Source organism: Leuresthes tenuis, unplaced genomic scaffold, assembly GCF_036924035.1.
Source record: "Leuresthes tenuis unplaced genomic scaffold, fLeuTen1.0.hap1 SCAF_7, whole genome shotgun sequence".
NCBI classification, from domain to species: Eukaryota; Metazoa; Chordata; class Actinopteri; order Atheriniformes; family Atherinopsidae; genus Leuresthes; species Leuresthes tenuis.
This window is the reverse complement of record NW_027325361.1, coordinates 35,628,196-35,761,570: the sequence shown is the minus strand read 5'-3', so window position 1 is coordinate 35,761,570 and position 133,375 is coordinate 35,628,196. Positions and strand designations below refer to the sequence as shown.

The window sequence follows — 133,375 nt, the reverse complement described above, 5'->3', positions numbered from 1 at the left end:
CGCCCTCATCACAACTTCTACAGAGCCCACCCTAACAAGCCTGGTGGGCCGCCTAAAGGCGGTTGTCGGAGGGGGGGTACTGTGCTGTGACACCTGGTTCGTAACTCACCTGTGTTCCATCTTCCCTTGATTGCCCCGTTAGTTTAAATATCTGTTCTTCTCTGCCTTTCTTTGCTCGTGTGTTAATGTATTTGTTATGCCTGTTTGGTTCACAACCTGGATCCTGACCCTTAGTGTTTTGTGGATTATTTTCAGTTCTTGGAGTACCTTGGTTTTTTGTTCCGATCCTGCTGGCCGACTTCCCTGCTCACCAGGCCAGGTTTTCCTCTGTGTGAGATTTTCTGTTCTCCAATAAACTTTTGTTTGAACTAAGAGTTCTTGTTCTCCTGACTCTGTGACCGCACCGGGGCCCGCACTTCATTAGGGTGTGACAGTTTTCTCTGATCTGTAGGTTTTGAAGGATATCAATCCAATTCCTGGGACCAAATCATGTTGAAATCCCCACTCAAAATGATTTTGGCAGAGGGGTATTTGCTAGAAAGAGAATTAATAATATCCTCACACACTTCTAATAGATTACAATTTATTGTATCAGAGTTGTACCCATAGATGTTCCCAAGTAAAACAAATTATGCATTTAGTTCTATTACCAAAGATATCCAGTGACCTTTGTCATGAATTTTCTTTTCCAAAACTTTCACGTTAAATCTCTCCTTTAGAATAGCAACCTCTGCAAATCTATTTGTACCATAAGATAACCAAATTTCTTTTCCCCATTGATTTTTCCAGAATGTACCATCTTCTGAGCAAGAATGACTCTCTTGAAGAAAGACAAAATCCGCCTTTACCTCCTTACAGAATTTAAAAAAAGGCTTTTCTCTTTAGATTATTACGCAGACCTCTGGTGTTAACGGAAACCAAAGTTAAATCCAGAAATAACTTTGAACAGATAAAATCACAGTTTTTGTTTCTAAACGTCAACCATATAAAAGGACCCCTATATTAAATCCAACTTTCACACATGAACATAGCAAAATAGAACCTTTGGAATTATGCAGGGTGAAGGATTATGTAAAGTCCAAATACTTTAACTGTATGAACAAAGCACCAAGTTTCCGGTAGTTTTTTTAAATTGTTTTTTTAAACAACTACCGAGCACATAGATAGATAGAATCAGTGTGATCTCTTTACTGTACTTATTGTCTCTAAATACCCCAAAGAACCAATGTGACTATGGGGTGAAGGAACAAATACCTGTTGTAATCAGTTGTTAGGCTTTAACTTTCAGATTCACAGTGAAGTTCTTTACCATCTATGTAACCTTTAACTCCCACAAAGTATGCTTTCTCCCCGTTCTTGCGTGCTCTTTCTATGCCACAACGCAGCTCTTTTCTCCTTGTCCTCTTTAGTTAATCTTCTCTAAAACATAACTTCTTCTCTCTTAGAAAAGCGTTGTTTTTTGCTGCTCTCCAGATCTCATCCCTCATGGATCGAAAGGTGAAGAGGATGATGATGCTGCAGGTCTTGTTGTCAGCTGGTCTCCCCAGCCTGTGCGCGATGTTGATTCCTTCGGCCGCTCTTATTCCAATCTTCTGACAGATCTCAGCCACTCTGATTTTGACGTTCTTGTTGTCTTGTTCGGGTAGCCCGTACAGCCGCAGGCACCATCTCCGTTTGTAACGTTCTGCAGCGGCTACACGCTCATTCAGTAACACTATTTCCATCTCGTGTTTTTCACGTTGCTTTTTCAGCACAGCGTTTTCTGACTTTATATTGCTGATTTCTTTATGTCCGAACTCCAAGGAAGCTTTGAGCTCTTTAATATCAGATGCATTGCTGCTTATCACCTGTGTCAGTTCATCAGCTCTATCATTTACAGTTTTCAAGATGGTCTGCAACTCGTACATGGAAAGCTCTGTTTGCACGCTATTGAGCTTCTTGGGTGCTGGGCTGCTAAGTGGTGTGATAGGAATGGGTATAAGATCTACTTCTTCCTGCCGTGAACATCCCTGGTAGTTATGATCACCCATCGATGTGCGGATGGTTTTCTGCTCTTTTGGAGTTGTTTCTTTTCTTTATAGATCAGTTTTCTTTATTTGGTGGCTCATTTGATCCTTTGTAGGTTTTGTTTGAGACATCTGTTAGCATAAAACTCACCTAGTCGTGTTCCTTTGGCTGTTTTTTCTTCAGTACAATATCCAATATCCAATATCCATCCATCCATCCATCTTCTATACCGTCAATCCGTTAATCGGGTAGCGGGAGGGCTGGAGCCTATCCCAGCAGTCATCGGGCGAAAGGCGGGGTACACCCTGGACAGGTCGCCAGTCCATCACAGGGCCACATAGAGACAAACGAGACAAACAACCATGCACGCTCACACTCACTCCTACAGACATTTTGGAGTCACCAATTAACCTGACATGCATGTTTTTGGATGCTGGGAGGAAGCCGGAGTACCCGGAGAGAACCCACGCATACACGGGGAGAACATGCGAACTCCCAGGCAGGGATCGAACCTGGAACCCTAATATCCAATATATAGTGGGGAAAAAAAGTATAAATCAGCCACCAATTGTGCACGTTCTCCCACTTAAAAAGATGAGAGAGGCCTGTAATTTTCATCATAGGTATACCTCAACTATGAGAGACAAAATGAGAAAAAAAAAATCCAGAAAATCACGTTGTAGGATTTTTAATGAATTAATTGGTAAATTCCCCGGTTAAATAAGTATTTGGTCACCTACAAACAAGCAAGATTTCTGGCTCTCACAGACCTGTAACTTCTTCTTTAAGAGGCTCCTCGGTCCTCCACTCGTTACCTGTATTAATGGCACCGGTGTATACTCGTTATCAGTATAAAAGACACCTGTCCACAAGCTCAAACAGTCCCACTCCAAACTCCACTATGGCCAAAATCAAAGAGCTGTCAAAGGAGATCAGAAATAAAATTGTAGACCTGCACCAGGTTGGGAAGACTGAATCTGCAATAGGTAAGCAGCTTGGTGTGAAGAAATCAACGGTGGGAGCAATTATTAGAAAATGGAAGACATACAAGACCACTGATAATCTCCCTCGATCTGGGGCTCCATGCAAGATCTCACCCCGTGGGGTCAAAATGATCACAAGAACGGTGACCAAAAATCCCAGAAACACATGGGGCGACCTAGTGAATGACCTGCAGAGAGCTGGGACCAAAGTAACAACGGCTACCATCAGCAACACACTACGCCACCAGGGACTCAAATCCTGCAGTGCCAGACGTGTTCCCCTGCTTAAGCCAGTACATGTCCAGGCTCGTCTGAGGTTTGCCAGAGAGCATTTGGATGATCCAGAAGAGGATTGGGAGAATATCATATGGTCAGATAAAACCAAAATAGAACTTTTTGGTAAAAACTCAACTCGTCGTGTTTGGAGGAGAAAGAATGCCGAGTTGCATCCAAAGAACACCATACCTACTGTGAAGCATGGGGATGGAAACATCATGCTTTAGGGCTGTTTTTCTGCAAGGGGACTAGGACGACTTATCCGTGTTAAGGAAAGAATGAATGGGGCCATGTATCGTGAGATTTTGAATGAAAACCTCCTTCCATCAGCAAGGGCATTGAAGATGAAACGTGGATGGGTCTTTCAGCATGACAATGATCCCAAACACACCGCCCGGGCAACGAAGGAGTGGCTTCGTAAGAAGCATTTCAAGGTCCTGGAGTGGCCTAGCCAGTGTCCAGATCTCAATCCCATAGAAAATCTGTGGAGGGAGTTGAAAGTCCGTGTTGCCCAGCGACAGCCCAAAAACATCACTGCTCTAGAGGAGATCTGCATGGAGGAATGGGCCAAAATACCAGCAACAATGTGTGAAAACCTTGTAAAGACTTACAGAAAACGTTTGACCTCTGTCATTGCCAACAAAGGGTATATAACAAAGTATTGAGATGAACTTTTGTTATTGACCAAATACTTATTTTCCACCATATTTTGCAAATAAATTCTTTAAAAATCAGACAATGTAATATTCTGGATTTTTTTTTCTCATTTTGTCTCTCATAGTTGAGGTATACCTATGATGAAAATGACAGGCCTCTCTCATCTTTTTAATTTGGAGAACTTGCACAATTGGTGGCTGACTAAATACTTTTTTCCCCCACTGTACAGTTTCGAGTCCAAGGTATGTCAGGTCTTTAGATAGTACTTTGCTACTTTTGCATATTTTAGTTCAAGTACAAGTTCTTAATGGAGTATACCGTGGACGGAGTCTGATTTCTCTCAAAATTAGGCTCAGAGTCGCAGGAGACAATTAACACAAAACATTTATTCTTGCCGCACGGAAACAAGTCTGCACAACATATCAGGAAGCTGACCCAGAGTTGTTTTAGTTAAAAAAATATACTATCTATCACTAATTATGTTTCTCACTGGCAGAGGTGTCAAAAGTATTCACATTCATTACCCAAGTAGATGTGTAGATACTAGAGTTTAAAAAGACTTCTGTAGAAGTATCAACTCAAGCTTTTTACTCAAGTAGAAGTATAAAAGTACTGGCTTCAAAACTACTTAAAGTATAAAAGTAATGTAAAGAAAAAAAAAGCCATGAAATGTTGTAGGCCCGCACCTCTGTACCACAGAAAGTACAGATAATTGCGTGTAAGGGGTAGAAGTAATAAGTCGTCTGAAAAATAATTACTTCAGTAAAGTATAGATACCCAAAAATACTACTTAAGTAAGGTAACAAGGTATTTGTAGTTCGTTACTTGACACGTCTGCTTACTAGCAACAGAATGTTATGAGAAACTGAGTTCAGAAACAATCTCACTAGCCACCCAATGTTATGATAATTAAAAGATAGGAGGAAGCCTCCCCATCACACAGTACAGCTTTTTCTCATAGTGTAACCTCATGATTTTTATAACACAGGTCCTGTTGATTGTAATATTGTTAGCGACATACTGTATGAATAATTTCTATCTGATATTAACCCTCTGGGGTCTGAGCTCATTTTGGTCGTTTTTGAATACTTTTAATTTTGCCTTTATATACCACAAAAAATGTTTATCATACCCATGCTTGTTATCTTTTTTTTCAAGTTTATAATATCAAAATTAATTGTAGTTTTCTACGGTGCCATAATGACGTCATGTGATCTGATCACGCCAGTGTGATCATAGACCTCAGAGCATTAACATTTAGTTGACAAGGACTGCAAGAGTGAGGCAGGATCAGAGGCAGGCTATCACATACCTGTAGCTACCCCTTTCATCTAGGGAAAAGGGAAAAGTAAAATGACAGAAGTGAAAATAAATAAAATGTTGGTGCATACTTGAAATTAAAGTGTTACCGCAACCAAAGTAATTTGTACTATATATAACTGGATGAGAATCAATAAGAGAACCGATAAGGAACCAAATCGATAAGCGATATTGATAGTGGAACTGAAATTGCTAAATTCTTAACAATTCCCATCCTTAGGTACTACTGTATGTAAGCTACTGTGTAGAGGTGTGGTGAAACACTTTTTTATTACAAAAAACCGCCATAAGAATTAAACACAAGGCCGTGAACACACTAATTAACTTTTTTTACAGTCAAAAATCTTAAAACTGTTCAATCTGTTCAAACAGCAATAATAATGTACAATGTAAGGAAAAATGTATTGATGAAAGCACAGCATGAGATGAAAGAGCCACAAGCGGGTTCAGAGCCGCAAGTCGAAGTGTCCTTGGGCAAGACACTGAACCCCAAATTGCCTACTGATATGTCCATCAGTGAATGAATATGTATAGATGTATAGAATAAAGCACTGACTACGACGTGCTGTATGAGTGAATGGGAGAATGTGGCATGTAGTATTAAAGTGCTTTGAGTGGTCAACTAGACTAGTCCATTCACCATTTACCAGTCATATGTGTAAAGGTACCATTGATGCAGAAGTGGATGTTGGAGTTTTTAATGTAGACATTTGCAACGATCGAGGTGATGTCTTTTCCTGGGAGGTCCGTGGTTATTTCAGCAGGATGATGCCAGACTTCATTCTGCACGACATATTACAGCATGGCCTCATACACACAGAGTGTGTGCTTGACTGGCCTGCCTGCAGTCCACATCTGTCTCCTATTGAAAATGTACGGAGCATCATGAAGAGGAGAATCAGGCAACAACATACACCGACTGTTGAGCAGCTGAAATCTTGAATTGATCAATAATGGACACAGATTCCTCTGAAAAACTGCAACAATTATTATCCTCAGTTATCCTCAGTCTAACCATTAAAAAGTGTGATTTAAAGGAAGCTGATGGAACACAATGGGAAACATGACTCTGGAGCAACTTTTATTTCAGTGTTTTTCTTTAAATTTTCTAAATACAATAAAGTTGGTCAGTGAAGAAAATAAAATCCCTTTTTTGTACCTGTGTGTGTTAAATAATGATTCCAAATTTTTTCCTTTTTGAGTTTCTACTTCACCTTTGGAATAAGTACACCTCCTGCCCTACACCATGCTCTAGGAATAAACTGTTTCTCCCAAACTATTGTTAATTGCCTCTACAAAAACTTTAGGATAGCAGGAGCACTTTTATAAACCCGATAGGGGACTCCATTTGGCCCTGGGGCTGACACAGTTGTTTCTACCTTAATGAGGACAAAGCACTGGTGCTGGCCATGCAGACCTGGAGAACCCTATCACCCTTATTTTTCTTGAGATGATAAACACATATTCACACAGTAAATGCCTTCATGTGTTGCATACTTCTTTGCTGAAGGACTGGTGAAGTGGAATGAGGACTGCACTGTAGCAGCTGGACCACTCCTTGCACCTAAGGGTTAGCCAGTATCTCTTAACCCTTTAAGAAAATTAAACAGCTTTAGCCTTTATTATTATTTATGTTATAGATAAAAGGAACTTTACTGGATAATTTGCTTTCTTCCCTCGGTGTCACAGAGTAACTCTGTGGGGGACTCACTTCTAACAACAAATTTGTGGTGCATGTCATGCATACTTACACTACTCCCCTTCAATGCATAACCTGTGTCATCAGATGTTCTTTTGCTGTATCTCTGTTGCTTGGAGACAACTTAAACCTCATTCCACTTTGAATGAGTGTGGTAAGCAATCTGATGTTTTCACGTCATGGAGTGGTTTGTTTTAATCTAATCAAATGCAGCAAGACTTTTTAATGTTTGGATTTCTTTGGATATTGCAGTGTGGCGACACAAGATTTTAAGATAGGTCCTTTGAGTCATTCTTCTAGTTTCTGAATCAGAAGAATGTCCATATGATAGGTGACATGCAGAGTTAATATCATCATCTAGATTTATTGTGTTTTGAACTGTCAATATCAAAATAGTTTTGTCAGGTTTTGTGTGACAAGAGGTTAAGGACCTCTGGGTGATGAGGTAAAGGAAGGCGATGACGGTAAATAGTTGCTTTGATAAAAGTACCAAAGGCACTGCCAGGGCAGCAATAACAAACTACACACAAACAGAAATCAAAGAAGGACAAACTAACAAAAACTTATTGATGAACAGAGAAACCATAAGGAAGAAGATGACAACAGCAACATCAATGACCAAGTAAAGGAATAAAGGAAAACCAGGAAAACATATACTGGTGAAGTGCTGTGGGGACTAACAACATGTGCGACAATTAGTGACAGAAACCAGATGTAGAAGACTAAAGTAAAGCTAATAGAAATTGACAAAAAAAAACAGTAGAACTCAGAATAAAATAGGAAACATTAAAACATGAACAAAAGCAAAAACAAGAAAACTAAAACATAAAAATTGTGTTACGATCATGCTTGTCTGTGGTGTTTGTTTGGTTTCCTGCTTAGAATCTTCCTTGTGTATTTATTTTGTTCTCATGTTCACGATACCAACCTGGACTCAGTAATGATAACCCCACACCATTACCTAGATAAATCTCTCTCTCTGTCCATCTCTAACTGTCTCCCTCCTCTCTGTTTCCCGATCTCCTGGATCCACTCTGGTTCACCACATTTCCTGCGTTTAAATAAACCTTGTCTTTTTACCCAAAACTTTCAGTGTCAGCATCTCCTCTTGGAAAATTTTGTGAGTCAGCTAGGCATTAGCTGTGACAAAATAACTTTTTTTTAAACTTATGGTTGGAATTATACAGTTTTTGAGTGATGATTGTGTCCTGCTATCCTTTGGTTTGATTTTGTATAATTTGTTTGTATAATTTGGTCCATCTGCCACTGCACAACATATTTGATAGTGTCTTGTGAGGGTGGACTAACTCTTTTAGTCTTTTTATCTTCCAGACCCGTATTATCCGATTCATGTTCAGAGGGTGATTGGAGCCTATCTCAGAGAGGCAGTGTACACCTGGACAGATCACCAGACAGGTTACCAGTCCATCACAGAGGCAAACAACCAACCATACTTACACACACTCTAAAAGTCAAGTTAGTTCCCAATTAATTTAACATGCATGTTTTTTGGATAGTGGGAGGAAGCTGGAGTATCCAGTGAGAATCCACACACGCACAGAAAGAAAATGCAAGGGTTTGTCTAACCCTGCACCTATTTGATTAGACTAAAGCCCTTTTACCACTGGTAAAAAAAATAAGAAAAACAATTTAGCATCTATTTTTTTTAGTGTAATGGAAACGTATTTAATTTGCTTCCAGTCATGTGTCCAATACCATGACGTCTGCATGTGTACTATACACTGCTGAATACAACACAGGAATGTGCACAGGATTTTTTTTTCCAGCTCACAGAGCTGGCAAAATTCTATAGGATTAATGACTCTTCCTCAGTTGCTGTAAGATCCTGAAACATAAAAAGACAATAAAAAGATCTGATTACATTTAAACTAGATTATTCTAGTTCTTTGTTTAACACGGTTGCCACAAAACATCACTCTTAGTCTAATTGTAGCATACTCAATGTTAATGTTTCACATTGAACTCATACCTTTATCACATTATATATATTACAATAATGACATATTTGTGCTTTAGCTACAAACCCAGAATCAGAAACATCTAAACTGTCCCAATAGAAAACACGATCTTAATTCTCTCAAATTTTTGTTGAAATTGTGACAATGCACGTTTACTACTGGTTTATACACTCATCCAAGTTTTGATACATTTGGACATTCTATTGGGGATCTATTAAATTCATAATTTGAAATGTGCTGGTTCTTTCATGTCCTCTTCTCATCCAACTTTAACAGAATTTAATGCCCTGCTTGGAGTAGTGACATTTGCTCTGTGTCTCCTGTTGAAGTAGAGTGCCTGTTGTTGCTTGGCCTCTGCAGCTCTGTAACTGAAGATGGCTTTGTGGAGTCACTTAAAACCAGGTTCCTTTTTAGCATGTGGTGCATGGTTTTGATCTTCTGACTCATCAGCAAATCAGCTGGGCTCACACATGTGGCTCAATAACACATCTGTGGCTCTATAACACATCTGTCACACCATGTAGTATGCAGGTGATGACAGAGGACCCGAATGCAGATGTATCGTAAAAAAAAAAAACTGGATTTATTCCACAGACATGCAAGAAAAAGTGAAACTAAGCTAAACATAAAACTAAGAAAATAACAAAACCAGACTGAAGTACTTGCATGAGTATGAATGAGGACTGACAAAGAAAACCATGGATTGCTATGACCAAAACCTGACATGAAAGATATTTAGATAACTCGCAATCCATATCAAGGAATGAACGAGGCTTAGATGATGCAGCCTCTAAATAAGGCACTATCTGTCTTTATTTCACCAATACTTTAAGACGTATGAATGAACGAATGCGTACTATAGCTCTGTTAGCACATAGCTACTGTTATGTGGCTACTTGCAGCTATAGGAGAGCTAACGGAGGGATTTCTACACACACCTCTTCTGGGACGACTTCATCGACACGCATGGCTGCAGCACAGCTCATTCACTCCGGTAAGAACATCAATCTTACTCAAAGTCGTCATTCATGTTGTAAAAATTTGATAAATATCCTGCCATGTTGCACAAAACTAGCAGTAGCAAACTCCATGTGAAGTTAGCCGACTGTCACAGAGCAAGGAGTAAATGAACTGTGCTCCAGGGGGGCGTGTGGATTAATTCATTTGGCTTAAAGTATTGGTGAAATAAAGACAGATAAAGCCTTATTTAGAGGCTGCATTATCTAAGCCCCGTTCACTCCATTATATGGATATATACGCGGATTGCGAGTTATCTAAATATCTTCCGAAGGATACCAACTTTCGCCAAACTGTTCTCGGTGAGTAGATAAATGTATTTCATGCCAGATATAAGGTCTAGGTTTGAAAATACCGGAGTTCCCCTTTAAATGTCTTGTAAAACAAGGCTGCTCAGTGTGTTATACTGGGTAGGTCCAGAACTTCCATCAATGTATTCTTATTGTGACTAAATTTACCCTTTGTGATACAGTCTCTAGCTGGAGGATTTCTAAGTGATGTATTATTACAATGCAGCATGTACCTTTATATTCACATGTCTGTGGGGATTTTTTTGTTTTAGTTTTTTAGACAGAGTTGTAATGGATCTTTGCACTGTGTACACTTGTTTTTGTGGAAAACATGACAGGTTTCCAATACATGTTTAATGTATTTGTTATATATAATGTTAGGCCATAACTGTCACAGGGTGACTGCCAAAACACAGATAAGACTCAATAGCAGATTCAAAATATTTTTGCACAGAGGGAGACTAGAAAAGATGTTGAATCTGTGTCCTGGGGAAACGCTGGAGAAGGCAGGTATCACAAGGATGTCCTGGGGAAAACGCTGGAGAAAACAGGTATCACAATGGTCCAGAGCAGCTGGAGCACTGAGTGATGACAGGTTAAATGAGTAGGAAAAATCAAAGTGGAAGAATGTCCCAAACGGTATGGTGAGATTGCCTCTGAGGAAACCGCGGCAGGAGGGAGAGGTAGCGACTGACTGGCTGGAGAGTGTATCCAGAGTAGCGGTGGGTGAACAGGCAGGGGGTGAGGCAGATCTAGAAGGCTGAGAGATATGAAGAATGCGAAGAGAACCAGGAAATCCGTAAGACTCAGGAGGACGAGGCAGAACTGAGGCTGGGACGAGTAGACAAGATAAGGTTAACAATATATATACCTTAGAGCAGGAAACACTCGTGCTAGAGCTGGCCAAGTTACCACAGAGATGGCAAAACAATCAGGCGAAGACTGGTACTCCTGCTGCTCCTTAAGAAGGGCTCTTGATTTTGGTAGATGTGCCACAGGTGTGTCAGCAGGCAGCCACCAGACTCCGCCCAGGTAACCAGGGAAACCTGCTCACTATAGCTTCAATGTGTACAACACTGGACACTGTTGCTCATCTGAAAAGGAAGGTAATCAGTCAGAAGAGGCTGGCTCCTTGGTATAATTCACAGCTGCGTACTTTTAAGCAGACTGCAAGAAAGCTCGAGAGACTGTGGTGTTCCTCTAATTTAGAAGAGTCTCAATTAATCTGGAAAGATAAGAAAGCCCTTTGTAAAGCTAGAACTGCTTATTATTCATCATTGATAGAAGAGAATAAGAATAATCCCAGGTTTCTTTTCAGCACTGTAGCCAGGCTGACAAAGAGTCCGATCTCTCTGAGCTAACAGCAGCAAAAGTCTCTTCTAAACCATCAACTTGTATGTTAGACCCAATCCCAACCAGACTGTTCAAGGAGGTTTTCCCCTTAATTGACACTTCCATATTGGATTTGATCAATCGGTCTTTGTTGACAGGATATGTACCTCAGACTTTTAAGGTCGCTGTAAATAAGCCTTTATTTAAAAAACCTACTATTGATTCAGAAGTGTTGGCTAATTATCGACCTATATCCAATCTTCCTTTTTTTGTCTAAAGTTCTTGAAAAAATAGTTGCAGTTCAACTTTGTGATCATTTATATAGAGATAATCTGACCTGAGACCTGAGCGCTTCAGGGAGAAATAATCCAGTTATATAGTTACTCTAGATGGTATTTCCTTGTTACTTCTAGATTGGACTACTGTAATTCTTTATTATTGGACTGTCCCACAAATTGTCTGTAAAGTCTCCTGCTGATTCAAAATGCTGCAGCCAGAGTTCTGATGAGAACTAACAGGAGAGATCATGTTTCTCCAATTTTAGCTTCTCCTCTTTGGCTCCCTGTTAAATTCAGAATATAATTTAAGATTCTTCTCCCTACATATAAAGCTCTTAATGACCAAGCTCCATTATATATTACATATCTCATTGGAAGATATTTTCCCAACTGCAGGTTTGCAGGTTGTTTTTAAAAGTAGAACGAGAGGCCGAGCCTTCAGTTATCAGGCCCCTCTCTGTGGAACCAGCTGCCAGTATATGTTCTGGAGGCAGACACCCTCTCTAACTTTAAGATTAGCTTTAAAACTTTCATTTTTGACAGTACTCATTTGTGGGTACTTGTACAAAGCATTGTCCTGCATTAAGATTAGGACGGTTCTTAACACTGAAGACTCTCTGTACCACTGTTTGAAGAACAGTAACTCCCAGGAACTGGTAACTGATTTGAGTAGTAAAAGTCAATCCACACCTGAAAAAGTCCTCCTTCTCATTTTTAATGATAGCGTCGAATATCACAACCCATTGTTCACCCTGCTCGTGCTGACTGGAAGAAGTACCATGTGTCCTGTGGTCCACCACAGGTCCATTCAGTTCCTCCTTCAGGAGTGATTCTCTTCTGATCTGATCTGATCTGATACAACTTTGATAAACCTGTCTTTAGTATCTCTTGGTCCCATGTTGTTTCGTCATCTTGAGTAATAAGTTCATAGCAAAAGAGCAAAAAAATGCAAACATAACTGTGCCCTGTCAATTTGTATCATATTTTTACACTAAAAATTTAAATGTTAGATTATGTGTATGAATATATATTCTCAAATATTGAATACAGATGTTCAAGAAAAAATATAGTGAAGTTCTAGAACTTTCATTACATGTTGTTTAAACTCCATATTGAAAGAGGGAAAACTTTTGCATATTTGACATGTTTTTGGAAAATTAGTAAAAATGTGATGCACCAAGCAAACAAAATGTCTATATGAAACAAGCAGAATAACTGGCAAGGCTGTATCATTATCCTGCAAATTTATACAGTTTTGTCACAACCTTTTGTCATCAGAACTACAGATGTAAATTATGAGGCACTGACTGGTTTAAGTAGACAAAGCAGCCACTCAGTTTACAAAGCCTTGATATGGCTCGCCCTGGTAATTGCAGAACGCATCAATCTTACGTGCTGCGAGAACCTTACCAACACTTGTGTGATCCAATTTATCAATTAGTACCTCTGCCAGACCACCAGGGGCACTGTAGTGTATGTGTACCATGAGGACGTCACAGTTGTATCTTCCGGGTCAAGTCTTTCATCATCCCTCCTCATTGAAGCTGCTGTCCTTCCGGCTTGACCGCCATCGCAGACACCAGGTAGGGCATTTATTGTCGACAAGAATGAGACGAAATCCACTTCTAATCTTCGCCATCCATTAACTTTGTTCAATTCATCTTAAATTTATTACATCCATTAACTACACTTTATAATGTCCACCCAATATTTCAACTTCACACGTCTTGGAACTTTTGTAAATGTGTAACTGATAGTACCCCGCCAACAAACCGGAGCAGACAATTAGCTTCTGAAATAATGACGAGTTACTGACTGGAAACACAAGCCGTATTTTAACACGAACTGTTGAAGTTAGAACGTCTTTCAGAACCACAGTCGAGACTCCCTTAAAAGAAAATGTATTTCTTTCACGGCGTTCTGAAACGTTTGCGTCGAATATGGTCCACATGACGGTGAGAGCAAAAACAGAACGGGTTCAGTCAGCGGATTTAGACGTAATGTACGTTGCCAGAAGTTTTAAATGTCCTATTCGTTATCTGAATAAACGTACATGTACACTGAATTGGGGTTACCTGTTGTAAGAATATGGTAACGTGGCCACCTCTGAATGTGGCGTTAATTTTTAAATGCGTATTTCGAACAGTCTAATTGTAGACATCACCCAGGTAATATCACATCAAAGCAGAACATCAAGTGGACTTGTTGTGCCAGTTACTTATGACATTACTCAACTACTTTTCACTTCATATAATTTTGAAGACTTTGGTTCTTAATAAATAAGCATTTGCACTGATTCAGTTATTCATTATTTATAGCTTCCACCCCTGAAGTCGCTTTCCTGTTAATTTAAAGGAATTATTTTCTGTTGCAAATGATGAATTCAACACTGGATCTCCATGTTATTGTCAGTTTCTTTTTTTTCTCTATAGAAATCGGGTTGATTTTTTTATTTTTTAAAGATTTGGGTCCTTCTTTGCCTTTAATTGGTTAAATTGTGATTTTTCACTCCTTATTTGTGGTCTTTTGCAGACATGGCTATTCGCTACCCTATGGCTGTTGGCCTTAACAAAGGTCACCCAGTCACCAAAAATGTCACTGCTCCGAAACACAGCCGCCGACGTGGGGTGAGTGTTTGCTGAGTGTGTTTCCCACCAGCCAGGAGTTGTCCCACAGCCCAGCCTGAGTCCTTCTGGGAGGGTCACCTTTCAGTGCTGTCACTTATCTCGATCAGTGCTGCAGTGGCAAAATCTGTTAAGTTCAGGCAGAATGAGAGAATGATGAATGACGACATGAAATACGTTTGTCTTGAAATATGCCGTTAAATGCACATTGTCAAAGGGTTTCTACATAGTGTTTTTCTGTTGTACCAACATCAGAGGGTTAATGTTTTTTCTCAGGTTAGATAGATGGATACTTTATTGATCCCGGAGGAAATTGAAGCATCCAGTAGCAAAAAAGTAACATAACATACATTAGCATCTATACAAGAACTATTTATAAAAAAAAAAACTAGGAAGTAACTGTAGAAATACAAATGCTTTGTAGAACTATAAATGTTTTGTACAACTATGAATTCTTTACAAATATGAAGTGATTGTAGAACTAGCAGAAGTACCATCACTGAGAGCTGTTGTACAGCCTGATGGCCAGAGGTACAAAAGAGTTATCCACTGTTTATTTTTATGGTCCATGAATTGTTGGGTGACATTTAGGTTGTTCATTATGTGAGGTGACTGACTGGTGTTTAAACTTTGCATTGCTGACAGCGTCTGACCAAACACAGCAAGTTTGTCCGGGATATGATCCGTGAGGTGTGTGGTTTTGCGCCATATGAGAGGCGAGCCATGGAGCTGCTGAAGGTGTCGAAGGATAAGAGAGCCCTCAAGTTTATCAAGAAGAGGGTGAGCATCATTCACTTTGTTGCCAATGTTTCCTAAAAATCCAGTCACACAAGCGTGTCCCTTTTTAAACTTCTGTTAACTCGGACAACAAAAGGTAGATATTTTTTCACTGAGTTTCAGTAAGACTTTTTACTTTAAATGTAGAGTGTCGGTATTTCTGTCGTTTTGACTATATGTTGGGTATGACCTCAGTTTGGTTGACGTACACATGGGTTTACAACAAAGCAGGTTCACCAGTGTCAGGCCTTCTGTCTGAGCTGACTTGATGTCTGTGTTTCCCTGTCAGGAAGCCTCTGACTACTGTTCAAAAAAAGAAACTGTTTCTATGGTTTATTTTGGATAAACGAAGCTGAAAAGATGGCATAGAAATGAAACTATATAGGTTGCATTTATTAAAGAGACTAAAACCTATTTTTTTCCATGATATTTTAGGGCGATATATATGGCTCAGTTTGTTTCCTGTTTGTTGCTTTGGTGGGCTTGTCACAGCTTGAATTAAATGCTCTGCATAAATTTGGGAATTAATTGCATGAGTTGCAGTACCAATTACTTGTGCATGTGTGATTTAACATAATTTTAAAAAACAATCCCCACACATCAACAGTATTTATTTATTTTTTTTGTACTTGGACATTAAGAAAAAATTCTGAAAGGTAATCTGGATATTTAAATCACAAAAAAGTGAGATTTTGAAATGGCAAATGTATGAAAGCCAGTCCATCCCTTTGTGATGAGTTACTGATGTTGCTCTTTGCCTTTTTCCCTCAGATCGGTACTCACATTCGGGCCAAGAGAAAGAGAGAAGAGCTGAGCAACGTCCTGGCTGCCATGAGAAAGGCTGCTGCCAAGAAGGACTGAAGTGTCGCTGAATAAAAGTTTTATAACTACCAACTTCATCACTGTTTCTTTTCTGTTCTGGTTTTGCTGATTGGGGAAATGATCAGATTTTGGACCATTTCTAAAACAAAGCATCTGTTCCACCACGTGGAACATGTGTTCCAAAATCCACCATCAAATTTTCAAAGCAGCTTTCTTGCAAGTTAGTTTTATTGATGTAAAGTAGTGAGATGTTCTGCAGCAGCTTTTCACTTGCTGTACAGTGTGATGCAGAGAAGTGTTTGACACCATATCTACCTCTAAAACAACCCTGTTTGCTCCCAAGCGTCTTAAAAAAACTGTCAGAAGGTAAAACTCAGAAACCACAAAGTTTGACTTTAATGACAGATTATCAAACAGTGAACAGAAGGTACAGGAGTTCATTCTGAGATGAGAAGGTAAAACTTATAAAGCAAAAAACCCTCATCTCTGTGTGCAGTCCAGTTGCTTAGTGTCACTTCACTGATGTAAAACTTACAAACTTTATTTATATAGCACCTTTCATGCGGAACACGCAGCCCAAAGTGCTTCACAAAGCAGGACAGAACAGAAGTACACAACGTTAGAAAGAGCCAGCAAATTAAAAGCAAGTCAACAAACAAAAAAAAAAACTACAATAAAAGTAAGACCTATAAGGAGAATAAATGGAGGATGAAGAATTGAAAGAAAAGTGTGCAAGGCAGTGAATGGTGGGGCACCTTACGTAAAAGCAAGGCTAAAAAGATACGTCTTAAGCTTTTGTTTAAAAAATATCAACAGAGGTGCAGTCCCTCAGATCCACGGGCAGACTGTTCCAGAGAAGGGAATCGCAGTGGCTAAAGGCAGATTGCCCATATTTTTTTTTGGAGGTTCTTTGCACGACTAGTCTAGCTGTTGAGGATCTGAGGGGCCTGCTTGTTTCATACCTCAGTAGTGTGTCTGAGAGGTCGGTGCCAGGCCATTCAGTGATTTAAAAACCAATAAGAGAATCTTAAATTAATTCTAAAACTAATTGGGCAACCAGTACAAGGATTTTAAAATGGGAGTTATGTGTGCCCTCTGTCTGGTTTTCGTCAGTACTCAGGCTGCAGAGTTCTGTACCAATTTTAAGCGGCCTGGTGTTTTTTTGGGAAGACCAGACAGAAGGGCATTACAATAATGGAGTCTTGAAGTGATAAAAGCAGTGTGAAGAGCCAAGGAATTGCAGCACTGTGGCAGGTCATCTCTCTGGGTTTTTGCTCCAAATATTAGTATTTTGTTTTGTCATCCAGTAATTTATTTCTGCAAGGCAAATAACTATATTGTTAATGGGACTGAGGTTGTATGGGGATACAGTGGTGTATAACTGCGTGTTGTCTGCATAGCTATGGAAATTGATATTATAGTTCTTAATGATTTTGGCAAATGGTAGCATGTACAAATAGAATAGAATAGGACCTAAAATGTAACCTTGTGGGACTCCACAGGTTATACAAAACTCATGTCCAGTCAGTGGATTTGGATTAGAAGAAGAAATAGTAGCTGGGGGCCCAAAAGGGGAGCACTTAGGGTAAACAGACTCTTGGAGCATGACAGATGAGCCCCCCCACTGAAAGCTCTGCCTCCCAAGTAAACCTGTAGTTTGGGAGCGAAGTGCTCTTTTACGATTTCTCCTGTTAGATCTCATCAGAATTATGGCTGCAGCATTTTGTGGGACAGCCCAATAATAAAGAAGTACTCTGCATCACCCTGAGACAGGATGTTCCTGATTTGGGCAATATTACGAAGGTGAAAGAAGGCAGTCCTAGAAACCTGTTTTACATGTGCGTCAAATGATAAATTCTGGTCAAAAATAACTCCAAGGTTAATCACTGTAGTACAAGAAGCCAAGAAAATACCACCCAGAGTAATGAAAAAGCTTGACAAATGTTCTCCCTGAAGCGCTCAGGTCCAAAGAGAACAACTTCAGTTTTGTCTGAATTTAGAAGCAGACAGTTCTGAGTCACCCAGGTCTTTATGTCTTTAAGATATGCTTGCAGTCTGACCAACCTATTGGGTTCATCTGGTTTTATAGATAAGTACAGCTGAGTATCATCAGCATAGTAATGGAAATTTATGCTATGCTGTCTAATAATGTTACCTAATGGAAGCAGTATAAAGTAAAACGAATCGGTCCAAGCACAGAACCCTGAGGAACTCCATGACTTACTCTGGTGTATGAGATAGAATAGAATAGAATAGAATAGAATAGAATAGAATACAAAAATACTTTATTCATCCCCCAGTGGGGGAAATTCAAATTAGTCAAGTAGCTCAAAAAAGTTTTAATATTTACAATGATTGTATATTACAACACCAACAATAATAATATTATAATCATTATTATTGTTAAAATTATAATAATAATAAATTACTAAAAAAATAAATAAATCAATTTGAGAAGAACATGTCTGCAGTCACTGTTAAAAAGCCTTATGTCTGTGGGGACAAAGGACCTCCTGAACCTCTCAGTCCTGCAGTGCAGAGAGATGAAACTCTCACTGCAGCTCCTCCTCTGTCCTGCCAGGATGCTGTGGAGAGGATGTTTATTGTTCTCCAAAACAGAATATAATTTCCTCCTCATCCATTGCTCCACCATGTCACTGAGAGGCCTTCTGCCTACTACAGAACTGGCCTTTTTCACCAGTTTGTCCAGGCACCTACAGTTTTTTTTCTGTAGTGCAACTCCTTCAGCAGACAACAGCATAGAACAATGCCCTCATGTACAGTTGTTCTATGTTGGCAGACCACTCCAGTTTATTATCCAGTGCGAAATCAGTATTTGCAGTCTGAACAGTCTCTATTTTCCCTCCATCAATGCAGACTGACTGGCATGTAGTTTTAGATCTCCCGAAGTCCACCAACAGCTCTTTGATTCTATAGATTATAGATTCTTCATTTACAAGAACAAACTGATTCTGTTTCAATTAAAAAATACTTAAACCGGCCTAATGGATTTCCTCTATTACCAATTACATGTTCAAGTCTCTGTAATAAAATACTGTGAATGACAGTATCAAATGCAGCACTGAGATCCAAGTTTGTAACTTTCACCAGTGCTGTTTCTGTGCTATGATGCCCTCTGAATCCTGACTGAAACTCTTCAAACAGATTATTTCTATGTAAATGATCACAAAGTTGAGCTGCAACTATTTTTTCAAGAACTTTAGACAAAAAGGGGAGATTGGTTATAGGTCGATAATTTGCCAGCACTTCTGAATCAAGAGTAGGTTTTTTAAGTAAAGGTTTAATTACAGCAGCCTTAAAAGTCTGAGGTACATATCCTGTCAACAAAGACAGATTGATCAAATCCAATATGGAAGTGTCGATTAAGGGAAAACCTCCTTGAACAGTCTGGTTAGGATTGGGTCTAAAATACAAGTTGATGGTTTAGAAGAGACTTTTGCTGTTGTTAGTTCAGAGAGATCAACTGGGCAGAAACAGTCTAAATACAAATCAGGTTCTAAAGATACTTCCAAAGCTGCTGTACTTGATGACACATTTAGTCATAATAGTGGGAAGGATTCCATTAATCTTCTCTCTGATAGAAACAATTTTATTGATAAAGAATCTCATGAAATCATCACTGCTGAGAGTTAAAGGAATACATGGCTCAACAGAGCTCGGACTCTTTGTCAGCCTGGCAACAGTGCTGAAAAGAAACCTGGGATTATTCTTATTCTCTTCTATCAATGATTAATAATAATGAGTTCTCGCTTTACGAAAGGGTTTCTTATACATTATTAAACTATCTTTCCAGACTAATTGAGGTCATTCTAAATTAGAGAAACGCCACTGTCTCTCCAGCTTTCTTGGAGTCTGCTTTTAAACACGCAGCTGTGAATTATACCAAGGAGCCAACCTCTTCTGACTGATTACCTTCCTTTTCAGAGGGGCAACATTGTCCAGAGTTGTATGTATTGAAACTATAGTGCAGTCAACAAGAGAGTCAAGTATTGCTGTATTGCTGAGTAAAATTTAGGTTGCCGTCCTCGGTCATATCTGCACATGCAGTGAAGAAACTAATGATCGGATTAACTCTTTTAATCTGGTTACAACATTCTCTGATATACACCTTCTATGTGTAAAATTCTTCTCAGGAACTGTATAGTCAAGTTATGTAAACTCGAAAGTAATCAAAAAATGGTCAGATAAGACAGAGTTATGAGGGAACACTGTTAACTGTTCACTCTCAATGCCATAAGTCAGCACAAGATCAAGGGTATGATGATTAAGGCAGTGAGTAGGTCTGTGAACACTTTGAGAAGATTAAATAGAGACTAATATAGAATTAAAGTTAATATTTAGGCTGTCATTTTCAACATCTACATGAATATTAAAGTCACCCACTACAATGACTTTATCTGTACTCAGCAGTAACCAGAGGTGTCAAAAGTACCAACAGCCTTTACTTATGTAGAAGTATAGATACTGGGGTTCAGAATTACTCAATTAAAAGTTGAAGTATCAACTCAAGCTTTTCACTCACGTAGAAGTGAAAAAGTAAAGGCTTAGAAAAATACTTTTTAAGTATTCAAGTAAAGTAAAAAGGGTGAAAAACTGCATATGCACTGATACTGACTCTAATTTTATAGCTGGATATGCGATCAAAGACGACCAACCAAGTTTTGGCCTGATAATATGCACCCAAGTTATTTAAATGTACAAATATTCTTATTTAGAACACACAATGGATTACATCAAACGACAACCAGAACCCTTTGTTTAGCCGCAAAAGATGTTCTTGGAATCAGTACGAGCCCGTTTTGGTGTGAAGATCAGTCCTGCTGTACTGAATAGTCTCTCGCAGGCTGCAGAGGCTGGAAGTGCTGTGTGGAGTCTCAATGACAGATTGCAGACTGGTGGGAAAGAATTAAGTACCTCTACTGTATCACCTGGACACCCAAGGTATGCCTCCAGCTTTTTGCCGTTTCCTTGGCAACTGGTGTGTTTTACTGCAGAAAAGAAGTCCTCTTCTGAAGAATGGGAGTTCTGAGATTGGCTTTCAACATCTTGGTCTTTCAAGTGACATTTTATGTAGTCAAGGCCTATGAAATGACATTGGATTACAATACTTAAATTGCAACAGTAAATGATGATGCGATGACTAACACACTTCATAAGCTTAAAATTAAGAAAGGATTTTTCAAATGCATGCTTTTCCTCCATTGTTATTATTTACTACTCAATTCAACAGTGAAAGTCTTACCAAGTTTCAGGATACATTCATCGAGGAGAAATAAAAAAATATCGAGAAATCTTTCACTGAGTTCCAACAGTTTTTCTAATTCCACTAACATTAAGAAAGCTGACATTGGAAATGACTCGAGCTATAGAACTACCTAACACCATTGAATACAGTAGAAAACATTGCAAATGTATCTAAAACAGGCAACTGTATACTTTGTTATAGACTACTAGGAAAACATAAAGCTTACCTGTATGTGTTTTTTCAAATTGGACGGTGAGTTTTTGAATGCCATAAGCCCATGCCGCTTCAGTGCGCAAGGTTTGCAGTGCATTTGATAGGAGTTGTCTTTAGTTCCAACAATTTCAAACAACTCTTGCAGGTAGGGCCAGGGATGTTGAATGACTTGAGGGTTCTCTTGGCCAACAGCCTCGCTTGTGCCTTCAGACATTCTGATTCATTAATGCTAACATGATCCTCCTGCTGCAGCCAGGTTTCTGTAAGACAAAATATATCAATATGATGATCACAAATCAAATCATTCACTAACAAAAGGAGATATCTAATATTCAGCAAATCACATTTAATAGTTTGATTTTTGTTCAGTTCAAGTTTTTTTTTTTTTGCACAGGTAGATTTGCTCCTTTTGTTTATTGATTGGGGGGTGGCAGTAGTGTTGGGAACTTTGAGTCTTTTGGCTGAATCGGATCATTTACTCTCGAACAGTAAATTGAACGAATCTTTGAACGAATCATTTCGTTAATTTTTCCAGCAGGTGGCGCTGTAGTCCTACTGTGGGCGTTGCACAAAATGGCCACGGTTCTAAACACTTAACACTGAAGGAAACATAGTTTGCTTCAGCTGAGCTAACAAAATACAATACACAAAATGGCACAAACAATTCAAACCATGTGAAAACCTGGGAAAGCAAATACACGATAAGGTGACTTGTGTCTGTATCCTCCCTGCCATTGTTGTTTAAAGCCCGACACTGACTCAGTAGCTGTCACGTGACAAATTAACGAACGAGAACGATCCGTTCAGCCCTGTCACGTGACAGCTGGTAGAGAACAAGTGAATGTAAAACTCACATTGATTTTGACAATTAGTAACACAATTAAGTGAGAAAAAAAGTAACAATAAGTTCCCTAAAATGTTACATAGTGCATTTATTGTGTCTTATTATTATTATTATTAGTAGTAGTAGTATATTATTTTATGGTAGAGTATAACACAAAATCAATATGTTGATATAATTTTCAAAAGTATCTATTCACATTATTACATTATCATTTATCTATTTACACACTTCACGCATTATATACACAACAACACTATACATAAGAACCGAAGACCACTAATTAATTATGATTTCATGACAAATGAATGAACATCACAAATCAGACATTCTTTCCTCCTTCGTTTCTCAGTCCACAGTAGAGCCCTGTGCGGGACTGTTTTCTTCACCCCGCTCCCGCTGAATTTCTGACCATTACCACCCACAATGTGTGTGTTACACTCCCGCCCGCAGCCGCAAAACTTTGAGAATTTATGCCCACACAATAATAGAAATGCATTGATTTTGTGTCTTCTCCTGTCCCGCAGGAGAAAACACGTCATTTTATAGGCTATTGATAAAGAGATTCACAGACAATTGAGAAACTTCTCCAAATATCACACTTGCCTTGCTTTGTCTTTGTGCTGTAAAGACCTTTTTTGAGCTTCCTTTCCACATCATTTATTGACATCCTGTTGCCAGGCTACATCCCGATCTCACAGTGTTTTTAGCCGCCAGCCGCCAGCAGTTGACTTGTGAACGAATCAAAAGTGTTTCCTGTGCGAGGAGCCGTAACCCGAGGAGTTGACTCGTGAACGAATAAAAACTGTTTCCTGTGAAAGGAGCCATAACCCGAGGAGTTGACTCGTGAACGAATCAAAACTGTTTCCTGTGCGAGGAGCCATAACCCGAGGAGTTGACTCGTGAACGAATAAAAACTGTTTCCTGTGCAAGGAGCCGTAACCCGAGGAGTTGACTCGTGAACGAATAAAAACTGTTTCCTGTGCAAGGAGCCATAACCCGAGGAGTTGACTCGTGAACGAATAAAAACTGTTTCCTGTGCGAGGAGCCATAACCCGAGGAGTTGACTCGTGAACGAATCAAAACTGTTTCCTGTGCCAGGAGCCGTAACCCGAGGAGTTGACTCGTGAACGAATCAAAACTGTTTCCTGTGCAAGGAGCCGTAACCCGAGGAGTTGACTCGTGAACGAATCAAAACTGTTTCCTGTGCAAGGAGCAGTAACCCGAGGAGTTGACTCGTGAACGAATAAAAACTGTTTCCTGTGCGAGGAGCCATAACCCGAGGAGTTGACTCGTGAACGAATCAAAACTGTTTCCTGTGCCAGGAGCCGTAACCCGAGGAGTTGACTCGTGAACGAATAAAAACTGTTTCCTGTGCCAGGAGCCGTAACCCGAGGAGTTGACTCGTGAACGAATAAAAACTGTTTCCTGTGCAAGGAGCCGTAACCCGAGGAGTTGAGTCGTGAACGAATCAAAACTGTTTCCTGTGCGAGGAGCCATAACCCGAGGAGTTGACTCGTGAACGAATCAAAACTGTTTCCTGTGCGAGGAGCCATAACCCGAGGAGTTGACTCGTGAACGAATCAAAACTGTTTCCTGTGCGAGGAGCCATAACCCGAGGAGTTGACTCGTGAACGAATCAAAAGTGTTTCCTGTGCGAGGAGCCGTAACCCGAGGAGTTGACTCGTGAACGAATCAAAACTATTTCCTGTCCTGCTGACTGAGCTTATGCAGCTGCCGCCTGCCATGTGGCGAGAGAGGGTACTGCATGGAAATTAATTAATCATTTCTGTTTCCTGTCGTGCTGACTGAGTTTATGCAGCAGCCGCCTGTCATATGGGGAGGAAGGGTACTGCGTAAAAACGAACGAATCACTCACTGAGACTACTCGTTACTCCCGAGTCATATAAAAGATTAGTTAATATCGAACGAATCGTTCGCGAACGACACATCACTAATGTCTAATAAATTCGTCCATATTTCTAGAAATGAGAACCGCCCCTTCCAAAGGAAACCCTCCTCACCAGACCAGGTTTTCTCCAGAAAGATTGGCAAATATCTATGTAGCCCACGTTGTTTGCTGGACACCATCTAGACAACCAGGAGGACATGCAGCTAAACATGTAATCGCTAGTCAGATTTGGCAGGGATCCAGAGAAAATTACGGAGTCCGACCGTTTTAGTGACATCCGATTGGCATAACCGAGTGTCATTACCACCGACGTAAATAACTATTTAACTGTATTTACGCTTATCCTTATTCTACGTCGCCCGCTCTGCCCCCAATGCATTTGACTATGGTCGCTGGTGTCTCTCATGCCACGTTTCTGACTATGGAGCTGCCAATTACCAGGGTTTTGTCCTCAACGGGTGTGTTGCTGAGTGGGGGAATATCTCTTGTGGACAGGTTGATAGTGAACAACTGGCTTGACTTTAGGGCTATGACTCCTCTTCCTGATAGTTACCCAGCCAACCTGGGATTCCGGCTCGGGTGTGTTAAAGCAGGGAAACTTTTAAAACCTGCCGGACAGCGGCCCTCGAGGAACGGATGTGGACATCCCTGAGTTTGGGCCTAATACTCGTGCTGCTTTCGCAGTACGTCGGAACTACTTCCAACATAAAACTGAAAAAAATGTCTCCTTCGAGGTTTACTTTAGTCTTCTATTAACAACGAGGACTTGTCAACAGTCACTTAGTTATCCCAACTTTACTCAAACTGATAGAGTAACGTTCCCTGAAGGTGATCTGTCAAATATTTTGATTAGATCAAGAAAAAAAAGAGATATTCAGTTTAAATCCTTTTTCCTGTTTCACAAATGGTTTAAAATGCAACGGTCGGTGCTGAAAAACCTTACACCAGACGAGAATTTTTGTGGTGTTAATGCGCCCTCTCGCCCCTCGAATAGAAATCTGGAAAGTCTGACTTCCCATTTTAAGGGAATGCAGCACTAATACATCTAAAGTGTGCGTAGCGTTGCCACTGGTGACGCGTCTCTATCCATTCTCGTCCCGCCCACACCTTTTTATTCTTCCTGTGATTGGCTTGGAGAAATTACCCTTGCAATTGTGTGGCTGTGGTAGATGTCTGTTCGTTAACGGGTATATTTAGCAGATTGCATTATTGGAATCGGATTTATCCTGTAGTATAACTAGACTGGGTTAACTGCATATCGCCAGCGCTATTCCAGACGAATACGAACTAACAGCGTCGTTACTTAGTTAGCTAAGCTAAAGTTAACAGTAGTTTTGTTATTTCAACAAATTCTGGATCATCGGTAAAAACGAAAACAAACAACTCCTGAAATGTCTTCAGACGAAGACAGGGCCAAGGAAATTTTAAAAGGCTTTAAACTGTATCCTTTCTGCTTTTTGCTGATGTTTTTCGTTCAAGCTGATATGTTGTATGATACTAACGATGTTCATTACCAGCGAGTAAGATAACATGATGTTGCAAACGGAATATGGTTGGAACATGTTCGGACGGCTGGTACAGTCCGGTTTAGCTGCTGTGGCTAACCAGTCACAGGAACCAGCTGCGTAGCTGCACTTGGATATTATTAAATGTTATGAAACAAAGATTATAAGGAGCTTGGTAGTAAACTCTTGAGTCAGGACCACCGGCTAAAACCAATTACCTTCCTTTGTGTCTATTTTGCTAAGCAAAGCATTGAATGAGTTTGGTCATAAAGAGGTGAGATCCCATCAGGATAAAGCCACTAAATCAGCTGGTTCACGTTTGTTGTTGGTCAGTCACTGACTGTTAGCTTAGAGTTAAACACAAATCTGTGTGTAACTCGTCTTTGATTGTTGTGTCTATGACTTTGTGTGCCTTAGAAGCTGTTAGATTAAGGTGTATTTGAACGCGTCATGCCGTCCCCACAGTGATCTTCTTTTTGTGCGTTTTAATGAAGGTGTGGTACTCAAACAGATGATACAAAAATCTGCTTGGGGAACACACACACACACACAGGACCTGCCATGTCCACAGCGGAGAACAGGTGTGCATCAAGATGATATTCAAAGCCCATAACTATCTGTCAGTTGGTCAGCTCTGTTCAGTGTGGGAAATGCATGTGAAAATAGGCATTTTTATTAATTACACCAGATGTTTTCACACAGCTGCTTTGCAACTATGATTAGTTGCACACTTATCTCAAATAATTGCTACTACATGATTTAACTGCGACAGGCCAATGAACATCCATGTAACATCCACATATATATTGCACCTCCACATCTATGAGATTGTAGTCAGGGGTTGCAGATCAGGTGGCAGTCTGGAGTTTAAGGTGGAGTCCTCAAATAAGACAAGTTCCACTTATTCTCACCTTCACACTGAGTGCCTACTGTATTTTGTGGTATAGAAGTGTGTTTTGTCATTATACTAGGACAAACCCTTCTGACAAATTTGTTCTGACTTTGTTCTGATCACAAATTTATTCCAAAGTCGGTTTTGACTGTAAGTAATATTTAAAAAATGTTTGAAATGACTGATAGTTTGCACAGAACTGCCCCTTCCCGTCAAATGCAGCAACAGAGCAGACAATTTACTGCAAAAAGCCTCTGACGGTGCTAAGATATTATAAAAGGATCTGTAGGTAACTCTTATAATTACAAGTGTGGTTTTGTTTGAGTAATGCAGCCTGAGAATTTAACCTTTGTGATATTTGGGCCCCAAAATTATGTAGAATATGTTCTCAGTGTTACTTACTGTTAGAAAGCCTTTTCCTATGGGGTACCAAAGCTGAGGTCCTGGGCCTTTTTAAATGATGTTGCTTCACAGCATGTGCTGCTTGTAGACAGAACTTTCTTATTTAGCTTTAAGTTATGTCACATCAGAGTGCTTGAAGACAATATTGTCCTCAGAGTGAACCTAAGGTTCTGTTCAATAGCTTGTTTGGACTGATGGGGTGGGACGTTGTGTACTTTGATCCTTTAACATGTTTTAAGATATGATTATTATTATCATATTCAGCCTTGTGTTTATTTAATGGATTTTAAATTATTTTCTGTAAAGGTGAATTTTTGTTGGGTTGTGTGAAGGTGAGCCAAGTGAAATGAACAACAGCAGCACATATTTTCAGGTGTGAATAGTTCATAAGGGAGATGCTTTCTCTTTCTTACAGAAAACATGATCTTCCCTCCTTTATAAGCTGTCTGAGGTCTTTAAATGTCTTTGACAAGTGGATCATTTTAGGACGTGGAGTGACTCCTAAAAAACAGGCAGACTCTAGAGTCCACCTGTTTACCTGTTTTCAGATCTGTTGTACCTAATAACTCTCAGAGCTCAATATTTTGGCATGAAGGAGCATAAAGTGAATAACCAGAGAGTTCAGACCACACACCAAACTGACAGAAGAATACTTACTACAAATACCACTGCGGTCAGACCAAGGAGAGCTGGGAGATACTGGTCCCTCTTTTAGACCCAGTCTCATCAGGAGTTAACTGCCTAAGTTGATAAAACACCACAGAATATAACGGCTGTTGGCTGGTTAGTAACACCATTTTTAGATACAATGACCCAAACAAAATTGCAGAGTTATATTTTTTTTAGATTTCGAGTTGGTAGTGACTTCAGACAGCCAAATATTTGTTCTCAACCAAATAAAACAAAAATATGTCCCCTTTAATGCTGTTGGCCACTATTTGGGCTCCTTTTTTATTGAGAGATGAAGTAGCCAAATTGGTGCATAAACATAGTGGGGAAAAACGTTTCTGTGTGGCCTAGATTATTGTGGAAGCTTTGACTAATAATGAATTTGATGTAGGAGATTAGATTTAGTTACACTTGAGGGGATTAGAGAAACCTTTCAACTCAGCACACTTTACCAGAAGGCCAAAGGAAGAGGTGGGGGATGGTAGAGGTATTACATCCAACTGTCAGTGGGATTTGACCCAAGGCTTTCTGAATGCCGATGCAAACTATATAGACATAGATTGGAACTGACCATAGGTGATACTAAATGAATTTGCAATAGTTTTTACAATATATTATTTTCAGCACATTCAGAAAGGTGGATGAGGCTAATTTATGACTGCTTTTGTGTTAATATAAAGACTGTGTGTTTGAATGCATTCATAATGTTGATGAACATGTGGAATGGTACATGTTTCACATGTTGTCACTGCCCACATACTCCCATGTGTACTTTATATTGGCATGGCTGTTAGGCAGTATATCCACCAGAGGACAGTGCAGAGTTGAGAGTTCACTTCTGAGTTGTGACGCCAGTTTCAGACAGTAACAAACATGGCGACAGTGAACGAGATTATGATTGTGTACTTTCTCAGAAAGTGACATTATTTTACATCACAACATGTGGACAGAGTTCCACCATTTCTGTTTTTGTCTTGTTTGTTCTTTTTACTTGTTGCACGTGAGCTACGCTGTGCAACACTGCCCCTTAATTGTTGGTGCTACTGCTCCGTTTACTACGTTTGGTTACGCATCTGCAAGGTATCTGAAAACGTACCAAAAAAATACGCAAAAAATTTGCGTATGTATCTGCATAGTTAACGTTGAGCATAAATTAATCCTTATTCTGACTGGCTTGCACACGAGTAATACATTTTGTGGAATATTTACACTACACTCACTCATGGTCTCAAATAATAATCTGAAGGTTTTATGTCGGAGTTGGTTGGGAGAAAATCTCCCAAATGCTGCATACATGTTCTTTCTCACATGCCACCTATCCAGATCATGTCTTGAAAACAAATATCAGAGCTGCACTGGATGTGCAGTTAGGGGCTTTTTAAAGAACTGCATGCAAGGCTGTCAACATTGGTTTGATACCCATAATCCTTCACTCTGCAAGCCATGAGACAGATATGTCTGTATGTATGAGTGGCTATGGGTGTGACAGGATGCTCAGTGGGCAATTCTTTAGAGCAAAAGGGCTGTGGGTTAATGAGTCTTCAAGGGATCTTAGGATTTTCTGAAATGTAGTTGTGTGTGGTACTTATGCGCAGTCAGTGACTTATCTGCAGTAGACAGCAGTCAGAGTGCTCTCAGTTTGGAGAATCAGGAAGAGGGACTGAAAGGTGAGCTAAGCTAACAGCTGCTCAAAAAAGAGAAGAGGAGTTAATTTTCATCATTTTGAACAAATCAAACCTGAAAACACCAGTTCACCTTGGCCTCAGGCTGTTAATTACATTGGCATTACTTTTTTTAACTAAAGAACATATGTGTAGTATACAGTCACTAACTGATGGATGTGCACTATGTACAATATAGACATTATTTGGTTAAGGAAAATACGGTGCCAATATGAACTGGTGTAAACGTCCACAATGTAGCATTCCTGCAAATCACTGGAAGTTTCTGATCTTTGAGTTGTTATAATAGGCACAAAATTAATTTCTCTCCAGTCCCTGTTCAGTCATCCTCCAACTGACAGGCCCGCCCTACTTCTCCAAATTAAGAATGCCATCTATTACAAATACTTCTCACAATCTGTTTATGAAAAAACACGATACCATTTTAATTGTTTTCCAGCTGGATATCACAAGATGAGGTGGAGATTTTGTCAAACTTAGTGAGTAATGTGATCTTCACAGGGTCATGTTATTGTTGCTGAAATATTGAACCTACAAACAATTAATGAAGAATTATTCATATTTAGATTAAATATACAAGCAGAAAGCTGTCTAACTGAAAATTCTAATCTAAATATTCAAAACCTGTCAAAAAAGAAGGAACAGGACTGCACAGGCCTGGTATTATCCCACATCCACCCCAACGTCTGAGTTTGAATTGTGAAATAGTTCAACGTGTTTTATTGTATGTGGAGGATGGAACCCATAAGGAAAAACCTTCAGTACATGTATTGCTTCTTTTCTGTCTGAACTTTTCTCTTTCAGTGTGGGGAGAGAACCCCAATTAGGTACTGGGGCCAGAATTAAATAAACATTCTGCTGTGAACTGCAGTACGTCTTATAAGTCACTGTGGGCAACATATCCACAAACAGCCAAAAAAAACCCCAAAACAGATAAATCTCTGTGACAAACGAGGCAAGAACCTGAGTGGGGACAGGTGGCTGAGAGGACAAGGATCTGGCAATGAATGGATGACACTGGGTTTGATATAGACGGGGAGAGGTTATGACAAACCAAATTCTTTAGTATGGCAGTCTGTAACTGAAAGCTGAAATAAAACAAGAACATGAATTAAAAAGCTTAACAGGATGGGCCTGAAAGAAAGTTCTACAAACTAAAGCTTACGAAGGTGCAGAGAAACTGGTGTCGTATCTAACCTGACTGGATTATAGAACATGGGAATAGGACAGATAGCGACTGAAACCAAACAGAATTTACAGTATCACTGGACAAAAGAAAATGTCCAGTGATACTGTACATTTTCTAGCGGAACCAAAAGTTCACAACTAAACATAACAACACAAATATAGACAATGACGGTTAAAGCAGTTAAACTAGCACACTTTCATTTATTTTATTTATTTCTTTTTGTTTTTTGTCTGGTATTGTCCATCAGATCCAACTGACCACCACGTGGTCATCAGTTAATAGATGTGCTCTTCTCTTCTCAGTGTGTCCAAGGCGTGCAGTTGTAGGGGATCTGATGATACAGTTAAAGTCAATCATCTGTCAGCAGCACCTGGTGCGAAGGGCACCTCCTGACATCCTTATGTGCAAACAGAGCTCCACTCAGGTTCAGGCTCAGGTGCATGGCTACCTGTGTTGTTTCAGCTCTATAATTGTTGCTTTGATTGAAAAGAGTTATGTTGCAATGCTTTCCAAGAACATGCTCATTTTAGTTCCTCAAACATACTTTTTGTCATCTTCGTATAGCAGAATATTTGGTTGCATTATATGATATCTGATGACATAATAAGAAATATCTGAAATCGCATTGGTTGACGAGTAATAGAATGTCCTGCATAACGGATAACATTATGTGGCTCAGTTTTCTTAAAAGGTCAGCAATTGAGAAATAGAAAAACTGGGAACATTTGATGTTTAAGATTCATTCCAGTCAAAAAGGAAGTATCCCCGGTTACTTACTCTGACAGTTACACACAGTGCAGTCAGTAAGAGTAGATTTAGCTCAAGGCAGAAGTCTGTAAGGGACGTTCTTCCAAGATATTTTTTATCCCCTCAGTTATTGTGACTTAACGTTTTGTTGGTAGAAACTGGATGAATCTTCGGGATGCAGAGACGGGAAAGGTACTGTGGCAGGGAACAGAGGACCTCTCTGTGCCAGGAGTAGAACACGAAGGTACATTCACTTACCAAACTTAGAATTAAACTAAACTTTTAGAAGTTTTGAAGTATTTCTTGTCTGTATATTTGATTTATTTAAAAACACAGTTGAACTGTTTAACTCATTACAACAGTGTTATTACCAAGATCCTTTTTAAACGTATTCATTTTTAATTGTTACTGGATTCAAACTTTGAAATGACAAGTCTGGAGAAGTCAGCTTAATATCTTTAGTTAAACGGGGCATAACAAGTTAATGAAGTTCTGAGGCTTTGTAAATCCTTGTGCTGGATGTCTTTGTGCAGTCTGGCTTAAATTTCTCTTTCAAACAACAACGGAAATAATTTGCCCAAATCAAACATAATATGGTTAGTTTTCAGGTGAAAATGTTTACAGATTAATATGATGCATAGTCATACAAACAGTATTAGATTGTAATTCTTATTTTAAGTTCTTGTTCTCAGTTTCATTTCACAGTTAGTGGTGGTGGTTTGTATGAATATACTGTATTTGAACCAAATTTTGAACCTGTTGGTTTTCACTGTGAAATTCCCTGAAATTACTTTTGTAAATTGGCATGGTAAAGATAAAGTGAATCAACTGAATATTGTATGTTCTTTTGTTCTATGTTTGCCTGTTGGCTTTATAATGAAGCTTTTTGATAATTATGACAAATCCAGGTATGTATCTCATAAAGCAAAAAAGATAGTTATATCTGGGATTATTAAAAAGTGTCATTAATGTGAATAATTTGTAAAATGATGCATTGATATTTATCATATTTAACAAAAATAACCAGTTATGTGAACACACACTGTGATGATCTCAGCACAATGGGAGCATCTCCTTTATCCATCAAGTCTTTTTTTTAAGTTCAGAAACACCAATATACCAAAGCTTCGAGGAAAAACTGAACCTAACAACACTGATCAGTGTGTTTATCAGGATTATTAGGAGTTACAAGTCTTGAATCGGTTAATTATGACCTGTTTTTGTTTCCTCAGCTCGTGTCCCAAAGAAGATTCTCAAGTGTAAAGCAGTGTCCAGGGAACTGAACTTTTCTTCCTCTGAGAAACTGGAGAAGTTCAGGTTGGAGCAGAAAGTTTTCTTTAAAGGACAGTGTCTAGAAGGTAATTAGTTAAAGCACTCACAAAAAAGTCAGAGCTGCTTACATGGACAGGAACTTGAATATAGGGTCTGTTCACACATACATGGCTGATGTTGCTCATATCTACTGCTGGCAGGAACAATTACAATTACATACATTAGTTTTTGTTTTTTTTTAAATAGAAAAAAAACTACCGGGCATCTCGAATTTATTTGTATTCTATTTTCCCTTTAGGTCTCATACCTTCTTATAGCATCTGGCATCTGGAAGGCCAATGTCAGTGGAATAAAGGAAAGGCCTCCACAGCATGTCAGACATTCTGTGACTTTATTTGCAATATGCATACTACCGTTAGGGCTTGGTAAAAAAATGCATAGCCGAAATTCTGTTCAGTTGTGATTCTGTTTAAAATGTAAATAAAACATAATGTGGTGATCTGTAAATATCATAAACCAACATTTTATTCACAATAGAATATAGAAAACATAACAAATGTTGAAAGTGAGACATTTAATTATTTCATGACAAATATCAGTTAATCTTGAATTTGATGGCAATAACGCATCTCTAAAGAGTTGGGATAGGTCCATGTTTCCCACTGTGTAGCATTCCCTCTTCTTTTAACAACAGTCTGTAAACATCTGGAAACTGAGGAGACCAGCTACTGGACCTTTGGGAGAGGAATGTTGTCCTATTCTTGTCTGATAAAGGAGTCTATCTGCTCAGCTGTCCTGGGTCTTCTTTGTTATATTTTAAATGTTCTCAGTCAAATGTTGACTCTGCTACTGCAAAGCCATACTGTTGGAATAGATGCAGTATGTGGGCAAACATTGTCTTACTGAAATATGCAAGCCTTTTCCTGAAAAAGACGTTGTCTGAATGGGAGCATGTGTTGCTCTAAAATCTGTGTATACCTTGGAGGCTTTTGTTTATAATTTCCAAAAAGAATTTCAGATTCTGATTCCTCTGACCACAGGACAGTTTTCCACTTTGCCTTGGTCCATTTTAAACGAGCTTTGGTCCAGAGAAGTTTCTGGATCATGTTCAGATGTGGCTTCTCATTTGCTTTAACCTGTTTTTGTGGATGAAACTGTATTCACAGACAATGATTTCTGGGAGTGTTCCTGAGCCCATGCAAGGATTTCCATGTCAGAATCATGTCTGTTTTTATTTCAGTGCTGCCTGAGGGCCCCAGACATTATCTGGAGATATCTGTGTGTGAATGCTGATAATCAGTATTGGATGTCTATGAATCTTTTGATGATACCATGTTCTGTAAATGATGGAATATTCAAAGTTTTTTCTGGAGTTTTTGTCAGATTGTCAAGATCTGGCCCTCTTTACTTCTGAGAGACTCTACCTCTCTGAGGTTCTTTTTTTTAAAATCCAATCATGTTACTGATCTGTTGCAAATTACCTCATTAGTATCAAGTTATTCCAGCTTTTTCTTTTTAGTATCACTTACTTTTCCAGCCTTTTATTGCCCTTGTTGCTGCCATCAAATTCCAGATGAGCTGATATTTTGTCTCACTTTCAACATTTGTTATTTTTCTATGTTCTACTGTGAATAAAATATCGGTTTATGAGAATTGCAGATCCCTGAATTCAGTTTTTCTTTAAATGATCCAGTGTCCTGATTCTTTTGAATTTGGGTTTGTACTGTCAACAGATTTTGCACATATTCCAACAGTACTTTCCTGTTGCGACTCTGCTTGCTTACAAGGGATTTTTAAGCACTTCTTATCACATTAGTTCTCCTGCCACAATAATAATACACAGTTGGATGCTTTTTAAGAATGCTGAGCTGTGTGAAGAAAAGATCATGCTAAGTTTGTAAATCTGTTAATTGTTGGGAATCTCTTCCGCATTGATAGAAATATGAAAACTTGTTCTCGGCTTAAAAAAAAAAAATCTTTACTTCACCTGTCCCTCCTCTTTGCATAAGTTCAACTTAATGTTTTTATTTCACATTACACAAACAAATTCATGTAAATAATTTCATAGCAAAAACAAAGTTTAGATGTATAACAGATTAGTTACAAATTACAACCAAGTGAGTATCCCCAACTATTGCCAACCTAACATGGCTCTGAGAGAAACACATTGTCGTACCACCGTAGTAACATGGGAATGCAACATTGAAGAGGTTGAAGAAGGCGACCCACTGAGTGTAGGTATAAATTGTTTGTTGAAGGGTAATGAAAACACAAACTTTCACATTTTCACTCAATTCAATAGAAAACGTATTTATGAATATCATATTGTGTTTCTGCCAGCAGATCTCCAAGAATGTTACACACTGAAACTTTAGATGGTTAAAACCATCAAATGAGCTCCTGAAAGTTGAAACCTTGAATATTTACTCATATACCATTGAAAAATAGTTATGTTTATGGAAAAATTATGGACTTTTTGAGGATGTTTATTCAGCAGTTTAATTTAGGAAAATGATAAATGAAACACAAATATGACAAACAAAATAAAACAAAGGTAACTGCTGAACATTCTGGCTTTACAAAGATAATAAAATGCTTTTAATAAAAAAAAATTAAAAATCATTCATTTGTTTTATAATTTCTTATGTTGAACATTTTCTATTTTCAGACCTGTATGTTTTCCTTTTACAACCTTCCCGTTTTGTTTGTACTCGCTTCAAAAATTAGACACAGCTGACTGGAAACAACCAACATCTTTTGCTACACTCTGAGTTGAATTATTATATTGAAAGAGTTTTGGAATCCTTTCTATTGTTTCCCCTGACAGCTCTCTTGTTGGGACCATGTTTCCTGTCAATCAGGTTCCCTAAGATCTCCAAGAACTCCCCCTTATGTGAACATGCATTAGCATTTTTAGGCCTGTGCAGGCATTATGTTAGAAATTCAAATTAGAAGGTGATTCCATATTTTTTTCCTCTTCTTGATCTAAAAACATTTTTAGTCAATTGTTGAGGTTTGTTTTACAAGGCTAAAATATCCAGCTGTTAAAAGAATTAATTTTCTGTCCTATCAGTGTTAATTTTTTACAAAATAAAAAAGCTAAATCAACAGTCTCCAAGAGTGGATATTCCATCATTTTTACTCCTTAGTCATAATAAGCATCCTTTTCACGGGACTGGAATAGCCTGTACCATCCTTTGCTGCTTTCCATGTTATGAACATAAAAATAGTATGATGATAATAATAATACTGATAACAACAACAATAAGAAGAAGTTAATGTCCTGCTCCAACATATTCAGAGTTTACTGTGGAATTAAAATCTGTGCAAAATAAACCAGACATTGTAAACCTGTTAAAAAGCACCTATTTTGACCAGTCACCACACAGCCGTCTTTTTATTTACCTGTCGTGCAGAGTTATTAGAAATTAGAACTGTCATCTCCAGTTTCTTCAACAGATGGCTGTGTCCCACATTGTTGTTTTTTTTTATTTTCATGTTTCTGTCCCAGGGGCCTTGCTGGTAAGAGTTATGGTAACAGGTGGCCCCTTGGGACCCCACAGGGAACCACATCATCACAACATGTTTATGTTGCTGGTTTCCAGTAGACCTGATAAAAGGTTGTGAGGCACTGTTTCAAGTGTTACAATGGATTAACACACTGTTGCATGTTAGTAAGGCAGTGCTGAGCTTTTTCCCTGTGTCTCTCTGTGCAGAATGGTTCTTTGAGTTTGGATTTGTCATCCCAAACTCCACCAACACATGGCAGTCTCTGATAGAAGCAGCTCCTGAGTCCCAGATGATGCCAGCCAATGTTTTAACGTGAGTCCACACAAACTTCTGTAACCTTACATTTGCCTTATATTCATTATTATAATATATATATATATTAATTATCATTAATATATTATAATGATAATTATATCATTATAATATATAATTATATTCATATTCAGGTGCCGTTTTTCTTTAATTGCCCCATGAGCCCCATTTAATATGCCAAGTGCAGCAATGCATGTCTATGTACGTGTTGTTTTACACTTTATTTTATAACCTTAAACACCCTGTTTAATCTTAGTTTATGCATTAATCACTGTCACATATATTATTAAGATTGAATATTAATGGGAAAGAACATGGAGGTTTGAACAAATTTTTACAATGTTACAAATAGCAACTCTGATCTATTGGTACTTGGAACTTTTGTCAGGGCCTCAGGACATAGATGCAGGGTCGATTCAAAGTCAAGAATGTTTGTTAATATAAACAACAGGTTGAGGAGCTCCAGGCAGAGCCAACAAAGGGGCGGTGAAAATTCTGATCACTCTCCTCAATAACTATGGTCAGGCGAGTGCAGCTATGAAAGTTATCAAACCAAAACCTCTCCACTCGAGGAAAACAAAGGGCTATTAAAGATAACAAAATAAACTCTCAACGCTGTCCAAATGAGGCGGACTTAAACAAAAAACGCTCTCAATAAACCGAGGCACTATGAAACTTTAACTATTAACTTAAAGCACTCCTTTAACGGAGGCACAACAGGTTCACTGAAATACAAAATCACTCCAAAAAACGGAGGAACCGAAACAGGCTATAGAACTTACCATTGTTGAAACTAAAGCTATGCAATAATCTTACAAAACAAAGGATACGCTCTGCAAGAGGATCGCTTGACTGCAGGCTCAAGGAATCTATGGCTGTGGAAATTGTGGATCAAGGACGCTAGAGTGAGGTTCATGACAGAAAACAACACACATGCTCAAGACAAGGGAGACGCAGACTATTTGAGCACAAGATGAGCCAAGGGGAACAGGTGGAAACCCTTTGGCAATCAGGGAAGACAAGACACTTGACACAGGAGGAAGGGCAAGGTACCTTAAAACGAGAGGGAAGTTAATATTTCAAAATAAAATGGGAAATGTTGAGACAAGACATGAATCAAAGCATAAATCGTGACAGGTATGTGTCGTCGTCCCCCCCCCCAAGGATGGCTACCAGACATCCACATAGGGTGGGAGGGAGGAGCTCTGAAGGGCCTAGTGCTAGGTCCCGTCTGGCGGGGGACCAGATCTCTGGTGACCCGGACGCCCCTTCAGGGCTGCGAGGAGAGGCGAGGGCAGAACGGGCCAGCCACGGGCTCCCACCAGCGAAGGCAGCGGTGGATCCGCCCGAGTTCCCACTGGCAAAGGCAGTGGTGGAAATGCGCCCACCTGGGCATCCATAGGCGAAGGCGAGGATGAAGATGCGCCTATCCAGCCCACCCCTGGCGACGCCCACAGGTCCCCCCTCAAGGAACGTCTCCCAGACGTTCCCAAATCGGGGTGGGAGGGAGGGACTCTGACCGCCGGAGCAGGCTGGATCATCGGTGGGCCAGGCTTGGTCTTGGTCGTGGTAACAGGCTTGGTCTTGGTCAAAACATTCTTGGTGTTGGTAGTCACGGGCTTGGTCATGGTCAAAACATTCTTGGTGTTGGTAGTCACGGGCTTGGTCATGGTCAAAACATTCTTGGTGTTGGTAGTCACGGGCTTGGTCATGGTCAAAACATTCTTGGTGTTGGTAGTCACGGGCTTGGTCATGGTCAAAACATTCTTGGTAGTGGTAGTCACAGGCTTGGTCAAATTATTCTTGGTCTTGGTAGTAACAGTCGGGGTCGTGGCTGGAACCACAGTCGGGGTCGTGGCGGCGTCAGCGGAATGCTGGTGCAAGGCCACAGGAGCAGAAACTGGGGAGGCAAAAAGAGAGGTGAAAGTCTCCTGGAGCGCGACCGATACCACGGTCGAGTCCGCTCCGAATATGTCCACCAGAGACTTTAATTGGTGTTCTTTGGCAAAGTCCCAGATTCCCTAGAGCGCGGGGGTCGCCGAAACCAGCCCTGCCCGGAATATGTCCAGGACGGAAGCAGCGGTCCTCCATCGGACAGACTTGTTGGCCCCCCCGGCCAAGCAGTTTGTCAGTTTCCCAAAAAAATTTGGGAAAAGCATTGTGGTCATAGCTGTACAAGGTCAATGTTTCATCTTTATCTCATGTTTTGAGCAGACAGTATGTTTTTTGCAGGTAATGAATAAATAGTCAGAGATGTCACGATTCTCTGGGCCACATGTCCAAGCGTCTTTGGGCAAGACACTGAGGACTGAACCCCACATTGTCAACCGATGCGTTCATCAGTGTGTGAATGATTAGAACAAAAAAATGTATTTGTGTGTGTGAGTTTATGGGTGAATGTGACATGTAGTGTGAAAGCACAATCACAATTACTACACAAGATTGACTAGAATTGCGCTATACAAGTACAGTCCATTTACCATTTACCATGTGTCTTTGTATTGCAGTGGCAATGTGATCATAGAGACCAAGTTCTACGATAATGACCTTCATGTAAGTACTTCCAGGGTACGGCTTTTCTACGTCTGATCCCTGACCTCTGACCTCTGACTCTACCTTCCAAAAATGCTGACATCCTGCCAAGATCTACAAACTATCAAGGTTAGCTTATTTTTGCAGCTTATTGATGATATGGGATCAGCATGTTTGAGATAAACCCTTCTGTGGGGCCACAGTCAGTGAAATGAGCCTTGTGTTTTGGTTGGTCACGTGATTTGTGTTGACTTGAAAACATCCTCTAAACCTTGGGGGGAAGCGGAGTGAGAAGGTGGGACAATTCTGTTGTTTCCCCTGGTCCAGGATCATCTTTCTGCATATTTTCCTCCAGACTATTCTGCTGTAATATCATTGCCACTGATCTCAAATCAACATATGAATTTGAAATTCTTCCCATTGTTGAATCCTGCCTAGGATTGTATTTACTCAGGAACAGAACATCTGACTTTTAGCCTTATGTGATTGGATCTTGTTTCTTTCTGAGACCCTGCTCTTCAGTTGTCACCCATTTAAAGAGGGGTTGGGAGTGTTGAGGGAAGTTAAACCATAAAAATATCTTTATTATAATAAAGGAGTTTTTATTGTCTTTGTAAAGTGCCAGTCAAAAGTTTGAATGCACTTGCCATTAATTTAGAATGAGAATGTGCAGGTGTGTCCAAACCTTAGACTGGTACTGGAGGTAGAACAAAAAAAGAATTGTGTTCAGCAAATCTCATATGGAATATCAAAACACATTATAATACTATACACTATACATGATCTGATATAAAACTAGATAACTAAGTGACTTTTTCTTATATTTGTGTCCCATTCCAGATGTTTCCTTCAGTTAAGTACCAATTTTCTGACTGAATCATCATTTGCAAATAAGACCGTTGCTTTTCAATGGGTTTCTTCGAGACATTCAAGTGACATAATCAACACAACCTGTGCACTTTTCCGGCCGCACCATTTTCCCAAATCCATTATAGTTTCTAGTGGTAAAATAAGGTGTTCTAGTTGTCCAGACACAGATTTATGTTCCTCAAACCCTTCACTGAAAACCCTGTTAACGGTGGTCTCTGTGAGGCTAAGTACTGGAACCGCTGAAGTATCTGCAGTCCTCTAAAGGACGCACATTTCCAAGCAACCTCTGAAGTAGGACACACATTGCAGTGACCAAGCCCTTACTCAAGACTTTTTAGATAAGTCAATGCTAAAATGAGAACTATGTGCAAACAGATGTTCTACCAACCAAACCTTTCCTGCTTTCTGATCACAAGAATTAATATAGAACAGTGGTTTGAAATGTAGTGTAATAGAGAGCCAAGAGTCGGTTTCCATTCCTGTCAACCACACAAGCCCTGACATTAATGGAATAACTTTTTGAAATGACAACCTGCATACTGTGATCATGATGGTGCATCTGAAAATGAGTTGGTAGGACATTCACCAGCAAATAAAATGAGGTTTTATTACATTGATTAATGCTTTGTTACATGGCTATCATTGGCTAGCGTTCTTCAAATGTTAAACTGAGTCATCAGGTGTAGATGAAAACATGCATCATTCTCTGTGATACACCAAATGTAAATTTTCTCCATTTCAGATGGTTATGGCTGTTAAAGGTCCTGAACGCAGCTTTGCTCTGTACATTCTGACTAGATTTTGACTTCCCATCCACTTCACTGTGTTTATGTCATTTGTTTTTTTAGCTGCTAACAGTGTAAAATAGAGTTTGTGTTTTAATATGATGGGAGTTGTGGATTAAAGTCATAAAATGTTGTAATAACATGATGTGTGTGCACTTGTTATTTTGTTGCCTTATTAGGAAGTTATATATGTTCTGACCCCAGAAAATCATCAACAGTGGCAAAACCACATTTTATTGCAGCAAAAGCTAAACTTGATTTTGAAAGTGTGACATCTGGAACACACAAAGGGCTGCTACCCCACCTCTGCAGTTAGTTTTCATATTAGTTGTATTGGTTTGTTTAGTATCTTGAATGCCAATATGTAGTGATGGCAGCGTGACACTGAAGCTTCTATACGTACTTCAAACCATGAACTACAATTCCATAGAAGCACTGCTTCTAAGCTTGCTTTGGTGTGAAAAAAACCATGTGACATATGACGTCCGAAGCAGTAACTGCATTAAACAATGCACTATTTGTGGGTTGTTGTAGTAGGAGCGTTGTTGTTGCTATTGCTGTTGATTTGTCAGTATTGCATTTTGGATAATTAAGGAGCCAGCCAGGAAGAGAGGTCGTTATGACATGTGGGAACACTTCAGTCTGATCGCTCCTGGTGTACTGGCTGTATAATAATGTAATAAGTACCGTAGGAAAAGTAAAGTTACATATACAACAATAAGAAGACCCACTGGCATACTGGCAGAACCATCAAAATGTCTACCCTCACCTCTTTAAACTGGCAAAACAATTTTTATGCACACCTGCCTCATCGGTTCCCTGTGAACCGATATTTTCAAAATGTGGAGAAATTGTGAGCAAAAAAAGAAACCGACTCAATCCAAAAACTGTTGAAAAAATAATGTATCTGAACAAAAATCTTTGAGTGTCCCCCATCCTACATAATCACCCTCTGCAATAAGTTACACAAACACACCTATGTCATAAGTTTACCACCTTAACCTAGATTTTCCCAGCAATCTCCTCAATAACACAATACACAATCCTCTCATTGATATTTATTTGTCAATAGAACATAATAATCATTGTGTGTGTGTTTGTGTGTGCTGGTGCGTATGTATGTATGTAGGCTATTTACTGTCCACCAACGAGCCTGCCTAATTTGACTGCAGCCTGGCACTTCGCCAGGAGAGGTCACTGTAACTGAAGCTTCGAGTAATGAACCCATTTTCAAAACAATTGGCTCAAGTGATTCAATGCTTCACAAAAGCAGATGTTTACTGATTCACTTCAGTATCCAGTCATGGGTTAGCTTATTATTATTTATTCATTAGATTTTTCAACTTGTAAATGGAGCTGTTTGTTTAAATCAGGAGGGAAGGATCATTTAGCAGTGATCATGAAACATTGATTCAGATTTGATATGTGATTTGTAGTTCAGCCAAGTAAACATCATGAATGTAGTTTTCATTGATGTTGTGGTTTCACATTATTACCTATCAATTTCTAATTTATACCGCTCCACTGCAGTAATGTGCAAAGTTTTGAGGCAGTAAAGTGATAAGGTAAAGTGAGGGAGCTTTTCACAATGAAGTAAGTCAAATAAAAACATAAAAGGATGACCACTCCACCACTACAGCTGCAGAAGTTCTGCTAAAACAGATAAAGTAGAAAAGAATATGAACTACAAAGAGTGGTCATCTTTCAACCAAAGGGTCTGTGATTTGATCCTCCTGTGTCCATCTGTTGAAGTGTCCCTTCAACAAGACACTGAACCTCACCATTTCCTTATAAACATGACCTCAACAACTATGAAGTTGATCTAGCCAGTACATCTGGTTGGTCAGAGGGGGTTCCCCACACAGGCTCTGTATCCTAGATGTAAGCTGGGTAACTTGTCTGCAGTAAAATCAGTGGTGTTGCCATAGTGCAGAGTCTCAGAATGCTTACCTCTCAGGAGCTGCTGAAGTCCTCCTGAGAGAGGCCTGTTTCTGCGGGCTGTTTGAACATTAAACGCACCAATGGTTTGTAAACTTTTACATAATTTTGTTAAATGAGTTTGTAGGTTAGAACCGTCGCCTCACAGCAAGAGCATTCCAGGTTCAACTCCCAGCCGGGGCCTTTCTGTGTGGAGTTTGCATGTTCTCCCCGTGTATGCGTGGGTTCTCTCTGGGTACTCCGGCTTCCTCCCACCATCCAAAAACATGCATGTTAGGTTAATTGGTGTCTCTAAAATTATCCTCAGGAGTGAGTGTGAGTGTGGTTGTTTGTCTCGTGTGTCTCTGTGTGGCCCTGTGATGGACTGGCAATCTGTCCAGGGTATACCCCACCTCTCGCCCGATGACCGCTGGGATAGGCTCCAGCCCCCCTGCAACCCGACCGATGGATTAAGCGGGTATAGAAAATGGATGGATGGATGGAGTTTGTTGGTCTTACAATATCTTAAAACAATATCTCAAAAATGTTTGGTTTAGTTTTGCATGTCTTTAACTCAGGCTTATCACCCTCAATAACAAACCCCATAGGAGTTAGGTATGAAATGATTTCTTGTCTGACATCATGACTGTAAAATTGAGTAGCTGCTGTAAACAAGTCTGTTTGACTCAACCAAGATGTGTCTAAATAGTCCCTCTCAGAAATTCATCCCTCAAATTAATTTATAAGACATGAGTTGTGACAGTCAAATTTTGATGTTGATATGGAATCTAGAGATTATCTCTTTTATAAAGTAGCCACTGTTGTTTCCTCTAAATATACCAGATAAAGCGGATTTGATGATCATAACGTCGTACCAAGAGTCGTCACTTCTATTGCTCAGACCTGTTGACTAAACCTGAGGTCGGACATGCTGACCGGGAAAATATCAGAGCAATCCGGTAAGAAGCGATATACCTGAACCTGGGGAAACCTCGCAAAGCCCTTAATCCTGCGGCCATGTCAGGGAGAGAAGTTTAATCATGGTTAAAACTAGCACTGCCTCAAAAACAAAGAAAGACTCCATCAAAACTGTAGATCTATGCATGACAATGTCTGGGGGGAGAAGCATAGACATTATATATCTATGGGGAGAAGTAGCAATGACATTTCTACACCAATCGGAGGCAGTAATGTTCAAAAACAGTGCGAGGTCTACCCGAAAGACATGAGAACATGAACTACATGTCCCAGCAGGCTTTGCGGTACACGAGGAGTGAGACTGTGAGTCTGTCGACCTTGAATTTTCCGAAGCAGCAAAATGACGGGCAAGGAGCCTAATGTAAGTATTTTTAACTGGAATTATTTACAGAATTGTGTGACATGAGGCTTACACGTCATTCTCGTAATCAAGCTGTGGTAGCTGTGGTAACGCTGTTAAACAGCTAACAGATATCGCCGACGTTAGCATAATGCATTAGTTGACTGAGATACTTTGCTAATAGCCCACATCAATCTGGTAAACCTCAGTAGTTGTTAGCGAGGCACAGTGAGCAGAGGAGAAGACGGGCAACCAGCAGCTGTATGGCGGTTCACCTGTCCGCCATGACATATGTTATAACCTGCTGCACTCATGCAAGTCACCCAGTTTGCTGTGCAAGCTGGAGAACGAGCTGAGACTTTTATTCACTTATTTGTTCAATGCCAAGTTAAAGGAGAACTAGACTTTTACCACCAGAGCCAACAGACCACATCAACAGTTAGAAAACAGAAACTCGTATGTAATAAGCGAGGTAAGCCCCGTGGATTGAGAGGAAGGGCCCAGTGTTATGCCGAGAAGTGCATGCCTGCCGAGAAATCTCCATTCGTTGAAGCGCGCGTAAGCCGTTCTTGTGCGAAAACCTGTTCCCCTTAAATAATCTGTTCCCCTGGTGTCGGGAGCGCGCACAACAACCGGAGAGGCAGATTCTACAGTCTGTACATAATTTCTGCTCAAGTTGTCGGTAAAATTATTTATGAAAAACTGTGAAGGAAAATGACTCAACCAAAACTCTTGGTCTGGGCCAGATATGAGATGAAACATGGATCATCACACATCAAAAACACCTAAAGCATGTGAGAAATTGTTCAGGTCTTCCCAAATTTTGCTAGATCCATCAACTTTTTAAGGTGTAGTATCAATGTTTGTCAGAGAACATTGATGGAAACCCTGAAACATGGTGGAAAATAAAGTCCCATCTCATCACAAGTAGAAAACGTGTTCAGTGATCTGTGCTGTCCGACTGCTGACCAAAATCTGAAAATATTCTATCGATAATGTTGATGTAAAACAGAAGAAAGTAGAGGAATTCCACTGGAGAAGAACTAACCAGCTTTATTTTCTCTGTTTTTGATTGATAAATGCCTTAACTGTCACAACTAAGTTCTATCACCATATAGATGTGTAAATGAATTGCCTTTTAGTTTAGATTACTCTAAAGTCACTCTTTCCTCAAAGAGCATGACAGTGATCTTTCTCTCATAATCTCACTCTCATTACAACACTCACACAAACAAAAACTGCAGCGCTTCATCCAGCACCTGAGGGATCTGACGGGTCGGATGTCTTCATCTGGTGGCAAAGGGGCAGGACTAGGACTGAAACTACTACTTGGAGCTGGAGCTTTGGCATATGGCATTAAAGAAGCCACCTACACAGGTAAACACATTATCAATACATTTATGCTACGCTTTCTGTTAGAACCCAGTCAGTGAGATTTTGAGACTAGTACAGAGTAAAGAAGAAAATGTACATTTTACACATATAGCAGCCAATATGTCAAATTTGAGAACTGGAACGAAAATTCTTTGGTTTGGGTAATTCATTTATGCCAATAGGACATTTTAAGATCCTGAGACACCAAGCTGATGTCAGAAACAGTGTTTCTGCTTCCTGCAGTAACTCATCATGTTGCGTGCATCCAGCAGTAGAACACTGCCAAGACAATGTCCAGCTGCCAGCTAGGACTTATGATTTTTGTTTGCAAAAGATGGCATAACTCTCTGGTGCAAATGGGGTGGTATGATAGGTACATAACTCAAATGAAGCATGTCTGCAAAGGGGGGGGGTTCCTTTTTTTTTCTTTTTTTCCCCTTGTCCTGTCCAGCATTATAGCAGCAGAATTGTAATCTGAATACGGTACAGCGCCTCTTGATGCCCATAAACTGCTTAGTTCTTTATTTTTGTTACAATATTTAAGATGTAATAGTGCTGAACCGGACAGGGAGAGAGGAAGAGAAAAGAAAAAGAAAGGGTATAGAAAAGAAACCATAACAGAAAACAATGAAAAACTAGACAACCAGCTGCTACACCTGTAAAAACAAAATGGAAGACAATCCACAGCCTCTGTGGGGAATCCAGCCTTAGAGCCACCAGGAGCACCTGAAAGCAGACTAGAAGAGAAAAAACAAACAAAAAAACACACAAACAAACAAAAAAAAAAGCACAAGTAGAAGCAATCACATACAACACAACTGTGGACATAGATGACCTCAAACCACAGGACAACACAACAACTGCTTAGCGAGCATGCTACTGGGCTACCGTGTGTGTGTGTGTGCGTGAACATGCAACACCCATGGCTCAGGTCCCACATGATAATCATGCTTAGTTATGAGTGTATAAGCGTACAGGGCCACAATCCACAGCCCCTCAGCAATCAGAAGCAGACAGAGAGGGCCACAAGACCCAGGCCACCAGCAGCCCCCACAGAGCACAGAACCCAGGAAGCCCACCGCAGGGACAACCACACATCCACCCAGAACACTGCAGAGGAAGCCCCCAGACAGAGCCCCCATAAGCATAGGGAAGAGGCCCCCCGGGAACCAAGTGCAACACCCCACCGACCCCGCCATGCCCCCGCCACCCAGACATAGGCTGTGGGCTGGCCCCAAGAGCCCGAGCGCCCCCAAATCCCCCGGCAGAGGCACCACCCAATACCTGAGAGGGCCAGGTGCCCCAGACAACCAAGCATAGTGGGCCAGCGCATACCCCAGTGCCCCTGGCCAAGTGCCCCGGGAGCTCTCACAAGTCTGCAGCAAACCAGAGGTTGTCACACCCATTCTGTCAAACACTGATTGGATGTCACTAAGCAAGTTTACATGACTATTAAAAAACCCCCACATTATTTTTGTGTTCATCAGACCAAAAGCCAGCCTTGCCAAACTGGACTAACACACCCAGATTATATAGTTGGGGATCCAATCACTTCAGCATGTAAAAAATCCTGATTTTATAACTGCAGCCTCATCTGACAAAATCACCATATAAGTAACTCAAAGACATCGTTTGTGCAGAGAATTCATTCCATGTACCATGATCTCCAACAGAGGAGGTTAGAAGCAGCAGAATGTCTTGAGCGTTTTTCTCCTACTGTCCACAGCGTTGCAGCCTGAGACATACTTCAGTCAATAACTCGACTCCATTCCCTCTCATGTGTATTAGGACAGGGACATCCAGGTCAAACTGCAACTGTAGATCAACAGATGTAACTGTGCTGATTTAAAAAAAAAAAAAAAAAGTTTTGCCACAGAACCCTCTGTTGTGGTTGTTCTGTGTTTGTTAGTTTTAACCGTGGTGCTAGACATTCAAATCTTTATAGCCAGAACAATCACATTTCAAACTCCACCAAGCTGAGCCACAGTTGCACCACTAATGAACAAATTGGACTTGAATTCAAAAGTCACTGCTGCCATCAGATGGCTTCAACATGTTTATGCTGAAAAGCAGGTGCAGCTTCACCATTAGCATTTAAAGGCAGGTGCTGCGCAGAAACCAGGCTTTGCTCTACCTTGTTTCAGTTTGTCTTCACTTCTTTTGCTCAGCTTCAAATTGAAAAGGCTGTATGGAAGTCAGATTGGAACTGCACAAACAGACACACCACCCAACTTTAGAAAAAAATTCTTCATTAGCATGAATCTGTTAAACAATCAATGTGCCATTCATGATAGCTTACTGAAGTGTGTGTGTGTGTGTGTGCGTATGTGTGTGTGTGTGAGAACAGTGGAAGGTGGTCAAAGAGCCATTATCTTCAACAGGATTGGAGGGATGCAGATGGACACTATTCTGGCAGAGGGGCTGCATTTCAGGTAGATTAAATAAATAATTTTTTGGCCCTTCTGAATGTCAGCTGTTTTTTACAGTTTCACTGTGCAAATAAGTGTTGTGAATAAATAGTCACACATGAAACATATCATTGGAAAGCTGAGATTCTTGTCATTGAATGGTTTGAAAGCAATTTATGATACAATGACCAATGTTGTGGCAAATCACCAATAAAGGCTCCCAAGAAATCCACTGATCAAAAAAATTTTCCTACAAAACAATTGTACTGCCCTTAGTTTTACTCAACACTATTGACACCAACATTCATGCTAGGTTCAAAGAGAGCTGAATACCACTAATTATTTTAATGACTCATTGAGAGGGAGAGATTTCATAAGGTGGAACAGTAACAATTTTTTTATTGCCTCACAGCAATTACATTATCATCACAGTGGAAAAATATACAAAACAAAAAAATAGAAAAATTGATAAAAGTTTAAATAAAAGTGTCCTTCCTTTGGATGTGTGTCTACACTGTTCCTATGGGTATCCAGGTAGTACTCTGTGATCTTATCTGAGTATATGAAACATATCAATGGACCTGTGTCCTCTGAAGGCTGGCCACACCACATTCCTGAACCGTCCCCAGTCAATCGTTTCTTGGGTTGAATAATCAAAACCTAATCCTAGGGGAAAAGAAACCAATTTATACATACAGTGTAAGGGCAGCACAATTAATCGTATTTTGATCGTGATCATGATTTTGGTGGCCACAATTAAATGAACCTGATCGTCAACGATATTTACATTCAAAATGCGAGCTCTGCTGCCTGCACATCTAACCACACATGTTCTCAACCAGTAGTCTACCAACCACCAGGGGGCGAAAACATGGTTAAGGCTTCATTAAGCTGCTTAAATAACAAATGCGCAGTGTAAGGCAGCTAGCTAGACAGTCAAGAGTTAGACAGGGCGACATCGATTGTCTGGACTTGTTTTTGGATTCAGGGTAAGTGACGTTAAACAAGAACAAGTTATTTGCAAAGAGTGTAACAAAGTAGTGTCTACCCCGCAGAGTAACACCACTAATTTGTTCAATCACCTGAAAAAACATGACAAACCTAAATATCAGGAATGAAAGAAGGCCAAAGCTAATGTTAATTCACAAAATCCCCATCCGTGTCCAGCGCCAACCCAGACAACTATTACAGCAACCCTGCACCGGACAGTACCCTATCCATCTACCTCCCAAAGACACCAAAGACAGAGACAGCCACCACCAGTCAAACATGTCGCCACCATCGGCGAAGAATTGATACAGGGCCGCGAGTCGGCTCTGGAGATCGTCAAAGACAGCTGGCTCCATGCTCAAAAACTGTGGGCGTGACTCGACCCTGCTGCGTCCTCACTGGCCAGTATGTACTGTCAGGTTACCAGGGGACTCAGGACACAGGTGCAGGGTCGTGTGGGTTCCAAAGGTTTTATTATATAAAGGCAGCACACAGAACACAGCAATGCAGGGCGATCTCCTGGCAGCGCTAAAGAAAAAGGCTAAAAAAAAAAAACTAAGCGCTCTTCTCTGTAACCCAGCGGAGGAAGAGCGCAGCTATGAAAGGTACAAACATAAAACTCTCCAACTGGGAGGAAAACAAAAGCTATGAACATTAAACAAAACAAAGTCACGTTCTCCTAACGAGGCGGAGTAAAACGAAGACGCACTCTGACCAAACAGAGGCTCTATAACGATGAACTTAAAACTCTCCTTTAACGGAGGTGACTATGAAAAGTAACAACAAAAACACTCCTTGCAAGCGGAGGAAAAACAAAGCTATGAAACTTACCATGGTCAATAAATAAACTAAGGCTATGGGTAGGAATAAATTACAAAACAAGGAAGCACTGCAGGAGGATCGCTCACTGCAGGCTTGTGGAACTGTGGATCGAGGAACAAAGGGCTGGTAATGATGCTCAAGTGGTGAGGCAACATACTGGCACAAGACAAGGGAAACGCAGACTATTTGAACACATGAGGGACCAAGGGGAACAGGTGGAAACACTTGGGAATCAGGGAAGACAATGAGACGCTTGACACGGGAGGAAGGACAAGATACCTGAAACGAGAGGAGAAGGTCAGTGCTTTTTCAAAATAAAACAGGAAATGACGAGACAAGACATGGAACAGAAAATAAACCGTGACACTTTAAAGCACATGTGCCATTCACAAAAGACAGAATCCTGGCAGGACAGTTTAAAAAGATGGTTTGATGTAATGGGACTCAGGAGAGAGAAGCTGTGAAATCCAAAATATTTCCTAAATTGTGTCCAAATTTTTAAAGAATGTTTAACCACCAGATTTTTAATGAATATGAGTGAGGGAAGTGGGAGTGGGGATCATCTGACTGAAGCTCCATCCCTACCCAGTCAGGGCAGTCAGGTTGGGTGTAGTAAAAGGACCAAAAGGCAAGATAGCGCAAGTTAGCAACCCAATAATAGAAGCGAAAATTTGGAAGAGCAAGACCACCAGTAGCCGTGGTCTTTTGCAGGTAATTGTTGTTCAAATGTGGTCGTTTACCTTTCCATAAATATGAAGAAATAACCAAATCAAGAAGTTGAAAAAAGGAACCAGGGATAAAGAGAGGTAAGGCCTGGGAGAGGTACAGAAATTTTAGTAAAAAGGTAATTTTGACAGAGTTAATACGTCCAACAAGAGATAATGACAAGGGTGACCACTTTGCTAATATTTGTTTAATTTAATTAAATAACATGGTAAAGTTATCTTGGAATAGAACTTTGTGCTTTCTTGTAACTGAGATACCTAGGTAGGAAAACTTTTTCTCAATTTTAAAGGGCAAATTGGAAAGGTCTAAAGCTTGTGCGTTGTTAATAGGAAACAGTTCGCTTTTGTTGAGGTTTAACTTGTATCCTGAAAATTTACCAAGCTGACTGAGCAGCGAAAAAGGGGGAGGTAGTGAGGCGGTCGGATATGAGATAAAAAGCAAAAGATCGTCAGCGTATAGTGAAACTCTGTGCTCCGTGCTACCCCTCCAGATGCCAGATATGTCCTTGCAAGTACTTGAAAGTGCTGTTGCTGGCGTCTCATTGGCCATATCAAAAAGCATGGGACTCAGGGGGCATCCCTGGCGGGTTCTGTGACACACATTGAATGGTCTTGACTGCTGTGAGTTCGTTCAAATTAAGGCTGGGGGGTGTGAATAAAGTAACTTAACCCATGGGCCAAAGCTAAATTTGTCTAGCACAGCAAATAAGTACCCCCACTCTACCCGGTTGAATGCTTTCTCTGCAACGAGAGAGACAACACATTGTGGGATATCTTCAGAGGGAAAGTAGATAATGTCAAGCAGTCATCTTATATTGAAATAGGATTGCCTGCCTTTAACAAAGCCAGTTTGGTCTTTAGATATGATTGTAGGGAGGGCAGTCTCCAATCTATGGGCTAGTACCTTGGCTACAATTTTAGCATCCGTGTTAAGGAGGGAAATAGGCCTGTAGGAGGCACATTCAGTCGGATCTTTACCCTTCTTTGCATTAATGGTAATACAGGCCTCTGTAAATGATGGAGGAAGTGAACTTTGCCTGCAAGATTCAGAGAGGACTGAGCATGACCGTGGGGAAAGCAGTCGAGAGAATTTCTTAAAAAATTCTGCTGGGAATCCATTTGGACCCGGGCAGTTGCCTGACTGCATTAAAGAGATGGCTGAAGCTATTTCTGCCTGGGATATTGGTTCTTCCAATCTTTTCTTTATGTCTGATGAACTAGGGATGTTAAGACCACTTGGAAAGTCAGAAATTGCCTTAGAAGCACTCTGACAATCTGAGGTATAAAGCTGGGTGTAGAAGTCCCTGAATGCTTCATTAATTTGTAGGTGATCTGCAGTTATAAGGCCATTCTGGTAACCTGATCTTAGAAATATTATGTTTTTGCTTTAAGACCTTTGAGTTGATTGGCTAATAATTTGTCATATTTGTCTTCATATATGTAAAACATGTTTTTACTCTTTAAGTGATTGTTCAACTGAGCAGGCAGTGAGCAGATTGAATTTGGTCTTAAGTTCCAACTGTTTTTTATACAAATCTGGACACTTAGTCTGGGCATATTGTTTGTCAATATCTCTGATTTGGTGGGCAAGGTCTGATTGCTCTTGGTGAGATTTTCGCTTCACTTGAGCGGTGTAGGCTATAATCTACCTCAGAAGGTAGGCCTAAAGAACATCCCACACAATTAAACAAAAATTGTCAGGAGACCTATTTGTAGTAAGAAAAAAGGCTATTTCCTCCTGCATGAATTTGACAAAGTTATTATCCGACAGCAAAGTTGAATTGAATCGCCACTGTGTTCCTCTGAGGGAGGTCAGGGAAAGACATGGTCAGGACAATAGGGGTGTGATCCGAGATGACAATATTGTGATAAGTGCACGAATGAACCAGTGGAATAAGTTTGCTATCGATCGAAATAATCGATCCTTGAGTACGTGTGATGGACGTGTGAAAAAAAAGAGTATTCTCTGTCATATGGATGCAAAGAACGCCATATATCACAAGCACCATAGTTGATGAAAAAATCTGGAATAGAATGGGCTGACCTACTCGCTGTACTGGGGTTAGTAGAAGATCAGTCCAAAAAAACGGGTCTAACCAACAGTTAAAATCACCTCAGAGGATAAGAGAGTATGTATTAAGATCTGGGAGCAATGAAAACAGTTGTTCAAAAAAACCTACGTCATCCACATTGGGAGCATAAATGTTTACGAATACTACAAGTGTGTTATATAGTTTACCTGAGACAATCACATACTGACTGAACCTGTCGGTCACGATCACATTATGTTGCACAACATATAGGAATATCTTGACTGATGAGAATTGAGACTCCCCGGGCTTTGGTTTGAAAAGAGGAGTGAAATTCCTGCCCTGACCATTCTGACAACAGATGGACATTATCCAAGCTGGGAATATGGATTTCTTGGAGGAAAGCTATTCCTGCTTTAAGTTGTTTCAGATGTGGGAAGACCTTTCTTTTCTTACAGAATGTTTTAGACCCTTAACTCAGTAGACCTAGATGTCTGTTCATAGCGCTTGATAAATAAAGGACCTAAGCAAATTATTAAGAGATAAAGTGTGACTCGTGTATTGTGCTGGATTTGAAAAGAGTATTAAAAAATTACCGGCAGTGACACCTAACCCCAACCCACCCTCCCCAACCAAGACAGCTGAGAGAAAAAAAAAGCAGCAAGCTCTTTGGAACAACACATATTCTCCTTTCACACACATACATTCTCCTTTCACATACATATATTTTCAGTCTCTCACACAAATACATTCTCCTTTTACATACATACATTCTACTTTCACACACATACATTCTCCTTTTACACACATACATTATCCTTTCACACACATACATTCTCCTTTCACGTACATATATATTCACTCACACACACATATATTCTCCTTTCACGCACATACATTCTCCTTTTACATACATACATTCTCCTTTCACACACATACATTCTCCTTTTACATACATACATTCTCCTTTCACACAAATACATTCTCCTTTCACGTACATATATTTTCACTCACACACACACATTCTCCTTTCACACACACACATTCTCCTTTCACACACATACATTCTCCTTTTACATACATACATTCTCCTTTCACACACATACATTCTCCTTTTACATACATACATTCTCCTTTCACACACATACATTCTCCTTTCACGTACATATATATTCACTCACACACACACACATTCTCCTTTCACACACATACATTCTCCTTTTACATACATACATTCTCCTTTCATACACATTCATTCTCCTTTTACATACATACATTCTCCTTTCACACACATACATTCTCCTTTCACGTACATATATATTCACTCACACACACACACACACACACACACACACATTCTCCTTTCACACACATACATTCTCCTTTTACATACATACATTCTCCTTTCACACACATACATTCTCCTTTCACATACATACATTCTCCTTTCACGCACATATATTCTCCTTTCACGCACATACATTCTCCTTTCATGTACATATATTTTCACTCACACACACAGACACATTCTCCTTTCACACACATACATTCTCCTTTTACATACATGCATTCTCCTTTCACGTACATATATATTCACTCTCACACACACATACATTCTCTTTTCACATTCTTATATTTTCATTCTTGTGCATACATGCATTCTCCTTTCACACATATATTATCCTTTCTCAGGGACACAGGAAGTCCCTCTTTAAACAGGAAGTCAATCTCAAACCAGGAAATACATGCGCTTGCTCAGCTTAACCTAGCCATTAAACAGCAAATATTGAACAGCAAAACATTACAATGATGCTGTTCAAACTTATCATATTTTCCCAGTTTTTCATTTTGAGAGTAAGTAGCAATGAAAATGACATAAGATTGTTTTTTAACAATGTCTTACAATGTGTAACGATTGCTTGGAGAAACTACAGATTCTTTTGTTCATGGGAGGCTGTATGGAGAATCACATTCAAACCTTATCTGGATTTCTCTCAATCCCAAGATTTGTGGAGGATTCAAGAAATAGAGAAGCAATCAATACTTTACAGTCCTTACATGGATTTCTTAACTTTCTGCTGACTGCTTTTCAAACCAGACACCCTGAGCAAACAAGAGCCCTGTTTGAGAACAGATATGTCCTGTTGCCTCCATCTCTCCGGACTGAACATCAAGGCAGACCTCAATACAACATTTCACAAGAACAAATCTCTCATTTAGTATCACTTGGAATGAACTGGCATTGCAACATGCTTAGGGGTAAGCTGTCGGACTCTCTACAGGCACAGACAGCGCCTCAGCATTCAGCCACTGACATATGGAACACTGTCAAATGACAACTTGAACAGAGTTGTTGGTGAAATTCTTCAGTCTACCACAAATGCCGGTGAACGATATGTGCATGGTAGTCTGAGGTCACGTGGGTTACGCATTCAAAGATGGCGTGTTAGACCAAGTCTACAAGAAATCGACCCTCTTGGACGGTCCTTCAGAAGACGGCATGCAATCCGTCGGCGAATTTACAGTGTTCCAACCCCCAATCAATTTGGTGAGTAAATTACCAAGAGAACAACTTCTGAGTCAGAAGTCTTGGTAGAAAAATCACTTAAATATTTTCTTTAAATTACAGTAAATGTAACAAAAAAAGGTTATTAATTATTTTTTTTGCTATATTGTTAATGCCAAACCTTGGACAAGTGACATTTTACCCACAAATAATTTACTCTGATTTCAATTTGTTTTAGGCACATAGATGGAAACCACAAGCTTGTGAAATGGAGGATGGTGTTCCATGGCTGTGTTGATGGTTTCAGTCGAACAATCATCTACCTTCCTCTCTCGACAACAACAGAGCCTCTAATGTTTTGTCACTATTCATTGCTGGTGTTCAGAACTTTGGATTACCGTCTCGGGTGAGATGTGATCATGGGTTGGAAAACACTGGTGTTGCTCGTTTCATGCTGCACAGAAGAGGATTAAATAGGCGTAGTGTTATTACTGGCAGGTCAGTGCATAATCAAAGAATCGAGAGATTGTGGGCGGAGCTCAATCGAGTCGTGTCATTTTATTTTGTTAATCTTTTCAACTTTATGGAAGAGCATGGTGTATTAGATTCTCTAAATGAACTCCATTTATTTTGTCTTCATTATATTTATTTGCCACGAATTCGGAGGGCAGCCACTGAATTTCAAAACCAGTGGAATAACCATGGTCTTTCAACACAAGGTGGGCAAACTCCTCTTCAGCTGTGGCAAAGGGGCATAGTCAACAATGCAGGAATCCATAACCCAACTATGAATGGTATTTGGGACATAGACAGTGACTTTGGTACTAATAACACATCACTCTCAGAGTTACAGACAAACAATGTTGTTGTAGTTCCATCAATACCCTTCAGCAAACTTTTGATCCATTCGAAGACTATGGAAATCATGGTATAAATTTATTTTGCAACCTTGTGCATTTCCTTGAGAGGCAATCCTAAAATCATAGCACCAGGGTCCAAGAAAGAAAACCCCTCTCAGATATTTTAAGATTTGAGGAAGACTGAAGACAGAAAAGGTTCACACAAGATATTTACTTACTGTAGTTGTGTAATGCAAAGCAAAATGAGGAACTCCCTGCCAATCTTTGTGACAGTACAGCACTACACATATTGTCATAGTTTTAGCTCATAGTTGTTGTTTTCTTCCTTTTTATAGATGTGGGTATTAAGACATTCATAAACGTGATTCTGTAACCTAAAATGGTCATGTTTTCATTTTACAGCCATGTTTCTTACTTTAAATGTTCAAAAAAATTGTGACCAAAAAACTGAAACTTGTATGAAACTGAATTTCATTGTAGTTTTCAGCTCTGGAGAACTCAATAAATTTATTGAACAATTAATTATTCTAACAACTTGTTTTGTTGAATTGGATGACTCAACTGACAACATCAGTGGATCTCTGAAATGTCAGGAGGAGAATGACGCAACACAAAAGCATCTCAACAGAGAGAAGAGAAAAAAAATTCACTTTGCACATAAAGTACACTGACCCACTTAAACAAACTACACTTAAATAGTGTATGCTTAAACTGTAAAACAGTACAACAGAAAAAGTTTTACATCTTGATTTTAAAAAAAAGTTTACAATGTTGGAGAGTTGAGAGTTGGAGACAGGAAGGCTGCTGGAGGACCACCGTGTACGAGGCTTACCGCGATGGCTCTGCCTGCAATGAAGTACCTGTCCTCTCTCATGGCAACAGAAAATAAAATTAATATACATTTGACATTGCATGCAACCAAAGACTAAACACAAACCTGTGCAATCATATAAAATATGTATACTTTATATCACTAGATTCATTTGAATTCAGCATCTCAGTGACATCAAAACATACCAGTACTGTCAAGGGCCAAGTTAATTTTGCCTTCTTCTCCCTCAAACATTGGAGACTGGGGCAATGCTTCTATTAGAAGCCGTAGAAATTCTGTTCTTGGTCCACCCAAGTCCACAGCCTCCTCAGATACTCCCATGTCATCAGAAAACCTGACTGAAATAGTGAGATATGGATCGTATGTCCCTCGATTAAAACATCTGATGGCTTTACCTACCTAAAAAAAATTGCATTTTGTACTCACCTTTCACTCTGCAGGCTTGCTAGGATAGCCTGGTTCAACTCCTCTTCATCGGAAGACGTGTCAGACAGTGCAGCCAGCACAGAAAGGTAGTTGTCATAGTTTGCCGATTGTGTTGAGGTTGAGGGTAATGCAGAACAATGACTTGCTAGAACACTGCTTCGGTAGTGTGAGCTTGGGCTAGTTTGCCAATTCAGGACCAGAGCTGGATCAACTGAAGTTGCTGATGAAGTAGAAGGCTGACTGGTGGAGGGGCAGCTTTCCAGTGAGCTTACAGGCAAGTGACGAGAAGAACTGCTGTGGTTGCAGCATGCTGCAGCATGCTGCTGTGGTTGAAGGACATAGTGCCTTGGTGTGTCAAGACGGGCGTTTGAGTGAATAATGCTCCACACCCAGGTGATGAGGCAGAGGGGTCAACTGCAGAAGTACAGGTTGATACAGAGGCAATCGCTGAACATGGGTCTTGTCTTGGGAGTGGGAGATGAGAAGCGCAGCTGCCTTGCTGAACCAGTATCTTCTTCACCATTGTTGTCTTCACTGCTGTAGCTTGCAATGTCATCCTTGGAAAGAAAAAGAAAGTAAATAATTACTGTTCATTCTTTAAAAGTGAAAAATCTCCCATAAAGCAGTGTTTCCCAACCCTGGGATTATTGTCACAATGTTCTGCAGGTTATTTCAGATGTGATGCAACATACCAAAATTGGCTTTGATGGTCTGATGTACAGGGCTTTTGATTTATATACTTTAAGGATGAGAACTGCATCCAGCTCCTGTCCAACACGCAGTTTTGGCAAAATCAGTCTGTTGCCACATGGCATCAGAAACTCTAGGCTGAGAAACTGGATAAAATTGCAAAAGGTAGAAAAATAGTTTTTTGAAGAGGACATAATGGACAAGACACACTGAAACTGATGTGTTGACTGTCCATTTACCATTTGTCTTTTAAGATAGACAGTAAACCAGCAGCCAGAAAAAAAAAGAGAAATTTAACAATGCCACAAAATTAAATGTATTAGTATGAACAATGAGGCTAGTGCAGTTTAAGTTTTGTCTGCTGTATATAAAATCTTATTTTATGACACTTTCACTACTGGAAATGCCAAGAGATGTCCTTAAATTTTTTTCATTTGAGTAGAATCCCTTCATCACAGTTTAGACTGGTGCACAGTTTGCTTACCTCACATCAGCAGGGATTTTTTCTCCAAAGGCATCCCTTATTTGTTCAATGACAGTTTTCTGATCCCAGGATTTATGGAATTCAAATCCATTCAATATGTGTCCACGTTCATGTAGCTGCTGCTTTGTGCGACGCTTGACGACAACACAGCTTGATGGCCTTGGAAGGAGGATGATATCTTTGTTGAAAGTATCATGATACAGAGTTTTGGTCCTGGAAAACCAAGCAGACATATTTTATATGTATTAATTCTTCATTGCATTCTGAGCACATTGACCCATAAAACATAACAAAATTTATTAAGTCGTAAAAGTTGGCAGTCAGTCATTTCATCATATATGTTGCTACAACTACGGCAGGGTATCAAAAATGTTCGATTCAGCTGCTTGCCGGTCGCGGGAACGCGCATAGTTCATTTTGGACCTGCCGAAATTTGGATCCCCTGGCTTTTTAGCCAGATACACTGTTACATGTATGGAATTCATGTTCATATGTACAAACAGACCTAAATACAATGTGTGTAACCCCATTTGACCATCAGGTGCATCCCCTGCCAAGTATATCTGAGATATAATTATAAGCAACTATGCGCGTTAATTAATTAACTTAATTATATAGCCTACATATCACAGCTTAAACCGACAAAGAAAAAGTCAATGTTTTCAAGCCGCATTTGCGTTAGAAATAACTACAATAAATTATCGGTATGGTTCCGCCTTAGTAATGCGCGTTCCCGCGACCGGCATGCAGCTCTCGGCAAGCAGGCACCTGAACAAAACCTTAGAAGAATAAGCTAGTCAGAAAAAGCTTTAAAACTTGATGTTACCGGTGCTATAGTGAATTCTATCCTTATGGTTTTCTTTATAATAAAAGACAATGGGTGTTTTATTTTTGTGAATATGACCAGAAGTACATTACTCATTATGACTGGCTTGGGTAGGAACAAAACATTAAACAGCTGTTATGTTAACTGCCGGACAAGCCAGCACACCGAGTGTCCTAGCGAATTTATGCATTACAGACCAGCTTTTGTTATGTGTTTATCGTGAACGTTCACATCGCGATGACGATGAAAAGTCGATTAATCGTGCAGGCCTACACAACATGAGGCAAATGTATCTTTCTTTATCTGTCCATTGTTCAAACAAACAGAAGCACATGGCTGATTATTATGCAGAATGACATCATCGAAGCGTTCACTTCGGACATTTAGTCAAACGTCATACAAATGTAATATTGGTTTCAAGTCCTGCATTCCTCATAAAATGTGCCTCAGGTATTATCATTGTTTATAAAACTAACAGACTGATAAGATATAAAATCTTTTGACTAACTTACAAGAGGCTGGTTTAGTGTGTTGTGCCAGTTATACCCATGGGCTAACGGTTTAGCTGTCTGCCGTGCTATGCTTAGTAACTTACGTTAGCTCCAGCATTAAATTATATAATTTATATAGCTCTACAATTCATATCATGTACATGTAACTTAAAACTCATACAGACATTTTACACACCACCTCGTGCTCCTTTAGCTGTCCCTCAGCAACATTTTTAAATGTCATCGGCCCAGCGATACTAAATTAGCCAGGTTAGCCGTGGACAGCGCTGATGCCAGTCTAACATGAAAAATAAACAATAAAGCAACATAAGAAAGGGATAAACTTACAGCTTCCAAGTTTGAAGTGAGCATCAATCAATCCTTGATCTTCATTAAACCTTCTTGGAACTGCCACAGGAACGCAGTCTGCAGTAGTTTTCACACGTCAGTTTTTTTCAGTTGTTGTGGGGTTATGTCCATTTAAAATTAAGTGAATACACTCAGCTCCCCTGTTATCTGAGGCGGGGGGCTCTATTAAGCCGACTAAAGAGTTTCAGTGATTAGCTATCAGCTTCTACACAATGCTAGTAATGCCATCGTATGTGAGAGAAACAATGGCGTTAACAAGAGTAGTCCCACCCAGTCCCTCCAATCACAGCACACATAAATTAGTTGCCTTCCTTTTCCACTATACTGACTTCCTTTTCCACTATACTTTCTCTCACACACACCTATATTCTCCTCTCACACACACATATTCTTCTCTCACGCACATATATTCTCCTCTCACACTCACACATTCTCCTCTCACACACATATTATCTTCTCTTACACCCATTTATTTTTCTTTTACATTTATATATTTTCTTCAGACATACATATATTTTTTAAATGAAAAATGTAAAATAAATGTTGTAAAAAGAGAATGTATATGTGTGAAAGGAAAATGTATGTGTGTGAAAGGAGAATATATGCGTGTGAAAGGAGAATATATGTGTGAGAGAGTGACAATGTATGTATGTAAAAGGAGAATGTATGTGTGTGAAAGGAGAATATATGTGTGTGAGAGAGTGACAATATATGTATGTAAAAGGAGAATGTATGTGTATGAGCTGAGAATATATGTATGCGAAAGGAGAATATATGTGTGCGAGAGAGTGAAATATATGTATGTGAAAGGAGAATGTATGTGTGTGAAAGGAGAATGTATGTGTGTGAAAGGAGAATGTATGTGTGTGAAAGGAGAATATATGTGTGTGAGAGAGTGACAATATATGTATGTAAAAGGAGAATGTATGTGTATGAGCTGAGAATATATGTATGCGAAAGGAGAATATATGTGTGCGAGAGAGTGAAATATATGTATGTGAAAGGAGAATGTATGTGTGTGAAAGGAGAATGTATGTACGTGAGAGGGCCAGAATGAATTATGTCTTGTACGGCCCCTCATATCTTCCTGTCTCACTCACATCTAACTATTACTCTCGTGTCATACACAAAAAGGGAGTCAGCACCTCCTAAGAAAAAAGAAATGTGTAGACCTAATCTAACAAATGTGAGCTCTAAGATATGATTACAGATAACATAAAGCGTCTATTTCCAGGTTATGTAGAGTTAAAATTGTCTCCCAACGTAAACAAATGCTCACAGGTGAAAAAATGCATTGTCATAGTGTTTTTAAGGGTCGTAATGCAGAGCTAGACTATATATTAATAACACTCGTAACAGGACAGAGCCTCGTATGAAGACAGAGGGAATGAGTAAATTCAGTTTTAGATACATTATTTATGCAAAGTGACCAAACACCATAAGATTTGCTTGTAATATTAGTAATAGTCTGTGAAAGCTGTCAAAATATTCGAGCTTTCCTTGTCGCCGTGCCTCTCTGCTGAGGAGATCCTTCGTCTGGTAGCGGTGTAGGCGGAGTAGGACTGGTCGCTGCCGCTGTCCAGGGGCAGGTTGTAGAAAATCATCCTCAAACTCTGAGAGTTTAGGGTGACTTTGTCTGGTTGACTTTAGGTTTGGCCGGTTCAGTTTCCTCCGTTTCGGATCAGTTGCCACAAGGGAGTAGCAGGTCCATATGTAGAGTTCAGATGGGACCATTGTCAGAAAAATTCTCTCAAAATTAAGCTCAGAGTCGCTGGATACGATTAACACAAAACACAAAAAAATTTTTGATTGTTCCACCATCATCTTGGCAGGATGGGAATTCCAGAATTCCAGAAACCTGGTCAGTTACCTGACTTTGAGTCCTGTAGTGGTTCTGCTGCTGATGCAGTTCATTTAACCTGTGGACAAATGTTAGTAGGAAAAAGCAACATATCATCTTTACAATGCTCTACATTCAGGAATTGCCTTTTAATAGGTCCAATTCCCATGTTCATTGGTCTTTCATATGAACGCAAAAATAATCATGAACAAATCATTGAGAATTCACTCTGGGTCATTCAAAGTACTTTGAACTTTAAATGTTATCTGTATCATCGTCTCCATCATCCATGTGTAGCTCGTTGTCATCATCACCCTCTACCTGTTGATACATTATGCAGGTAAGGGTGGTTTCAATCAGTCTTTGGGACAGTCCTCTCAAGCATGTGATACAACATCAAGCATAGGTGGCTACTATGGCTGTGACAACAGACAGAGACCAAACCACTCTCCATCATGTCAGTGAAGGGGTCGTTGATCCCTGAGTTTTTTATCAGCTCTGCAGAGAGTGATGCGAGTCCGTCTTTATGATTCTGCCATCTGCGGAAGTATTGTTAGGAATAAAGGAACAGAATAAAGTTCCAAACATTTTAATTGTTCAGCAATGCCTTGTAGATGTAATTTATCCAATAAACATTTTTATTTATTGTTGCCCACCAGAAAAGAAAAGATTCAAAGTCTGCAGTTTCTTGATTTCTAGCTTTAAATTCATCTGGGACTCCGAATTCCAATGCTATCCAGGTACACTATGTTGTCAAATGAACCTCCAGACGCAGTTGAACGCTTGAGACATTGCAGCTTCTCACCCAAGGCCTTAAAGTCCCCCACAGGGAACAGACGGAAAGGCATCAGTAGTTGGGCTATTGTGCAGCTGCCAGTTAGGCGGAAGGACGGACCCCAGTTTCATATCCCCACACAGCCACCAGAGGTCTGCTCTCATGGAAGTCTGGTTCCGAAACCAAGATGCTGAGTAGTTACCTGCGTCCTGAGTGACAATAGATGGATTCTTGACAATTATGTGACATGAGTGTACCCACATTCTTACCTGTACCCCTGTGGATGAAACATATATAAATTACCCTTATAAGCCAACGCTGAGGGCGGTACATCTCTTTTCTTAACTGCTGGGAACAACAAAGAGAGAGTTTTACATTGCTCTGTGTTAGGTACAAAAGATTCATTATACAATTGTAATGCAATTATAATGCTTCATTTCTAAATTTATATTCTGGCTTTAGCACATTCAATACAATTAGATTGGTTATTTTGTCATGCTGTATACATTCTAACAAAATTCCAACTGATACACCGACGATTCTTCAGAAATTTTGTATTAACATACATTTCACATATGTACTTTTCAGAATACACATGGGCTTTTTGGTTGTCTTTACATAAAATAATTGAGCATAAGTCAATGTCAGCCACCATCTATTCCTGCAACAAAAAATAGGTTGACAAGTTGTCTGTTGGACCTGAGGGACCTCCTATCTCTGTGGTCAGTCTGGGTCTGTGTAATTCATTGTAATGCATTATCTTTTAGTTTTTTTATTAATCTGTGCTTAATCTCATAGAATTAGCAATATGATAATAAGAATATTGATTAACAATACACAGCTGGTTCCTTTTAACCTACAAAATCCTGGTAATCTAAATGGATGCCACGGCTGCTGTCTGTCTATCCCTGTCTTATTTTAGCCACACCCTATGTTCTCGTTTTAGCCGTTGTTTTCTACTTTAAAACAGATATTTCCCATACTGTCCTCTTGCACCTAATCAATTTTCAGTGGAGTTATTGTGAGTTCTACTGAATGAAACACTACTTCTGTCGTTATGTCACGAGCAACAACCAGATTCCAATGTTCACTTCAACTCAATTAGTCAGTAATACATTTTTCTGTCGTCACCATCAGCAACATCACACACCAGCAGCTGTTTCACTCTGATACATACATAGCAAATAAAACAACACTGCAGCAATGAAGCAAAAACCAACAATTTAACAAACAAACAATCAGACGAACGAACAAACAAACATAGATGGATTTAATTCTTGCGATCTTCCATCGCAAACTCTCTTAAGAAAGATTCCGTTTCTAACGCGCGGCGCGGAGTTATTTATTCCTGTAGTCTTCTCACACAGACTATGGACTAACCTTTTCTGACTGCATTTTTGTTGTCCTTGGTTAATCCCACCACTACACAGTTACCAGTTAAAAGGCTGACCTTTTCTGACCGTTTCATTTGTGGGTTAATCCAATACAACATACAGTTACCAGTTAAAAGGCTTCTTTCCTTTGCCTCACCTTTTCTGACTGCTATTATGTTTTCATGGGTTAATCCTATACACAGTTACCAGTTAAAAAGCTGATCTTTTCTGCCTGCTTCTTTTATGGGTTAATCCAGCACAATTTACACACAGTTACCAGTTAAAAAGATGACCTTTTCTGACCGCTAATTAGGTTTCTATGGGTTAATCCTATACACAGTTACCAGTTAAAAAGCTGACCTTTTCTGACTGCTTCTTTTATGGGTTAATCCAACACAACCTACACACGGTTACCAGTTAAAAGGCTGACTTTTTCTGACTGCTTCATTTGTGAGTGATCCAACATAACTTCTACACAGTTACCAGTTAAAAGGCTTCCTTACTAAGTTGCACTCAAAATAGTAATATTCTTAGGAAAATAGCAACGCCCCAATTTAGTTAAAGGCCTCTAGTTTCCAACAATTGTTAGTTAATTAATCATAATTTTCCCTAATAATCACACTATTCCTCACCAACAATAGTAACACAAAGGGTTCCTTACCATAAATCCACTGGTAAGTTCAACAACGAAGAATCCAGCGAGTCTGTCCACTGATTCAAAAATAGATCCTGTCACCTTTCCTCCAGCCAGTGGCAGCCGGCCTCTATCAGAAACTCTGCTGAGAGGACTTCAGTTAGGAGTCCTGGACTCCCCCGTGCACGGTTTCAGCTCCGATTCTGGAAGGTGGAAAGGACTTAGAATCCGGCTCGAAGGACCATTATGTCAGAAAAATTCTCTCAAAATTAGGCTCAGAGTCGCTGGATACGATTAACACAAAACATTTATTTCTTGCAAGAAAGAGACAAGTCCGCACAACCTGTCAGGAAGCTGGCTCAGAGTTGTCTCCCTAACCAAATGGCACTATTGCTATTTATATTGTTTATACTTGCTGGCCACACAATGTTATGGGAAAAGGACATTCAATGTTATGGGAAAAGGCGCATTTCTCACCATTTAATATTATGGGAAGATGAGTTCAGACAGTCAAAACACTTTTGCTTGCTACATAGTATTATGAGAACCAAAAGACAGGAGGAGTCCTCCCCCCATCACAGAAACTCTTATTCATGCAGCTTTTCTCATAGTATAACTATATAAATTTTCTAACAACCATCTTCATTGATAGGCTTTACTTTATACACAGGTAAGTCTCACATCTTTTCCAGGATTTCATACATGCACTTATCCACAAGCTTGTGTTTATTCTGCAGCCACAGGTTTCTTGATCACCTTCTTCTAGTATTACTCTTACTGCTTTGTCGAAGCGGCACTTGTCAGCAACTTTTTGGCAATTTCTGGTGGCAATCTGATAACTCTCTTCCAGGCGTGCTCAGATCTTTTACATGTTGAGAATGGGACTTGGGAGAGAGACATCTTTGACTGGCAGACAGAATGCAATATCCACTGGCAACCGAGGTTGGTGCCCAAACATCAACTCATATGGGCTGAAGCCAGTGACATCGTTTTTGGTGCAGTTTTAGGCATAGGTTAATGGCTTTTTACGTAGTCTCGCTAGTGGCTCTTTTCATTGTTTGTTAGGGTTCCCAACATGCTTAGGAGGGTTCGATTAAATCTCTCTACAGGGTTTCCTCTTGGGTGATGCGCACTTTGGTGATACCTGCTAAGGCGCAAAGTTCTTGGATGAGTTTGGCCTTGAAATCCCTGACCTGATCACTTAGTAGCCGTTCTGGAAACCATAGTACACCAAGAACTGTTCCCACAGAGTTTTGACGACCATTTTAGCCTTTTGATCTTTTGTTGGTATAGCAATGGCGTACTTGGTAAAATCGTTTGTGATGAGCAGGATATCTTTTGTGTTATGACTGTCGGCACGAGGGACAGGAAATCAATGCACACTAGTTCCAATTGTTGGGTTGTTTGGATGTTCACAAGAGATGCTGATTTTAAAAAAAAAAAAATTCCAGTTGCATCTTCCTTCTGTCACAATGTCAGTCTCTGCGCCTCACAAAGGGGCGATAATAAACTGGAATTCCTAAAAAGGACTTGAAATTGCCATGGGTTTGAGGTCTAGGCCAGGTGCGGAGTGCACTAACCATGTCAGGGTCAGTCTCTGCGCCTTTTCTTGAGACAATGTGACCGCACAACTTGATCTTTTGCTCTCCATCTGCAGCCATTTCTAGCCAGTAAAATCTTGACCTAACCAAGTACAGGGTTCTTTCCAACCCCATATGCTCTATGTCTTAATGTAGACACTTGAGAATGTTAGCTCAGACAGACTTGAGGGCAACAAGTTGGTAAGTAACATCTCCTGATTGACATCTCCTGAAGACCATTTCGCATTTCCGACCATTTCACATTTCCAGCCTTTTCCTCTCTTTGAGCAGAACATATGGTTAGTTTGGGTCAGCAAATCAAAAGACAGGTGCAGGCGTTTTTTGGCATTCAGGCGTCCATTGTTCGTTAAAGAGTTCCTTGGGGTTGAAGTACCTAGATGTCTTTTGGCCCTTTCTGTAAGGTAGATATTCTTCAGTAAAGTCATTCAAGGGTTTGACAAATTTTGAATTGTCTCTGACAAAGCGGCGATAATACCCTGGAATTACTAAAAAGGACTTGAAATCGCCATGGGTTTGAGGTCTAGGCCAGGTGCGGAGTGCACTAACCATGTCAGGGTCAGTCTCTGCGCCTTTTCTTGAGACAATGTGACCTAGACATTGCACCGAGGTTTGGAAAAAGTGGCACTAGGTTGGTGAGAGTTTAAGGCCGTTTTCTCTCAGCTGCTGGAGAACATAGTTTCATGTTCCTCTAATGAACTGGAGAATACAATGATGTCATCTAAAAATACAAGTACTTTTTTCAGATTGATGTTACCCATGATTTTCTCCATTAATCTTTGGAAAGTGCTGGGGGCATTGGTTATACCCTGGGGCATGCGATTGAATTCGTAAAAGCCCAATGGACACTAAGATCTTTACATCTGTAAATCAACTACATGATGTAGTTAACTGTACAAAAACGTGTAACTTGAGTGATTTATTTATTAATTTTTTTTAAAGTCCAAGTGGAGCAAGAAGTTCTACAGAAAACAAACAAGGTAACAGGAAGTGATGCAATAGATCTTATCGCAAATGGTCAGTCAGTGTGAAGTGCTACAGTATCTTGTTGTCATATGTGTCATATGTGCTTGAAACATCAATCACTCTGGAGTAAACGAAACAACTTATGTTCATGTTTTTCCTTAAGTTGTATTTTATTAGAAATGTTTAAAAAATTGCTATGCAATTATTTTTGCATTTCCACACAGTTCAGCATGTTTTTTAGATTGGTACATCCCTTATGATAGTTTGATAGTTTGATAGTTTGCGTCTTGTTACCCTCCTTAAAGGCCCCACTCCTCCACCCATCTTAGTTACGACTCTTTCCATCTATGAGATAGACTGCATTTGAGCGGTGTGTGTGTGTGTGTCTGACTTGCTGGCAGTTTGGATCTACAATACTTTGTTGGTGACTGCTGACTGAATAGTTGTTTGTGTGGTACATTGTGTGGTACATCATGTGCGCATCATGTGATCGTCATCTACAGACTGCAGACATTTAGCTGAACAAGCAAGATACTGTAAGGATTGTAAGATTTCTGTTAACTGAAGCGCATGCGCTGCACTGGTTTCCCTTTACACCCTGGAGAAAATGTTGACGTGCAGTCTCTATTTCTATCTATATTGTCTGCACCAACTACACCAAGTCTAATTCCTTGTAAGTGCAAACCTACTTGGCAATAAACTTGATTCTGATTCTGATTCAGATTTTTTAGGTTGAACTAGTTTTTCTGACTAAATGTTGGGCCATATAGAGTAGTACATGAAATACATGGCCTTACCTTCTTTACAGTATCCTTAGCTAAGAAACTGCGTGAGAGGAGAGTACAGCAGAGGTGCTCAGTACATTATAGAAGGTCTCCCAGCATCCAGGCTCCATAGCAGCATGAGTAAGGGGTGGTTTAATGTCCGAGCAAGTTCTAACTTTAAGCTTTATCAAAAAGAAAAGTTTCAAATCTTGTCCAAATGTTTTTGGACTAGAATAGTTTCCCAATTGTATCTCAAATGTTAGTGTAATTTTAAGTGGGTATAATCCAAAAATCTTTCCAAAAATCATATCTTTGATATGTTGTTTGCTGCAAATGTTTTTTTGTATTGAGACAAGCGGCTCATATTTTCAAAATGATATGGATAACTCTTATCAATGAACTTCATGCAAAGTACAGAAAAGAGAAAGAAAGTCCACATTTGGGGTGAGGAACTTATATCAGTCACACGGCTCCTTGCAATAAGCGTTAGTTAATAGGTAATAAAACACTTAAGTATTTATAGCATGTTTACTGTATGCCTCATAACATTGTGTTGGGGCTAATTTAAGTGTAAATACAAGCATCATAGACATGTTGGATATATATATGTATATATATTGGACATATTGGATTATAAGACCTGCATTAACACTTACATTTTATGCAGTCTTTATAAACATAAGTAAAACCCTTAAGTTTCGTATGAACTGGTCTTTTTTTTTATTACTTGGTATTTGTTACTAAGCCATACAAGGAGTAAACTTCATCCTTGAAGTTTCGAGGAGCCTCTGAATCCTGAGGCCACTACACTGCCAGTGAAGATGCAGAGGAGCATAACAGTTGCATCTTTTTTGTTGTTGAAATATTTACTATTGGCCGCTACATATTTTTTAAAGCATCTTTTGTAAAGGTTTAGGCTGTGGTGCATTTTGAGATTTTCTTTGTGTAAATAAGTTTGAATGCCTGTGCCTTGACATGATATTCCATGTTATAGGATTCCATGGTTCCAGTACCCTATCATCTATGATATTAGAGCTAAACCCAGGAAGATCTCATCTTTGACTGGCAGCAAAGGTAAAAAATTCACTCACAACACAATCTTAATCAGCTGTTGTTTGCATTGTTTAGTGTTGTTGTTTACCTGTGATCCAAATAAATACAAGGAGGTTGTCACGGGATGCTAAAGAAACTCTGCAGGGTGCTTTGAGGTTGCATACTGTAATGGACTCTGTAAACCACAGAGTATAGAGATGTAGTATGGAGCATGTAACGGACTGTAGCAGCTTCTTTGTGGAGACTATCATACTCAAGACAGCAAGTTGCTTCCTCAATAATAATCCCTGAATCATCAGTGACCTGAAAAATCCACTGAACATGAAGAAGATTCTTCAGAGGAGATTAGAGAGATCACAAGCAAAAGGTGAAAGAGGATCCGACTGATGGAAGCCTGGACAAAGCCAATGAGCTGGACATGTTTTTCAGTAGGTTCAGCTCAGATCAACACTTAGCATGCTCCTCCCCTGCCTCCAGCAACACAGACCTCACACCCTCCCTGTCACGCCTCCATAATGTCACCCTCCACCTCAGTCATGGAAATTAGCACATCCTCACCAATATCTCCCTACACATCAGGACACACTGAGGCCACCTCTGCCTCCCATCCACACTGTCTGTCTCCAGCAGTCAGATGAAGAAACAGCTGGAGAATGAACAAGACTGCAGGTCCATATGGTGTCAGCCCCAGGGTCCTGAAGGCTTGTGTAGAACAGCTATGTGGAACTCTCCAGCACCTCTTCAACCTTAGCCTAAGTCTGGAGAAAGTTCCAGTGCTGTGGAAGACATCCTGCTTTGTTTCAGAACCTAAAACATTTATTCCTTGCAACCAAACATCTACATCTATTGTTTTTGTTTTTCAACTAAGGCACCTGTTTGATTAGTTGATTTTGATCGGATTACATAAATCTCATCCATATTCCCACAATGACTACAGAGCAAATGCTCTAACATTCCACATCATGAAAGTTCTGGTGAGACTATTATTGTGTCACCTCAATAAGCAAGTGAAAACCTTTCAGAACCTACTACAGTTTGCTAATCATCCTGGGGTTGATGTTGAAGATGCCATCATCTTCCTGCTTCAGCGAACCCACTCTCATTTGTACAAATTAGGCAGCACTGTGAGGATCATGTTCTTTAATTTATCCAGTGCTTTCAATAGAATTCAACCTGTACTGTTATTTAGGAAGTTGCTGAAAATTCTGGTGGATACCTCCACAACCACCTGGATTATTGACAACCTGACAAACAGACCATAGTTTGTGAGACTGAAAGGTTTAGTGTCTGAGAAGGTGGTCAGCAGCACATGAGCACCAGAGGGGACTGTACTCTCATAGTTTCCCTTCACTCTGTATGCCTCAGACTTCCAGTACAACTCAGAGTCCTGTCATCTCCTGAAATACTCTGATGATTCTGCAGCTGTTGGGTGTATCAAAACAAAACAAATAGATTAAAGCAGCAATGATCGGGCCCGAGTACGTGCGTACCATGACATCTGTTGGAGGAGTTTGATCATATGCGAGGTGTGGAAGCAAAGTGACGTTTACAACCACCAGCAGGGGGCACTATATGTGAGTGTCAGTATGTGCATATGTACGCCGTCAGGGCAGAGTCACGGGCAAGCCTATGAAGTTTGGTGAAGATCGGACAACGAATGCAGAAGTTCTAAGTGACTTTGTGTTTTGTGGTGAGCAGTAGTGAGTCGTCAAAGTTTGAAGGTCTGTCACGGCCACACCCTTCAGACTTTGGAAAAGATTCTCCTAACTTTTAATCCCCCCATGGCTGAAGATTAACCTGAGCTTTGAAACCGTTACCATTACATATGTAGGAGGAGTTCGATCATATGCGAGGTGTGGAAACAGGCAAATTGGCGCCAATTTGCATCTTTCACTCAAAATGGCTGACTTCCTGTGGACCTGGCACCATGACATCCCAAGCTTTTTTGTGCGTTTGGGCATGACGATGGCGTGTAGCAAACTGTCGTGTACCGAACTGTCGCCTACACAGAAAAACACAAAAAAAAAAAGAGAAAACTACATGCAGGGGTGGAAGGATCTCTGCAGATAAACCGCCGTCATTAGTCAGTGCGGTTACATGCGTGCCATCGGATCCGATTAATGGCTAAATTACAATAAGATTGAGTTATTCAGTTCATGCAGACACCTTAATCTGACAAGACGCCAGGATAACTCAATCCAAATGCCCACTGAATGTGCATGTAGACGACAGTGGATCGGATCAAGCGTTCTGCGCGTGCTCGAGATTTTTTCGATGACGATATTACTGTGGTTTTCGCCGCCGTCAGAAAGAAACAAACAACGCGATGGAGAATGCGCCGTTGTGCATCGCGTTTGTACCATATCCATGCTCATCAGAAATGTAGAGGGACGTAGCTTCATCTTGCTCTTCGTTCTCCATCTTTCTCAAATGCCTTAGTGTTGTTGTTGTTGGTAGTGAAGACGTCACCCGGAAGTGGCTCTGTTAGAGATCGTTGAAATGGGTACAGTGCTACCTATCATATTTCATGCTTTGTGCCAGTGATTCGATTCATTCACCGCCACATATCCAAGGATAATTACCCTTGCTCAAATAAGGAGCATAACCCAACTATAGCTATAATAGAGTTAATCTCACCATGTAGACCCACTGAGTGATGATTGATTGGGATTTCTTTGTATGAGTCTATGCGTTGTTTTTTTTTTTTGTTCTTGTAATATTTGTTATATTTTTGTTTTGCTCTTTTAATACTACAACAAAACAAAAATTTAAGAATATGTTTGTGTTTTTAGATCTGCAGATGGTGAATATAGCAGTACGAGTGTTGTCCAGACCCATGGCGTCCAATTTGCCGGTCATGTACCAACAGCTGGGGAAAGACTACGATGAGAGAGTTCTGCCTTCTATTGTCAATGAGGTCCTCAAGTCTGTGGTGGCAAAGTTTAATGCCTCACAGCTCATCACACAGAGAGCACAGGTGCCTGGACTGATTATAGTATTTATTCAATATATAATCAATAATCCTAATAAATTCATGTAATGATCAACTGTTAAAGGTCTAACTCCTTTTCATTACATTATGAACCACAGCTCACACTGTTCTGTATTGTGTAGGTGTCTCTGCTGGTGCGTCGAGAACTTTTTGAGAGAGCCAAAGACTTCAACATTATTCTTGATGATGTGGCCATCACTGAGCTGAGCTTCAGCAGCCAGTACACGGCTGCTGTGGAGGCCAAGCAAGTTGGTAAGGCTCAAAACGCTAGCGTCAGCATACAATGGATCACCCTCACAGTGTGTCAAAATTTGGTATTTATTTTATATTCTGTAAAGCTTTACACTTAAAGGAAAATGGTTAATTAACAGATACACTAACGAGACTAGGAGGAGTTTGATCATATGTGAGGGGTGGAAACAAAGCAACGTTTCCAACCAGCAGCAGGTGGCGCTATTGGTGACTGTGAGTATACGCATATGTACGCACTCAGGGGAGAGTCCCGGGCAAGCCTATGACGTTTGGTGAAGATCGGACAATGTATGCACAAGTTATAAGTGACTTTGTGTTTAGTGGCAAGCAGTAGCGAGTTGTCAGAGTTTGAAGGTCTGCCACGGCCACACCCTTCAGACTTTGGAAAAGATTCTCCTAACTTTTAATCCCCCAAGGTAGACGAGTAACCTGAGCAAGTTTGAAACTGTTAGCATTACATCTGTGGGAGGAGTTCGATCATATGCGTGGTGTGGAAACAGGCAAAAAGGTACCAATTTGCATCTTGCACACAAAATGACCGACTTCCTGTGGACCTGGCACCATGATGTCAAGAGGTTATTTTGTGCGGCTGGGCACGATGAAGGCGTGTACCGAATTTTGTCTGCCTACGCAAAATGGCACGGGTAAATTTGTTGGGGGCGCTGCAGAGTAATTTTGAATCAACTGCTCTAAAAGGTAAAGGCCACCAGGCCAAACGCGCCTGGCAAAATTGGTGAGTTTTGGCACACGGGAAAGCACCGAAAAATGCGGAAAAAGAATAATAGGAAGAACAATAGAGCCTTTGCTGCTTTGAAGGGTCCTAGTAATAATAATAAAACTAACTAAGCATGAAAACATTTATTTAATACTTCCTAAACCTGACCAACTGAAGCCCAGGTCATTTGAAGCTTAGTTAAATCCAGATGGAGACCTTTTTTTTTTAAACAGGAAGTGTATTTGCTTTGAAAATAGAAAAAAAAGAAGCAGTTAAAGGTAGATGCAAGGTGCTGGTTAACAGACCAGAGCAGAAGCAAGGATGTGAGAATGCTTGAGAAGCTTTACATGGACTGAGAAAACCATGTTAATATTACACTTTGGTCCTAAGCTGCAGCCAGAAAGTTACCTGTAAAAAAATAAGTTACCTGCACATAGACAGGGCGAATACATACGTGATTACAATCTTTTGTTTAATCATTTATTTGTTAAGAGAACATTTTGTGTTGGTGGAAGTGTAATGTGTGTGAATACAATGCATAGATGGACAAATTAGCTATTTTCTTCGATGAACTTTTTATCAGCAGAGACTTTCAAATGTGGGTGCAAAATACTAGTCGTGTTAAAGCTCTAATTTTAAAAGATTGAACTGAAAAAAAAATTGACAAAATGGGACATTTCTTTAAATCTGTTTTGATCAAGCAGGTGTAGTGAGGATGCTCCTGTGTAAGGGACTCAAAGTTGATGAGAACAAAGTTATCCAAGCCATACTTTACTGTAGATATTAGATGTTTCACAAGGAAAATTCCAAAAACATGAGTAATACTAATGTGTGTCAAAAAGTGGAGCCACGTCACAGCCCATGCATAGTAGCAAAAACAGGGGGCAATTCCACCCATTTCATGAATTCAGGATGACTACAAACACCTGAACAAGAAGCTGATGACAAGTGCAGAATGTGGATGGCAAGGTGTGAAATAAATGACTATATATGTGTATATAAATATACATGTATATGTTTGCTTACACTCCTTTATAATAACACATTGCTTGCAAAGGTCACATTTAAAAGGTCTGTCAGGCAGACTCCTTTTCATGGATTTTGCTGGACAGCTGTATTTGGTAAGAAAATAAACCAGCTCTTGGTTTACGGGACCTTTTTGTTAGCATTCTCAACAGTTTTTGTTTCATACCCTCTCTGTACCCCATCTTTGACAATCTGAGAAGGCTAAACTGTGTTACATGGGCTGTAACCAGCTCTGCTTTTTGAGGTGCATAAATATTACAAATGTTGTTTTTTTTTTTTTTTACATGTCTTGGATCCCTTTAGGGATGTGTCCCAGTGTGACTCATTGAGATGGTATCAGCAACAACTTCCATTGATTCTTATTGATAGAACCTCCCGTCTGTGTTTATACCAGCTGAAGCAATCATCCTCTAACAATGACTGTTGTGGTGGAAATTTAGTAACGCACAGAGTCAGTTATTTTCTTCTGAGGAGATAAGAGGCTTTGATAATAATATCTTGCATGAGAGAACAACACAGTACAGAATACAGAGTTGCTCTGACCACTGAGGCAAAAACACACCGTTATATTGCCCGCTCATCACGTCATCTGTCTTTGGGTATAGTTGATTGTTCTTCTAACTTTCTTCCCCAACCATCAGTTGAGGTTACCCAGACACAGCCTAACCCTGTCCCCCTTAAAGTGCAGCTATCTCATTATAACAAGCCCACCATTGTAAAGAGGACATTAAGAAAAACAGGGCAGGGTGGTACCTTGCAGCTCGGTCATTTGCAGTTCATGCACAGTAACACTCAATACAATGCATATAAGAATTCATTTTCCATTACACTGTCATTAACATTTATCGCTATGACAGGTCCAATAAAGTAATGAGATCCACCTCTTGCTGATCAGTGGCCCACATGTTGGGTCTTTATAATAAGTAGCTTGCAATTGCATCTTAAGTCATCAGTTAATGTTATTTACAGTTGTTATTAACAAAAGCTGCCAATCTAGACAAGGCAAAGCTTTGGAAAATGTATTGAATCATAAAAATTGCCATTTGTTTTAAAAAGACCATTATCAGTGATAATGTATATGTGCATTTATTTTTAGCCCAACAAGAGGCCCAGAGAGCCCAGTTCTATGTGGAGAAAGCCAAACAGGATCAAAGGCAGAAGATCATCCAGGCTGAGGGAGAGGCTGAAGCTGCTAAAATGGTAACCAACTGTGATGGAGCAGCAATGTTTCATCTCAGAACCCTAATCTGAGTGAAATCTACCATTTATAGTCTTCATTAAACTTGCCTAACGGTAAAAAAAACCGGGGGTGTATAACAAAGAGAAGTTTATGAGCTATTGAGGCAAAATTGTTGAATTGTCAATGTCACAAAAGTGCCTTATTTTTAAATTGGCTAGATCATCGTGGTAACCAATGCTGTACACATTACATGCTGATACAAATCTCCTGTAAAAAAACACTAGGTTTCACTGACCTGTCCTGTCCACAACATTTAGATGTTCTCAGGAAGGAGACCTCCCACACTATCATCTGAGGATCCTCATCTTCTTATTTGCTTTCTAAGGAAAGTTTTGCTATGTTTCTTTCAACAGAAATAAGCTTGAAGTCAGTCAGACTCGAGCGATGTACCACTCAGTTGTATGGGAATTATTACAAACTGTGTCATGTAAGACTTGAACATTTAACAAACGATATTTTTAATTTAGATGCAGAATGTTCTGCCTTCCCATTTAACACTCTACTTAAAAAAAAAAAATCCTTAAAACTGATTTAAAGGGGGATGCCTTATTTAGAGGCTGTATTGTCTATGTCCCTTTAACCCCCGTTATATGGATATACGCGGATCTTGAGTGATCTAAATGGCCTCCGAAGGACGCCGACTCTCACCAAAATGTTATCGATGAGTAGAACTTATTTTATGCCAGAAGTAAGGTTTAAAAAACAAAAAACGAACTTCTCCATTAATTCTCTTATCAACAAGGCACATATAAAATATAATGAGTAAAACTAGAGCAGTATGTACGAATTTGGTGAAATAACCGGGAAAAGGAGAAGTTGCTAATCGAACTATAACTGAAGACATAGCACATAGATCACTTAGAGATCAAGAACAACCATAACACATATTCCTTAAAAGGATAAAAATCCTTTAGAGTGCAGTTCATTTTGCCCCATTTCACTGTTAAATGTGGACAGTAAAATCCTCTCAAAGATGTTAGCTTGCAATTTAGAAACTGCTCTACCCTCAATTATGTCTGACAGAAACATTCTTTTTCTATATACAACCCCTTGTTGATATCCTCCATGATCCCACTCCATCTGATACTGCAGTCATATTAGTATCACCTGACTCCAAGAAGGCATTAGATAAGGTGGGGTGGGACTGTCTAAAGAGAAGTATACAGCACACACTGTTGACTACATTACTGGTCATGTTGTTTGAATATAAACAAGTTGAATAAAGAAAAAATGTTTCTGTGTCAGCTCGGCCAAGCAGTGACTAAGAACCCTGGTTACCTGAAGCTGAGAAGAATCAGAGCAGCACAGAACATTGCCAAGACGGTCAGTACTACTGTTTCTAATATAACGTCATTTATTTTTTACCTTGTTTTCAACTCAAATTGTAAGTAATACCTACAAGGGAATTTCTCCTCCATCAGTGGTGATGATGATTAATGCAGATTATGTTTTCTGCTTCCAGGTGGCATCATCTCAGAACAAGGTGTACCTTAATGCTGACAGTTTAGTCCTGAATCTACAAGATCAGACATTTTTCAACAAGTAGGTTTACACACACACATACATATATATATATATGAACAAAGCATGCCGTGGGACCTTTGTTGACAGTGACAACCTAAAAATGAAGATCTACTGTGCCTTATGTTGTGCTGCATGCTAATGTGCTTCATTGCTTTTCAGCTTATCAAGTGTCCAAAAGAAGTGATGAAGAGTACAACAAGGGAAAACTGTGACCATGATCTGCTTCAATGAACAGTCCTTATCTGGGTTGTGGTATTGAAAATAAACACACGACTGTGGACAAGTGGGACTGGACTTTGAACAAGAAAGGAATGCATTTTAGGCAGGACTTTATTATCTTTGAAGTATGTCACTTAATCATTAGTAAAGGAATTAAATAATGTTATACACAGTTTCTTATCCTGTATCAGAGTGTTTTCATCTCCACATTCAATAAATCAGGAACATGTTTGTCAAATTAATCGTATAAATTAAACAAAGTGTAGAATCTGGCACATCCAGTTTTTGGAATTCCTCGGTAAATCTTAACTACCACATACAGTCAAAGTTTATTAAACAGAGCTGTTAAGTTTTTAAAAAGAAAAAAATCTACAGATTTTTCCAGAAAGTTCATTTATGCTATCAAGGCTAAACAAAAAGCTGGTCAGTGTTTCCATTCTCACACACATTGTTGAATATGCTGAAACAGTCATGTTCATATTTTTCAAGAATGTGATTATTCCCCTGAATTTATGAGCCCCAGTGTCATTTTGCAGATCATTGTTGGAGGTAGGTTTTCTTGTAAACCAAATTTAAGGGCTCATACACACCAAGCCGACAATCAGCCTCCTGGAACATCTGCCTCTTGTCTTTCTGGTGTGTAACATCGTTGGCTCCATCGAATCCCGTCAGGGATTTTTTCCAGCCGATGCGTCATATTACATTTCTGTCAGGTTTGTCAGTGAGAGAGAGATTACTCTGATTGGCTGTTCAGGTTTGTGAATGAACTCTGTAGTAAGTTAATGTCACTGTTATTGTTCGATGCATAAATCTTAATTGCTTAATAAATACATACATGTACAAAGTCAGTAGGGTTTTGAGTCTAAATATATTGAAATGGCCATTAACTCAACTAGAACCATGTTGGATGGTAGAAACGGAAGAAATAATTAGCTCAGTATACACAAACATCATTTTGTTTTCCTATTTTTGTAACCAAAGTTTTGATTGACTTATGCTTCATTCTTCATTCTGGACTGCAAAAGCCTGTCCCAGCTGTCATTTGGCAAAAGGCAGGGCACACCTTGAACAGTCTAAAAATTATATTATTATTATTTTACATCGCATATTGTATCACTTTATAAATTTGCTCTTTACCTGCTTTCAGTCCCACAAATCTATTATTCCTCTTGTTGCAGTTTTCAAGATTTTCCACTTTTTTTTTCCCACTTGTCCACAATGTCTCAAATTTCTCATGTTTGTCTGTCTCTCTCCATCTTTGCATTAACGTCCCCGACATAAGAAATCCATTTTTCTGCATCACAAAGCCACAACTGTATGTGAACACCATCTTTTAACTCTTTTGTCTTTTTTTGAGATGTTCACAGCTACCACTTACAGCGTTGTATTTATTTTCCCGTATCTTCTTCATCATATGGTTGTTTTTATCCCTTTCAATGTAGCTTTTAGCTTCTTCAGGGGATTTATCTTACGGTGTCCCTGTTGGTGAGGCACTCCAGGGAGGCATGTTTCTTCTTGCTTGCTCCTACTTCCCGCACCTTTGAAAAAATATATAATCTGCTGTTGTTAAACAATTTGATAGGAAAAATGTTGACGGTGGTACTTTACCACAGTTGAGAACCTAAAGTTTCCACCAAATGAGGATGAGGATGCTTTTAAATGTATTGAATTAGTTGGAGGTTTTCTGGACCTCTCCTGGTGTGCTGCCACCTTCCTCAGTAGTCCCAAGTGACCCCTCCCCTGTAAATACTATGAAATGTGTAGGAGGAGTTCGAGCATATGCGAGGTGTGGAAATGGGCAAAAATGGCGCCAAAACGCATGTTCTACTCAAAATGGCACTACTTCCTGTGAACCTGGCACCATGGTGTCCATAGGCTTTTTTTGTATATCTGGGCATGACGAAGGCGTGTACTGAGTTTCGTCAGGGTACGGCAAAATTATCCCATTCGTTTGGCGTTATTGCAATGTTGTAAGTGGCGCTACACAGCCAATTTGCGCCACCAATGTTCGCGAACACCAAATTGCGCCCACGACTGGCGTCCCTGGCAAAATTGGCGTGGTTTGGAGCAAGTTTCGCAGACAATAATAATAATAATAATAATAATAATGCCTTCAGGAACAATAGGGCCTTCGCAGTTCACTGCTCGGGCCCTAATAATCCCAGATTTCTTTTCAGCACTGTTGCCAGGCTGACTAAGACTCCGAGCTCTGTTGAGCCATGTATTCCTTTAACTCTCAGCAGTGATGATTTCATGAGCTTCTTTACCAATAAAATTGTTCCTATTAGAGAGAAGATTAATGGAATCCTTACCACTATTATGACCAATGTATCAGCAAGTACAGCGGCTTTAGAAGTATCTTTAGAACCTGATTTGTATTTAGATAGTTTCTGTCAAGGTGATCTTTCTGAGTAAACATTAGCAATAAACCAATCTCTTCTAAACTATCAACTTGTGTTTTAGACCCAGTCCCAGTCAGACTGTTCAATGAGGTTTTCCCTTTAATCAACACTTCCATATTAGAGTTGATCAGTCTGTCTTTGTTGACAGGATATGTACCTCAGACTTTACCTGAAAAACCTACTCTAAATTCAGAAGTGTTCAGTGCTTCATTTGATACGCTCAATCACAGCCTGCTATTACAGAGACTTGAACATGTAATGGTGATTAAAGGAACTGCATTAGGCTGGTTTAATCATATTTATCTGATATATTCCTGTTTGTTCTTGTATATGAAAAATTTTCTTCACACACCAGAGTAAGTCATGGAGTTCCTCAGGTACAGCTGCAGCCAGAGTTCTGATGAGATCTAACAGGAGAGATCATATTTTTCCAGTTTTAGCTTCTCGTCATTGGCTTCCTGTTAAATTCAGAATAGAATTTACGATTCTTCTCCTCACATATAAAGCTCTTAATGACCGAGCTCCATCATATCTTAAAGATCTTATTCTTAGATATTTTCCCAACAGAGCACTTTGCTCTCAGACTGCAGGTTTACTTGTGGTTCCCAGAGTTTCTAAAAGAAGAATGGGAGTCAGCGCCTTCAGTTATAAGACCCATCTCTGTGGAACCAGCTGCCAGTATATGTCTGGGAAGCAGTCACCTTCTCCCTAATTTTAAGATACAGTCCAATGGACACTGCACATTACTGGGTTCCACGGACACAGACCAAGGAGGATGCCACTTCTCCATGTAAGGCACACAAAAGCCTGCTTGGCCTTTGCAAATGCTGGACAAAGAAGAAGACTTCTGGTCTTCTGTTTTATGGTCAGATGAAACAAAAATTAGTTTGGCCACAATGATGTATCCTTCATTTGTTGTAAAAAAAAAAAAAAAAAGGAGAAGCCTTGAACCCTAAGAACACCATCCCCACTGTCAAACATTGTGGTGGGAACCGAATGCTTTGAGGGTATTTTTCAGCCAATAGACCAGGGAACCTTATCACTGTAAAAGGCCCCATGGAAAAAAGAGCAATACATGATCAAGTAGTCTGGAGAGAAACTTGGCCTTGGGCACCAGTGGACATTTCAGCACAACAACGACCCAAAACACAGCAAAAGTAGTGAAGAAATGGTTAGCGGACAAAAACATTAACGTTTTGCAGTGGCCCAGCCAGAGTCCTGACTTGAATCCAACTGAGAATCTGTGGAGGGAGCTAACGATCAGGGTGATGGTGAGGAGAACCCCCCCAACCTGAAATAATTAGAGCTCATCGCTAAAGATGAATGGACAAAAATACCAGTGGAGACATGCAAAAAGATGGTCAGCAATTATAGGAAGCGTTTGACTGCTGTAATAGCCAATCAAGTATTTTCTATTGATTATTGAGAAGGTTATGATAAGTGCTCGGCTGAACACTTGTTGGCCCTTTTGCCGTTACTCTACAGTCCATCTCATCCCAAACCATCTAGATTGGGTTTAGCTCAGGTGAGTGTGGAGGCCAGGTCATCTGACACAGCACTCCATCACTCTCCTTCTTGGTCAAATAGCCCTTACAAAGCCTGGAGGTGTGTTTGGGATCATTGTCCTGTTGAAAAATGAATGATTGTCCAACGAAATGCAAACCGGATGGGGTGGCATGTCACTGCAAGATGCTGTGGCAGCCATTCTGATTCAGTGTACCTTCAATTTTGAATAAATCCCCAACATTGTCACTAGCAGAGCACCCCCACACCATCACACCTCCTCCTCCATGCTTCACAGAACCATGCATGTAGAGACCATCTGTTTCACTTTCTCTGCGCTGCAAAGACACGGCGGGTGAAACCAAAGATCTCAAATTTGGACTCATCAGACCAAAGCACAGGTTTTCACTGGTCTACTCTCCATTCCTTGTGTTTCTTGGCCCAAACAAATCTCTTCTGCTTTTTTCTTTTCCTTAGTACTGTTTTTTTTTTAGCAGCTATAGACCATAAAAGTATGCATGTTTTTTTTTTTACCTGTAAATTTTTTTTAGTCATGCATAATTTTCTTTGTACTTCACAATTGTGTGCCACTTTGTGTTGGTCTTTCACATAAAATTTGAATAAAATATATTTGTTTGTGGTCGTAATGTGACAAAATGTGGAAAAATTCAAGGGGTATGAATACTTTTGCAAGCCGCTGTATGTACATGTAGGTCAGACACCGATGTTAGATGAGAAGGCCTGGCTCGCAGTCTCCGCTCTAATTCATCCCAAAGGTGTTATATTGGGTTGAGGTCAGAACTCTGTGCAGGCCAGTCAAGTTCGTCCACACCAAACTCGCACATCCATGTCTTTATAGACCTTGCTTTGAGCACTGGTGCGCAGTCATGTTGGAACAGGAAGGGCCATCCCAAACTGTTTCTACAAAGTCGGAACCCCGCTCTGTCATTTTACGTGGCCTACCACTTCGTGGCCGAGTTGCTGTCGTTCCCAATTGCTTCCACTTTGTTATAATCCCACTGACAGCTGACTGTGGAATATTTAGTAGTGAGGAAATTTCACGACTGAACTTGTTGCACAGGTGGCATTCTATCACGGTACCATGCTGGAATTCACTGAGCTCCTGAGAGCGACCCATTCTTTCACAAATGTTTGTAGAAGCAGTCTACCTTCCAATAATTTTTTTCCAACCTCTCTTGTGCATCATTGTGCAGACTCACTCGAGACAATTGTTAGCAACAACTTTATTAAGACAAATGCTTTTCTTAGTTGGTATAAATCATACATGTAGGCATTAGGTTGGATATACATTTCCAGAGGACTGAGGCTGAAACTGCAATGCTTTCATAGTTTCTCAACAACTTTTCAAAGAAAACTATCCACTTGAACTTTCAACTTTGGAGAAATAAATTCACCTATAATGTCTGATAAGTAAAAGATTTTGTTCATCATGATTGTGAATCACTCTCGGATGGGTTAAAGGTTCATGTCGGTATACGGCTACGAAGGTACTCCAGCACTGCGTCAGTTCCTTTGGCCACAATGGCAGCTCTGGGTGTGCGGAAAGGATTCCCCTCCAAACTGAGAGACCTGAGGGCCAACACAAATTCCAAATCCTCACATAAGAAGAACATTCACCATGATTTTACAATGATTCATAAATGGACATTTTAAACGTTCTCTTTTGTTTGAAACATTGTAAGTAAAAACAGATGTATCTGTTGATACATTTAGAAAAAAAAAGTTATACTGAAAACAAGACAAACTGATTGAAGTCAGTATATAAAGTCAACTGCTTTGCTCTTTACCTGAGGTTGTTACACAAGCCCAGTTCAGGAGGGATTTTCAGCAGGTCATTGTTTGACAGATCAAGTGTTGACAGACGAACCAGTTTTATCAGACGACTAGGATCCACCTCACACACCTGGTTGTTACCAAGCAACACTGTTTCCAGGGAAGGGATCTGAAACAGGACTTCAGGGAATGCCTTGAATCTGTGAAAGTGTATGAACAGTAAGACAGAGTGCTTCTCAAAGTTAAGGAAGGATCATATCTTAAAGATCTCATTGTAAAATATTTTCCCAAAAGAGCACTTTGCTCTCAGATTGCAAGTTTACTTGTGGTTCCCAGAGTTTCTAAAAGTAGAATGGGAGTCAGAGCCTTCAGTTATAAGACCCATCTCTGTGGAACCAGCTGCCAGTTTGGGTTCACTAAGCAGACACCCTCTCTTAGAAGATTAGGCTCAAAACTTTCCTTTTTGACAAAGCTTATCATTAGAAACGATAAGCAGAAAAAGGGATGCTCACTTTGCTTCAAAATAGTGATCATTGTGCAGGGAAAACACAATTACCGTAATAGCATGTCTTACAACATCAATGCAAACATATTGCAAACAAATTTTTAGAAAGTTTAATGTAAGATTGGTCCACATTGAATTTTTAGTAAATGTTTTGCTGATTTTTTTTCTTTAGTGTGTGTTCAGGCCAACGAGGTGTGTTTTTGTGGAGAAAAAAAAATCATACTGCTAATCTGATGCAAATGAAGCATTCAATGGTAATGCTAGCAGAGGGTGTTTATTGTGTAGTTCTAAATGAAAGATGAAAAACTGACTGAAAGCAGATTTAATGTTTTGTTTTTGTTAAAACTTGTACCATTAGAGATGAATATTTGAATCTAGTGAATTTTAACAAAAATTCAACAGAACTGTACCAAATGTGTCGAGAGAAAATATGAGAGAAACCTTGAAAGTGGAATTACCAGTATATACAGTATGTTCCATTTCTTTGGGTAACTACTTGTCTGTAATGGGCTGAACTTAGATCTCTGCACACTCTCCATTGGTGCCTTTGAAACACGTGTACACGCTGTAGCCTTTTGCTGCCACTTGGAAGCAGTCTAAGAAATATGTGGAAAAATTTGAGCTGCTCTTGGTAGTGTAGGTGCTGTTGTTGGTCCTTTAGCTTTGTTCTGCAGTAGAAAACACAGAAGTCAAAGGGGTATAGCTCTTCTTTGTGATGGAATATAACTAAATGTTAAGATAATGAAGATTGTCCAGTGCAGCTGTTGTCTGATTTTTTTTAATGAGGTTCTTTGCAGTTTATTGTTTTTGGAGCTTCATCTTCTTTGTTGTGACATCAGTTGTGGGGCCTTTCAACCAAGCAGCATTTGAACAAAATGTAGTGTCACCTCCAGGTCCTATGCTTTGTTAGCTTGTTGAAGGACTGCACGTCTATTAATCTGTATTGAAAAAATGGCTGTCAGCGTGCAGAGAGCACCACGGATATTTCCATAAATATATACAATGGCCCTTATAGGCTTCATACCCTGAGATAAGTGGTCCCATTCTTTCAAGAGAAACATTTCATTGTTCCTTCCGTTTATATTTGAATGAAACTGAGTGGCTAACATGTGTATGTGTATATGATGAAAGGACAAAATATGAACTTAAGCCACTAAAACAGATCTCAGGAGATAATAAAAATTTAAATTAATTCAGATTTAGAGTCTGACATAGTGAGTTACCTGTTGTAATTGAGAATAATGGAGGACAGTTTTGTTAGATTCTTCATTTCAGATGGTAAATCACTCAGCTGATTATTCCTGTAACAACAACAAAGAAGCATAAATAGTTCAAGTGAAGTTCAAACCTTAATGTCTTTAATGTTTTAAATGACTGTACTATCAGGTAGAGCTACCATGCTTGCACAATAGGTGAGACCTGGTGTGTGAAAAGGATTTGTGGCAATGCTGGGATGGATTCAGAGAGAAAGGACGGCAGGCTTATAAATGGTGAACTTGCTGATGGCACTGACTGGGTCTGGCAAACTAGCACTGGAAATTCAAATGGATCTTTTCTCAGTTTGTGATGCATACCAAACTATTTCTGAGCAGTCATTTCTTATCTAAATACTGTATGTGTGCAGGAGGGTGATCACAAAAACATTTGTGGAAGGGTCCCTTTCAGAATGCAAAATCAGGTATTTAAATCAAATATCCAATGTTATGTATTAAAGTAGCTAATTATCTGCAAACTATTTTATACCTGACAAATTTTTTATTTTTGTAGACTACAACAAGAAAACTTAATTAAACTTAATTCATTATAAAGGCTTGTTCTTCTTAATTTACAATAGGAAATATGTGACAATCTGGGATCTTACACTAATATATAATTATATAGCATTTTTCTCAACTATGTTACAGTTTAGCATAGTTTGGTTTTTAAATTACATTTGTCATTTTGTCAATGCTTTACAACACAAAATAAAGGCAATTAAGGCAGATATAATGAAAGACTGGTCAAAGGACAAAGAACACACAGGAGAGAGGAGTCATCAATAAATCCTGCAACAAAACTTGGTGTGACACTTTCTAAATTACCATTATGGCATCAGTAGGTAGGGATAACAGTCTCCACATTTACATGGGCTTTGGCCCTGCTGCTGAGGTCAGTAATAGGAATAGTGTATACATTTGTAACATTCATAAATGGCCTGGAGGCTCTATAAGCTGAAGCAGTGATTTCAGGTTTTGGCAGTTTTACCTTAGGGCAAAGTGTTTTTTCTTACCTCTTCTTTTTATCATGACTCCTTAGGCTTTATTGATTTAATAAGGCCCTCACTCATGTGTTTTCCATGACCCTGAACTATGACAATAAAAGTGAAATTTACCAGTCAGATTTTTTCTCATTTTGATAAAGTAGGATTTAACATAGATTATGTTACTTAAGTGATAAGTACACTAAACTTCATGCTTATAGTATGTGAGGCTTGTCATACTACTGTAACAAGCTGTGCCTGTGTTGGAAGCTTGTTTGAAACCATACACAAAAAACTGCTGCTCTTGATAAATTGCAGTGGTAATTTTTTTAATGAATTGGCAGCATCTGTATTCGGGAATGTTCACTGTGTTAGCAGATCACCAGCAGAGCTAGCCAATTCAGTCTATTTTCAGAGTGCAGTCTCCTATCGCGCCCAACTTCATAATTATTTCCATAACATTTGCACATAGGGACAAAATCAGTGATAACGTGCCATGTGTCTGCATTGTAGTAGGTTTACATGAATATACAGAGTACTAAGTGTGAGAGGGAAACCTTTTAACACAGAATGTCCACATGGCAAGTATCAAAAGAAGTCAAGCTCTTAGTTACAAAATGTCTGAACACCTGTCATTTCAACAACAGTTTATACTTAAACATCACTCAGAGATGTTTGTGAGCTGGGAGTCAAAGGGGACGTCTACAAGGGATTTAAAAGTCCTAATTGAACAGTAATTACTGTGTACACGCACACAATGTCATATCAAACAGTGAAATAAAAAACTGAGATGTGGCACTTTAATGTGGTGTCCATGATTTCGTCACAAACTGAAGGCCCAGTATACCAGTATAAAAGTAAAAGTAAAATCATTAGGTATTGGACTGCTGACTTTTCTTTTAGTGTTTCCTGACATTTTAAAGAAATCCATCAAGAAAACAGCAAGCAGATCAATGAATAAATGAAACTGATAATGGGAATATACTGGAAATATATGTGTACCTGAGATCAATATGTGTCAGCTGAGGTAACTTGCAGATGTCAGGAGAACAGTGGTTCAGTCTGTTGAAACCCAGATTGATTTCTGACAGCGATGAATGCAACTGCAGCAGTCTGCAGACAGTACAGTGTGGTTAGTCTTTTGTGTAGTATAATTTGTTACATGGTAATAATATGGTTTGCAGCTCTGTTTACCTGGGAGGTATGGAGGTCAGCTGGTTCTTGCTGAAGTTTATTGTGATTATACCTTGATCTGCTGAAACATCGAGCAGTTCATCTGGGATACTATCTGCTTGTTTGTCACTGAACATAAAACACAAAAAATACATACTAATTACTCCAAAGCTAGTTACTCTTACCAATCTTTTTGAGCGGCGAGAATCAAACCGCAAACCTTCCGATTATTGGACGTCCCACTCTGACCACTGAGCCACGGCACGGTCATGACCCTTTCACCAGTTTTTTTGCACTATGAAATGAATCATTTGATGTTGAGGTAGTGCTCAGATTTTTTATTTTTTTGTGAAACAGGAATTGAGACAAACATTTTTACGCAGCAGTAAAACTGAAATCCAGTTCTCCACTGACCAGATTAAAACTGGGAACAGGTACTTCAATCAATATTGAAAAACAATGGGGCCCTCACTTTCAATTCAATTAAATTTTATTTATATAGCGCCAAATTGCAACAATTGTCATTTCAAGGCACTTAAATAATATAGTCCAATTCAAGCCAATTGGAATTCAATTCGTTGTAATCATAATCCAATTCATTCACATAGAGCCAATTGAAAAAATAATATCCTAGCTAAGGAAACCAAAAGATTGCACCGAAACTTGTCTTCAGTCCAATCTCCCGTCCTGAGCCTGTGGCGACTGTGGAAAGGAACGACTCCCTTTTAACAGGAAGAAACCTCTGGCAGAACCAGACTCAGGAAGGGTGGCCATCCACCTCGACCAGCTGGGGTTTGAGAAGACAGAAAAGAGGGAAAAGAGGGGGGAAAAACACCATAACGCCATTCAAAGGATATCTGTCTTAAATCTTAAATTCTATTTTGGATTTAATAGGGAGCCAATGAAGAGAAGCTAAAACTGGAGAAACATGATCTCTCCTGTTAGTTCTCATCAGAACTCTGGCTGCAGCATTTTAGATCAGCTGGAGGCTTTTCAGAGAATATGTGGGACAGCCCAATAATCAAAGTAATTACAGTAGTCCAATCCTGAAGTAACAAATGCATGAACTAGTTTCTCTGCATCACCCTGAGACAGGATGTTCCTGATTTTAACAATATTACGAAGGTGAAAGAAGGCAGTCCTAGAAACCAGTTTTATACGTGCATCAAATGATAAATTCTGGTCAAAAGTAACTCCACGGTTCCTCACTCTAGAACTAGAAGCCAAGGAAATACCATCTAGAGTAACTATATAACTAGACAATTTCTCCCTGAAGCGCTCAGGTCCAAAGAGAACAACTTGTCCCTAACCCACATTTGCTGCATCCAACAATATCGACTGACACATACACCATATACCTCCAAAACACCCTCCCCACTCCACTTACCCTAAACCTAAGGTCACAGAACTATGGCCCTAACCCTCAGTCCCCCTACTCCATGACACAACCTCAAAAATTAATTTTAATAATTTTTTCAGTTAACACTTCTTACTCCTTATAAATCCACCCACTTCCCTTTTTATATATCTTCCACTTATCTTTAACCTAAAGTCACAGGACCAGAGTCCTAATCCTAAATCCACCTTTCCCATACCACAACCTCAAAAATTTGTTTTCATTCTAATTAAAAAAAATTTTTTTTTAGTTAACACGTCTTACCCCATGGATTTAGGGATAAATCCACCCACTTCCTCTATTATATACCTTCCCCTTCCACTTACCCTAAACCTAAGGTCACAGGACCAGAGCCCTAATCCTAAATCCACCTTCCCCAGGTCACCTATTTTTAAATAAAAATTAATTTTAATAATTCTATATGGCCCTCATCCCATCTCTTTCAACAAAGATTTAACCGCTCTCTAAAGAGTTAAAGTTCCGAAGATTTCAAATGTAAAAGCAGAATATTTAAAATCTTTGCTCCTTTCATAGAAAAACTATCTGAGCAAACTATCTTTTTTTTTACAAACAGACTTTATAATTTCTACCTGAAGCAGGCCTGAGACCAGACAGTCAAACCATATGACATATGTAAAAATATCAGGATTTAAAAAAACAGGTCAGACAGTCACATGTTAGTTTCTTATCAGCAAAAAAGGTTAGCCTTTATTGTTTTATAAATATTATTAACATGACTTTAAAATTTAGCTGAGAATTTAGAATTCCATCTGAATATTTCTCCCCTGGTTCTTTCTCAGTGAGATCACCTTTCATTTTTAACATTCAGGTACAGATGGTTTTTAAAACAAGCTGATACTTTTTCTAAATTTGAGGTTAGCTCTTCTTCAACAACATCACAAGTTTTACCAGAAACTTAAGCAGAAAATGTAGAATTTAACTTGTGATAGCTTTCATTACATCTGATTTGTCAACTTCCCTAATCTTAAAGGAAATTTGGTCATATTCAGAGATTACAGCATTTATATTAGTTATATCATAAGGAAATTTCATTGTCCGATCTTTAATAGCTTAAATAAATAAGTCATTAAATCTGTTGACAACCTGTAAAGTGACAGAGATGTTGTTTTCACCAATTCATTATCAGTTAAAATTCATCATCAGGATTTATATTTAATCTTATTAAACTATTTAACTGCAGTAAATCTATTAAACAATTTTTCCAACAGTGACTGGATCTTGAACCACAGATCATTTGGAACTAAATTTAAGGCTTTTTGAGTTGCAATCTGGAGATCATTGCAAGCAGAACAAAGGTCTCAGATGGACCAGAGACTGTGAATCCAGCCATATACATCCCACAAAGAATGAAGAAAGTGAAAACAAGTGACTGTCCTTTGCCACTGGCAAAAGTCAATAGTTCATAGCGAGACCTTTTGGAGTTCAGATGTCAGTCGCGACCCGGCATCTGATGAGACCATAAGAGAATTTTCCCGTTAATAAAGTTGGGAGTTACTAACAGAAGCTGGCAGATGGGTTTTTTGTTTCTATAGGCGGCAAACTGTGGATTCACAAGATTAGGTTAAAGTAGTGTTTTATTTTATTGTGGTTGTTCATGGTGTTTCATTTTTTAGTAGTTTTTTCTTCTTCTATTGGTGTTTCATGTACTTAGGGTTTATGGTAGATTATATCAATTATCAATCTTTTTTTTTACCTTGTCATATCACTGATTAGTGATTTCAGGGGGAATTGTGGGAGATAATTAATATCATAGCCAAACCACGTACTGCCCCGTCCTGTTCTCTGCTAACAGAAGATATTTGTGGAAAACTCAGACACCGTGGCATCACAGGGTCTCTGCAGGTTTCAACAAGTCAAATTTAAGACTTTTTAAGACTTTTTTAAGACCATGATGAAGACAATTTAAGACCCATTTCACAACCATACTGGCAAAAAATTTCTCACCTGTAGCCGCCCTACTACATGCCCACTGGACACCATTCCCACTAATCTTTTCCAATCCATTGCTCCAACTGTAACTGCAGCAGTCACGCATGTGATTAATGCTTCACTGACATCAGGCACATTTCCTACCACATTCAAGCAATCTCAGGTTACACCACTGCTCAAGAAACCATCCCTCCCTCCAACTCATGTGGAGAACTATCGGCCGGTCTCTCTCCTCCCGTTTCTGTCTAAAATCATTGAAAGGGCGTCTTTAAGCAGGTCACCGATTACCTCTCACATAACAACCTCCTTGACCCAAACCAATCTGGGTTTAAAAGTGGACACTCCACCAAAACGGCTCTGTTGTCTGTGACAGAAGCCTTAAAAGAAGCCAGAGCGACAGCTAAGTCCTCTGTACTTATCCTGCTCGACTTATCAGCTGCATTTGACACTGTCAACCACAGTATCCTTTTGTCCATACTCTCTAGCATGGGCATCACATGGAGAGCACACTCCTGGTTTGAATCATACCTCACTGGTCGGTCGTACAAAGTATCCTGGCTTGGTCACACTTCTGCAGCGCACCACCTTGCCACAGGGGTCCCCTAAGGTTCAGTACTGGGACCTCTTCTCTTTGCCATATACACCACCTCACTGGCTCAGATCATCCGAACACATGGCTTCTCATACCAATGTTATGCTGATGATACCCAACTATAGCTGTCTTTCCCACCTGACGACCACACGGTCTCAGCACGAATCTCAGACTGTCTGTCTGACATATCAACATGGATGAAAGCCCATCACCTACAACTTAACCTCCCATAAATTGAACTGCTTGTCTTCCCAGCCAAACCAACCATACACCACAGCATCTGCATCCAAACTGAATCCCCATCTCTTGCTCCATCAAAGGTAGTTAGAAACTTGGGTGTCATGATTGATGACCAACTAACCTTCAAAGATCAAGTTACCTCTGTTGCTCGTTCATGCCGCTTTGCATTGCTAAACATAAGAAAGATCAGAGCATACCTAACCCAACATGCCACCCAGCTCCTGGTGCAGGCCATGGTCATCTCCCGCCTACTGCAATGCTCTCCTAACTTTTCTCCCAGCCTGTGCTGTGAAACCGCTGCAGATGGTCCAGAACGCGGCGGCACGTCTAGTCTTCAATCAGCCTTAAAGAGCACACGTCACCCCTCTGTTCATTGAACTCCACTAGCTACCCTTAGCCGCCCATATCAAATTCAAGTCACTGATGTTAGCCTACAAAGTGCTTAATGGAATGGCTCCCATCTACTTGAATGCTCTTGCAAAGGCTTATGTCACAACTCAGTCCCTCCGTTCGTCGCAGGCTTGTCGTCTAGCAGCTCCTACACCACGCCTAAGACAATCCAAACTCTTTTCATGTGTCGTTCCACAATGGTGGAATGACCTACCGAGCGCTACCAGAACAGGGGCATCCCTGACTATCTTCAAGAAACTCTTGAAAACCCAGCTCTTCAGAGAGAATCTCCTATCCCAGCACTTACCTTGTACTTCTCTACCCCCTCTATCTCTGCACTTTATCTTTCTGTACTTTCCTCTATGCCTGCACTCTATTGCTACTCTGTCACCTCTGACTGAGTCTGACTAGTGGGTTCCTTCTATGTAGTTTATTATAGTTTATTGTTAGCTTTTTTTATATAGCTTGTTATATCTTAATTTGTAAGTTGCTTTGGATAAAAGCATCTGCTAAATGCATAAACATAAAAAAGTAACCCGGAGGCCCGTAATTACTTGCAAAGTATAGGATTTTTTTATTTTTTTTTACAGCTCTTTCACATTGGAATACAAAATGCTTAACCTAACTATAAACACCAGAAGCAACTCTATTGTCAACAAATATTTGTTCTACTGTTAACTTTGGAGACCCCCCCCCCCCCCCCCCCATTTGAATTGCAACACTTATATGTAAATGCAGTGATGAAGAAAAAGTGGATTGTGAAGGGCCATATTAATGGAGACATGAAAGTACAGTACATTAGGTGATGTGGTGCACAGTAACGTGATTTTACATTGTGTACTGACATCACCCCGTTAAGAGTTTCTCATCAATTTCATGCGTGTGTCAGTGCCTGTAATGTTACACTGCTCTCATTTCCTGAGCGGAATCCAGAGGAAAATACACCACTAACGGGACGTTGCTTATATGCAACAGCAGCTTGTCGCTATGAGAGAGAATATATGTAGTCAGATCTGAGTTTACGTGTGTCGGTAACGGCACACATGGACAAGAGACAACTGCCTGTGTGTGAACACATGCCGGGTGCGCCGTGCCACAACACACTAACTGGTTGTGCTCGATAAATTCTGACCGGGGTGCAGAGGTACTTTAGTTCTGTTTTGTTGTTATGCTATAGCGTCCTCAAAAATCAAAATAATTAAAAGCAAGACTGAAGTTTATGCATTTGTTTACAATAACAGTAACGGTAATACATTTTTAAGACCGTTCAATATCGTATTTAAGACATTTTATGGCCTTAAATTCAAATTATTGGATTTTAGACATTTTAAGACTTTTTAATACCCCACGGATACCCTGCATCAGATAGAGATTGGGTTTTGGCCACGTACGCACACAACATTATCAGAAAGTATGAGAGAATACCACAATCTACTGTCTGCTGTGTGACATCCATCTTTTCTGTTCCTGTTGATAAAGTTCCATAAAAGGCTGCAAGGACAAGTCTGATTACAGTGGTCTTTTCTTCACAAGTTGAAGAGTAACGATTGACAGCAGGAGTTTTTATTGATCGAAGTCAACCTGTCCTTTTTGATTTGAGAAAGAGTACATCTTACATATTTTACCTGAGCAGGTTTTCAGGTTCATGCTTACAGGTGCCTGAGTTGGTAAATCAGCAGTTTTAGGATATCACCTGCAGAACTGGACACTTATGATTTGTGACCAAAAACCAATTTTCTGGGTTTAATAAATCTGCCCCTGAGTAAGCAGCTTATTGAGAAGCTATTGTTCACATTTCCTGCCATGTTCTATCAGCAGGTTTGTGGGCCAAGTGATAACACACATTTACCAAACCATTTCAAATGACCACTGGAAGGCTGTCTCTTTTCTTACAGGGTTTGAGAACTACAGACAGAAATGTGCTTTACTCACCTGTACTCCAGTATCTTGAGAGTTTTAATGTTATGCACATTGACTTTGGCCTGGGAAGGTAATGTCATAGCGGTTTGTCCTTCATCTGCTTTTTCAGGCTCCTCTAATATAAAACATATAAAACACAAACACATACGGTCAATGTTATTCAGTCCACAAAATGATATTGGTACAGTCAGGAGATTCAGTAAGGCTCTTAGACTGAGTGCTTATCTGATATTAAGGTTTGACATGGTCTGGAACTTTGAATTAGATAAGAAATTGTAAATATTTACATAATTTACATCCAAGTCTTGATTCAGATTAGCAACAAGAAACTAACAGATTTAATTTTGTTTTTATTTGCTAGAACCCATACATTGTGCGTGCTGAGCTTCCTAGAATCTGTCTTTTGAAAATAAGACTTTTCATTCTTTGATTCAGAATTGAATCATAACTCTGAAAACACTTTTTGTTAGTTTATCATTCTGTTGTATGTTGACAATTAAGCCAAGAAATTCTGCCCAATTTTGTACTGAAATACATTAAAACAAACAAACAAAAGTTCTGGTCCATAGCAGGTCTCAAAATTTTGTAAATCCAACCTCAGATGAGCAACAACACGACACATTACTGTGTATCATTATTTATCGAACCAAACCTGAGACTAAATGAAGAAGTGTGAAAAACTAAGTGAACCCTTACTGCTTCCACAGGAATATATAGAGTAAGCAGCAGCCAGGTGGTTACAATTACATTTTACTTTTGTCATTTGTCGAGTTTAAAAAGTAAACTGAGCTTAAAGAGCTTAAGCGACGTAAACTCAACCTAAAGTCCTCTTACTAACTCTTTCACTAGATCTTTCTCTCACCTTCCACCAACTCTTGGTCTAAGCTGTTAAGGTGTTCAAATAGGAGCGCTGTGAGAAATAAAGCTCTATAGGGGCACAGGCCCCCCTGATCACTTGAATCATCTCTTTTTATTGTACACGTGTATGAAATGTGCAATGTCATTTGTTATAAAAACTTTCCTTGTTGGGGGACTTCCAGTGATGCGGACCGAGTAGCAGCGTTCAGTGTGAGCTCCTGCTTTGTCGATGCAAAAATATCCTGATACTGATGCCAAATTCGATAAAAACACTTGTAGAATTTAGCTGATGTCACTGGACCACTTCTGGGGTAAAGCTTTTGTTAAAATGGCTTCAAAAACTGTGAAAAAGACAGAAGAAGAGGAACGTCGCTGCAAGCAACAGGATTGGGCACAAGATGGTGGCACAAAGACTACAAAGATGGACGTTTTGAGTCCAGTATTGATCAAGGCCATGGCCACACTTACAGCAAATATATCTGAGGTGATAGAGGTTAAGTTTAACTCTTTTCTGCAAAAGATTGGAGACATATCAAAAGAGTTGCAAGACACAACCAAGCGTGTTGGGGAAGCTGAACAACACATCTCCGCGTGGAGGATGTAAATGTCGAGACGGAGAAACGTATCTCATACCTGGAAAAAGTTGTGGTCTTGCTGCAGGAGCGTCTGGATGACCAGGAGGATCGAGGCAGACTTAAAAACTTCAGAACAATCGGCCTGCCAGAATTTTCAGAGGGCTCATCTGCCGAACAGTTCATGGAGTTGTGGCCTCCCAAAATTTTGACCACCAAGGACGGGAAAATAAAGCTGGAGGGGAGCCAACACATGCAGACCTTACCCCCGCGCTATGATTGTAAGATTGGAAGTGTTTCACAACTACAGCAATCGGGTCCGGGTGCTGGAGGTAGCCAGGCGGACGAAGGAGGTCCGTTTTGAGGACAGGTCTGTTTTTCCAGGACTTCTCTGAGGAAACTTCGGCTTTTGACAAGTCCAGAAGGAGGCGCCAGTCGCTACATATGGTACCTATGGCCTAAACTATCCTGCAACTCTGAGGATCACCGTGAATAACACTACCAAGTCCTTTACCAAGCCCGAAGAAGAAACTGTGGCATCTATCAACACACTGGGTGGTGAAGAAACTGTACCGGATGAACGAGTGTGAGTAACTAAGATCTTACAATTTATTCATGATCTGTAATGAACGAACTGAAAATATAGTTCATGCTGCTGTAGCGTTTGCTGACGAAGCTCAATGTAAATGTAAAAGACTGGCAGTATCAGTATAACGTTAAGACTATTGTGGACTTTTAAGGGCTTTTGGACTCTTGTTTCGTTGTTTTTTTTTTTTTGCCCTTCTGTTTCTTATCAGAAGTTCATCTCGGAAACGGGGCTAGCCATAAATAATAGCATTTTGCCGATCATAACTGAAGGTATTCGGGGGAGTCGGCGGATGTCTGACATGGCCGAGATGAACCGGAAATGGCCGGAGTTGGCCAAAGGTAGCAGCATTTGATTGACAGGCCCTATGATCATACGGATCATATGTGGGTATCCTGCTGTCCCCACCAGGTGGTAGCACAGATTTTTTTTAATCCTTTTTTTCTATGACTTTATATTACTTTTTGATGGTATGGATACCAACTACTACTCTATGTGAAAAATAAAAGTGATGGTGGAACATCAGCTTAGTGGACTTAGGGCTATTTAAATAATTGATTGCACTCGAGCTGGCGGACTCAGGAACATCATAGCAGCATCTGAAGTAAGGTTAAGAGGCCCTAGTAAGGGTTTTTATTCTGAAGTTGGGGTCTCCACCCTTCTCTTCATCTTGAGTTCCATTAGTTTATTTGTTCATGAGAGACTGTGTGTATATAGTTGTGTTCAAGGGTTTATTCTAGGGTTATGGAAGACAGTGCAGCAATTTGAATTTTTTTCTGTTGTGTTATCTCTTTCCAGTCACAAGGTATGGCACATGGAGGGAATTGGATTCTGAATAGTATAATGCATACGGACTGAAGGCAACGACCAGTCCTTGCTCTATCTAATTTTTTACAACTACCATGACTAATTCTGTACTTAAGGTATGTACATGGAATTTTAGAACCTAGAAACGGGAAGTGGTGGGACAAGTATTTTTTCATCTTTCATGTCCAATAGCAGAGGAGTTTGCATCTTTATTAACAAAAGGCTTCTATAAATAATAAGATAATAATAAAAGGACGCCTGTTTGGCAAAAATATTACTATTTTAAATGTTTATGCCCCACCACGTCATCCTCCTGATCTCATAACAAAAGCTTTCTCAGAATTAGCGGAGTTGGACTGTGCTCAGTCATTTGCTGGCGGAGAGTTCAATTGCATTTTAGACCCTTACATTGATAAGTTACCTGCTGAACAAACTAACACTACTAAACAGGCGCGAGCAACAGCTGATGTACGCGAAGAACTAGACTATTTGGATGTGTGTCGAGCATTAAATCCAAACAATAAAGAATTCACATTCTTCTATGGAGTGCAACAAGTAGCTCTAGAATAGACTACTTGTTTGTCCCTAAAACAATGTTGTGTTCCGTTTCATCTTGCAATTTTGGAAACATTACGATATCAGACCATGCCCCATACCTAAAGTTCTCACATGGAGAGGCCCAGCAACGATCAAGTAAATGGTGGTTTAATAATTATCTGTTGAATGACCTGAACTTCATATCTTTCTTTCAGACTGAGTTTCAGCTATTCTTTTCATGTAATAACACACCTGATCGCCTTCTATTTTATGGGAGATGTGTAAGGCTTATTCACGTGGTTTGATTATATCTTATGAAAAAACAAAACAAAAGCGTCAAGAAGAGCAACGGAAACTAGAGCTACAGCTATCTAAGTGTGAGAGGGAATCCTACCGATACTAATCTTATAGAAACTCTGACCACAAGAGCAACACTTAACTCACTGCTCACGCAGAAGGCAGAACAGAGTAAAAGATTGACAAGGCAGAAATAATATGAATTTGGTATCAAACCCAGCAAGTATTTAGCCAGCCTGGTTAAGAATAGACCTGACTCTCAGAACACATTTTCAGTTAAAGATGTCTCTGGGCAGGTGAAATTGGATAGCAATAGCATAAATGAGGTTTTTACAGAATTTTCTGAAAAGTTGTATTCGAGTGAGCAGCCAGCAGGGGTCTCTAGACTCATGGAGGGCTTTTTCTCCAATCTGAATCTGCCCAAGCCCAATGACCAACAAAATATAGTATTGAATGGACCTATAACACTAGAAGAAGTAGCTAAAACAGTTGGTGTTTTACAGTCAGGAAAGGCTCCAGGTCTTGATGGCTTTAGCTCAGATTTTTATAAATGTTTTAAGCCGCTGTTGGTGAAGCCTTTATTTGCCATGTTTAATCACTTCCTTGAGAAGAAAGCTCTTCCCAAAACACTTACAGAAGCAAACATTAGCCTGATTCTTAAGTAGGATAAACCAGCGGATGTGTGTTCATCCTACCGACCTATCAGTCTACTAAATTTAGACTTCAAGAGTTTATCTAAAATACTAGCCTTAAAATCCTTCCATTTATCATTAATAATGACCAGACAGGGTTTATTACTGGAAGGAACTCATCTTCCAGTGGCTGCCAGTGGCAGAAGCCATTAGAACCCTCTCTACTGTTCATGGTACATCGATTAATCAAAGACAACATTAGATTTCCTTGTATGCTGATGATGTTTTATCGTTTATCACTCAACCAGAAATATCTATAAGGTCAGTCCTTACTGTTATTAATAAGTTAAGTACGTTTTCTGGTTACAAAATAAATTTCAGAAAATTTGAAAATTGTGTCATTTGACCAATTAAAATTGAAATACATTTCATCACACACACATTTTCTTAAGTTCCTACAAGTCAAAAGTTTTATACAGAATCCAATTCAGCATAAATTTACACTGGAAATGTCACCAACTGAACAACTACTATACAAAACACATAGCAATAAGGCTATAATAAGGCGATGCTATGAGGCCTTTTATAAGTCCAAAAAGGCTAACAATACAATTATGCAAACATGGGCTCAGGACCTTGGGGTGATAATAGACAAAGCTATGAAGGTGGACATATGGGAGCATGCTAACAACATATCCATATGTAATAGAGCAAAGGATTCACAATTGAAGTTACTGCATCGCTTTTAGATATCACCTGAACTCAGACATAAGATGAACCCAAATAAATCAGCTCTGTGTATGAAGTGTATCATGAAAGTTGGTAGCTGTATACATACTGTATGGACCCGTGTGCACGTCCAGGATTTCTGGGTAGAAGTGGCGTTGAAATTAGATGTGGTTTTTAATAAGGAGTTGGACCTGGACCCAGTGTATCTGTTGTTGAGATTATCACACCCACAAACAAAAGGATCTCATTGTCAAGAATTGTGGAAAGTTTTAATATATGCTGCACATAAAGCTATATTGCTGAAATGGATTTCAAATAACCCACCTCCAGCTTTAGATTGGCATAAGGTAATATTTGACCTTTTACCCATGGAATGTCTGACATACTGAAGCAGAGGGAAATTTGGTTTATTTGATCATATATGGACCCCATTTCTCGATTATGTAGGACCTAGAATATCTAACATATTTTGGAAGGTGCTTACCAGACCAAGGAATAACAGTTAAATGTTAAAGGAGAGGTTTTGCTGTCAGTAATACTATTTTAATTTTTGTTTTTTATTTTATTTTCTATCTCATTTCTTAATGATTGTAATTTATACTTATTTTTCCATTTTATATTATTATTAGAATAGAATAGAAAAATGCTATGTGTCTCTGGTAGGCAAACTGGAGGGGGTCCAGATCCTCAGCAACCTGCAATCTCATGCGACGAACAAGGAGTCTCTCCAAAGTCTTCATGAAATCAGATGTCAAAGCCACTGGTCTCTAGTCATTCAGCTTTACCGGTTGCCCTAATTTGGGTATGAGACGAGAAGTTTTCCACAGCACCAGGACTTTTTCCATCTGAAGGCTCATATTGAAGAGCCTCTGAAGAACTACTAGTTGACCAGCACAGTCCCTCAGAAGCCTTGGACAGACTCCATCTGGGCCTGCAGCCTTCCCTGACTGAAGTCTCCTGAGCTCAGCTCCAACCTCCTCTATAGTTAGAGACAGAGGGAGCCGCCCAGGTTGTAACGGAGGGATGACGAGAGGAGTGATGTTGCTATCAATCATAGAGATAGGGGTGGGGGTGCAGCTGGACAGAGGAGGACGAGTGGTGGGAGTTTCATTAATCTCATTACCGTATATTCCGGACTATAAGACGCTACTTTTTTCCCTGACTTTGAGCACCGTGGCTTATAATACGGTGCAGCTAATATATGTTTTTTTTTGTTTGTTTGTTTTTTAATGCCGCCAAAACATTTTGCCTGGTAACATCAGACTAATAAAACTAACGAATAGTTCACAGCAGTCCAATGAAATTGGATAAATCAAACACACTTGCACAACTAAATTATTGTAAATCGATCATTTGTACTCACTCTCAACATGGAAAACAAACGAAGAAATGCATATGATGCAGCTTTTAAATTAAAGGCGATCAAACTGAGATGAGATTGCGAGAGCGACAATGAAGAGACATGACATGAGTGACGAAGTTCTGAGGCTGTTCAATTCGGACAGTGAAGAGGATGACTTTGACGATTTTAGTGCGCAGGAGGAAGATGAAGAAGGCGATCAATGACTTTTCCTGGTAGGCACTGTTCAGGATTAAAAAACATTTGCAGTATGTATTTCTTTACTAAACAGATTTAATTAAAATCCTCACATGTAATATCTTTCTGTGTAAATATCTCGTATTACAATGTGGACACCCGCGGATTATAATCCGGTGCAGCCTATACAAGTGCAAAAAGGATTTTCTTTTTAAAATTAGAGGGTGCGACTTATATTTAGGGGCGCTCTATAGTCCGAAATTTATGGTAATTATTGTCATTACCATCGCCATATGATATTCTACCATGCTTGTGACTAACTATGCTGTGCTGAATGTTCAACTTTGGAGGTGGGGCGGGGTTCTCTTGAAGGGGGAGATAAACATAAAAAAATGTTGTACATGTGAATACAATGTGACGCATAATTAATAATATACTAAAAAAAAAAAAAAAACTTCCCTTGTTAAGCCCACTGTTCCTGCTGCTGCTAGAGCTGAAACAGCTGGAGATGGTCTGTCTTACTGACAACTGATACCTCAGTTTCAACAAACAGGCTATACAGTAAAGGTTAACTCCATCCGAATATGGCAACTCTGACTAAAACAACACAGTACATTAGTTTATCTGGCGATTGGGAAAAAAAAAAAAAAAAAAGTAGCACCCTTTAGTTAGCAGGTCAGGTATGGCGTTAGATTCACTGAGGTGTTTGAGCTGGTGAGACACTTCCAGGCACAAGGGGTCTTCACACATACTCATAGGATAACTGGAATATCTAGAACATCTGGGATCTCCTTGTGCTCATTGATAAAGACCTTGATACTGTATGTGCTCATAAAAAGCTAGTAAGTAGATAAACACAGATGATTTAATCTCTGCTACCAAATAAAGGTCAGGCCTTTCTCAGACAAAGACATTTAACAAATGACTATTTCAACTGTTGCTGCTGTCACTAGGGGCTTCATATAGTCTTTGTAAAAGTGATTAACACTTTACTTCAGACAAGAAAATAAAATAAATATTACATTTTTTTTTTTTATTTAAAAAAAAAAATTGTAGTGGCACACAGTCACTAACTAGACATGATTACATGCATTTCAAAAGTCGGGCTAAAACAATAATTTGTTTTTCCTTTTGTGTAAACATCCTTAGTCATGGTGGTAATTGTTTCCACCCTTTGAGTTGAGTGTTTCAGTAAAAAAAAAAAAAGAAAAAAAAGACAACTTCACCTTTAATTCTTCCTCTGAGATATTTCAGAAGTTCATTGGTTCCTTTCTGTGATGGAAACAGGGGAGGTTAGTGAACAGTTAATAGAAACATCTAGTGGGTGGATATGAGTTGCTGATTCAGGGGGTTAGATGGATACATATTAGAGATGATCATCAACTTACTACATCTGTGATCTATATATGCCTGTACAGTTGTTATTCACGCCAAAGAATTTACTGGCCAATGTGTTGATTTTATGATGACTTAAATGCTTGTTTCTTGAATACTCAGTCTAGTTTCTTCTTCCTATTGCTTCTCATGACTGAGATGGAAGAGACAAGAAGAGTGCAACTCCACCCAATTTACTCTCAAACTACAAACCCTATTTCCAGAAAGGTTGGGAAGTTCAAGAGAGCAACAAAAACTTAAATCTGTAATTTGTTAGTTTCTATAAAAACAGATGCAAAGGAAATTTTATGGTGAAAGGTAAAGGCATCAGGATTGGGTATTAAAGGGACATCCACCAAAGTTTTAGTATTTCCAAGTAAGGAGGGATGTTAACAGTTTTTTGCCAAACACGATGAGAAAATCTTTTTTTTTTTTTTTTAATTTGTCAATGCAAGTTTGTAAAAAAAACTTTGGTCTCTCAGCAGCAACAGAATACACAATATTGTAAAAAAAAAGATTCAGAGAGTCTATATATGAACACTCAAACATATACATACACTATATTGCCAAAAGTATTCACTCATCAGGCTTTACACGCATATGAACTTAAGTGACATCCCATTCTTAATCCATAGAGTTTAACATGACGTCGATCCAATCATTGGAGCTATAACAACTTCAACTCTTCTGCTCAAATTCCACAAAGTTGGGAGCATGAAATGGTCCAAAACCTCTTGGTATGCTGAAGCATTCAGAGTTCCTTTCACTGGAACTAAGGGGCCAAGTCAAGCTCCTGAAAAACAAGCCCACACCATAATCTCCCCTCCACCAAACTTTACACTTGGCACAATGCAGTCACACAAGTACCACTCTCCTAACGAGCCACACCTGTGCCTTAAATGTTTACAGCCACTTTTCAATGCAACTTATTCATACTTCTGTTTTCATATTTATTCTATTTATTGCACTACTTCCACAGTTATAGTATATATTATTGTACAGTATTTAATTTCCATTGAGCATTTTACACTTTTTTTAAACCTGTCACACGGTCTCTCCCTTGTGTTCTTTATTGTTTTTACCTGCTAAATAATGTTTCTGGCTTTGTTTGTTGTTTTTGTTGTACACAGTAGCTCTGCGGGAGCACCCTCAAATTTCGTTGTACCGCCCTGTACAATAATAATATAGAGTACTCTATTCTATTCTCTCTGCGCACTGTTCTTGAGCTAATCTGAAGGCCACATGAAGTTTGGAGGTCTGTAGCGACTGATTTTGCAGAAAGTTGGAGACCTCTGCACACTATGTGCTTCAGCATCTGCTGACTCAAATCTGTCATTTTACGTGGCCTACCATGTGGCTGAGTTGCTGTTGGTCCCAATCGCTTCCACTTTGTTATAATACCACTGACAGTTGAGTGTGGAATATAGCGAGGAAATTTCACGACTGGACCTGTTGTACAGGTGGCATCCTATCATGGTACCACGTTGAAATTCACTGAGCGACCCATTCTTTCACAAATGTTTGTAGAAGCAGTCTGCATGCCTAGGTGCTTGAATTTATACACCTGTGGCCATGGAAGTGATTGGAACACCTGAATTTAATTATTTGAATGGGTGAGTGAATACTTTTGGCAATAAAGTGTACATGCTCCGTTAGCAACTGGCTTCAGGGTGCAAATGGATGATGGTCTATATATCGACCATGTAGTTTACACCATCTGCCCACTACTTTTTGAGTACCTCGAGACACGATACAGTGAATGAGAGTTTTCAGTTGAAATTTCTAACAGCACTACAAAATGTACAATTTGAACACAACATCTGTGCTTTGTAAAAGTTTAAAAACCCCACAGTCCTGAATTATCACATACTTATCCTGTGGTTTATTTACAGGAAATGAGACTCATGAGTTCTCCATTTGTATTTTGCAACTTTAAAGTTTTGTCATGAGGAGTTTATATTTACTTGTCTTCCCTAACATCACACATGCTGCAGTGTGATTACTGTGTACGTACACAGCGCAATGTCTATGCTACAACGACACATTGTGCAACTCTATATTTTAGAATTTTTATATCTATTCTTATTTGAGATCAATGTTTAAAGTGAATATGAATGTGTTCAGGAGTGCAATGCAGTTAAGTAATACTGTGATGTCAGATTTCACTGTTTGTACATATAGGAAAACCATCCTTAATATCTTCCATAAGTTGTGTTTGTCGCTTCAATGTGTAACCTACAGTGAGGAGATCTCTCCTTATTCCTCGTAAAGGGTTTCCCTCCAACAGCAACACCTTTAGATTTGGCAGCAGGCTGAGAGAAGCTGGAAGACTGACAGACATGTAATTCACATTTAAAAAATCTGCTGGTACATATCTAAAAGATTACCTGCTAACATTTCAGCAGGAAAACGTATTGGCTGTTAGTTTAATATATATATTTCCAAATATATGTGCAAGGAAATACGTGCAGTAATTAATAAAAATGTGTTCAAATATAAATATAGTATATAAGGCAAAAACAGAGTTTGTTCAATTCTAAGGAGCTTAAAGTGAATCTCTGGTCTGAGCACCTTTATTCTCCAACACAGCCTGAACCCTCTTAGACAAGCTTTCTGTCATTTCTTTAAGGAGTCTTCAGGAATAGTTCTCCAGGCTTCTTGAAGGACATCCCAAAGCTCTTCTTTGGATGTGGGCTGCCTTTTGTTCCGTTCTCTGTCAGATGATCCCACACTGCTTCAATAATGTTGAGGTCCGGGCTCTGGGGAGGATTCATCCCTCCATAAGACCTGTTGCCACTGATTTTCAGTCCACTTCTTGTGTCATTTGGCACAGCTCAGCCTTTTCTCCCTGTTTCCCTTCCTTAAGAACGGCTTCTTGACAGCCACCCTTCCATGGAGACCATTTCTGATGAGGCTTGGGCCAACAGTAGATGGATCAGCTGAAGGTCCAGATGCATCTCTCAGGTCCTGTCGGGTCACAGCTGGTTTTTTTCCTCTTTCTTAAGGACATCACTTTCAGATCCTGTTCATCTGCTGGAGATAGTTTTTTAGGCCTGACACTTATTATTTTGTCCTCCACTTGTCCAGTTTCCTCAAATGTTTTAAGGACACACTGCACACCATGCTGAGATATGCCAAGTTTTCAGCTAATAGCTCTTTGGGAATCACCTTGTTGCTGCTAAAAATATTTTCTGTCTGTCAAACTGTGTTATCTTTGCTGTTTTTCATAGATGCAGCTAAAGAAATGGGAACAAATGTGTTTTCCTGACAGCCTGATAGTAACAAAGTGCCTAAAGATACTAGTTAAAATGGCTTCTTTGCTAAGTTGTCTGTTATGTGTCGACACAACACTGGTTCATCCCTTGAGTTAGGAGCCTTTTTTTGCTTGAATGATTCATAGGTCAGAGTTAAGTGGCTCAACAAAGAAAAAACACATTCCTCTGAAAATGGTCAGGAACAAGGACTGGACTGAAAATGAGTGAAAAAGCAGAAAATGTCCAAAGAAAAACTTTGAAAGACCTTCAGAAAACTGGAGAACTATTGCTCGGGACCACTTTAAAAGATTATAAGAAAGTCAGTCTGCTTGGAAACTCCTGGATCAATACTGGATTGGATAACATTGTTTGATAATATTGTATTTCAAAAAGAAACTATTATAAAAGAAATTGGTAGAATATATATTATATTATATTATATATATATATGACTCTAGAAACCACCATGTGTCCTTTCTGTCAATAGCGAGGAATAAAATTGTGGAAAGTTTTGTTGCTGGACCATTTAATTCTGTGTTAAACGGTAATAGATATAAATGGTTGACTTCTTTTGGAAAGCATGATGTGATTATACTGAAGACCTACATGCTGATGTCATTGTTTGTAATGTCGAGACGTGTCAGTGTGTGCAGCAAAGTAATCTGTTCAGGAAGAATTTTGATCTTGTTGTCTCTTAGTTCAAAAACAGATATGGCTCTCAGGCAGGCCAGCTGCTCCGTCTCTAACAGCTCAATCTGGTTGTTCCCAACGTACAATTCCTACATACACAAACACACACGAAAAAACAAAACAAAAGGCACACACAAAAATGATATTTCCTCATACTGCATTAGATCATCTGCATTACTCACCAAAAAAGCTCAATATCTAAGAAAACTCATGTTGACATGCTTACCTTGAGTGAAGGTGCAGGGAGCAGCGGGAGTTGACAGAGCTTGTTGTGTCTGAGATAAAGTTGCTCCAGGGAACACATTTCTAAGAAGCTGGCAGGAATGTCAGTCAGCTGGTTATTGCTGCAGTCCAGGAACTTAACATCTGCCAAATCCAGCCAGAATAACAAACAAAATGTTGGGCAGCTGCTGAAAGTTATCCAATTTAATTTCCCTACAATAGAATAACAGTACTTTTCAACTCCAGAAATGAGGAGTTGAATCCTTTTGAGGACCTCAAGGTATGCTCCTTTAAAATAAGTGCCTGTTAGACCACAACACAACCAAAAGCTCCTTTACCCACACCAGGGCTAATTTTATAAACGTTTTGAATTTTAAAAAAAGAGCGACTGAAGTTCTCATTCTCACTCTTTTCTTAGCAACTTCTGTCACTTTCCCTGCTAAGACCATGTACATACAAGACAGTCGATGAAAGAAATTAGGAGAAAGCTCAAGGAACCTTATATTTTAGAATCTATCCATCTATCACAAATCATGTTATCGATACCAGGTCTTACATTTAGATAAATCAATCAGATCAATCAACAACAAATTGCACATTGCACGTGTCACTATATAGTTAGCAAAAACTAAGACTAAACACAGAAGCAGTGTGTGAAAAACTAAGTGAATACTTACTGAGGGTAAGTAACAGCCAGGTGCTGCTGATCAATGCTCTGATTAATTGATCATCAGTAAGTGTGAGGAGCACCTCTATAAAAGTTCTATCAGTTGGCTGGTCTGGAACATTTAGGTGTGTGTTACCACAATCTCAAGGAGGAAAGACATCAGCAGTTGTGACAGCTCGATTGCCCAGCATTAAACATGGCCCTGGATATGGTTTTTTCTTTATTTTATAGTGTAATAGTATTTGGGTTTTTCATTCAATGCAAATCAGTTTTGTTAGGTCCTATTTTGGGATACTACTTTTCTATGTTTGAGTGCCAGCTAGGCCTCTCTCCTGACATGTAAGATTTTTTTTGGCAGACTCTTCTCTAAAACACCCCTAACCACAGAAAGAATGAAAGTAAAGGAAAGTACTTAAAGCCCTGAACATCAAACCCAACACCAAAAACAAACAAACCAATCAATCCATAATGTAGGATCAAAACAAGGAACTACACCAGTGCACAACATATCACAAAGTTTTTTTAAACAGAGGCAGGCAGTTTAAGGCACCCAAATCAACCAGCTGGCTGGAGTTAATTTGTTTTTTTCCCAGCCGTCTCCTTGCTGAATTTCCAATCCTGACGTTTATTCATCTGAGCTGAGTGTCCCAGCGCAAGGTTAAACTACCTGCGGACTTACTACTGACTGAGGAGGTCAGTTTTGCCAGAGTTGGGCCGTGATTCAGCTTCAGAACCAGTTGAGCTAACTGGCGCCCCAGGAGGAGGTCTGTCTTTTACATTGGCGTTAAATCCCACAACTGTAGGTGGGCAAAAGCTTGCCTAATTCTCTTATTATGTTTTAAAAAAATAACTTCTTTGTTTTATTATTACAGTTTTATTCTAGTTTTAGAACAAAATCTCAACACAAGGTCTCAAATCAGTTTTTCAAAAGAGGGGATCATTAACCCTGTCCCAGAAGATTTCTGAACACTGGAAAAGGTACGACTTGTGACTACTTTTAAAAAAAAGGATTTCTTGAGGCCTTATTTAAACTAAACACAGTGATGTTATTCATTGCTCATCCTCTCCTCTTAGTGGTGATCTTTTCTAGCTACAACAGTGTTACTTTTTCTTTTAGTAGATCACTTTCTCTCACTTCAAATGCATAATACACTTTTTATCTAAACACCAAGTTTATCTCACCGTAAGACTTTTTAGTCACAATTTTAGCTCAACTTCTTTAGCTCAACTTTAGTTATTTTTTTGTGAGCTAAATTTCATCTAACTCTTCTCAGTTCATTTGGTCATTCACTGTAATTTACATTTTGATGGAGCTGTAACACAAGAATTTCCAAAATTAAGATAAATAGTTGGCCTGGACGATACAGCCAAAATAATCTATGTATGTATTTTTAAACCAACTGGCTATGCACAATATTTCTGTATTTCGGAGAGATATCTAAAGGTACCTTTTTGGGTGTTTTTACAGTCTCTGTGGTGACAAAGATATGATTTCAGTTGTAAATAAACTTTCTGTGACATCTGTGTAAATAAAGGAGAAAGAAAGAGATGATATGGTTATAAACAACATTTGTGACCATTTATGTATAGATTTCTCATTTATAAAGTGTACATGATAAACTCTGGAGGGCTTTGATGTACAACGTAACACAGAATTAATTTATATGGTGTGCCTTAAATGCACCATAAAGCCCCTAGTTAATGACCTAAGTTAATGACACTTTTAGGTTCACAACCAGCTCTCTGGATTTTTTGTTTTGTACGTGGTGACAATTTACTTCTTTTAATATTTAAGCTGTGTTCATTAGAAGAAAAAAAAACACTATTATATAAACACAGTTTAGTTACCATATGCTGTGCTCACAGCCACAGACACACAGCAGCCTCTCAACTTATATGCAGAGAGGGCCAATATAACCAGCATGTTGCACTTTCAGTATCTCTGGCGCAGAAAATACCCTTGTCTCAGTTATAGTACCAAATATGGGAGTTTAACAGTACTAGAAGCTGCAGGTCAGGACCCTGATTTTCAAGTGGTAATGAACCCACTCTATATGCATTTTAAACTTTGGCACATCAGTTCATGTTGTTAACATGCCAAAATGGTTAGAGTTACGGTAAAAGTAGGGCAGGGTATCATTCTCAGTACATCGCACAAACACTTTCTTACTCTTGCTAATTTGTGCTCATCCAAAGTAGCTGTCACCAGAGTGAGGGTCCTGATCCTGCAGTTCTGAAACTGCAGCCTCTGGTTCAGCAGGAAAGCCCCAGCTCTTCAAACTAGGAAAGTGACATGATGTGTGCTCAGCTGAACTCCTGCGTTGTGGCTGCATGTGTGTATTCACACCACCTACAGCGCAGAAGCTGCCCGTACAATTGCTTTACAGTGATGCCTCTGGTAATGACCACCAATAGTTTTGTGTAATCCTTGGTTTACATGTCTCGAAAAGTGAAGTCATCACCAGTCATTACCATAAAAGTTAAGCTGTATCTACCTACACACTCAAAGTACAGTGAAAGGTGTATTTTCGCTGATATGAGGTTGACATGGTGTCCCAAAAAAGTTTTTTGTGTACTGTGTATTTTTCTGAGAACTGCTTAACTGATGCTTACCTTACGTGTAAAAAAAAAAAAAAAAAAAAAAAGCACCATGCCAAAACCCTTGAACACAGTTGCTGCAACGCAACTCGTTTTTTTATGTAATTTTCACGACTCAAGTATAGTGTTATTGTTCTTACTTGTGAGCTGGGACAAGCTGTCAGGCAGATAGTTAAGCTTGTTGTGACACAGGCTCACTTTCTGCAGACTGGTGAGACATCCGAGGCTGCAGGGCAAACTCTGCAGATAGTTGTTGGACAGATCCTTCAAACAATCACAAAAGACTTCCTTCAGCAAATCACACAACACAGAAAAAACAGCCTTATACCAATCAACTACACAGCATACATTTTTAGAAGTTGTTATATTTGTTATAGTTTATGCAATATAGCAAAGGAAGGTGGTAATCACCAGTCAGTCATGAAAAAAAAGCAGACATCTGGTCACCTCAGGTTTTTTCTGAACTGACTGGAGAGCACAAACTATAAGAGATGCATGCGGTGTGTAAAACCTGCCTTACAGGAAACGGATGTGCCTATTGCAGCCAGTCCCCCACCCGTTTTAATTACACCTTAAACATTACTACTTATTAGACACACACACACATTAGGTCTTGGGGGGGTATGTAGGCTGCCCAGAAGGCCACGCTCCCTATTCTACAAGGTTGCCTGCCCCTCAATTTTAATCGCTCACTATTAGAAAATATTGAAGAGCCAGAGGGGCGTGGGGAGGGGTCTTCCTACACCCCCATTGCTTGGTTGCTGCTTCTTCTTCTTCTTCTTCTTCTCCGTGTTGTTGTTGCTGGCCCCCGGATGTGCTCGCTGCGCCACACCCCAGCGGAGTTGAGGGAGGGGGAAGAGGAGCGGATGCATGTGCTGTTTGAGTGTGTGTTTATTTATTTTAGTTTTTACTATTATTATTTATTTTTAGGAATTTAAAAAAAAAATTTCACAATTTTTTGCTTTTATGATTTATGTGGGGCCTGGGTCTGGGACTTGCTGTCCTCTGGCCTGCTTGAGCTGTTCCCGATGGGGGAGAGCGTTGCCTCTCTCCACTGCTTCACCCACCTGTGGGCACATTTGACTCCAGGGGCACTGGGGCATGCGCTGGCCCACTGTGCTTGGCTGTCTGGGGCACCTGTATTGGATGGGGTCTCTGGTTTGGGGGCGCTCTTGGGGCCTGGGTGGCAGGGTCGGTGGGGTGTTGGCCCTGGTTCCCAGGAGGCCTCTGCCCTATGCTTATGGGGCAGAGGCTTATGGGGAAGCCCCCAGAAGCTTTGGGTTGTGGCCCTATACAATTATTAACTCATATCTAAGCACAGTCATCATGTGGGACGTGTCACGTGTATCGCAGGTTCACGCACGCACGCACACACACACACACACGGTAGCCCAGTAGCATGCTCGGTAAGCAGTTGTTGTGTTATCCTGTGGTTTGAGGTCATCTATATCCACAGCTGTGTTGTATGTGATTGCTGCTATTTGTGTTTTGTTTGTTTTTTCTCTGCTTGTCTGCTTTCAGATGCTCCTGGTGACTCAAAGGCTGGATTCCCCACAGAGGCTGTGGATTGTCTTCTGTTTTGTTTTTACAGGTGTAGCAGCTGGTTGTCTGGTTTTTCATTGTTTGTCTCTTTTTATTTCTGTTCCGTTTCTTTTTCTTTTCTCTTCCTCTTTCCCTGTCCCTAGTCCGGTTCAGCACTATTACATGTTAAATATTGTAACAAAGATAAATAAATGGGCAGTTGATGGGCATCAAGGGGAGCTTTACATTCATAAAGCTTGGCAAAGCAAATTTGTTCGGCATACATGGTATTCAGATTACAATTCTGTTGCCATAATCCTGGACAAGACAAGGGGAAAAAAAACTGCCTTGCATAAATAAAAAACTTTATGGAACTTATATAACTTTATTTCACACATACTTAACAGCTGACGTATCGGTTAATAACCAATAATGTTGCCATTCAACAAAGATAGGGAAGAGAATGACCAAATCAGCCTACTTCATTGAAAAGAACCCCAATTTTTTTGAGCTGCTTAAGACCTTGGAGCCATGGAGTGAGCAGGCTACTCCCATCAGAAGTATCAATTTACAGAAATAGCTACACCTTTACTCTGTAGCCAGATAAAGTCCACGCGAAGGACTTGATGACTAAAGCTAGTGGAGTAGTAATTACGTGTGGTCCATGGACTTCCTAAGCAACTGATTTGTATGTAACATACAGTATGTACAGTAAAGAGATGGATCACTCAGACACAGGAACCATAAAGGTGTTTTAAGCTTTTAATATGAAAGACAGTTGACTGACTTTTGAATGCCAGTAGAGCCACACGTATGTGTGTTACCTTATGGACCTCATCTGTTACATACCAGCTCCGTCAGGTTCTCCAGCTGTCCCAGTTCCTCTGGCAGATTCTCCAGCAGATTCTGCTGCAGCATGAGGCTGCGGAGGATCTTCAGAGTACACACCTCCACTGGCAGTGATGATAGCCGATTATGACTGGACACAAACACATGATAGATTCTAGTTTATGACAACATTATAGAACTTTACAGCCTGGCAAAAAATAGTCAGTTTGAGGTTCAGCAGCATTATGTGCCCAAAATATGAGGTGGGCCGACTACCTGAATATACTGAATGATCAGGTTTTCCATCAATATGTGTTTTTCTTCCCTGATGGCACGGACATATTCCAAGATGTCAGTATTCATTGGGCTCAAACTGTGAAAGAGTGGTTCAGGGAGCATGACACATCCCCCATTAACCCCACTGAGAATCTTTGGGATGTTCTGGAGAAGACTTCAAACAGTCTGACTCTCCACCAGCAAAAAACAAAACAAATGCAACTCTGAATGGAAATTAATGTTTTGACACAGTAAAAGCTTCTTGAAACAATAAACAACAACTAAGCTAAAAGTAATCCAACAAAAACTTCATCGATCAGTGTTTGAGAAAAAGTATTCTGTCCAAGCATGCAAGAAGTAATCTTCAAAAAAACATCCTAACGTCCAGGTGTTTACTCTATGTTCATTTCTGAAGCGACAATGTACAAAGCAGCTGTGTTACAGGCAGTGATGTTATCTTTTTTTTTTAACTGTGAGTAGAACACTTTTCAGACTTTTCCTCAGAAACCAGGTCAGAATGAAAACTTTAAAGAAGTGCACTGAGCTCAACGTAAAAAAAAAATCAAAATATAGCTATTAATGTGAGTGAATCTAAAATGTGTTACTATATTCAGTTATGGTCAGTTGATTGATTATAATTCAGGCTCTTTCAGAAACATTAGTAAGCTTACAGGGTCCCTCTATACCAGGGGTCTGCAATCTTTATTATCAAAAGAGCCATTTTGCCCCCTCATCTGCCAAAAAATTTTTTTAGGGAGCCACACAAAATAACAGAACTTGTAAACTTTATTTTAGCTGTTATAACCACTGAATACAACAAAAAGTAGCCCGCTTTAAAATAAAACATTTAGCTGAGCTTTAAAAATAAACAAAATTAAGACCGTCCTTGACAAGTCCATGTCAGTGCTCTCTCGTCCTCTTCGGTTTTTTTGCTCAGCCAGCAATAAACTGAAGCACCTGAACATGAAAAAAAAAAAATCTACATCAGCTTGGAGTCTGACTTTTTTTTTTTTCCTGGAAAAGTAATAGCTCATATAATTCAATTGAATTCTTAATGTTTAATGTGACTTCTGGGTCTGAACTTCGCTACAGATCTTCCCTATGTCAGGGCTGTAGGATGTGACTCTGATCTTCATACAGGCCTGTAGGCTCTCATCTGCGAGGCGGGAACGGTGTTTGTTCTTTATGAAGTTCATGCTTGAGAACAATTGCTCGCACAAGTATGTTGAGCCAAAGATGGACAAGACTCCAAATGCATACTTTTTCATGTTAATATACGTGTCAGGAATGGCAATCCATGTTTCAAAAACAAGTTTGTCGGGGTGGGGGAGTTTCTCCATATCACTCCATTTGTGCTCTTTAACGAGTGTAGCCTTCTGACGGGCGACTTCTTCAATATCCGCCGTCAGTGATTTGAATTTATTTACCCATAAAATCTTTATCCGCTATGTCGGCCAGTTCAATTTCTAGATCAGGCTTACTTACTCCGGTGAATGCAACTGTGTTCAGCAGGGATGGGTCGATGTCCAGCGGTGTGACAGGGAAAGAGAGGGTAGGCTTCTCCTTTCTGAAATCACTGAATCTTTCTCCAAATGCAGCTTGCATTGTAATGATGGCACGGTGGAAATAATCATAATTTATTTGATTGTTCGCTTCTTTTAACTCTCTTAGGGAGGGAAAGTGAGAGAGCGTACCTTTTTGTGCATCTCTTGCGAAAACTGTCATCTTGCGCTCAAATGCCAAAACATCTTCCAGCATCTCCAAGGCTGTGCTTCCCTTTCCTTGGAGATTTTTATTCAGCGTGTTCAAGTAACTTGTCCTATCCACCATGAAGTAGAACTTACTCAGCCAATCGAGGTCTTCCAGTTCAGGATAGCTGAGGCCTTTGCTTTCCAAGAAGGTTTTCACATGCTCCAGACAGGTAGAGAAGCGTTTTAGCACCTCTCCCCTGGACAGCCACCGGACTTTGTTGTGCAGCAGGAGATTCGAATATGCATAGTCGACTTCTTCTAACAATGAACAAAACTGTCTGTGGCTTAACCTGTTTGCAATTATTTTGTTCACTATCTTGATAACGAGGTTCATCACTTCCACACAGTCAGGGGGGAAAGTTTGTGCGCACAGTGCTTCTGGGTGGAGGATGCAGTGAAACGTCATGAGCTCTCAACCCAGTGACTTTTGAAGCAAATTCACAAAGCCCTTATGTGCTCCTCTCATGCTGGGTGCCCCATCAGTAGACACTGACACCAAGTGAGTGGTGTTTATTCCTGTCGCTTCTAGACGACTCAAAACAGCATCACAAATGTCCTGCCCTCGTGTTTGGCCCTTTAGCGGTATGAGTTCAATCAGTTCTTCCTGCGGCCCATCAGAGTTTACATATCTGCATAACAGTGCTGTCTGCTCAACATCGTTTACATCACTTGACTAATCACAGGCAATTGAAAATGCTTCAGCTGAATTGATGTCAACAATTTGCTTACTGCTGATGTTTTCCGCCATTTTAATGGTCCTGTCTCTGACGGTCTTTGCGGAGAGAGGCATTTCTCTAATTTTCTGACTAATTTCCCGTTTGTTTTTGAAGTCAGAGAATAGATGCTCCGATATTTTCATGAACGACTCCTTCATATACTCTCCATCTGTGAACGGCTTCCCCCTCTTTACGATCTCCAGAGCTGCCACAAAGCTAGCAGTGCTAGTTGACTGTGGAGAACTGATCCACTTCTTGGAAGATAGTTTGCGCTCTTCAGCTTTTCGTAGCAGTTCCGAAATTGCTCTCTTTCGCTCATCCTCAATTGAGTATTTTTCAGCGAATGCTAAGTGTTTGTTTTGAAAATGTCTTTCAATGTTACATTTTTTGTTGTTCCATATTTTCTCGCCACATATCAAGCATACAGGTAAGCCAGGGTCGTTGGCGGTGAATGCAAATAAATAAGTCCATGCTGAATTAAACTCTCTATTTTCTTCCAAAACTTTCCTTTTTTGTTTTTTTTTCATGGCTTGGCACACAGGTTCGCACGGGTTCACACATTCTAAGAGCTGCCAGCAGGTAAAGGCGCGGGATGTTGACGTTGATGTGACGTAGCCTATATTTTGTTGACAAATTATGAATCAGAAATAAGTCTACCTTTTTAAAAATTGGATCGTATCAACTCAAACTCCAAGACAACTGCGCAACAAAATAAACTAATATTATGTGAATACAAATTAATTAAGAAATACTCTGTATTTATGTTCTTTTTTTTTTTTTGTCAAAGCCAAAGGGAGGCGCTATAAGGAGGCTGAAGAGCCGCATGCGGCTCCGGAGCCGCAGGTTGCCGACCCCTGCTCTATACCAAGAACAATAACAATGCGATCATGCACAATGCTGAGTAATAACACTCTGAAAACAGTGATGCCAAACACACTCTGCTTACTACAACCAAATTCAGACCCCATGCTCAATTATCTACTGTTACTGTTGTACACTGCACAGAGAATGCTTCTATGATCTTGAAGACTTCAGTGTGAAGCACAGCATTGGAGCGCTCCATCTATCAGCAACACAAAGGACAGAATGTGATCTCATCTGCATTTTAAATAGCTCTCTTTTTTTTTTATTGATAATTAAACTGCTATGAAAGTAAACCCAAGGGTATAGGTTATTTATTACCATTGCTGTTGTTATAGTTGTAATGTGTTGTAATATACACTTCCACTTTAGTGTTTCTACTAAAAGACTTTGGAGCATGGACAGAGCAGCTAGGACCATCTGAGTGTAGTTAATTGTAGAAAGACGCTGAGATGGAAAAGTGGCCAATGGTATGGCGCTCTTGCTATTGTGGCAAATGCTGATCATGCAGTGGTCACCCACTGCTCTTGACCAGTATGCCATTTGTATTTTCACAAAACATTCCATCCTCCAGTGGCAGGGGCTTCATGGCAGCACCTGGCCAATTGTTATTGTTATCAAAATTTGCATATGTATCAGGGGGCGGGTCTGATAGCATAAGCACCATACCACTGGCCACTTTTCCATCTCAGCATCTTTCTACAATTTGATCTTGGTGCTACTGTATGTATGTGGGAGTAATTCAAAGTGCCACTACATTATCTGAATGCGTTAGTCTGGGTTTAAGACACTAAATTTCATACGACAATTTTCATACGACCAACAAAATATTTACATTTTTTCTAGAGTCATGTAAATGTGCTTACTGTCTGCAGTTAAACTGTTGTAGATTGGTGGGGTGGTGTGTGTGTGTTTGTGTACCTGAGTCGCAGTTGCTGGAGCTCCTGTAGTTCTCCAAGTGCATTAGGTAAACTACTCAGCTGGTTGTCATGGAGCTGCCAGAACAAAATCAGTATTTTTGTTTAACAGCTTGTCTGTAATTATCTTGTACTTTGTTAAAGAAAACTGATCTCTCTTAATCAACCTGCTTGCTTCCATCCATAAATATGATATATTGATACATTTATTTTATTGACTTATCTCTTGCTCAAAACAGCGTGTTTTGTGCTCCATATCAGCTCAGTGTTAATAACATACTGAAGATACAGAAGATTTAACAAATTTGAATCAAATTCATAGTAACGTTACATGACAAAACTGTTTGCCATAAGACTGAGCCATATAAATGACAAACTTGAGTAATGCTAAAAACTTCATAGAATCAAACACAATATCAAAATAAAACAATATGATTACATGTACATAAAAAGGTAACCAGGTAACCAACTGAGTAAACATGAACAAATGAAAAGCTCAATTTCCTGAAAAGTTTGGAAAGTTTCTGCAATAAAACCGGAAGCTCACGCTCAGTCCTGCTGTGTGGGGCTCACATCCAGTAAAAAATGTTAAACTAATCTAATTATCAAAATACTCTGTGATCAGAAACTAAGTACAGTGTACTGCAGAGTTGGTTAGTCCCTCGGGAGGAAGCGGTAGTTATTGGACTAGTTCTGAAAACACTGTAGCTCTCAGAGCATCGAGAGAATACACACTACTACTGGAAATGGGAAAGGATTTCATTGGCTTATTTTAGTAGGGGTGTGTGCAGTGAGAATGACAACAGATCAAACACACTACTTTTGTTGTCAAGATGGCATATTAGATTCAATTCAGTTAATTTATATAAATAATATCTATATTTATTTAATAATACCAAAATCACAACAAATGTCATCTCAAGGCACTCCAATTAAAGTCAATTATAGTCCAATTCATTGTAATCATAATCCATCCATCCATTTTCTATACCCACTTAATCCATCGGTCGGGTCACGGGGGGGCTGGAGCCTATCCTAGCGGTCATCGAGCAACAGGCGGGGTACTCCAATCAAATTAAATTGATTAAATAAAAAAAATCAGTCTTTGTTAAAAGTAATTGAGAAGCCCACAAAAATAATTCTGACATGTTTTGGTCTTGAATGTACCATCAGCACACCACTGGTAACATTCGTTATGATGGCAAACATTGATGAAATATTGGCAATGTGGGCAACAGTTCTTAATGTTAGCTCCAACAAAACAAAGAGAAATAGAGTGACAGTGAAGGTGACTCGTGACAGTGTGATCCTTGGGGGATCATAATTCTCAGCCTCCCCGGTAAAGCCTATGTTGGACAAAAGAGTCCAGCAGACAGGCGAACCTCACATTTAGGAGGAGCAATGTGGTTTACATTCTGGAAATGGAACACTGGACCAGCTCTTTGCACTCACAAGGATAAAGCAGGGTACATGGGAGTTTGTCCAACCAGTCTTCATGTGTTTTGTTGACTTTGTGAAGACTTAAGACCATGTCCCTTGTAGTGTTCTGTGGGAAGAGCTCTGGGATTCTGGGGTAGTGGGCCTCTTATGACGGGCTTTTTGGTCTGTGCTTGGTGACAAGGCAGAGATAAACGAGGAGTTATCTCATGCCCCTTTTCCACCAAATCAGTTCCAGGGCTGGTTCGGCGCCAGTGTTGGTGCTGGTTCACAACTCGTTCAACTTGCGAACCAGCTGAGAATCAATTTGCTTTTCTATAGCTCTGGGTGCTAAGTGGAGCCACGCCATTACATCACTGTTTACGTCAATTATTTTGCTGCGTTTGCATACACCTTGTCGCAAACATCGAAGCAACAACAACACGGAGAACAAGAAGAAGAAGCAGCAACAACAACAACAACAACAATGGATGACTTTGCGTTTGTACAGCTGCTGCTTCTGGCTTCATGATGCTTCAACGGGATCAGAAAACGGCAGATCCAAAATGTTTGTGTTGATTGACAGGTTTTGAATGAACGGCGATTACATTCTAGGAGACAGATAATAACCTAATAACATTTTGACTTTTACTTACACTGAATGTGAGATGGTTATGTTAGCCTTTGTTATGAGCTAACGTTAGCCGGTGTTATGTCCCTGCCAGAATTGTCAAAAATTCACAAACATATTAGGCTACTGGCAATTTTTAAGTCACCGCTCATATCTACCACAGCGGTAGATATGAGCCCTGCTATAGGTTGCTGCTATTGTTGTTGCCAGGTGTGTTTCCAGAGCCACTAAAAACAACTGTATTTAAACCTCAGCTGAAAAAGGACAATCTTGACAAGACACGAATAAACAACTACAGGCCCATCTCAAATCTCCCATTTTTAAGTAAGATCATTGAAAAGGCGCTTTTTTAACAAAAAATAACTGCTATATTACCTTCCGGTCAGGTTTTAGACAGCACCACAGCAATGAGACTGCTCTGACCAAAGTGTTTTATGACATGTCTGAATACAAACGGTGGAAAAATTAGTCTTAGTTTTACTGGATCTCAGTGCTGCATATGATACAGTTGACCACAGTAGATTACTCAAACGACTGGAGAACTGGGCTGGTCTTTCCGGAACTGTACTAAGCTGGTTCAAATCATACTTAGAGAACAGTAAGTACTTTGTGTCAATAGGTAACTTTACATCTGAGCAGACAAGAATCACATGCAGGAGTTCCCCAAGGTTCCATCCTGGGACCTCTTCTGTTTAACATCTACATGCTCCCACTGGCACAGATTATAAAAAACAACAAAATAAACTACCACAGCTATGCAGATGACACAGATATATATTACAAAGTCACCAGGAGACAGAGGCCCTGTACAGGCCCTTGGTAAACGCATTGAGGAGATTAATGACTGGATGTGCCACAACTTTATCCAGCTAAACAAAAACAAAACTGAGGTAGCAGTCTTTGGAGCCAAACAGAAACGATTACAGGTCACCACAGAGCTTCAATCTATACACCTAAAAACTACCAACCAGGCCAGAAATCTGGGTGTAGTGACGGACTAAGACATAAATTTGGAAAAACACATTAAGGCAATAACAAAGTCCGCCTACTACCTTAAGAATATATCAAGGTTAAAAGATCTGATGTCTCAGCAGGACCTGGAAAAACTAGTCCATGCATTCATCTTTAGTAGGCTTGATTATTGTAATAGCATATTTACAGGACTACCTAAAAAGTCAGTTAGACAACTGCAGCTCATTCAGAACTCAGCTGCTTGAGTCCTCACTAAGACCAAAAAGTGAACCACATCAGTCCAGCTCTGAGGTCTTTACATTGGCTGCCTGTCCATCAGAGGATAGACTTTAAAGTTACGATTCTGGTCTATAAAGCTCTGAATGGTCTAGGACCAAAATACATCAGTGACCTCCTGACCCAGTATGAACCTCCAAGACCCCTCAGGTCATCTGGATCTATTTATTTATTTATTTATTTTAGATATCAGTACCCAGAGTCAGAACCAGCTGCATTCAGCTTCTATGCTCCACATGTCTGGAAAAAACTCACAGAAAGCCTCAGATCAGCTGAAACACATTTAAGTCCAGGTTGAAGACATATCTATTTCCATTGATCTATATATCTATCTGCATTGAATAAAGCTCCAAATGAGCTTGAGTTTCAAAATGTAAACATATTTGAACTACTGATTTTATTGTCATTTACATTTTATTAGTTTATTTTATCTTATCTTATTACTTTCATGCATATAATTTTATCACATTTTTATTCAATCTTATCTTTATTGTTTTGATTTTATCTATTGTTCTTATTTCTTTCTTTTTCATTTAAATTTTAAATCATGCTTTTTATTTCTAGTGTTTTAATGTGTCTGTAAAGCACTTTGAATCACCTTGTTGTTGAATTGTGCTACACAATTAAAACTTGCCTTGCCTTCTGTTGGAAAAGGTTGGATTGCTCACTCCAGGTTTGTTCACAACTGGGCAGTGATGCAAACAGGATTGTTGTTGGGTTTTTTTTTTCTTTATACCCTGATACTTAATACCGTAAAACTGAAATAGGGTCCTCTTTCTTTTTTATGTGTAGATGCACTCTATATATACAGAACTTTATTCTCTATAATCACATTCCACTGAGAAAATTGGGAGCAATGAGCAAAGACAGCTCAACAGTCTGCTTTCTGGTTGAACCCCTTTAGCAGCCAACTCATGGTCACCCATGGCTTTTTCCCCAGCATGAAGCGGTATTTAAAAAACATTTTCAACCCCTCAGGGTTGTTCATATACACACTTATAGGACTTGTATGTCCTCATGTTTCCATCTGTAATTGAAAAAAAACAAACTAGATTCTCAAATATTTTCATTACAAGAGATCCTGACACATCTCATCATTTCTCTTAAGGTCATGTTGTTTTGTTTTCTCCATTCATGATTCATGTTTCCTGTTTTATTGTGAAACTTACCTCTCCTCTCATGTGAGACCGCTTCACTTCCTGCCCCTGTGTTTTCCCTTCAATTTGATTATCTGCTCCATCCTCATTAGATTCACCTGTGTCTTGTTACCTCTCCAGTTTGTATTTGATCCTCTGTGTCTTACGTTCCAGCCTTATTTAGTCTTTCATAGTTATTGGATTCCCTGGTTTATTGGATTATTGTCTGCGTACTGATTTCTGCCTTTGCTTTACCCCTGTTGGATTTGTTTGCTTGGATTGACTGATATACGTGTACTGAACCCCTTTTGGAAAGTAAAACTGAGTTTTGTTTGAACCCCAAACCTTGTTTGGAGTTGTGCTTTTGAGTTCTGCTTTTTGTGGAGTTGCAGAAGACGTAACAGAAGCTGAAAGACTAAAACCGTGTCATTCAGAACTTATAGCTATGGTCATGGTATTGAATACATGCGCATGCAAGCGTGGGCCCCACAACCCAGTTGCAACAGGCCTGCTTGTAGAACACAGTGTGACGCCACTCCTTCATGTTGTTGTAGTTACAAGCTCGTCTCCTGCCCTCTGTTTGGAACTTTAACCCACTGATTGGGACCCTCTCTGCTCTACATTACAAACTCGCCACCCTCTCATTTTCCATATCTGCTTTGTCCTATCCTCAAGTTGAAGTTGGTTTGTATTGACACCAAATTGTATTCTGACTTACTCTCAGGCTGTCTTCTAACAGACCCCAAATTCTTTTGAATAATTTTATTGACAGAGGCCTTTATTAGAAAATTTCTTGACAGGAAGGGGGCAGAGAAAACTGAATTCTAACTGTAGAATAGCATTTCTGAGCTCAAACTGTCGGGTCAAAAAACAAACAAACATCTCAGTCCATTTCTAATACTCATAACCACAAAAACATATGGTTATGAGTTAAACTTGTCTGTCCACCTGTCTTTATTATCAATACAGTGACTATTAAAATTCACAATACATGTATCCCTTTTGTTCTCCATTAGATTGAACCATTTTTAATCAAACAAAACAAACTTTAAACAGGCAACAATGCTCTTAAACAGAGGTAAAATAACAGCACTCCTCAAATGTTGGCCTTAATGTCCCAGAATATAACAAGACAAGAGGTACCTTCACTGTCTGTGTTCTGGGTTATATGGGGGGGTGGAGCTTACTCCAGATACCATCAATCACAGGGCCAACTATCCATACTCACACTCACTGAATGTACAATCACCAGTAAAGCTAACATTTTTGTTTTTGGACTGTGGCATCTGGAGAGAAGCCACACATGAATGGGTGGAACATGGAAACTCCAAACAAAAAGAACCCAGCTGAGATTAGAACCAGGAACCTTCTTGCCAACCACCACACCACAGTGCAGCTCTACTAATTCACCAAAATTTCCAATTTCTGTACTGTTTTATCTAGATTCTGTAGTTCCAACTTATTCTCCTGAATACACCAGGCCCCTTTATTGACTTTTCCCCCTTCTAAACAAGCACCTGATGACAAATGTGGTGACTTTATAGATAGGTGAGAGGTACTGCTTTCATACTGGCTTTGCGGCTTTGCTCTGCGGTAAGACGTATTGCATCACTTCCTGTTACCTTGTGTGTGTACTGTGGAATTTCTTGCTCCTCTTGAACTACTAATAATCACCTTATTTCTCCCTATAATTTACACATTTTGCATAATTAACTCTATCACATACTTGTTATATTCTAACACTCACTCTTACAGATCTTTAGTCTTTATTTTTCACTTTTTAGCAGTGTGTCGGGTTCTCTAGCTTAGCATGGCTACCAGTTCTCTTCCAAGATCTCCTGCTTTCACCTGCTCTGTGTGGCAGATATTTAGTTACTCCTCTGCCTCCTTTAGTGGTAATGGTACATGTAACAAATGTAGTCTTTTTGTAGTTTTGAAGGCGAGGTTATCTGAATTGGAAGCTCGGCTCTGGACCGTTGAAAACCAACGAGCCAGGCCCCTTTACCCAGTGCGGAGTGTGGAGCCACCTAGCGTAGCTAGCTCCATTAGTTGCCCCCTAGCAGAACCCGAGCAGCCGGGACCTCTGAATGGCTGGATGACTGTCAGGAAGAGGAGTCCTAAAGTCAAGCATTGGTTCACCATCAACCTGTCCACGTTTCAAATAGATTTTCCCCACTCAGCGACACACCCGCTGAGGACAAAACCCTGGTAATTGGCAGCTCTACAGTCAGAAACGTGGCATTAACGACACCAGCGACCATAGTCAAATGTATTCCAGGGGCCAAAGCGGGCGACGTAGAATCCTATTTAAAACTGCTGGCTAAGGATAAACGTAAATACAGTAAAATAGTTATTCACGTTGGTGGTAATGACACCCGGTTACGCCAATCGGAGGTTACTAAAATTAATGTTGCATCAGTGTGTAATTTTGCCAAAACAATGACAGGCTCTGTAGTTTTCTCTGGACCCCTGCCAAATCTGACTAGTGATGACAGTTGTTGTCCAGCAAACAATGTGGGCTACATAGATAATTGGCAATCTTTCTGAAGAAAACCTGGCCTGATGAGGAGAGACGGCCTCCATCCTACTTTGGAAGAAGCGGCTCTCATTTCTAGAAATATGGATGAATTTATTAGTTATCCAAAAACATGACAACCCAGGGTTGAGACCAGGATGCAGAGTTGTAGTCTGACACATTTCTCTGCGGCTTCCCACCTGCTGCTACCCCCCAATCAATAAACACAAAAGGAGCAAATACTCTTATGCAAAAAAAAAATTTCAACAAAAACTTTAACTGAACAAAAACATCAAACTATTAAATGTGGTTTGCTGAATATTAGATCTCTCCTTTCGAAGTCTCTACATGTTAGCATTAATGAATCAACTCCCTCTGACTATTTCAATGTTCACGTTCCTCGAACCACAGGCAGAGGAGGAGGAGTGGCAGCTATCTTCAGATCAGGGTTACTAATCAGTCCTAGATCCAAGATTAGTTTTAGTTCTTTTGAATCTCTGAATCTGTTTTTCCCACCCAAACTGGAAATCACAAAAACCTCTTGTTGTTGTGTATCGTCCACCTGGCCCTTATTCTGACTTTCTGTCTGAATTCTTTTTATCACAGTTAGTGCTGAGTAGGGCTGCACGATTATAACCAAAATCATAATCACGATTATTCTGATCAATATTGAAATCACGATTATTAATCACGATCATTCATCATGTCTGGAAGAACATATAGAAGAACGTATATTTATTGCACCATTTATAAACAATGTGCCAACAATTTTTAGTGAAAACTTAAATTTTAAATTAGAATAAATGATAAATAATGCAAAACAAAAACCCAATAATTTAACATTTTAAAGTACTTACTGTATTGATCGGACAGATGTCTTTGGCTAAATAAAAAGATATTATGTCTGTTATTTTTGCGTGTCTTTGGGAGGTAGATGGATAGGGTACTGCCCGGTGCAGGGTTGCTGTAATAGTTGTCTGGGTTGGCGCTGGACATGGACGGGGATTTTGGGAATTAACATTAGCTTTGGTCGACATGCATTCCTCATATTTAAGTTTGTGATATTTTTTCAGGTGGTCGAACAAATTAGTGGTGTTACTCTGCGGGGTAGACACTACTTTGTTACACTCTTTGCAAATAACTTGTTCTTGTTTAACGTCACTTGCCCTGAATCTGAAACAGGTCGAGACAATGGATGTGGCCCTGTTTCGATGCACAAGCTCCTCGCGATCCCCAGAAGCTACTGTATTCTTCTCGGCTTTCGACATGACTTGCTCTCATCAGTCTTACTCATAGACTGTCTAACTAGCTGCCGCTGCAGACTGTCTTACACTGCGCACTTGTTATTTAAGCAGCTTAATGAAGCCTTAACCATGTTTTCGCCCCCTGGTGGTTGGTAGACTACTGGTTGAGAACATGTGTGGTTAGATATGCAGGCAGCAGAGCTTGCATTTTGAATGTAAATATCATTGACGATCAGGTTCATTTTAATTGTTGCCACCAAAATCATGATCACTATCAAAATACGATTAATTGTGCAGCCCTAGTGCTGAGTACAGATAAAGTTATTGTCGTGGGTGACTTTAATATTCACGTAGATGTTGAAAATGACATCCTAAATATCAACTTTAATTCTATATTAGACTCTACTGGACTCTATTTTCTCAAAGTGTTCACAGACCTACTCACTGCTTTGACCTTGTGCTGACTTGTGGCATTGAGAGTGAACAGTTAACAGTGTTCCCTCAAAATCCTGTCTTGTCTGACCATTTTTTAAATTCATATTATTTGCCTATACAGCTTCTGAGAAGAATTTTACACATAGAAGGCGTCTATCAGAGAATGCTGTAACCAGTTTTAAAGAGTTGATTCCATCATCCTTTTCTTCACTGCCATGTGCAGATATGACAGAGGATGGCTACATAAATTTTGCTCCAGCAATACTTGACTCTCTTGTTGACAGCACTATAGCTTCAATGCGTACAACACTGGCTTGAATGTTGCCCCTCTGAAAAAGAAGGTGATCAGTCAGAAGAGGTTGGCTCCTTGGTATAATTCAAAGCTGCGTTAAAGCAGACTGTAAGAAACCTGGAGAGACAGTGGCGTTCCTCTAATTTAGAAGAGTCTCAATTAGTCTGGAAAGATAGTTTAATAACGTATAAGAAAACACTTTGTAAAGCTAGAACTGCTTATTATTCATTATTGATAGAAGAGAATAAGAACAATCCCAGGTTTCTTTTCAGCACTGTATCCAGGTTGACAAAGAGTCCGAGCTCTGTTGAGCCATGTATTCCTTTAACTTTCAGCAGTGATGATTTCATGAGATTCTTTATGAATAAAATTGTTTCTATCAGAGACAACATTCATTGAATCCTTCCCACTGTTATCACTCATGTATCATCAGCTGCATTTGGAGAGAGACGTTCTAAGAACTGTCCACCTCGAATTTCGTTATAAGAACTGCACTTCCCCAGGTGAACCGTTTCATTTTGCATTCGCACATTCGTAAGGGACCTTGACAGGGACTGATGTGACGTAAACGTCTGCGACAGACGTGTTACTTTAGCGCCACACACAACAACAAAAAAAACCCTGCGAAAAATAAGGAGAGAAGAAAACAACACCACCAAGAAGCTAATATGGAGAGCGAGGAGGCAACCGTGGTCATGGTCTGTATGACGGTAATATTAATCATGGACGATCACATCAGGCGTCTAAGATTCAGGCTGGAAGAGCGCACAGCGAGAGTCAGGAGATGAAAAATCGAGCAGGCGATACTTCTTCGTTTCATGAAGGTAAGAAGGAGAGCAGAGCGCCGCAGACAAAGGAGACGACGTGTAAGTTTAACTTATTAAACATGCGCCGGTTGTGTCCGTGTCATATGAGTAAATATTTCAGACAAGGGGGCGTAACCACCAAACACCTACATCATATGTGTTCCTATGGAACCCAGAAAAGACCCTGCCTCGGAGAAGGAGCTAAAATGGTTATAGGAACTGAAGGCCGTGGTCCCTAGTTCCTGTATGTTCAAATGCCCTATTCCTGAAAAGGTTATAGGAACTGCAAAAGGTTCCTACAGTGGGAATATGCCTATCAAGTACAGCAGCTTTAGAAGTATCTTTAGAACCTGATTTGTATTTAGACGGCTTCTGCCCAGTCGATCTCTCTGAGCGAACAACAGCAATAGTCTCTTCTAAATCATCAACTTGTATTTTAGACCCAATCCCAACTAAACTGTTCAAGGAGGTTTTCCCCTTAATTGACATTTCCATATTGGATTTGATTAATCGGTCTTTGTTGTCAGAATATGTATCTCAGACTTTTAAGGTTGCTTTATTTGATTACCTACTCTTGATTCAGAAGTGTTGGCTAATTATCGACCTATATCCAATCTCTCTTTTATGTCTAAAGTTCTAGAAAAAAATAGTTGCAGCTCAACTTTGTGATCATAGAAATAACATAGAAATAATCTGTTTGAAGAGTTTCAGTCAGGATTCAGAGTGCATCATAGCACAGAAACGGCACTGGTGAAAGTTACCAATGATCTCCTCTTAGCCTCTGATAGCGGACTTGTTTCTGTGCTTGTCCTGTTGGATCTCAGTGCTGCATTTGATACAGTCGATCACAGCATTCTGTTACAGAGACTTGAACATGTTATTGGGATTAAAGGAACTGCATTAGGCTGGTTTAAATCATATTTATCTGATAGATTCCAGTTTGTTCCTGTAAATGAAGAATCTTCCTCACACACCAGAAAAAGTCATCGAGTTCCTCAGTATTCTGTGCTTAGACAGATTCTTTTTACTTTATACATGCTTCCATTAGGTAACATTATTAGACAGCATGGCATAAATTTCCATTCCTATGCTGATTATACTCAGCTGTACTTATCTATGAAACTAGTAGGTTGGTCAGACTACAAGCATGTCTTAAAGACACAAAGACCTGGGGCCTCATGTACAAAGGGTACGTACGCACAAAAAAGTGGCGTACACACTTTTTCACATCAATAATCAGATGTATCAAGAGTGAAATGACCGTGGAAATCTGCAGTGCCTCACGCAAATTTCAGGGCTGTCGTACGCACTTTTCTACAGCTGTTGATTCTTTGGCAACACTTAGAGGTGATGTTGGGAAACTGTTATAACAAATAAAGGTGAACACAATTTGTCCTCAGAATGAGTGATGTGCACATTTTGAGACACATGAACAATTAACACTGATGGACAATTAACACATCCATGTGTCTGCAATTACACGAGTGGATATAAAAGCTTGCGCAAAGTGGTGCAATGCATACCATTAAAAACAATGGCTGCTTTAGCGGTATTAGAAGATATTGTAAATAGTGCACTTGGAAGAAAGCGTGTTTTCAAAGACGGAGGATTTGCTAGCACATGATGACAACTGGCTCATCAGCCGCTTTGAGGGCAATCCTCCTGGAACTGTGCGCAGAGCTGCGGCCGGCACTGGAGCGCAACAATTTCGCATCCTCGCTTTGCTCTCCTTTCCCCCGTTTAATTTCTCAAATGATATTATGTACATGTGACATTATTGTGGTTATTAACTTTTGTTTCCCTGTTCCAACAGGTATCCTTTGAATGGTATTATGGTGTTTTTCCCCCCTCTTTTCCCTCTTTTCTGTCTTCTCAAACCCCAGCTGGTCGAGGCGGATGGCCATCCTTCATGAGTCTGGTTCTGCCAGAGGTTTCTTCCTGGTTCTGGTTCTGCCAGAGGTTTCTTCCTGTTAAAAGGGAGTCGTTCCTTTCCACAGTCGCCTCACGCACGCTCAGGATGGGAAATTGGACTGAAGTTACAAGAACACTGAAGTTTCAGTGCAATCTGTTGGTTTCCTTAGTAAGGATATTATTTTTTTAGTTGGCTCTGTATGAATGAATTGGATTATTTTGAAAGTAATTAATTGGATTTCATTGGATTATGATTACAATGAATTGAATTACAGTTGGCTTGAATTGGACTATATTATTTAAGTGCCTTGAGATGACAATTGTTGTAATTTGGCGCTATATAAATAAAACTGAATTGAATTGAACACAGCGAGGAGTCATGCGCTGTTTGTGCCACAGATGATGTGCACACAGGGGTTTAAGCAACCGGGGCATTCCAGAGGGAGCTGGCCAACTGATTGCGACTGTGCCAGTCGACCCTGAACTGAGCCATGGGACGGAATTATCTGCATCTCAGCAGGTGTATCAAATTCCCACAATGCAGTTGAACAGGCCAACGTTGAAGCGCAATTTGAAGCGAGATCCAGCTTTCCTAATGTAATCGGAGCTCTCGACTGCACACACAGTGTTATAAAAGCGCAATCACATGATGATGAAACATTTTCATTCCATCAATGTACAGATCGTATGTGATGCACAAATGCTTTGTGGGGGGGGCCTGGTTCAACGCACGATTCATACATTCAGCAACAAAATTGTTGGGAACAGACTACAAACTGGCACTGTGCGATGGGTGGCTTTTTGGTGAGTAACTTTATTGTAGAATTGTCCTAATGTTTTTCCCCGTGACGTGCATTGAGCATGTGAGCCCCCAGTTTCCATTCCGTCTTCACAGCATCATAGTTGGTGGTTAAAGTTAGTAACTTGCTGTTTTTTGCTGGTTAAACAACAGCTTAAGATTTTTCTAACAAGCCCCTGATCGTCTCTGTGTTCAAACGTTAATAACCCCGCGCTTAAAGTGTGAAATCTCTTAATCAGCCTCACCTTTTCCCCGGCTACTTCTGCACTAGTTACTGTATGAACACGTTTGTTGTGAGTTACACAAATGTAGGTATTTACTTTGGGGGTAATCAGAGTCACTCACACTCCCACACCCACCACCCCTGAGAGAACAGTGTCACCCAAAATGTCTGTTTTGGCCACACTTCGGCGGTGGGCAGCCAGTCTCTGCTTCACATCCACCTTAATATTGGACCACTTCTTTTTCACCTCTGCTTGTGTGGACTTCTCAGACCCCACAGCATCAAAGGCCTCGCTCACGCTCTCCCACCCACTCCTCTTACGTTTGCTGCTTATATCGTAGGACAGCGTGCCAAAGAGCACATTATTGCGGGCCTCCACTTCAGAAAGTAGCACCTCCATCTCGCTTTCGGTTAAGTTATTCTTTTTTCTGGTCTTACTCATTATTTTTTCCTTATTTTCTGATTGTGCAGAGAGATGAAACGCAGGTGCAGGGCTCATTTAAATATGATTTGCATATTTAAGTAGGGGCGTGGACAGGGAGGAGTCAGGGACTCCGACATGTGCGCTCAATTCTACGTTGATTGGGATGTACAAACGAAACGTGCTTGGATTCATGCGTGCACACATTGATACATCTGGATATTTTTGTACGTTGGAGGGCATTTTGGTTTGAGCGTATGCCATGTTTCAGCAGGAAATCCACGCAAGTCTTTGTACATGAGGCCCCTGGATGACTTAGAACTGCCTGCTTCTAAATTCAGACAAAACTGAAGTCATTATCTTTGGACCTGAGCGCTTCAGGGAGAAATTGTCTAGTTATATAGTTACTCTAGATGGTATTTCCTTGGCTTCTAGTTCTACAGCGAGGAACCATGGAGTTATTTTTGACCAGAATTATCATTTGACGCACATATAAAACAGGTTTTTCGGACTGCATTGTTTCACCTTCATAATATTGTTAAAACATCCTGTCTCAGGGTGATGCAGAGAAACTAGTCCATGCATTTCAAGATTGGACTACTGTAATTCTTTATTGTTGGGCTGTCCCACATATTCTCTGAAAAGCCTCCAGCTGATCCAAAATGCTGCAGCCAGAGTTCTGATGAGAACTAACAGGAGAGATCATGTTTCTCCAGTTTTAGCTTCTCTTCATTGGCTCCCTGTTAAATTCAGAATAGAATTTAAGATTCTTCTTCTCACATATAAAGCTCTTAATGACCGAGCTCCATCATATCTTAAAGATCTCATTGTAAGATATTTTCCTAACAGAGCACTTTGCTCCCAAACTGCAGGTTTATTTGTTGTTCCCAGAGTTTCTAAAAGTAGAATGGGAGGTAGAGCCTTCAGTTATCAGGCCCCTCTTTTGTGGAATAAGCCGCCAGGAAATGTCTGGGAAGCAGACACCCTTTCCTCTTTTAAGGTTAGGCTTAAAACTTTCCTTTTTGATAAAGCTTATAGTTAGGGATGGCTCAGGTGATCCTGAAACATCCCATAGTTAAGCTGCTATAGGCTTAGACTGCTGGGGGACCTCATCTGTCACACCTTTCCTCACTTTGCTCTCTTTTTCCCCCTGTTTAATTTCTCAAATGATATTATGTACAGGTGACATTATTGTGGTTATTAACTTGTGTTTCCCTGTTCCAACAGGTATCCTTCGAATGGTATTATGGTGTTTTTCACCCCTCTTTTCTGTCTTCTCAAACCCCAGCTGGTTGAGGCAGATGACCACCCTTCCTGAGTCTAGTTCTTCCAGAGGTTTCTTCCTGTTAAAAGGGAGTCGTTCCTCTCCACTGTTGCCTCAGGCACGCTCAGGATGGGAGATTGGACTGAAGAGAAGTTTCGGTACAATCTGCTATGCCCCTCTGTTGCATGCAATTGAACATAAAGCCATTTTCACTTCTGTTTCCTACCTTGCCAGCTCAGAGGCATAACATTGGCACATCAACTTCAACCCCCATGCAATCTTGGTACAAAAGGCCTATTAATGTAGATGTAGATTAGGGATGCAACGGTACTCTGTAAAATATTTAACCGTTCAGTCCACAATGCACGGGACAATACACCCTTATGGACCGTGGGTTTTCGGTACTGCAATTCATCTTGCACTGATGCTTTACAGGCCACTGTGTGTGCCTGTCCAGGCGGGTGAAATGCCCTCCCTGCAAGACGTGAGTTAATGTCCAATTACTGTTGTGCCTCTACCCACGCACCCAGTGTTAGTCACACTGTTGTAACAGAAGGTGGGTTCAAAGTGCAGCTCGCACACCGAAGCGGAAAAAAAGAAAACAAATAGGCATGGCCGCTGCTCTCCGGTCTGGACGGCTGGGCTAACAGAGTCTAACAGTGGAGTAATGTTCCGTTAGTTAGATTAATTTACACTACAGCGTGCATTGAGAGGGCGGCATTTGTGTGCTGCAACTAATGGTGCGTTCAAGTTGTACACGAATGTCGGAATTTTTGAGCTCCAAGTCAGAATTTTTATTTTACCAAAAGAAAATAAAAGTAAAGTGTTAGTAAGGAAAGTGTTATATTATTCAGTACAACAGGGATACTGGTATGTTTCCCATTTTTGCTGACAAGCAAAATAAAGAGAGATGAGTTTTGGGAGAAAAAAAATTGTTCTCTTTACGCACAAAACACGTACTGAAACCGTGGCCCAAAAACCATGCGGACCGTACCGTGGGTGACCTGTACCGTTGCAACCCTAATGTAGATGCAAATGCTTCTGAGAATAAGTAGTTTGCAGATGCACAATCTTGCTCCTTGGAGAGCAGCTCAGATGGTGGGTGTCCACTGTGTGACTGGATTACCAAATACCCACAAGGAGAAGCTATCATTTCTCTGTTGTTCATTTTATCTATAAAGCCAAATTCCCTCTACAGCTACTGTCTCTAACATATCAACATAAAGTAAAAACTAACCTAATAACCTCACTTTCTATTCAAAGATATTACTTTCAAAACAATGTTTCATTCTGACAGGGTCAATGCAACTTACATCTAGTGTAGTCAGTCCAGGCAAAAGTCTGATGTCATCCGACAAATGTGTTAGCTGATTAGAAGACAGCAACAGCTTTGTAAGGTCGGTTTGTTCCCACCAGCAATCAGATGCTCCGAAGGACACATTCTGCTGGGCCTCCTCTGGTGCGTCAGTGTTAAGACGATACACGTTCTGAGGGACTGAACCACATGTTAAGGTTACAGACAGGCATGTGACACTGACAGATGACAGTCATTTACATTCCTCTGGAGGCTTACATGAACTATAACTTCTGTAACCTTTATCTGACTCTCATTTAACTGATCAAATGCAGCGATGTACTGTAAGAGGGTTTGCCTTTGGGTGCCCAAGGAAAACACAAATCTCAAACTGCTTTCTGATCTCACAATAATAATACAAAGTATTAACAAAAACCCATTTAAAAAGGAAACTGGTTTTTAACATTATCTTTATGGAAGTGTATTTGGGGCAACACTGACAGGGGAGACACTGCCAAAGTGTGTAGAGAGCGTAAACGGTGACGGTTTGACACTGCTGCACACTTCATGCATCTGTTTCAGAAGGGATGCAAGTACCATCCTCTCATTCATGCGATAAACTTCTCATTATTTCAAGATCGCCATTCCTGCAGGAAAGCATTATGGTGGTAGCATCATGCCGTGGGGATCTTTTTTGTGATTAGGGCCAGGGAAATTGGTAAAAATGAAAAAATGGCAAACAGTGTTAAATACAGGCAAAATGCTGAGGATAATCTGCTTCAATCTTCCAGAAAACTGACACTGGGACAGAGTTACATTACGCATACATTTATAGATTAGTGACTAAAATGGTGTACACAATAGATTAATGCATAATAGTACAGTGCGTATTATACAGACAATAGACAACAGATATACAGAATATATACTGGTTTTGTGGATGACTGTGGTTTCTCCTGATGGGGGAAAAAAAAAGAACACCCCAAAAGTAAACACTATATCTATATATATATATATGGTAATTGAAAATGAAAATAATAAACAATATTTTAATTTCATAAAAAAAATTAAAAAATAAATCTTCAAATTGATGATGTGTCAAACAAATCTAACAGAGAAACAATTAATCGCAAAGAAATCTTAAAAAAAACAACAACAGAAAATTCCATTTTCAAAGTAATTTTCCCACATTTTCTACTTAAACACTGCACAAAGTACTCCAGTGTTACACGTACCAAATGTGGATAGTTTGAGCCATTTCAAAAGGTTTCATCCAAGATGAAACTGGTGTGTCAATGTCAACTTTCCTTTTAATGTGATAGATAGATTGATAGATACTTTATTGACCCTGAATGAAATTTGTAGACTCAGCACCACTTACATCAATGAAAATTTTTTTAAAACTATAGTATTGAGAATAAATTAATAAAGTGAAGTAATATGAACATGAAGGGAACATCTGACATGTTATGGTACTTCAACACAACAAACTCTTCATAAATTTAATTTCTTACAATATTTCTGAACTTTTATTTTTTGTTTATTTGAATACTGTTCATATACACCGAGAAACGTATAGGCGAAATATATATATAAAAAAAAACATAAAGAGGAAGCTTGCTTTTGTTTTGAAACATCATCACGCTTCCAGGTACCGTAATACATGTATATGTGCGCACAAGAAAACAAATTGGGGGCGGTCTTGGCTGTATTTTTTGAAGAGGAGGCTTTCCACACCGCATTATCCAGAATTATGGGGTGAAAGGCTGGCCTACTGTGTACGCTTATCTCGAGCGGATGAACTTCCTTCCATTCATCCATCCATCCATTTTCTTTACCCGCTCAATCCAACTCAATCGCGGGGCGCTGGAACTTTTTTAACCAATTTTACCTCGCACATGAATTGTATCTCGCGTGCAAAATGTACTAGAACGTGGTATAATTTTCTTTTTCCCCGACTCTTTAGTTCAAAGAGACATGTCAAGCCCATAGTTTAGTAAACTGTTCATCAGCTAGTGTCTAAAAAGAATTCGCTAACACAACATTACCTTCTGTCAACCCTCGGCCTGACAGGTTGAGTTGGCCGCTTTTCCTGGCGGCCTTCAGCAGACCGTTAGGAATGGTTAGTTCTGTTTCCTTCGCTCGAAAGCCCGCCAGGGTGTCCACGTTATCCAACTTACTGAATCTAGACATTGTCCGTCTGAGTCAGCTGTTCCACCACTGATCTATCAGCTTTTACCTCCACACCCTCAGAGTCCTTTTTATTTCAACAACACAAGGTTCTTTTCCGCCTTGGATGCTTCAGAATAAAAGTCATAAAGCCACACTTTAAACTGAATTAAAAATAACTTTATTCTTTCAATATACAAATGGTATGAATTTATAAAAAAGAAAAGCACGAAGCTTTTATCCACTGACTAATAGCCGTAGAAAGACGTTCTTACTTGATTTTTGCCCCCAAAGTAAACCTCAGCATATCTGGGAGGGTCGACCAAATATAAAAAAAACTCAAAAAAAGACAAATCTAAGTTCAATCAAAGTGTTTGTAGTCCCAAGTCCTTAAACCCTTAAAACTGTGACTGATTGGGGTCTACATTACCAGAAATTATGCACGAAGGTAAAACATGAAGGCTATGTAAATTTACATTAGTCAGTGTTAACAAGCCCACTAGAGGGCATCAAATGACCGAAAATGACTGCGACAATA

At 39.7% G+C, this 133,375-nt stretch overlaps 4 protein-coding genes and 1 long non-coding RNA gene across 5 annotated transcripts; 4 read left to right on the top strand and 1 right to left on the bottom strand.

Annotated features, from left to right (window-relative positions):
• Positions 1 to 13,336: 13,336 nt before the first annotated feature.
• On the top strand, positions 13,337 to 16,127 carry rpl36 (ribosomal protein L36). The gene is made up of 4 exons (XM_072390236.1): positions 13,337 to 13,421; positions 14,371 to 14,465; positions 15,108 to 15,242; positions 16,011 to 16,127. The coding sequence occupies exons 2-4, from the start codon at positions 14,373 to 14,375 to the stop codon at positions 16,098 to 16,100; spliced, it is 318 nt and encodes a 105-aa protein (XP_072246337.1). The 5' UTR covers positions 13,337 to 13,421; positions 14,371 to 14,372; the 3' UTR covers positions 16,101 to 16,127.
• A 9,336-nt stretch (positions 16,128 to 25,463) lies between these two features.
• On the top strand, positions 25,464 to 40,800 carry pde6d (phosphodiesterase 6D, cGMP-specific, rod, delta). The gene is made up of 5 exons (XM_072390235.1): positions 25,464 to 25,734; positions 31,535 to 31,623; positions 32,612 to 32,737; positions 36,368 to 36,473; positions 38,981 to 40,800. Exons 1-5 carry the CDS (start codon positions 25,685 to 25,687, stop codon positions 39,060 to 39,062), a joined length of 453 nt encoding a protein of 150 aa, XP_072246336.1. The 5' UTR covers positions 25,464 to 25,684; the 3' UTR covers positions 39,063 to 40,800.
• Positions 40,801 to 43,809: 3,009 nt separating this feature from the next.
• Positions 43,810 to 76,874, top strand: phb2b (prohibitin 2b). The gene is made up of 10 exons (XM_072390234.1): positions 43,810 to 43,916; positions 45,140 to 45,272; positions 47,617 to 47,701; positions 68,673 to 68,752; positions 71,524 to 71,708; positions 71,846 to 71,975; positions 74,813 to 74,916; positions 76,202 to 76,279; positions 76,419 to 76,498; positions 76,640 to 76,874. The coding sequence occupies exons 1-10, from the start codon at positions 43,896 to 43,898 to the stop codon at positions 76,662 to 76,664; spliced, it is 921 nt and encodes a 306-aa protein (XP_072246335.1). The 5' UTR covers positions 43,810 to 43,895; the 3' UTR covers positions 76,665 to 76,874.
• Positions 76,875 to 81,833: 4,959 nt separating this feature from the next.
• On the bottom strand, positions 81,834 to 132,952 carry lrrc40 (leucine rich repeat containing 40). The gene is made up of 15 exons (XM_072390233.1): positions 132,717 to 132,952; positions 130,688 to 130,869; positions 115,038 to 115,111; positions 110,534 to 110,663; positions 108,304 to 108,427; positions 104,903 to 105,042; positions 104,593 to 104,765; positions 102,972 to 103,062; positions 100,585 to 100,630; positions 92,816 to 92,918; positions 86,337 to 86,444; positions 86,145 to 86,255; positions 84,127 to 84,204; positions 82,413 to 82,598; positions 81,834 to 82,194 (listed from the first exon to the last, which is right to left on the bottom strand). Exons 1-15 carry the CDS (start codon positions 132,859 to 132,861, stop codon positions 82,089 to 82,091), a joined length of 1,797 nt encoding a protein of 598 aa, XP_072246334.1. The 5' UTR covers positions 132,862 to 132,952; the 3' UTR covers positions 81,834 to 82,088.
• LOC140312404 (uncharacterized) lies at positions 100,585 to 103,126 on the top strand. Its single transcript, XR_011916957.1, has 2 exons — positions 100,585 to 100,632; positions 102,974 to 103,126. It is a non-coding gene; the product is annotated as an uncharacterized lncRNA (long non-coding RNA).
• Positions 132,953 to 133,375: the final 423 nt, after the last annotated feature.

What these genes read in the sequence shown, in the direction of transcription:
- lrrc40 (XM_072390233.1), bottom strand. Translation starts at nt 132,861, where the DNA reads ATGTCTAGATTCAGTAAGTTGGATAACGTGGACACCCTGGCGGGCTTT. An exon ending in AGGCCGAGGGTTGACAGAAG is followed by an intron (nt 130,870 to 132,716) that starts GTAATGTTGTGT and finishes CATGTGGTTCAG; the next exon opens with TCCCTCAGAACGTGTATCGT. An exon ending in ACAAACAATGACATCAGCAT is followed by an intron (nt 103,063 to 104,592) that starts GTAGGTCTTCAG and finishes CATGTCTGTCAG; the next exon opens with TCTTCCAGCTTCTCTCAGCC.
- phb2b (XM_072390234.1), top strand. Translation starts at nt 43,896, where the DNA reads ATGACGGGCAAGGAGCCTAAT. An exon ending in ATCTTTGACTGGCAGCAAAG is followed by an intron (nt 68,753 to 71,523) that starts GTAAAAAATTCA and finishes TTGTGTTTTTAG; the next exon opens with ATCTGCAGATGGTGAATATA. An exon ending in CACAGAACATTGCCAAGACG is followed by an intron (nt 76,280 to 76,418) that starts GTCAGTACTACT and finishes TTCTGCTTCCAG; the next exon opens with GTGGCATCATCTCAGAACAA.
- rpl36 (XM_072390236.1), top strand. Translation starts at nt 14,373, where the DNA reads ATGGCTATTCGCTACCCTATGGCTGTTGGCCTTAACAAAGGTCACCCA. An exon ending in AACACAGCCGCCGACGTGGG is followed by an intron (nt 14,466 to 15,107) that starts GTGAGTGTTTGC and finishes CATTGCTGACAG; the next exon opens with CGTCTGACCAAACACAGCAA. An exon ending in TCAAGTTTATCAAGAAGAGG is followed by an intron (nt 15,243 to 16,010) that starts GTGAGCATCATT and finishes TTTTTCCCTCAG; the next exon opens with ATCGGTACTCACATTCGGGC.
- pde6d (XM_072390235.1), top strand. Translation starts at nt 25,685, where the DNA reads ATGTCTTCAGACGAAGACAGGGCCAAGGAAATTTTAAAAGGCTTTAAA. An exon ending in ATTTTAAAAGGCTTTAAACT is followed by an intron (nt 25,735 to 31,534) that starts GTATCCTTTCTG and finishes TTTTGTTGGTAG; the next exon opens with AAACTGGATGAATCTTCGGG. An exon ending in TAAAGGACAGTGTCTAGAAG is followed by an intron (nt 32,738 to 36,367) that starts GTAATTAGTTAA and finishes CTCTCTGTGCAG; the next exon opens with AATGGTTCTTTGAGTTTGGA.